Source organism: Sander vitreus, chromosome 3 (assembly GCF_031162955.1).
Source record: "Sander vitreus isolate 19-12246 chromosome 3, sanVit1, whole genome shotgun sequence".
NCBI classification, from domain to species: domain Eukaryota; kingdom Metazoa; phylum Chordata; class Actinopteri; order Perciformes; family Percidae; genus Sander; species Sander vitreus.
Window position 1 is genome coordinate 21,760,629 of NC_135857.1, and position 144,179 is coordinate 21,904,807.

At 40.8% G+C, this 144,179-nt stretch overlaps 4 protein-coding genes across 6 annotated transcripts in view; 1 reads left to right on the top strand and 3 right to left on the bottom strand.

The window, feature by feature from the left end:
* The first annotated feature begins 1,702 nt into the window (after positions 1-1,702).
* On the top strand, positions 1,703-5,125 carry ssr3 (signal sequence receptor, gamma). The gene is made up of 5 exons (XM_078246496.1): positions 1,703-1,922; positions 2,453-2,579; positions 3,029-3,127; positions 4,531-4,662; positions 4,838-5,125. Exons 1-5 carry the CDS (start codon positions 1,790-1,792, stop codon positions 4,902-4,904), a joined length of 558 nt encoding a protein of 185 aa, XP_078102622.1. The 5' UTR covers positions 1,703-1,789; the 3' UTR covers positions 4,905-5,125.
* A 2,002-nt stretch (positions 5,126-7,127) lies between these two features.
* Positions 7,128-88,355, bottom strand: kcnab1a (potassium voltage-gated channel subfamily A regulatory beta subunit 1a). Its single transcript, XM_078246497.1, has 14 exons — positions 87,515-88,355; positions 51,717-51,760; positions 31,713-31,750; positions 23,870-23,949; positions 22,025-22,069; positions 21,688-21,732; positions 20,273-20,316; positions 19,954-20,040; positions 17,662-17,747; positions 16,552-16,672; positions 16,161-16,255; positions 10,267-10,387; positions 9,382-9,470; positions 7,128-9,142 (listed from the first exon to the last, which is right to left on the bottom strand). Exons 1-14 carry the CDS (start codon positions 87,718-87,720, stop codon positions 9,053-9,055), a joined length of 1,191 nt encoding a protein of 396 aa, XP_078102623.1. The 5' UTR covers positions 87,721-88,355; the 3' UTR covers positions 7,128-9,052.
* A 47,353-nt stretch (positions 88,356-135,708) lies between these two features.
* vmn2r1 (vomeronasal 2, receptor 1) lies at positions 135,709-141,884 on the bottom strand. The gene is made up of 15 exons (XM_078247107.1): positions 141,661-141,884; positions 140,856-141,147; positions 140,516-140,758; positions 140,211-140,402; positions 139,930-140,055; positions 139,648-139,685; positions 139,501-139,593; positions 138,427-138,547; positions 138,122-138,349; positions 137,811-137,934; positions 137,339-137,499; positions 137,033-137,228; positions 136,650-136,882; positions 136,349-136,548; positions 135,709-136,030 (listed from the first exon to the last, which is right to left on the bottom strand). Exons 1-15 carry the CDS (start codon positions 141,882-141,884, stop codon positions 135,709-135,711), a joined length of 2,793 nt encoding a protein of 930 aa, XP_078103233.1.
* Positions 141,885-143,315: 1,431 nt separating this feature from the next.
* Positions 143,316-144,179, bottom strand: part of gmps (guanine monophosphate synthase) — a 16,776-nt gene continuing 15,912 nt past the window's right edge. For all 3 annotated transcript variants that reach the window (XM_078246499.1, XM_078246500.1, XM_078246498.1), the window contains exon 16: positions 143,316-144,179. This exon is cut by the window's right edge and continues 1,057 nt beyond it. The gene's annotated coding sequence lies outside the window, so the exon portion shown is untranslated.

Genomic DNA, 144,179 nt, shown 5'->3' on the forward strand with positions numbered 1-144,179 from the left:
TGCATGGTCACACTATCTTGGACACCATGGACTCTGGCATGTTTGTCAGATGAGGTTGTGACGTGTATGTGTGGAGGAGGAGCTTTAAATCGCATCTTGAATATGTGTGTGCACTTGAAAGCAAGAGTTCTACATTAGGCAGTGGTATATGGGCCTGTAGGGTGGACAGAAGTCTCCTTTACTTACCTGTTTATGAAGATTTTATTTTTTGTTGTGCTTTTGAGGGAGATATTCTTCGCATATCTCTTTAGTATCTAAAACGTCTCTCCATTGAGTCCAAACTTTTGCAAATTTTCACAAGAAGTAACTTAAATCTCTCCCTCCTGAATGACATCCACCTCTCTACACCTCTTTACATGTAACTGCTCTTTAAAAATCCTAAAACACTAAATAAGTATTTTTACTCTGGCACTATAAGGACTATAAGCACTAAGAGGGCATGACCTTACTCTCCTTCATTTTTTGTAATCACTTTAAAGATGCTAGTCTCGCTTTGCCAGACCATCCACTTCTGGGATGGGAGAAAAACGTGCTCTGGTTTATTGGCATTTCTTTAAACCAATCACAATCGTCATGGGCTCCGCACAAAGTCGCTGTGAAATAGACTTGCAAGAGAAAACTTTGACAGATAGTCTAGCTTAAATCTAGTCTTAAATAGCCTGAGGAAATTCACATTTTCTAGGTCCAAGTCCAGCTGATGTTGTTGTTGTTTGTGTGTTTCTTTGTTTAGTTAGGTTAGGAAGTAACACTTTGGAAGCATTTCATTTAGACCTACCTTTGATTTCTCCTCATCCCATCCCCTGTTTTCACCCTTTTTTCTTTTTCTTACTTTTTAAGTTTTTTTGTGTTCTTATTTTATCTATCTATCTTCTTCTCTACTTGTATTTACCAATGTGTGTTTCTGTTGTCCTTGAGATGTCTTAGCTTTTGAACATCAGGTTATATTACAACCTACAACCTATGTTACAACATTTATAAGAAAGGTTAGAAAGCAGGAGACAGTTAAAGCATTTTTTGTAAAAGGCCAGTTCACCCAAATTGTATAAAAACATTTTTCCCAGTTTTTAAGAGACTGTGAAAAGGTTTTCATTGGGATTATTTGTTTCAATTGCTTCTTTCAGCAATCAAGGTGGTTGAAAGCACTGAGAGTTTCCCAAATTGAAAGAACTGAATAAGGTAAAGCAATCCTAAACTGACTGACATATTTCAGCTTTTTGGGACTAAGAAGAGAGATTTAGGCCTACTTAGGCTATTGTTTGATAAATGTCTGCTCCACAGGCTATGTTTTGCGTAAGATCGCAGGTGGTGCTAGTATGTTTTCTCTTTACTCCTCCTTGAAAAGAGCAGAGGTGAAGTTGGCAAGACACTTTGAATTTTAAACACGTTTCAGTGAGGACCACATATAATTGTCCATTCAACTCTCAATATGTTTAGGGAACATCAGAATCATCATTATGGCTTCTTAAAATCTCAGAGATGAATAACTCAAAATTTCAAATTTCAATTTCAAATACAACAAAGAGGAAAGTGAGGAAATATGGGGTTCTGTTTTGGGATCTGCTCCTGTAGTGAGGCGAAAACTAGAGGTGCAGTGTCTTGGTCTTCCTGTGGAGGGCAGCAATAAGCTGAAGCGCCTGGAACACTTAATACATCCACGCTGGAACAAAGAAGAAGAGAGCCGGTGTATTTCCGGGTTTATGCTGACGCGTCCCTCTTCTGCTCATACTCCGACGTGTCAGTCCTCTTGTGTCCGGAGCTGAGCAGCAAACAGGCCGGTCAATCCGCAGACATGGCTCCCAAAGGCAGCAACAAGCAGCAGTCAGAGGAAGACCTTCTCCTCCAGGACTTCAGCAGAAACCTTTCAGCGAAGTCCACCGCTCTCTTTTACGGAAATGCACTCATCGTTTCTGCCATCCCCATCTGTGAGTAACCAGAGAGACTGGAGCAGCTAGCTGATGCTAACTATCGTAGCTAGCTAACACTGGAGGAGTACTTTAGGAAACAACTGACTGAATGATGTGCTTGTCAAGAATGCCCCGAATGAACGTTATTACTACATGACTACTATTACTACATTTTCAAAGACAGAAGAGCATATCACAATATTATTAATAAGAATGGCTGTGATAACCTAAAGGTAGATTGGTGTCTAGATTACTGGGTAACGTTAATAGATTACTGTACTGCCATCTCTGATGTAAAGTGGTTAAATTACTGTAGGTGTAAGTGCAGTTTAGGATTACAGTAATTAACAATATAGTTAGCTAACGTTAGTAGTCTTTGTAATTTATGATTTTTTTTTTCTCATGATCAAAATTAAAAAAAAGATGAACCCAGGACTCTGCATATAGTTATGTTACTAGAGAACACCTGGATTACACGATGTGTTTAACCAACATTATTCATATTTACTGACTTGATTTTCGCCAGTTGATTGACTATATCGTTCTAGGGCTGTTTTGGAGGATTTGGCACATGGACCTTGTCCAGTCTGCAGTTCTGTACGCTGTGATGACTCTGGTCAGCACCTACCTGGTGGCCTTTGCCTACAAGAACGTCAAGTTTGTTCTCAAACACAAGTAAGAAGGAGAAACGCACTACTGCACTGTCGCTGAAGTTTTTCTTTCCTGTACATTAGTTGGATCAGGGGTGCACTTATATTACTGTCCCACAGCTGGTACAGATAACATTTGAATTTGATCAAGTTGATTGACATAGATCTTACGTATAGCACTTATTGGGGAAAACTTTAAAACAAAGTTATAATCTAGTATGCAATATGTCAATACATTTGGTAAACTAAGTACCATATACAACAATGGAAGGGGGGGTTTCTTGTGTTCATAAATCACAAGTTTATTTTTCTTCTTATAAGTCGTTTTCTGTTAGTTTACAGAACTGCTGTGCGCCAAAGTACTTTTTTTTTAAATTTATTTATTTTTTATTTATTTATTTATTTTTTTACAAGCTTGACAATAATCTTTCACAGACTTTTAATGTTTGCAATGTTTCTCTCTTCATCCCCCAGAGTTGCCCAGAAACGCGAGGATGCTGTTTCCAAGGAGGTAACCAGGAAGTTGTCTGAGGCAGACAACCGTAAGATGTCCCGCAAGGAGAAAGACGAGAGGTGAAACACGCATCGTATTGTAAAGCCATACCTCAAATCCAGTGTGTTGTGCTTGACGTATGCACATGTGGTTTCACAATTGCCTTTTAAAGATTGTTTTCAGTGTACTATGTCAGAACATAAATGTGGTGCTGACGTCTGTCTTCAGAGAGCAGTCGCACAGCTGTGCATCGATTTAAAGCCCATAGCAACCATGAAGGCCACTACTAATCATCATCTTTCGAAAAAGAAACAATTTAAAAACATATGGCAGACTTGACAGTCTTCTTAAACATGGGTTACCATTTAAGAGCACCGCATGTTGACTGTTTCAGAATGAAAGCCTGTTGATTCCGTAAAAGTGAAGGGTTCTCTGCAGTGCCCCTTAAGCTAAGTTCCCAGTACATGACTTTCAAAGTCGCCAGTTCGCTTAACTATCCACACTACACAACTTGTTGTCTCCTTTGCACACTACCTGACTAACCACGACGACAGGGGCTCACACACTACTAGATCTTTCACCAGGAGGAATCCCCAAGTCTCCGAACTACGGTTTTGTCACAAAAACAAACGTGAGAAGTGACACGGGAGAGTACAAGAATAAAAGCTACAGTGCAGTGTAAGAAATTAACAATTACTTGATTTAAAAAAAATAAAAAAATAAAGTCTTCAGCCTTGGTTTAAAAGAACCGAGAGTTGCTGTGGACCTGCAGTTTTCTGGGAGTTTGTTCCAGATATGTGGTGCATGAAAACTAAGCGCTGCTTCTCCATGTTTAGTTCTGACTCTGGGGACAGAGAGCCGACCTGAGAGGTCTGGATGGTTCATAATGTAGCATGGTTTTGCCCCTAAACCATTCAGTGCTTTATAAACCAACAGCAGCATTTTGAAATCAAGAAAAATATATAGATCAGAGTGAGTGCTTTTAGGGGGTGCTGTCTTTGTCACACATGGTCACAAAGTAATAGTTTCCACACAGGACTACTTTTTATAGCCTGTTTTCTCTAGGTGCGACAACAACTTTGGTCTGTGTTGCAAATGCAACACATCCAGTAAAGTACAGGTGACCTCCTCCCCCTGGTTCCCTTCAGCCCTTGTCTTGCGCTCTCATTGGCTGTAGCTCCCCGGCAGAGTTCCCGACAGCTATAGCTATTTAGCCTGCTAGATATCTGGAAAGTGTCTGCGGGGCACCAGCGAGCCTCTCGTCTCACTTTTTTCCAACAGTTCACGCATCGTGCTTGATCACGTGTACCCGAGCGCCTACCCAATGCCGGTTTGCCTCCGATATGAGGCTTTTGTTGGGGAGCTCCAAAAGCTGTCAGCAAGCGGAATACCAAGGCTAAAGTCCTGTAGTGGGCACTTGCCATAAGACGCATACTGTGCTGTATTTTTACATGACCATGGAAGTTTTTTTCTGTTTGTCTAGGATCCTGTGGAAGAAGAATGAGGTCGCTGACTACGAGGCCACCACCTTCTCCATCTTCTATAACAACACACTCTTCCTGGTGCTCGTCATCATCGCCTCCTTCTTTCTGCTCAAGAACTTCAACCCCACCGTGTATCCTTTAATCACACTGTACGTCATCAGCACCAACAACATTTGGGATCGATCAAGTTTAACATACTGTTTATCAGTCATCAAATGCTCATCTTTATATATAAGCTGGACGCATTTAGTTGTCATAATCACTCTGCCGATGCTTGTTTTTTGCCTTAACTCCTTATTTTTCCAGCAACTACATTCTGTCCATCAGTGCCTCCTCAGGACTCATCGCTCTGCTGTCCACAGGCTCCAAGTAAAGGAGGAAGAAAAGGGGAATACAAGCTGGAGGGGTGGGATTGGGGAGGAAGTGGGTTAAAGATGGGTATACACTATTTTGTTTTTCACTTGTTAGGAATGGGGTTTAAGGGACCGAAATGTCACGTTTCAACTTCATGAAATTCATGATCAAATGTCTGGAGGGTGTTTCTCCAGGTCTGTCTTCTGTTTTTTCTAACAAATAAAGCAACCAGGTATACTAGTCCTGTTTTTGTTTTGTGTGTCTGTCTGTCTGTGAGCCCTTTTTAATAAAATGAATTTTAGAATAAGCTATAAGCAATTTTGTAATTTGAATAAGTGTATTTTAAGAATATAAAAATACCTGTTATATTGTTAGGAGACAAAAGTGAGACACTGATGTTTCTGTTGTCAATGCATTTATTTGGAATCGCACTTTCATACAGACTATTTACAGAGAAACTACTGTTCAGGAGAGAAATGAGACACTGATGCTTTGCATGTCACCTTTAAAAAGAGAACCAAACTGGATGTCGAAGTCTTTACCATCCACGAATACTGTGTAGTTCCCATACTAATGTAGAAAACATCACTATATTACCTAATATTTTATGAGAATTGATCTTGGTTGGCTTCATACCAGAACAGGAAATCTAGGGTTAAAGATTATGCGTAACATTGCAGGACTTTTCATGTTATCTAAATCAGAGTTGAGAATTTAGCCAGAGGTTAATTGTTTCTAGCTTCGTTCCGTTTTGGCCTTCATCCCCATTGCCAAGAGTGTAAACTTGTTGAAGAGCTCACTCTTCTCTCAGACACTGACAGATTTAGGCCAGTTCCCCTACAAATAAAACTATCAATGCATTACTTTACATTTCATTGGTACCCACATGAATATTGAATTACTTGCTAGCTGTTAAAGACTTGGTGCCCTTTTCTTAAGACAAACTGATGGTTGAAGGAGAAGATAAAAACACTTAACTCTCTGTGACTTAACTGTTCCAGTAAGATTATTTTGGGGAAACAGCCTAAATAAAGGCCAAGATGGAACAAAGCCATTGCCATACACTGTAACAATCTATAGTGTAGGACTAAGTAGACAAGGATGACAATTCCAGGAATAGTTTACTTCATTTCGAGTCAATTTTACAAAAGTTACCTCTATTCAAACTTGTATGTACACTACTGCTTTGTTTTTAAAGGCTTTTGTCCAAATGAGGTTATATTTAATACATAGTGTAGATTAGGCAATCTAATAATATAAGAATCCACATACATATTGTTCTATTCTCACTTTGTTTGTAGGACAGCATCCAAACACCATTTAACACCTCGTAATGAAAGACATCCCAGATATTTTTTCTTCTGTAGTTGCACTCAAGTCAAGGCACTCTGTCGGGTAGAGAAGTCTCCACACACACCGGCAGGCCGCGATCCAACATGGTCACTGACTGGAACTGAGAGGCAGCTTGTTGACTTGCAACCAAACTAAACGTATGTGTTAGTACACATATTGCCACCAAGAGTTAGAGTAAAGGGAATTACACTGATCTGACCTTAAAGGAGACTTAAATAGTTTTTCTGGATGTTTTTTGTTGTTTGCAAACTGCTTGTCATTTGCATTACAATGATGACTAAGAGGAGGTCAGATCTTCTTTATATGTAACACCAAGTCAATGCAAATAGCCATAGGGAAGTCTAGTTTTTATCCCAAAGGCCAGAGAATTAAATTGTCAGCCAAACACTGCTTATTGATGTGTCATTTTTATGTGTGTAACAGCATTTCTGGCTAAAGTCTACATGGGCAGAAATTTCCTTTGATTAAAATCTGGAGGGTGTTTGTGCTACAAGTCAACAAATGTACACCTAGGACAGTAACTTAACTGGAACCTGGCCCACATTTCTGCTGATAAAGTGATGGCTTGTTTTCCAGATGAAAAAGAATCAGAAAAACAACGCATGAAGGCGACATGAACAGTGAGAGCTCAGCTACCTGGTCAGAGATAATGATTCAGGGTCAATGCTTAAGTTTGAACAGAAGCTCATTACTTACAGAAGTTCCTTCTTTGAATAATGCCATTATCAATACAGACTTCATAATCTGACTTCATGATGCAAAAACAAAGAAAATTGACCATTACTCTTCATAAATACTTATATGAAATATCCTTCAGGAGCCAGCAATGTCTTCTGCGACAGTGTAAAGTCAGCCTGGAGGAGGATGGGATGAAAAGTGACTCAAACACTGCAACTAATGCAGTGATTCTATAGAGGAGCAACAAAATAACTCTATTTACATACAACACCTCTATTTACTTATTTATATATTAGCCATACAGTACTGTAAAGTCTTCATATGCATGAGAGGCTTCATGGTTTTGCTATGTTACAAGGTATGCCTTAACATTTTATGTACATGTAACTTTCCCATAGTTCTCAAAACAATATCTCAAAATGTCAAAATAAATGTCTTGTCTATTAACTACTCTAGAATAAATACTGTAATCTTTGCCATATCCCTTGGCTATATGCTTCCATGTGCCATTAACGAGCAATTTTTGATCAGCTAGGAGGCATCCTTTTATTACATAGATATATTATACGCTTAAGTCCTTTTCTGCAAGGTTCATTGAGGCAATCAGCAATGCAGGTTCAGTTCACAGACAGAAAGGGAGTAAAATGTCTCCATAATAAATGCAAACTGAGAGAAAAGTAGTCCACTTCTTTTGCAAAGCGTTATTTCTCTCTTCTATTATCTACTGAAGCAGAGCAGCAGTTCCTGAAAAAGACCACACAGGGGCGACATGCTTCACTCTCTCCCTGAAAGTCCCAATCCCAATGACACTGATGTTCAGGATCCTTCGCTTCACAGGCAGTCACGGACAGTAGACAAGCTTGCAGTATTTTTGATCCAACTCCTTTCTGTTGATTCATTATGTGCTTTGTAGAAAAGTAAAGAGAGGCACACTATAGCTGGAGAAACATGCACCTGCACTCAGGATTTGCAGCCTATAATACCTACTGAATACTATTCTGTCCTAAACTAAATACAGGGTTGAGTACAAATGGTAGGTAGTTTGAAACTAATTCAAGCTAATAGGGAACGGTTCATTGAGGCCTCATTCATAAAGCTTTTTTTAAGAAGTATGAGCATTGTCATTGCTAAACCTCACATTTCATGGGAAAGACATTTTATCCCACGACTTGAGCGTGTACCTCTGACACAAGAGGTGAGAGTATTGAGCTCTTATGGTAATTTTGTTTGCAGCGCTGCATAGCAATTGATGGAAAGCACTGACTAAATGACTGGGGATGTTCATGCAACTAAAGCTTCTTTATGTTTACTTTCGTAAGGAACATAACATGTATAAGTCTAAGGTGTTTGTGTTGATGTATTCAGCTTGTGGTACAGCATTTCTCATGAATAACATATGTGCTCAGTATGAATTTAGTTCTCAAATTAAATTCCTTGTGGGTGGAAGTCTGGACATTTGAGAGGAAGGCTTGAGACCTGAGGGTCTGAGTCATCAGGAGGATGTGGGTTGGAAAAGTGAATAAGTGACATAACCGTTTCACTCAACAACTACTATCAAGGTGCCATTGAGCAAGGCACTTTAATGTAATTAAATACTCCTGCTGTGCTTTTACTACAGCACTGCTCAACTCCCAACTGTAAATGTGCGTGAAGGTGTATCACAAACAATTAGGAGCTGTTCTTGCCATCATGAAATACAATTAATTAATTTAATTAATTGTATTTCTTAATGTTGAGCCGAGATGTAGTGCTCTAGAAGGGCATGGGCAAGACTAAGCTCTGCATAGTTATAGTTAAATGGAGTGGCACTGAAAGGGTTAACACCTTGGTTGGGGGGTGCAAAGTTTCGATTTACTCAGATTTACTAAGTTGCGTTTGAGGCTGCAAAAAGCTGAGTTTGTTAAGCGTCTCTTGGCTGAGCTGGACCGGACCTGAGATGAACCGGGTAGAGCTGATGTGAGCAGGACAATGCTGGGCTTAACAAGGCTGTCTGTTCCAGGCTGAAGTGGGCTGGAGTTGGAGCTGAGTGGGGCCCCCAAGGAGACATAAACGTTGAACGGTGGGTCCATGGTAGCAGTATGGTTAAATAGGTAGGTGAGTAGGTAGGCTGACCTCTCAGGAGTCCACCAGCCTGGTCTAAGAGCGGTAGTCCTTCTTACTGTACGGTCTGTTGCCCAGGATGTGGTCGATTTCAGACACCACATGAGACGTCATCTTAGGGAGGACCTGGGCAAAAGAGAGAGCTAAAATTAATATGCCTGGCAGGAAGGAAGTGAGAAATACAGTGAAGCAAAAGGGAAGAAAAAACTAAAGAAACTTAGATGTATAAAGAGATTCAGATATGGGAAGGCTTTTTAATCAATAAATCGATTGAGCTGGAGGATAGTGGTAGATACTGTACTATGCAGGCAGTAGACCTTAACACAGGTAAAAACAGCTGTGTGCGTGTTTCTGCATGTTCCCACCTGTATGGCCCCAAGGTTCTCAGTGAGCTGTTCAGGGTTGGATGTTCCTAGAAGAACTGAGCTCACTCCTTCATTTCTTAGACACCACGCTGGAGAGAAAGAGAGGTTGATATTCACATAACGGCCACTTGATGGCGCACTGCTGCTTAATATTCTCTTATAACAGACCACAAAAAAAAAAAAACTAAGCTTTTAGTCTTGTCCTCTATTTGCTCTTCCTGGATGCATATGCCATTTTATCACAAAGTCAAAATCCAAGGTTTTTGTTTTGTTTTAGTCCGTTTACTACCAATCGTAAATATTACATTACTGCCGGCCATTTTTCCAAAGTGCACCACAGATTTTTACATGTTTGAATGGATTTACTAGCTCAGACACTCTATTGGTGCAGAATAATTTAGCTGAACACACCAACAGATTTAAAATGTCTGCGTGTCGGTCAGTGACGAACTGGGATCAAAAAACGGCCCTGGCATTTGCAACACACTGGCCCTATTTTTGTCAATAACCTAGCTTGGAAATTAGTAACTCTGCCTTCCGAGTGAATCTTTTCACGCACCTGGCCACAGTACAATCTAGAAATATTTGTGGCTGCATGCATAAAATAACTTATCAAAATTAACCAAAGACATATTATCAGTAGTGGCCCATAGGGGGGAGGCCCTTCTGGCATTTGCCCAAATTCCAGATGGCCAGTCTGTCACTGGTGTCGGTGGAGGAAAAATCCAACCCACAAAACAAACAAGCAAACCCAGACATTGTGTAAAGGATGATGCGAGTTTGGTCTGGCCTCGCATTAAAAAGGTTACTGTCTGATAGCCCTGAGCCGTTCTGTTTCCAAAGCCATGCTTTCACAGTATTTGCTACAAGAAGGTGAAGTCTTACCCACAGCCAGTTGAGGCAGAGTGCAGACCAGCTTCTCTGCAATGTGGTTGAGCTCTTTCAGCTTGGCTTGTTGTTTCCTTCCATCCTCACTTACTATTTTCTCCTTCAACCACTGATACGACTGGTGGGAGAGAAGAGAGGATAGAGATTGAATGAGCGAGTGAGGAAGGGAAAGAGAGGTTATGAGAAAGATAGATTAGACAAAGAAACTAAAAGTAGAGAAATTTCAAATGGCGAGGTATGAATGGAGGTACAGTATATATAAGAGAGAGAAAAAGAACAAGTTAAATAATGAATGAAAGAAAAGTCAAAAGGTTGAGGCTGTGAGAACTATGAGCTATCAATATAAAATGATCAACTGCACGAATAGTTAATCAGCTAAGGGGCTTAAGACATGACATAATTTAATCATATTAATCAATAAAGACAGTTAGTTTTGATCTGCTTCTTATACACGTACACTACCAGAGCCACAGGGATACAAGTTGGGATGGATAACATGACCAAAATGTGAAACTATTTCTTTAAGCAGTACAGTATGGTTTAATGAAGGTGAAACAGTTCATACCTCAACTACAGGGTAAAGTTGATCTTTTTTATTTGTTACAACTGTAAAATGCAATAAAGAAGAATGCCACGAAATGACAAAATAATCAAAACATGATTCAAAGTCATATCCAGTGTAACTTTACTAAATGTTCTAATGTTGTCTAATGTTGTGTTGGACGTGTTGTGTTGTGGTGATTGTTTTCCACAGGGATTCTGGTCCATGTGTTTGTTACAGTTGGCTGCTGGATATCTTCTATTTTAATTCCACAGGTCATGCTTTGGCATGGACCATCAGACCAGGCTGTTGTTTTTACCGCCACTGTCCTCCTTTGCCCCACTGCACCTGCTGCTTACTGTCACAGCCAACTTGCGTCATGGTGCAACGTGTTCATTCTTTAATGGGTCTTCTTGCATCAGCGATGAACAAGACTGTTAATTGACTATTGTGTGTTGCGTGAAGTTTTCTCTCTCTAGACTATCTTTGAAGGAGTTCTATTTCGTTTCTACTGACCGCGAGAGGCGGTGCTTTCAGCACCTGGATATCCATCGCGCGCATGTGCAGGTCGAGTGTTTGTATCAACAAAGTCACCTGTGACCTAGGTGACGTATGCCCTGTGCTACGGCACAAAGGGCAGGCCCACCCAGGAAGTGACCTCTTGCGTCTTCTCGCGTTGGTAAGCAGGTTTTCGAGTTTGTCAGTGACAATGTTTATGACCTGTGTTGACTGCCAGGCCCCTCTTGAGCCAGATGACGGCCACGACAGATGTCCTTCCTGACTTGGCATTGACCACCTACGGCAGGGGCTAACAGAGCTGGCGTGCATGAATTGCGCGTGCCTAAGCCTGGTGGTGCGGTCAGCCAGACTGGCTCAGCTAGGGAGGACCACTGGGGCTCAGTGGCCTCCGCCACACAGGGGCAGTCCTCCACCCCCAAGTCCTCACAAGTGTAGACGGACTGAGAAATGTGAAAATCCTAGTACAGGCAAACGTAAAAAGGTTGCCCTGTCACAAAAGGTGGACAGTTTGACGTCTGAATTTGCACAGATTAAGGCTCTCCTTCAGACATTACAGCCTTCAGGTGCAGGGGCAGGTAGTGGTCTCGCTACAGCCCAACGACGGTCACCACCGCCTCAGTATTATCACCGGCATTCGAAAGCCAGGGGGACGATGTCCTCTCCACTAGGGCTTCGGAAAGCTTAACTCTTGGCCAAGTGGAGTATGTAGAGGAGGTGGGTGATGATGGGGCAGGCCAGGCCTTCAGCTGCTCTCGTCCTGGCTCTCGGCGAAACAGGCAGTGACAGGGAAGGCTCAGAGAGCAGCCAGACATCAGTCAGGCCTATTTTGAAGGTGGCACTAGCGTGCCTTGGTTTAGATGAGGCACTGGTCGTAGTACCTCCTCAGAGTGCATTTTTTAAGATGCCTCCTCAGTCAACAGCTCTCTGTGTCCCACCATCAGCTCCATACATTGAGGAGCTCCAAAGATGCTGGGCAGACCCCAGACGTCTCTCTCACCTTCCGAGTGACTGTAGGGCATTGGCGAACATGGTGGATGCGTCCAGCTACAGCCTAGGCAATATGCCCAATGTAGAACCGGCTGTTGCGGCCCTTGTGCTGTCACCTGACGAAGCACTCAGGCCCGACGCTCGCTGTCCCCGGCCGCAGTGCCGCTTGACTGATGATTCGTCAGGAGCTATGACACGGCGGCACGTATGGGACATATTGGAAATTCTATGTCCCACCTCAACCTAGCCCTGTCCCAGTCACTACGGGACTCAGATGCAGACCCGTCTATTCGGAGGTTAAGTGATGCCTCCCTGCAGGCATTTGCTTACATGAGCAGGGAGCTAGGAAGGCTTATGTCCTCACTGACACTCACTCGACGCCAGATATGGCTGGCCCAGTCTCCGCTTTCGGAGCCATGCAGAAGGGCACTCCATTCCCTTCGGTTGTTCCAGGGGAACTGTTTGGCCCTGCAGCACAACAGGCTCTGGAGCGTAGTGTACAGGTTACACAAGACGGCAGTTTGCAAGTCTGCGCCGTGAATACCCCAGTGGACAGAGGCCCTATTCATCCAGAATTACAGCAGTACCACAGCCAGCCGTCCAGCAGGTGACGCGACGCTCTGGACGAGTTCAGCAGCCCAATCCTGTCCAGCCCCCTCGCTTTCCACAACGGGGCCAGACCTCTGCCCGTCGCCCCTCCAGGCAGAGTAGACAATGATCACACAGTCGTGGCGGTCGGACGCTTCACCAGCCAGCAGCTCAGATGCTGGGAAGCGTTAACATCAGACCCCTGGGTTGTGACGACCCTGTCCCAGGGATACACCATACAATTCCGATGCCGACTGCCAGGATTCCGTGGGGTCAAGATGACCGTGGTCAAGGATCTGACCAAGATCCTGGCCCTACGCCGGGAGATCTGGGCTCTCCTGGAGAAGGGAGCCATAGAGCCGTTAGATACGCATACACAGAACGGTGGCTTCTATTCCATGTACTTCGTCATACCAAAAAAAGATGGGGGCCTCTGCTCCATACTGGACTTGAGGCCTCTCAACAACCGTCTCAAGGTACTAAGATTTCACATGTTGCGCACTATAGAGGTCTTACAGGGCATTCGACAGAACGACTGGTTCACTACCATCGAGCTGAAGGATACGTATTTTCATGTCCCCATTGCACTTCACCACAGGCACTTTCTTCGCTTCGCGTTCGAGGGAAGGGCGTATCAGTTCCGTGTGCTCCCATTTGGGATTTTGCTGGCACCCAGGGTTTTCACCTCTCTGTGAGCTCTGTGAGCCAGCAGTAGTGTGGACCCTCTACCAATGTGCTCTATGCTAATAGGTGGAAGCTTTTTGCCAAGTGGTGGCAAGCTCAAAATCAGGAGCCAACACAATGCTCCATACCGGGTATACTCAGTTTTCTCCAGTCACTCCTTGATCGGGGCCTCGCAGCCTCCACAATCAGGGTGTATATTGCCGCCATCTCATCTATGCACAATAGAGTGGAGGAGGTGACTATGTCTGTGACTATATCAAGTAATTGACAGGAAAAAACATTTTGAAAAAACTAACAATTTGTGCTTTTCTTTCATATGTAATTCATCATTGTCTGTCATTTCTTTCTATAACTGAATCACGAAAACTTTTTTCTTCAAACAAGTGGAAAAATCGGAGGTGTCTGTATCTTGAGCCAAGAAAAAAGAAGCAGGCTTCAACTTGATTTTAGAATAGAGACAAATTATTCTCACTGCACTTGCAGATATGTTCACTTGTTTTAAGAACAAAATAATTTAAAGACTCAAGTCACAAGCAAAAATGAATTAGTAAAAAGGAGATTTCTGCAGTGATCTTGTGCCCAATATATCAATATACAGTCAGGTCCATAAATATTGGGACATCGACACAATTCTAATCTTTTTGGCTCTATACACCACCACAATGGAGTTGAAATGAAACAAACAAGATGTGCTTTAACTGCAGACTTTCAGCTTTAATTTGAGGGTATTTACATCCAAATCAGGTGAACGGTGTAGGAATTACAACAGTTTGTATATGTGCCTCCCACTTTTTAAGGGACCAAAAGTAATGGGACAGATTAACAATCATAAATCAAACTTTCACTTTTTAATACTTGGTTGCAAATCCTTTGCATTCAATTACAGCCTGAAGTCTGGAACGCATAGACATCACCAGACGCTGGGTTTCATCCCTGGTGATGCTCTGCCAGGCATCTACTGCAACTGTCTTCAGTTCCTGCTTGTTCTTGGGGCATTTTCCCTTCAGTTTTGTCTTCAGCAAGTGAAATGCATGCTCAATCGGATTCAGGTCAGGTGATTGACTTGGCCATTGCATAACATTCCACTTCTTTCCCTTAAAAAACTCTTTGGTTGCTTTCGCAGTATGCTTCGGGTCATTGTCCATCTGCACTGTGAAGTGCCGTCCAATGAGTTCTGAAGCATTTGGCTGAATATGAGCAGATAATATTGCCCGAAACACTTCAGAATTCATCCTGCTGCTTTTGTCAGCAGTCACATCAATAAATACAAGAGAACCAGTTCCATTGGCAGCCATACATGCCCACGCCATGACACTACCACCACCATACTTCACTGATGAGGTGGTATGCTTTGGATCATGAGCAGTTCCTTTCCTTCTCCATACTCTTCTCTTCCCATCACTCACAAGTTGATCTTTGTCTCATCTGTCCATAGGATGTTGTTCCAGAAATGTGAAGGCTTTTTAGATGTTGTTTGGCAAACTCTAATCCGGCCTTCCTGTTTTTGAGGCTCACCAATGGTTTACATCTTGTAGTGAACCCTCTGTATTCACTCTGGTGAAGTCTTCTCTTGATTGTTGACTTTGACACACATACACCTACCTCCTGGAGAGTGTTCTTGATCTGGCCAACTGTTGTGAAGGGTGTTTTCTTCACCAGGGAAAGTATTCTTCGGTCATCCACCACAGTTGTTTTCCCGTGGTCTTCCGGGTCTTTTGGTGTTGCTGAGCTCACCGGTGCGTTCTTTCTTTTTAAGAATGTTCCAAACAGTTGATTTGGCCACACCTAATGTTTTTGCTATCTCTCTGATGGGTTTGTTTAGATTTTTCAGCCTAATGATGGCTTGCTTTACTGATAGTGACAGCTCTTTGGATCTCATATTGAGAGTTGACAGCAACAGATTCCAAATGTAAATAGCACACTTGAAATGAACTCTGGACCTTTTATCTGCTCCTTGTAAATGTGATAATGAGGGAATAACACACACCTGGCCATGGAACAGCTGAGCAACCAATTGTCCCATTACTTTTGGTCCCTTAAAAAGTGGGAGGCACATATACAAACTGTTGTAATTCCTACACCGTTCACCTGATTTGGATGTAAATACCCTCAAATTAAAGCTGAAAGTCTGCAGTTAAAGCACATCTTGTTCGTTTCATTTCAACTCCATTGTGGTGGTGTATAGAGCCAAAAAGATTAGAATTGTGTCGATGTCCCAATATTTATGGACCTGACTGTATCTTGGGGACCACTGTCATGAACCACTAGGACGGACAAAGCTGTCTAATGTGGTACTATCTTAGGTAGCACTGATTATCTGTGAAGTCTTGGTCAATTAAAACTTAAAAGGACAGTTACCAAGGATTCCTAATGAAACTGGTCACAGGTCTCATTATTTAGTAGCCCTCCCTGACATTGACACTAATTGAAGTAGTTAGAAGTACTTGTTAAAGATCAAAGCTTTCACTTTGATTCACATGGTCAATTTATTTTGTTAACAGAGCAGAAAACCTTTATGTGTTATACAGTCAGAATGTGAAAAATAATCATGATTACAATCATGATTGCATACCTTCATGGAAGCCCTGGAAGATTCAGGAATGCCATTTTCATATTTTCCTGTGATGATGCCGCATGCCAGCGGTGACCACGTCATTGCCCCGACTCCTGTCACCATGGAGACCATAGAGAGTTAAAGAGGAGGAAGGAAGAGGTGTGGGATAAATGTGAGAACTGTGCCAGGAAAGTGAAAATGTATGAGAAGATAAAAAAAAAAGAATAACTGCAACAGGGAATGAGCAAAACAGAATGATGGAGTTTATTTATCTGTTTAATACCTTCATTTTACTCATCTATGATAAACAGAGCAAGCATGTTCTGATCATAGGACGTTTTTGCTAACTTGTCTTGGCACCAGACATTTCATCAATTGGCATTGATTACCACACACAAGAAGTACTTGCCTATCTTGTGGTAAAGTTCAGGCAGTTGCACTTCTACTTTCTCCCTCTGGAAAAGATGATACTCTGCCTGCTCACACACTGGAGGGATCAGATTAAACTGTCTCGCCACCGAATATGCCTCCTAGAGATTAAAAAAAGGGCGAGAATGAATGGTTGTTATGATGTTGGATCTCACTGCAGCATCATCCTTTTATGTAGTGTTTAATGTAATGCTGCATGAACACACTTGTTTTCTTTTAGGTGAGAATAAAAAAGAATAAAAGGGATGATATTAGGCAAGAGCAGAAGTTAGGAGCCATAGATAGGCATAGGTTAAACTCAGGAAAGAGATGGGAGGGTGTCAATCAGCTTGTGGGAGCGTGCCACAAATTCAAATGCAGGGCTCACAGTAAGTCATCCAATCAATATTCCATATCATAACTCTATGAGGCATCATATTCAAATTTCCTTCTATACCGTTTTATCTGGATTTCAGAGGAAACACACATAAATATGTTGGGCTTGTTGCTTCTTCAAACACTCCCTACACTTTTATTTTGTAGGTCTCCTGCTGTGAAACATGTCAGAATCAGAGAGCAGTAAAAGAGGAGGGAATCTATTCAGCGTAACACAAGGACAATGTCGGTGCAATCACTCCACTTACAAATTACATGTTGCCCTTCTGTGCTGCCACCCACGAAATGCGCCTTGAGCCTGTGTGTATGTGTGTGTACTGTACTGCTGCCTTGTCACATACACTGAGAAGACACGTTTACCCCCCCCACACTTCATTATTGATGCTATCTAAATTACACAGCTTTCATCTGGGCTTGTGTTCTACAAAGATATCTGCTCCATTCCGCCATGATTACAGAGAGAGGATGTCAACACATTGCGCTGTGCTCAGAAGGGGAGGGAGAGGGGAGAATGGATGTTAGGTCCTTGAATGTCACTTTAGGCATGTGTTTATTTCATAACTCTCTGCTGTGGCTTCATAACCCCCGTATATATATTCATTCAGCGGGAGGTGAAACGGGAAGTAGATTGTTTCTGACAGGAAGTGGAAACAGACGGAGGAAACCACAGGGCCTAGAAAAACCTGTACGCTCCTAAAAGCTCTGTGCTGCTTACCATGATCTCCATGGCCGTCCACCGAGACGTCCCCCAGTACATTGCCATGCCTTGGTTGATGACATAGGTCATGGCCCGAACAATCTCTGCAGAGATATACACATGCCCACATCACATCAGTCAGTTGGATCAACAGGGAACAATTTATTGATTGATTCCACCCTGTACATTGCAGACAGTTACATGCTCCTCTTACCACATTCAGTTCTGCACTCTAAAACAAACACGTTCACAAACTAACAAGCTCACATACTAAAGCCCCACTGATCATACTCAAGACGTTGCATTTTTTGGGCATTTTTAGGCCTTTATTTATAGGACAGCTGAAGACATGAAAGAGGGGGGATGACAGCAGCAAAGGGCCACAGGTTGTAGTCGAACCCACAGCCGCGGCGTCGAGGAGTAAACCTCTGTATATGGGCGCACGCTCTACCAGGTGAGCTACCCAGGTGCCCAAGCCGCAGCATTTTTAATGACGCAATTAGCTCCAACACCGCTGACAAAGCGAGCCAACAGCAGTCAGTGCCAAACAAAACTAAGATTAGGACTGTCATTAAGGTTATTCATCATCGCCCTGCATTCACTCCAATTATACTGCAGTCCTTGACTGTGGCAGGGCTCTTGTATTTCACTGGTAAAACGACGATGTATAATCAAGAAGACCTGACTTTTCATATTCCCTTCAATTTGATAAATGATAATTTACATCCTACAAACACAGATGCCTTATTAAATATCATCCTGCCCAGGGAAACAGTATTAAGCAAAGTAAACAATTCTGTCTCTTTCCAATCGTGTTACTCCTGCCTTCTTCTCCATCCCTCTCCCTGCCTGTCTGCCATCCAGCTCCAGCAACATGCTGTGATTGTTCACACTGCGCTCTCATTTAAATGCTTCTTGCCTCAATATTTTGGCCAATATAAAAGAGAGAGAAGAAGATGGAGTGCAAAACAAGTTTGGGGAAGGAAGAGCAATAAGATGTGAGACAGTTGAAGGAATTAAATAGGAAATGAACAGTGAGTGCAGATGGTGGGGAAAAGTAGGCTGAGTTTGCAGGACAGTAGAAATCTATAAAGAAGCAAAAAAAAGGTGTAAAATCAAGGTGTGTGTCATATCTTACACTGCAACACTAAATTATGAAAACAGAGCTTCCACATTATCAGTTTTGTTAGACCTAAATAATACCTGGCAATATTGCTTAAGTTTAATGAACTCTGCTTTCACACTAGCAATCATATACAAACTGTCATATCAAAGTTAAAACATAAACCCTTATTCCCAATTTAGATAAATTAAGGTTTTCTAGAAAGACATGTTCAGCTTAATTGCATATATTTTAAAAGCCCCACTGAAGGACATAAGGAGTTCTTAGAAAAACAAGTGCAAACGCAAATAACTAATTAATATGCAACTTCCTAACTGATTAGTTGTGAGCACTATTGAGTGAAAACCCACAATTAATGGGCATTACCTGTAGAATCCAATAGTACACGATTAATTTATGATGTCTAATGAGGAACCAATACACTACTAATATGCAGGTCAATAAGCAACTTCTTGATAATGAATTATATAGGACTGCCTGCCCATCTTTACTGAAGATCACTTAGACATCTAGTTTATTACAACAGGGACGCAAAACAGCGTTAACACCACCAGGTAATCTATCTTTCATCCTCAACACACTGAGGATGAACACTCAAACATTGTGTTTTAGGCCAAGACATGGGGGGATTTATTATTTTGGTATTTTCTGACCCTCTAATTTCTCTTGCAAGTACACATCTGCCCTCTAGCCAGTGAATACCATAGCAACAACCGCTTTCACCAGTCCCCTAACAAAAACCACATCAATCCTGAAAGTTGAAATGCTGTTTTATAAATGTTCTCATTTTAGTACTGGTGATATTGGCAACACATGTGCACACACTAGAAATCTACAGTATTTAAACGGTCTATTTGGATATAAAAAAAAAAATAATCATACAAGTGTAACTCTCTTACACTGAGCAAACTTTGGAGACATCACGACTCAAGTCACTCAAAACTTAATCAAAAACTGTAAAAGTATTCTGCTGCAAAACAGCAAGGGCAATATTCCAAATCATAAGCGCCAAAACAAATAACATCAACTCAGACACTTTGACCTCAGGACAAATTATAGAGACGCAAACTCTAAACAACTCTAGTAAAACACTGACAAGCATCACTACCTGTTGCTCGACATCATTAATGACACTTGATGCGATTGGTTTCTTAGATATGAAGTTGAATGTTGATTGGCTGACTTACCCTCCATGGGAGTATTGCTGTCAGGGCGGTTGGCAAAAACTACATCTACATATTCCAACTGCATCCTTTGTAGAGAGCCTTTTAGACCTGAGAGACACAGAGGGATGCAAAGGTTGATATAGTGGAGGTTGATTGAATTGACACAATGAAGCACTGTGTAGTGGAAAAAAAGAACATGCATTTAGGGTTTGTTGAAAGTGAAAAACTAAAAGTCTAAAGTTGTTTGTTCATCTTGTGTGTTGTGTGTGTCGTGTGTGTGTGTGTGTGTGTGTGTGTGTGTGTGTGTGTGTGTGTGTGTGTGTGTGTTTGCATGCCTTGCCTTCAATAATGTGTTTCCTGGACAGTCCTCTTTCCGTCTCCGCTCTGATGGGACAAACAAACCACTGATAAGCTAACACTGTAAATCTTTTTCATTCATTAATTCACTTTTTGGTTTTGGGCCAATGTTCTACTGGATGTGTACTTTTTATCCAACAGACAAGGCCGTAAAAAGAGTTAGTTGTTATTGTGCTCTTGTCACCTACTTCTGCAAAGTGTCATGTAACAATGTAAATGACTGAATAGACAGTATGAGTGGGTATATGAACCATTCTATGTTGCTGTGTTTGTGGCTGCCAGTGCATTCAAATAACTTCCATATTATTGGAACTTTCTGGTGCTTTCAACTGTTCAGCATCATTATGCATTCAAACTGTGGAGGAGAGAGATGGAAGGGCTGAATCTTCCTCACAGGGATGAAGGAATGCTCAGGAATAACTTTACCCTTATCACCAGACCCAGTTGGACAGTCTCCACCAAGGAGTGTGTGTGTATGTGTGTGCGTGCGTGCTATAAAACTGATTTCTCTCTCTCTCTTTCTCCAGACTCAGCAAAGGAATTGGTTATCCAGTTAGTCATTGCTCAGGTTGTTACAGAGAAAGACTTTAGTGTTGGGAGGCTAAACTATTATTGTATTTGAAATAGAGCTACATGAACTACATGCTGAATGTAACAAGAAATATAAGGATATAAATTTGTGTAATTTATTAGGATATTATGTGGGATGATTATGATCATTATCAAGAGATTTTGAGAACTAGTTTATTGTAATTTTTGTGTGACTGAAATATTTCTAGCGACACTCTCCTCTGATATCTGATATGATGAATATACTGTATGTGAATGTTTTAATTATTGTGACTGTGGGGAATGACTGATTTGTCTTTATGTGATGTGTATGTATTGTATGTGATTTGTTCTTAGGTCTCTCTTGTAACACAGATCTTGATCTAAATAAATAAAACGTAAGGCAGAATGAGTCTGATTTATTGGTTGCGGTTTGTAAACACAACAAAGTTGGCCCCTCCTCCCTGGCTCAACAAGGGCTACGGTGCTGGTCAGCGGGTAAAAGCCAACCCCAGATTAACTTTCGTTTGTCTGCTTGGCGTTTCGCCTTGCTATATTTGCATTTTGTTGGCGCTATGTCCGCCATCGTCACAGCTGTCGTAGATGTCACCCCGCTGTATGGTTTTATAGAGGTTGCCACCCAAAAATGTTCTGAACGGTCTCTGCAGATACAGACATTGCCATGCACATGGCAATGTCTGACTCTAGTGGGTCAGAAGTGATGATTGAGAGGTATTCTTTTACTATACATTGTTTTTTAGGGAAATCCTACTCATTGTACCTTTAACTAACTAATGATTCACAACCTTCTTTAGGCATGGAAACGACAATAGAGAGTTTCTTACTTACTTTCCTCCCCAGTAGAGTTTAGTTGTAATGACCAAACTGGATCGCCTGAGAAAGTGCAGAGAGACATACAGAAAGATGCAGCAGAATGAGTGATACAAAATGAATTGTACTTTCTCAGTGCATTCTCTTATGCTTTCTTTGCTACCACATCTGGTCCCATCCTGGATGCGTTGATCCCTGACTCATTCCCATCCCCTTTGTCTTTCTTTCATACATGCCTCACACACACACACACACACATTTTGGCGCTTGCAATGTGCAATGTGTCGTCCTTCTCCATCTTTCTCTCTCACAACAAACGTGATGAAGCAATAACACACATTGATGTCATCATTACCTCCAGCATTTCTTCTTGATAATGTTTCCGAGAATGATTTCAGCCCTGCAAGGCAATATAAATGAGGTGGCGTTATTAGATTGCAGTTTGAATTCATAAACACTCCCTCTAACATATCAACTCCACAATTCATTGTCACCAAACTGAAGAACCCCCTCCCCTGTGCATTGAAAAGAAATTTGTTTGATATAATTTGTGTTTTATTATTGTTTTTTTTATGTATTCTAGTAAATTACGTTACAGCTAAAGAAAAATCACTCTTGAGTGGTCCTAAGTGGTTGTTTTTGTGATGGTTGGGGTCAGCTGGCTGTGAGTTTTCCCTTTTGTTTACTGTTTTCTATTTTGATTTCCTCTCTGTCAGTTTCTCTGTTGGTCCTGTCTTTCTCTGTGCCTCCTCTGTGTTCTCCCCCTCCCGCTACTGCAGCCAGCTGAATGAGTGCACTTGGTTATTATTCTATCATCACATTCCCTCGCCGCGCACAACTGCCTTCCATCTGCAATCAAGATCAGTATTTCAACCCTGGCTCAACAGACCATCTTCACTTGATCGTTGCTCCAGTCACCCCTGGTGAAACTCACAGCAAACGTCTCTGAAACCCTCGTTATTTCCCTGTCTCTTTGCCGAACGTTAACTTACCTTTTGTGTTTTTCTCCTGCAGTCATCTTCTCCATCTCCGCCTGTCATCTCCAGTCAGCTGGCTTCACCTCTCGGACCCCCTCCCACGGCACCCTGCTTCACGTGCCTCCGTCTCTGTCCCCAACCAGCCTCTCCTCGCTTTCCCTGCTCTCCAGCCCCAGTGCCTCGCCTCGGCTCCTCGGTTACGGCCCTCCCGCGTTCCCCTGGGTATCCAGCCTCTTCCCCCTTACCCTGCTCTCCAGACCAGTGTCTCTCCCTCGGCTCCTCGGTCCTGCTTCCCCGCGCTCCCCTGAGTATCCTCGTTCTCAAGTTTCTCCATCCTCCCCGTAGCTGCTCCCCTGTTCCTGGCGTCTGCCTCCCCACTTCCCTTTCCCCTTATTTACAATAAACCAGTTTTTTGTGAGCTCTGCATTTGAGTCTGTTCTATTCCTAGAGTAACAGTTTTAACAGTAAAAAGATCAAACCCCATTGACACTGGACATTTCTTTTTTTTTCTTTTTTTTTTTAAATGTATTGTCACTGTAACTTTTCCAAAATTTAAACTTGTTGAATGCCAAGACAATAATGAAAATCTTCTCACTTGCCCTGATAAAGCGTACACAGGCTGGAAAGGTGTTCTGCAGGATTTTCCTCATGTTTGCATCAGACTCAGACTGTTTAAATGAATAATAAATATCTGATTCTGCTAATGAGTTCACAGTGTAAGCCTTTCAAAGCTGCAATGCACTTTGTTCTAACACAAAAATCCAAAACATTCCTAAAATCCTACAGATTAACCTAAGATTCTGCATGAATATTAATATTTTACATGTTCTCTTCATATTCAAACATTATCCAAAGGTGCAGGCTCAGGTTACTTCGAGCAAAGAGCCACAATAACATAATCAATAATAATAATTCCAGCATCACAATAACAGCAGTGATTCTCATTTGGTCCAAGTGAATTTACCCATCCAGTCTCAAATATATGGCATGTGGAAACTTTTTCTAAGGTCATGAATAACCGCAAATTGCATGACACTTGTTTATCGGTTCAATAAAAGAGTGGAACATGCAAGACTTTGCATGTACGAAATCTTCCAGCTAAACATGAATGATTGAAAAACACTTCCTGGAGACAAGCCAGACATCTGCACCTGATTACACCAAATTATGAATAGGTCGTTATGAGATCAACCAAACTGCAAACAGGTTTGTTCGACACCCACCTGCCGCCTGCGTAGACCTCAGCCGTGTCGAACAGGTTGACTCCACTCTCGTAGGCAATAGTCATTAGCTGCTCTGCAACCTGGCAAGAGGTCACAACACACACACACATTTTTTTTAATTAAAATATCATTGCTGACACATTTCAGCCTGAGATCTTTCTCAGAGCATGAGTCTTGTTTAACTGTAAGTCACTTATATACACAAGACAATCAAGACAGTGACTTGGCAAACTCCCAAATACCCACAAGAGGCAATCAAAGGGACAGTAGACCAAACAACTCTAATAATGCACAACCTGGAATACAACCACTGTGTCATTCAACAAGAAATTCATCAAACATCTCAAAGTATGAGAACGGTTTAAAAACAGCTGCTATAATTTTGAGGTTAAGCGACCAGTTAGTTTCTGTCTCTGGAAAGCACAATTCGGGTCTTCTGTTGTTTTACCCAACCTTTCTGCAAAACACAAATAATTTACACACCAATGCAATGTACTGTACTATTCAGTATATAGCCAGCCGGCTGACATGGAATGGATTATTATGTGAAAGCAGAATATGTACAGAATTGACCTCATCACTCCCCACAAGGACAGACCAAAGTCAGGGATTGGATAGTCATTTTCCAGTATATTTTGTCAGAACAGCTTGTTGGACAGTCAAATAGCTTTGGGTTCTGATCGAACATAACCCAGAGAGCCCTCAGGTGGATGTCACGGGTGGAGGTGTCAACTCTTGAGTTAATAAGTGCACATGCTTTATATAAGTGTGTGTGAGTGGCCTTTGTGCAGATATTCCTCCATATCTGTGCAGACATGGTGACTATAAAGCATCAGACCGAGATCCAATTTTGTTGTGAGTTTTATTACATGGGGACTTTGAATTTGCCATCATCTCCCTTTGGAGTTATGTGTGCGTATGAGTTGAGTTTGTGAACATGTGCTGACAGAATAGTGTGTTTGCACACATGGTGCTCATGTGTTTGTGTTTACATATGTGCATTAAATCTGTTTGTCTGCCTTTGTGTATGTGTGTGTGTGTGTGTGTGTGTGTGTGTGTGTGTGTGTGTGTGTGTGTGTGTGTGTGTGTGTGTGTGTGCGTGTGTGTGTGAGTTTCAGTGGTGGCAGACAGCGGAGGTGTTGTTTCAAGAAGAACAAGATAATCTCTCCTCTGAGAATCTTTCTCCACCTTCTTTCTGCAACCAGCACAGACTGGGCAACAGTTCAAGCCTATGTGTAATAACGATACAATAATAATAACCTTTATTAAATTAGGGTCTTTAAAGACGGTGCTTTGGTGGACACAATGAAAGTACAGGAACAAAGCAAAACAATGTAACTTCTTATAATAAGAATTTAGATTGATGTAATGAAACAAAGGCAGAGAAAAATTATGTGATAAAAGCAATAAAATAGACAGAATAAATGATAATAAAAGATACCAAAGTAAAAGAACAAAGGGATGACAAATCAATAAAAATGGGTTTTAAAAAGTGAAAGCCAAAAGACTGCTCCCATGTGGGGTCTGTGAAAGAATGATACTTTAATGTTTTCCAGCTTAGCATAACTAGTACTATACCCAGTATATCTCAACGTTGATTCATATTTAAGAACTGCTTCATTATCAGATGCAAAGCCACTGATTTCAGAAAAGGTTGAATGGACAGTGAGGCAGAAAAGTAAAGAGATGGTTCATTCAGCCTCAGAGCCACAGACTGCCATTGGCAAACCAAACAGAATGAAAAGACAGAGCTAGATAATGGCGAGGTAAAGAAAGTAGGGGTCAGTTAAGGAGAGAAAGAGGGATGACAAAGAAAATGAACAGCATGTTCTTTCTCTAACTGGCCTCTGCTGAGTGCACATATAGGAAACAATCTCTGTTACAATTGTTGGGGACACTGGAGGGTGATTTTTCAATAAGGCAAAGGAAGGGTGGGCTAAGAGATTTTTTGCAGAGGTAAGAACATAGATGGAGGATAAAGAAAATGTTGAAAGTGCATGGAAAAAGTGAGCAAGTGCTCGATGGATGAGTTAATGAAAAGTAGAAAGGATTTAAGAAAAAACACAGTGGGGAATACATTTTGTTGGAGGGTTAGGTAAGGTGAGGAACAGGCTGAAGAGAAGAGACACAGACAAGCAGATAGTCACAGACAAGCGAGCCGAGACCAGATTGATCGAGTCTGTTTTAAAGGGTGACTGTTCGGCCTTTGCTGATTGCTCATTCACAGTGAGTCTTGTAAGATACTAAAAAAGGTCAATCACTGTCTTGGAGTGCTTATAGTGACATTCACAAGGTCAGGAAGTTTGTGTTGATGATGAAGCATCGCGGCTTCCAAACATTTCTGACTTCTGGCCATTTTGGATAACTGTTTGTGACTAATGGCCTTCGTCAGAGACAATCTGTAACACAAACACATGTACTTCTACCCTCACCTTCAGAAAAACACTGAGTCACCGTAAAGTTGCAGAAATACATGGGTGGCTATGCTTGAGGCTTCTAGCTTTGATTTGTTCTGCGGCACAAAAGGTGCAGGAGAATTTGATTTCCATACATAGAACAAATGGAATAAGAAAAAACGTTTTCTCTCTCACAACCCCAGAATGAAGGACGTGGTAACCTCCCACATACTACCCACACAGCCTTGAGATGATTTTATGGCTGCACTGCCTCCCCCCCTCCACAATCCCTACAGTACATCAAAGTTAAAATCGACAAGACACACTTTCTTCAAATTCACTTTAGGATTTATGGATCCACTTTGGGCTTTTTTGAATGAGTAAGCAATGTTAACTTGCAGCCCACCATCACTCTTGCAAGCTGTCTGTCTGGGAATGTGTTGCTGTTCAGACAAGACTGCAGTAAAACAAACTTAGTAACACTTTGATGATAGATACTTTATTATTGGGGTTTGAAAATGGCTTCTAATGGCTGTGTAAAAGGCATATATAAATATAAACAATATACACCTTTTAATAAGCTTATTATTAAGTGAGAAACTTGTGACCCGTCATTAGTGACTTATTCACTTCCTCACTGAGAATTAGAGGAATACATGTAGACTAGGGCTGCATATTGGTACTCAATACCTTTAAGATTTTGACCGAAATAAGCCAGTACTGAGTAGTATCGAAACATCTCCAGTCAAACCATACCTGCATTCAAAATGTTGTACCCAGATCTAGAAAAAACATTATATTTGTATGGTTTTGCTCGCAGCCAATCACCACAATTGCTCTTCAATTTTATGCGATGTGTGTTTGGCCCACTACCACAGCAGCTACAACCCATACAGTCTGTGGGCAGTTCAGCATGCGGAGATGCTTACATTCACATGATGATTATTGAAGTACTCTATTGGTAACGGTATCACTTAATGGGTACTGTATTGTAATTTTTTAAACGATACCCAGTCCTAATGGATACTGTACAATTTTCACTATGCACGCTTAACACAACGCTACTTTAGAACCTGCAGGTGATTAGCTTAGCCTAGCATAAATACTGAAAGTAGGGACAAACAGTTAGCCTGGCTCGGTCCATAGTTAAGTCCACAGACCAGCACTTCTAAAGCTCACTAATCGGGCACAGTTTTTTCCTGGACTCTACTGTGGTTGCCTGGCAACCTCACGGTGACGTCAAGAGTCCAAAAAGTCACTGCATCCAGCTGCTGGTTGCCAAGTTACAACACGTAACCCCCCTTACCATCAAACTTGTAATTTTCTGTGTATGTACAGATATGACGTGTTAATTAATGAGCTTTTGAGGTGATGGTAGGAGTACTTTTGAAGCTAGCTGTTTCCCCCAGTTCCCTAATTTTTTGGTCCAGATGCTCTGCAGCCCTTTTGTAGAATACCAGTAGTCTGTCTATTTGAGGGTTTTCCTGGCTAATGTTGTACATGTACATCCATGGGTTACAATTAATAAGCTTTCATTAAAAAATGCCCTTTATTATTATTAGAAATTATACAAATGAACTAAGAGAAAAGATTACACTTTTGTTCAGTGTTTGCATGTGTGTTTGTGTCAGTGTTGTGCACAACTGTGTGCGAATTTATGCAGCACTGACACAGATTTTATGTAAGTGTGTTTGTGTGCCAGAGTTGTTGTGCATTTTTTTAATTAGGACAGGGACACTGAACTCTGCTGAGGACATGTAGGTATATTTAGGGTGCTTTTGATAAAATTGACATTGAACCGGGGGCATTCAGGACAGCGGAGGACTTTTTAACCCAACAGCATTGTATGTGATGATGGTACTGTAGCTGCTGTGTGGTTGCTCCACCGAATCCACTGAGACCCTCGGTCTGCAGCATTGGCTTCTTTTTTTGGTTATTTTCCATGGTAATAATTCACTGTTGTGTTTCTCTACTGTGAGCTTAAACATTATCTTCAGAACTGAGTCAACAATAGGGCTGGGACGGTATGGATTTTTTCTTACCGCAGTTGAAAAGCAAGAAATTCCCGCAGTAGAGCGGTATACCGCAACCCCCTTACTAGAGTAGCGTAAGTTAGAGCGAGAATGGCAGGGTGCCTTAAGTGAGTGACATCAGTGCCCGTGTGGTCGCACCAGGAGAGCGAGCGGTAACAGAGAGTAGCGTATGAGTGCCGCTGTGAGGAAAAGCGAGAGGAAAAAGAGATAGTAAAGATGAGGTAAAGTGAGTTAAAAGTGAACAATAAAACAACAAGCTAGAACTTCTCAAGACACGGTGGCTTTATCTATTGTCAAAAAAAGTGAATGACGTTACCCCCGAAAACGGTCAGTGTAACACTTATCAGTTCAATTTTCTAAGTACAAACGGACATTTGGAAAAACAGAAAAATGGGTTCAAATATCCAATTTTTCATGTTTTTCCTCCTTGACAAATTAAAAAATTGGATCTTTAAACTGTTTTTCCAATTTTCTGTTTTTATTCAGAGGATCAGAAATTTAGAAAATTATAAAATTGTGTCTGGGCTCCAATTATTCAATACTGCAATGATATTCTCTCCCTCGTTCCACCTAGCTACATCCCACCCCCCCCACTCGAAACCATCAGTTGCAAGCACCTCTGACCCCAAAGTCTATCAGTTTGTTTCTTTTTGGTCCATATGCAGTTAATGACCTGCATATTTCACAAAGTAGAGGGAGAGAATACTATTGCAGTATTAAATAATTGGAGCTCAGACGCAATTTTGTAATTTTCTCAATTTCTGATCCTCTGAATAAAAAACCGAAAATTGGAAAAACAGGTTAAAGATCCAATTTTCTAATTTGTCAAGGTGGAAAAAAAATGAAAAATTGGATATTTGAACCCATTTTTCTGTTTTTCCAAATGTCCATTTTGCTTCGAAAATTGAACTGATAAGCGTTACACTGACCCATCGGCTTAAACCTTACAACATGTTGCAGCCCGAGTGCAGCCCGTCTAGCAGCTGAGCAGACAGAGAGCAGAGAGGGCGACTCGGCAGTCCGCTAACTTGATGCTCTCTCTACCTCTTTATCGAGATAAAGCTATAAACAGAAGGAAAGTTAGCTGCTAGGCTAATGTGCAATGGTAAACACTGCAGCTGTAACGGTAATGTGTCTACCTCAGCTGAGAACGGAGAAATACGGTAGGAAAGGCAAAGACATTTCTCCGATACAAGACATTACACAGGTACTCTCGCATATAGGCCTAATAGTCAACATGAATGGAATGTTATTATGTGTCATGGAACATTGCGCTCCCCAACTTGCGAAAGGTCAGATTTACTCCATCTTTTGATGATAAGTTTTGTTTTTGAATCCATGTAAGACACAATGTCATCAGACACAATCCATGTCATTAGAATCAATTAATCAATGTCATTAGAATCAATGAATCCATGTCATTAGACACAACGTGCACACATGTACAGGCCAATGTTTTTTTGTGGTGATGACAATGACGAGCTCAGACCCGCGGTAGGAGTCACGTGACCGTGGTATTGCAGTAACGCGGTAACCGTCCCAGCCCTAGTCAACAATGTAGCATTTAAAACAGCCTTTCCCGTATGAATCTCAGCTGTTCAAGTCTGAATGATACCAGTGACATTGAACTGGGGACATTCACAATAACAGAGAGAAGAGGGTAGCTAAGCTTCGAGCGACCATGTGAGTTGATGGCACTAAGCATTAAGGTGAGGAAAATAATACTGTTACATAAGCTTACTGTTTTTGTGTCTCCTGGGCGAGCTTTGTTCTCTTCCGCCCTAAGTGTCATTCTAAACTCTCTAGTGTCACTAAATGTGTGCGTGTATGTGTGTGTGTGTGTGTGTGTGTGTGTGTGTGTGTATGTGTGGCCGTTTTCCTGTCCTATTAACTTTGAGTCAGTCAGTCCAAATGATCTGAATCACCACAACTCAGTCTGTGTGAATTGAGCCTGTAGATATTGGAACTTGGTCAGCCAGCCAACGATCAGATTAAGGTTAACTGTGACAACAGCTGTGTTTTATTCATGAAAATAGTAGCGTGAGACAGATGACTGAAAAAAAATGTGTCTGAAACACTGAATGAATCATTTCCTTATTGACTTTGTACAGGTTAAGTCAAACTAAACTTTATAGCTTGCATACAGGGCTCGACATTAAGGCTTGTCCGGGACAAGTGGATTTTTTTGTAGGGCAAGTGGAAGAGAAATTTAAAACGTAAAAACTCAAATAAAATGCCATGTTACTTCACGTTATCATTACGTCTATGTTACCGATTTGAAACAAATAAAAATTTTTCCCCACAATCCAGCGCAGTGGGTCAGCGGACCGCTAACGTTGGACTGACCGCTAACGTCGGACGGACCGCTAGCTGTTCAGCTCATTCTCTGTAAGCGATGCAGCATAAAAGCACGGCGGAGCCAGCAAGCCAGCCAGCCGGTGTTAGTTAGCTAACATTAGCTTGCTAACTCCGCCTTAACGTTACCCCGTCGCCACATCGTTCACAGAAAACGAGCCGAATACAATGTCACTCGTGGCAATAGCAGTGTGCTTTGTGTTAATTTGACTCATTTAGCGGCTGGCTCTCTGCCTCGTAACGTTACTATTCCGCTGCTCGTTTTTCAGTCAGTTCTTGTAAAACCTCAGCTCTGCGACTTGCCGGATTAAATATCAGGTAATAATCAACTGTAAAGTAGCTACACCTTTTAAAGGATCCCTTGGTAAATCAGCCTCTGTCGGGTAGAAAGTGAAATTGTAGAAAGAAAAAAAAAAAATGTTAACACCAACATTTAGTGGCAAAATCCATTGTTATATCTGCAAAATTATTTTAGATATAATATAAGTTCAAGTCACCACTTGCACCGTGCAACGTATTACTTTGTATTATGAGTCTGGAGATCCTTCTTTCTTGTTGAAGGGGAAATCTATTGTTGGGACACGTTTGTTTCTACTGAATTTTATTAACGTTAATAGTGTTTGGATGCTTTCAACGGTTTGTTCGCAAAACACACAAAAAAATTATAAAATGATAAATCTTTACCCGGACAAGTGACTTTTGTGCATGGAGAAGTGAAACGTAAATGTACTTGTGCCTCAAAAAGTTAATGTCGAGCCCTGTGCATACAAATTACAAAAGAGGCACAAATATCTGACTGGCTATGGTTGGCTCCATTTTCAGGTTTTGTTATATGTTAAAAATATTCAATATCAATGGTTTATTACGATATCAAACACCTACCAAAGTGTTTACAGCACAGGACACTGGGTAACATGACATCAGGTACACGTTTATATAAAACACATTGAATACTACTCATCACTACTGCATATATAGTAAAACAAAACCAATCAAACGGAAAGCAGAGTCCATTAGGATGAAATGAACATGCAGGATAAAAGGAAAAATGTTTCATACCTCGTCAGTTATCTGTCCCCCAAATGTCACCCATGTACCTGCAGGGAAGAGAGAGAGAGACATTTCAACATTAGAACACATCTCTTTGTGTTTGTTTGACATCCTGGTGTAAACAATACTAATCCCCGGGCTGTGTCACCAGTCGAGGGAGGCTGTCAAGTTCCCCAAAGAAAAATCTGTCCTGTTCACAGCTGCTGCTCAATACTGAAGAATCACCTTGAGTGAGCGCCTGTTAGCACTCTGTCTTTACTAGTGACTTTGTTTGTGACCGTCATGCATATTTGGAAGACCTTGTGTACCCTGTCCTTATGTGTTGTTAACTGTGTGTAATGAGTGTTCAAGTGTATACATCTGACTACATGCTCCTGATTGCCCTGCAAACAATGCTGATAAGCCAGACAAAAGGCTAAGCCAACCCAAATTGAGGAGATACTAAATCCTCTGCACACTCTCTCACTGAATTATGTATGTAGCTTTGTTGTGGCGAAAAACGTTTTCCATTCTAGTTATGTCAAAACAGCTTGTAGCTATCTTAAACTGTTCCAGACAGATAGAGGGAGGAACACCTTTTTATATATAAAAAACAAAATCTCTGGTGCAAACCTTTTAAACACTGCGTGGCTTATGTGTCCTGGGAGTTGCAAGACAATCTGGGCTGCCTGCCAAGATATGATTCAGTCATCGTTGCAGTGCATTTGAAATTTGGCAGGGGCAGACCAAGGACATTGTTCACCACATGAAGATTGATTACATTACTATATTGATATATTCAATTTTATGAACTGTTCATGTTATTGTACCTAAAGTTTATCAGACTTTATTTATATGGTATACTATAGCCTAATATATCAGCCAATAAGCCTTCATAATAATAGATATAATACCCAATACTTCAACACCTAAACTGCTACTTTTTTGAAAATTTATATTTCAACTTCAACTTAAGCTATTTCACCATTTTCTGCAGCGAGCTAATTTTCTTAAGAACATTTGGCATTTTCTAGGATTATTATGGAGCTAATTATATGAACTTATTTTATTGTTCTACAAATCTCTGAAGTCAAACTTCATCTTTAAGCTGTAATTAAAAACTAACAAAATTAGTTATTTAAGTTTTAGTTTGACACATATGAGTTTGTTTTTTATCTGTGATTTTAAATATATTTGCCATAGTTTGATATAGACTGATATCTGGAAAAATCTTTTTTTCACGTCGCGATGATTTCAAACATAAGCCCAGCCAACCCGTTCTCACTCCGAACTCGTAAAATATGGACACTTGGGCAGTGGCTGTCAGCGTCAGCTACGACGCAAAAAGCACCCTTCAGCGTGTGTGTAGAACGCCTGGTGCATTCTACACACACACACAGCAGCTACACAGCAGCAGCTAGACAGCGCTTGAAGATGACGCAGCATTAAGAGCGACAACGGTATTGAATAGTATGAAAGCCCTAAAATCCGCATAGGGAGGTTGGTTAGGGTGGAGGATGGGTCAAACAACACAGGACTTTCACCCAGGAGACCGGGGTTTATGTCCCGCGTGTCACGTTTCCTAAACCCAACTGTCGCTTTCTTCTTTTTCTGAACCCAACTGTCCCGTTCTTCTTTTCCAAAACCCAACTGTCCCGTTCTTGTCCCGCGTGTCATGGAAACATACCTTTTTATAAGCCCACCCACAACCTTTTCCTTAGCCTAACTGCGTCAAAAGTGACGCCAATAGTCCCAACCAAGCGCTAAAGGAGACTTTTAGCACCAATAACAACACCAAAGGTACCTAACCAAGTGTCCGTATTTTACGCGATGGGAGTGAGAATGTGTTGGCCCAGCCATATTGACTGATTCGGTTATCACAGAATTGTGACAGATTATGTAGCCTACTGTATTTTTGTATACTTAATAAATACATTTGTCAGTGCTCTCTGGTGGACAAACTATGCAATGGCAAGACTGTTGCTAAATTACTTCAAACATACTGTATGTATTCTTTATTTCTGTACTGCACTTCCTTGTTACTCAGTGGTATTAAGATGAAATAAAAACCATTACTGAAATCAGCTGACAATATCAAATCTTGTAATTACTGCACAAGAAAAGACCAGGTATTTTAATGTGTTCTCTTGTACCTCCTTTCGACCTGCTGCTGCTGTTTCTGGTCATGGCACAGTTGCTGTTGTATGTTTAATAGTGTGTAGTGTTATTGTATGTTTAATGTTTGATAGCATGTAGTGTCATGGTTGTGTTTAAAAGGAGAATTCTGGCCAATTTTTACGTTAATCTTGATCGCTATAGCTATGCGAGTACTTTCGATAGAAAACCCCCCGACCCGAATCAGTGCAGATAACACAGAGAAGCTGCAGCTACGTACTACAAGCGTCCCCTGAGCTAAAACGGCAGTGGTCGTGGCAAGTTTTAGGGTGCCTTTGTGCCTCTTAACAGACACAAAATACAATTAAGGCTTCTGTGATAATCATCCCAATAACAATCCACGGAGCGGCGGTGGTGTGGATATGTCCTCCAGAGGACAGGTCATATCACATCTTGAAGTTTATTCCCCCTAAAAAAAACAGTAGTGCGGTAGTAGCTGTTAGCTGCTAGCTGCTGTCCGGTGAGTGTATTCAGCCAGGCTTCTGTGATAATCATCCCAATAACAATACACGAAGCGGCGGTGGTCTGGTGGATGTCCTGCATGGGACAGATCATGCCTTCGCAGCAAAAAGTTTAGATTATTTCCCCCTCAAAATAGGTAATTGAGCACTGTAGTGGTTTTGACCATATCAGTGACTATGTAACTACATGGAAACGGGATAAACGATGTCTGTGGCTTGCACAGTAATAGCGTTACTGAAGCTTAGCTGTAGCATCGTCTCTCACTGTCTCCTGGGAATTCAGTTGTAGCAGGAAAAGGTAAAGAGTAGTGTGTGAAGAGTGAAGAGCAGAGTTATTCACAAGGGAAGAAGCTTGGAGTAACGTAACTATGGAGAACATAGCAGATATACAACACACGGAAGAGCCTTTTGAGTTTGATGGTCGTCTTTATTTATTCGAACCCGACTATACAGACGAAGAACTAGCCTCACAAGAGTTGGAAAGAACGAGACAGAGAGGGGCAACAGGCAGATGAACTTGCTGCTCCAAGCGCAAGCTAAAGCTAGCCTTCAGTAACTGGAGGACATAGCAACACCATTGCTGCTCTGTGGATTGTTAGTGGGACGATTATCACAAAAGCCTGGCTGAATACACTCACCGGACGGCAGCTAACGGCTAACGGCTAACAGCTATCTGGCTGTACACACTCACCGGAGTGCAGCTAACAGCTACTACCGCACTACTGTTTTTTTTAGGGGGAATAAACTTCAAGATGTGATATGACCTGTCCTCTGGAGGACATAGCCACACCACCGCCGCTCCGTGGATTGTTATAGGGATGATTATCATAGAAGCCTGTCTGAATACACTCACCGGAGGGCAGCTAGCAGCTAACGGCTATCAGCTAGCAGGGCAAGCTAGCTACCGGCAGGATCGAGACAGGGACCAGGGTAGGTGAATTTAAACAATGTCTGAGTTGAAAACGCATCTTGTTGACACGTAAGGGCCCTGTTGATGTGGCACAGACATATTAGTTGCATTTTGTGTCTGTTAAGAGGCACAAAGGCACTCTAAAACTTGCCCCGACAACTGCCGTTTTAGCTCAGGGGACGCTTGTACATGTAGCTGCAGCTTCTCTGTGTTACCTGCACTTTTTTCTATCGAAAGTACTCACGTAGCTATAGCGATCAAGATTAACGTAAAAATTGGCCGGAATTCTCCTTTAATGTTTTGGAGAAGCCAAAGACATATTTCCATCAAGGTGGACAATAAAGTATAATCTAATCATTATCTGTTCAAATTTAAATATAGAACTCTGTCAAACTGGGTATAAACATTACTTTAGTACTCATCAAGTAGAAGAAGCCATGGCCTTTTAACCTTCCTTCCAAGAGTATTCATTTAGAATAGTGATGAGGAGACTTATTCAACACCTCCAGCTAATTAAGTATTCTCTTTTTTGGGAGATATTTATTAATTTCCTTTAGGCCATAATACTGCTCTCAATCCTCATGTCCCTCACCCTGTTACTCAGTGCCCACAGTTTCACACTAAATGAATAACAATTCTTCCTCTGAATCTGTTGACCTCCACTGCTCGACTGTCATAAAACAACTGATGTAGCCTACCTCAGAGACAGGCAACAATGAAAAGGCACTCATTACGCCATACATTGCAATACCATCAACTCCACTGAGGTTTAACTTACAGATGACACCCATGCGGATAAATTGGATCTGCTGGAGCATAATAATATTATCTCAACTTAATAAGGAGCAGAAAGCTGCAGTTCTTGACATGCATAATCAGCAGAATCGTAGTTGTTGCAGCAGAGGCGGGTAGGTGAAATAACAGTAATCGCTGGTGGGAAATGTTGCTTTTCGATATTGTTAAAAGAACACGCTGACTTATTGGGACTTTAGCATATTCACCGTATCCCCCAGAGTTAGATAAGTCCATACAGACTCTTCTCATCTCCGTGCGTGTTGTAACTCTGTCTGACGCACCCACTGCTAGCCTCGCTTAGCACAGATCCTCCATCTAGCCTAGAGGTCGACCGATATGGGTTTTCTCTGGCCGATGCCGAGCTTTAGAAATCAGGGTCAGCCGATGGCCGATAAATGCTGCCGATGTATTTTGGCCGATATTTGGCCGATATGTGCTTGTTTTAAAACCTCTATTTGAAAGATAAAATGTAACACAATATACACAGAATTTCTCAACAAGAACATTTATTGAACACTTCACCAATCTACACTTGTATACTTAAATTAAAAATGTATAATGTAAAAACATACTGTATATTGTATAAATAATGTATGAAAAATATATTAAATAAACGAAACAGGTAAGAAGAAAATAGCTAAACTTTGTCAAATAAACTTTTCAATGAAAAAATAAAGTTTAGTGCACTTAGCAGCATTTATTAAACTTCTGAGAATACAAATCTGCAAGCTTCACAGAAAGTGTCAACACTATTTCCTCCTAACTCCTGTTGAATCACATAAGACTAGGGCTATCTAAAGTCAATTCTTGTTCACCTTGTTTGTTAGATCATTTTTCATTTGGTGAAGTGTTTTATCTGTGTTTTGGGGACCCTACTGTTACATGTCTTGTTGCACTCATTAGGATCTTATCTGAGCAGATTTCTGTCATTCAAACAACTCTTAGTTTTAATTTAAAACTCCCATCCATCCATCCATCCATCTTCATCCGCTTATCCAGGGTCGGGTCGCGGGGGTAGCAGCTCCAGCAGGGGACCCCAAACTTCCCTTTCCCGGGCCACATTAACCAGCTCCGACTGGGGGATCCCGAGGCGTTCCCAGGCCAGGTTAGAGATATAATCCCTCCACCTAGTCCTGGGTCTCCCCCGAGGCCTCCTCCCAGCTGGACGTGCCTGGAACACCTCCCTAGGGAGGCGCCCAGGGGGCATCCTTACCAGATGCCCGAACCACCTCAACTGGCTCCTTTCGACGCAAAGGAGCAGCGGCTCTACTCCGAGCTCCTCACGGATAACTGAGCTTCTCACCCTATCTCTAAGGGAGACGCCAGCTACCCTCCTGAGGAAACCCATTTCGGCCGCTTGTACCCTGGATCTTGTTCTTTCGGTCATGACCCAGCCTTCATGACCATAGGTGAGGGTAGGAACAAAAACTGACCGGTAGATTGAGAGCTTTGCCTTCTGGCTCCAGCTCTCTTTTCGTCACAACGGTGCGATAAATTGAATGTAATACCGCACCTGCTGTGCCGATTCTCCGACCAATCTCCCGCTCCATTGTCCCCTCACTGCGAACAAGACCCCCAAGGTACTTGAACTCCTTCACTTGGGGGTAAGGACTCATTCCCTACATGGAGAAGGCACTCCATCGGTTTCCTGCTGAGAACCATGGCCTCCGATTTAGAGGTGCTGATCCTCATCCCAGCCGCTTCACACTCGGCTGCGAACCGATCCAGTGAGTGCTGAAGGTCACAGGCCGATGATGCCATCAGGACCACATCATCTGCAAAAAAGCAGCGATGAGATCCCCAGCCCACCGAACTGCAACCCCTCTCCACCCCGACTACGCCTCAATATCCTGTCCATAAATACTACAAACAGGATTGGTGACAAAGCGCAGCCCTGGCGGAGGCCAACTCTCACCTGAAACGAGTCCGACTTACTGCCGAGAACCCGGACACAGCTCTCGCTTTGGTCGTACAGAGATTGGATGGCCCTGAGAAGGGACCCCTCACCCCGTACTCCCGCAGCACCTCCCACAGTATCTCCCGGGGCACCCGGTCATACGCCTTCTCCAGATCCACAAAACACATGTAGACTGGTTGGGCATACTCCCAGGCTCCCTCCAGGATCCTTGCGAGAGTAAAGATCTGGTCCGTTGTTCCACGACCAGGACGGAATCCGCATTGTTCCTCTTCAACCTGAGATTCGACTATCAACCGAACCCTCCTTTCCAGCACCTTGGAGTAGACTTTACCGGGGAGGCTGAGAAGTGTGATACCCCTGTAATTGGCACACACCCTCTGGTCCCCCTTTTCTGCCACTCCTTAGGCACCGTCCCAGACTTCCACGCAATGTTGAAGAGGCGTGTCAACCAAGACAACCCCTCCACACCCAGAGCTTTAAGCATTTCTGGACGGATCTCATCAATTCCTGGGGCTTTGCCACTGTGGGAGTTGTTTAACTACCTCAGCAACCTCCACCAGGGAAATTGATGCCAATCCCCCCTCATCCTCCAGCTCTGCCTCTACCATAGAGGGCGTATTAGTCGGATTTAGGAGTTCCTCAAAGTGCTCCTTCCACCGCCCTATTACCTCCTCAGTTGAGGTCAACAGCGTCCCCATCCTTACTGTACACAGCTTGGATGGTTCCCTGCTTCCCCCCCTCCTGAGGTGGCGAACGGTTTTTCAGAAGTACCTTGGTGCCGACCGAAAGTCCTTCTCCATGTCTTCTCCGAACTTCTCCCACACACGCTGCTTTGCCTCTTTCACGGCAGAGGCTGCAGCCCTTCGAGCCCTCGGTACCTTGTAACTGCCTCCGGAGTCGTCTGGGATAACATATCCCGGAAAGACTCCTTCTTCAGTCGGACGGCTTCCCTGACCACCGGTGTCCACCACGGTGTTCGCGGGTTACCGCCCCTTGAGGCACCCAAGACCCTAAGACCACAGCTCCTCACCGCAGCTTCAGCAATGGAAACTTTGAACATTGTCCACTCGGGTTCAATGCCCCCAGCCTCCACAGGGATGCACGAAAAGCTCCGCCGGAGGTGTGAGTTGAAAGTCTGTCGGACAGGGGCCTCCTCCAGAGCGTTCCCAATTTACCCGCACTACCCGTTTGGGCTTACCAGGTCTGTCCAGAGTCTTCCCCCACCCCTGACCCAACTCACCACCAGATGGTGATCGGTTGACAGCTCCGCCCCTCTCTTCACCCGAGTGTCCAAAACATATGGCCTCAGATCAGATGAAACGATTATAAAATCGATCATTGACCTTTGGCCTAGGGTGCTCTGGTACCAAGTACACTTATGAGCATCCCTATGTTCGAACATGGTGTTCATTATAGACAATCCATGACTAGCACAGAAGTCCAACAACAAACAACCACTCTGGTTTAGATCAGGGAGGCCGTTCCTCCCAATCACGCCTCTCCATGTGTCTCCATCATTACTCACGTGCGCGTTGAAGTCCCCCCAGCAGCACTATGGAGTCCCCGACTGGAGCCCCATGCAGGACTCCACTCAAGGTCTCCAAGAAGGCCGAATACTCTGAACTCTTGTTTGGTGCATATGCACAAACAACAGTCAGAGTTTTTCCCCCCACAACCCGCAGGCGTAGGGAGGCGACCCTCTCGTCCACCGGGTTAAACTCCAACGTAGCGGCGCTCAGCCGGGGGCTTGTGAGTATCCCCACACCCGCCCGGCGCCTCACACCCTGGGCAACTCCGGAGAAGAAAAGAGTCAACCCCTATCCAGGAGTATGGTTCCAGAACCAAGACTGTGCGTAGAGGTAAGCCCCACCAGATCTAACCGGTAGCGCTCCACCTCCCGCATAAGTTCCGGCTCCTTCCCCCACAGAGAGGTGACATTCCACGTCCCCAGAGCCAGCCTCTGCTGCCCGGGTCTGGTCCGTCGAGGCCCCTGACCTTCACTGCCACCCATGTGGCAACGCACCCGACCCCAGCGGTTCCTCCCACAGGTGGTGGGTCCATGGGATGGAGGGATGTCCGCCACGTAGCTTTTTCGGGCTGTGCCCGACCGGGCTCCGTGGCAAACCCGGCCACCAGACGCTCGCTGACGAGCCCTCCATCTGGGACTGGCTCCAGACGGGGGCCCCGGGCTTCCTCCGGGCAGGGTCACTTCATCCCTTCCTCGATTTTTCATAGGATTTTTGAACCATTCTTTGTCTGGCCCCTCACCTGAGACCACTTTGCCTTGGGAGACCCTACCAGGAGCACAAAGCTCCAGACAACACAGCCCTCAGGTTCATAGGGACACACAAACCTCTCCACCACGATAAGGTGATGGTTCCCGGAGAAGAATTTAAAACTCGTCCAGCCAATTTAATAAAATTAAGGGTTTTATTCGTGCTTGAGTCCATAGATGGAGTTAATGGATACAGGCACGGATAACTCAAGGCTCTGTTAGCAACGATTAGCTCCGTTAGCGGTTAGCTCCAGTTAGCTTAGGATTATAGGAGTGGATGAGACTTCCACGGACAGGGGTAACAACCAGACTCTGATAAATGACATTCGGGGAGCTTCCACAGCGGTGTGGCCGCGGTGTTTTGTAGGGTTTTATTAGTACAGTTAATCCCAAGGCAAGAACACCAGCAATATGCTACTACAAACGGTAGCATCTGGGCCTGAAGTGACTGCGTGAGACACACGGCAAGACTTCACGAGGGGAGGGGCTGGAGGCAGCTGGTCTGGGTGCGCTGTAAAAAATGTCGCCTATTCATGTTTTTAACACTAGGCTGCCCGCAGATGCGCCTGCCTATTAATTGGCTTGATATACTGGGATATTGGCCAATGCCAATTATGTTAAAAAATGCCAAAAATCGGCCGATTAATCGGTCGACCTCTAATCTAGCCTACTGCCCAAGTGACAAAATAATGCCAACATTTTCCTATTTACATGTTGTGAATAGTATAGTCACAGCGTGTACAAATATTATATAATTATAAATATTATTTTGTCATTTATTGGGAGCAGTAGGCTAAATGGAGCAGTTATCTCCCTGGTCACCCCAAAAGCCCACACCTCCTCTGGCCGCCACTCCTTCCAATTCTCAGCTGCAAATGACTGGAATGAACTACAAAAAACCCTGAAACTCAAAACCCTTATCCCACTAACTGCCTTTAAAGCACGTGTGTCTGAGCTCCTGTCCAATCACTGTACATGCTTAACTGTTCTCCATCATTCAAGATCTGTTTTTGCACACCCTTATCCCATTATCTCGGTCTTGCCCCTTTGCACAGTCGCACAGTTGCACATCCTTACCCGCACCGTGTTTATATCTGTTTTTATATCCGTTTACGCTCCTTTGCACTAATCATCTGCCCAGGCATGCTCAACGTTTCTCCCCACCTTTGTCATACAACTCTTGTACATCTACTGACCTACATCACTATCTAGACCACATTCTGCACCAATTGTATACTGACTTTTTACTACATTTCAGCATTTATTTAGACTATTCACGTATATTGTGGTATTACTGATCTACATCATTACCTAGTCCACTATTTGCACTAACTGTATATTGATTCTTTACTACATTCAGCCTCTATACAGATTGTCTACTCATGTTTTACTGTGTTATTACTGTTTTACATCACAAACTAGACCACTACTTGTACTAGCTGTATACTGACACCTCACAATATTTCAGCATTTGTAAAGCCTGCCGTTTCATATACATTGTGTTATATCATCACTAACTAGACCACTATTTGCACTTGACTGTATATTCATGTTTATTTGCGTTATTACCTTATCACTTTCGCATATCCATCGACTGCCTTACACCTCACTTTGCACCGGCTTTGAAATGCCCACTTAATTCTGTACTTTATGTAGCCTATTGTATTCTGTATTCTTGTATTGTATTGAATGTGAAACTATTTTGTCTTGCACGCCTACGCTTTTCTTGGCCAGGTCGCCGTTGCAAATGAGAACTTGTTCTCAACGGCCTACCTGGTTCAATAAAGGTTAAATAAAATAAGTGTCTGCAGTATAAAATCATGCAAAACAACCATAAGACAACAAATACATTCATCCATCATTTGCACATGCCCATATACATCAGGAAAAGGGCCCACTTAGTACAATGTATAACAGTGATCAATGACAAGAAGGACAGCTATGGCATACACATATTTCAGCCTAGGTGGTGTTAAGCTTTAACGGATAGGGGGACAAAGGAATGTTTGTTGTGCCTGTACTATCTGTCTGAGGGGAGGAGCTGATACTCAGGGTGGAGATTATGAGTTGGTTCTGAGATGATTTTTTGTTTATGGCTTGTTGAAAAATAGCCTAAAGACCGGGATGTTGATAGACTCCCATGATCTTCATGGCTGTCTGTATCCCTGTATACCTGTATCCACACACGTCAAGCACTTCAATTGAGAGGCCAAAAGAAACAAGACAAAACTGACATGAGCCCAATTGTACAAGGCAGAAAAGTAGGAGAAAGAAGTAAAAAGGAAAGACAATGGCGAGTATAAGGATTGAAAAAATGATGATATGGTTGTAGATTTGGCAAGAGGTGTCATTATTTTTGTTCATCTTTGTGTGAATCCTTTTAACCTGATTCTTCACTCTTGAATCTAGTCCATGTGCCAGGCAGCGTGATAGATGGCACACATTTAGATGAAACATTTCTCTCTGGTGTCTGTTTAACTGACCTCCTAATTCTCTTTTTCAGCATTTTTCAGCTCGTCCACCTACAGATAGAAAGGCTGAGTTATATTTTTTGTTGGATTCATTTCCAGCTCCAATAAAAGGGCACAGTGCATCTCTGAGCTGCTTGTGCTTGCAAAGTATAGGTTTATCCAGACGAGAGACACAAAAGCAAAGGCAAAATTAGAGTTGGACTTGGCTTATATACGGAAAACTATATGCATCATCTTCTAACAGACATATTATTGCACTATTCAGGGAGCTAAACATCAACTATTAATGAATTATATGTAATGAATTGTAATGAATATTATATATACATATATATTTGATAGCTGACAGTATAAAAGCAGACAGGGAACATGGGGCGAAAGATCACTGGCTGAAATCGAGCAAGGAGAATTGGGTTTTGCAGTAGCCCATATGTCCTAAACACTAGACCACCAGGACGTCCCGTTATGATTACATTAAAATATCTAGAATGTGTTTTGTTGTGCAGAAACCCATTTAAATCGGTTTTGGAGGAAGAAAAGTCCCCCAAAACTGAAAAAGTTTTGTAACATACATTTCTTTTTTTTTCAAAAGGATCAGAGCAAACAGTTTTTTTGTGTTAAAGCTTGAAGGCTCCGCATGGCACTATATATATATATATATATATATATATATATATATATATAGAGCATAGACACACAAACACAAAGAAAAACTCACACACGCCTCTTCATCCTTTGCACCTATTTTCAGTTCTGTGGCATGCCCTTGTCTCCTGTACTGCCTCTTCAAGTTCTATTGATTTTTTTCAAAACAATTCTACCCAAATCGCCTTTATATCTGTTTTTGTCTTGTCTACTCTCTCAGCAGCGGCCTACCTGAGGAGGACAAAACAATACAAACACTTTACAATACAACACAAAAATAACATTTCTGTTATTTTCTTCTGCCAGGTTGACATAATAGTAGAAAGAGTGACTTTGCAAACAGCATCACAAAGTGCAGCCTCATAAATGATCAAAGTTAACAATCATTTCAATCAATTATCAACTTCTTTCTAACAAAGTGTCAACAGAAGCTGAAAATAATTTGCGTTTTAGTAAAGTATAGTTTAGCATTTGTTGCAAGGCAATTAGTTGCATCATATTTTACAGTTGTTCATATTGTTGTGTTCACAGGCAGTACAATTCTACTGATGATCAATCACAATCATAGCTGGACTGATAAAATCCAGTGTACTCTGTGATTACAGCAATACAGAGCATAACTCTGTATCAAAGTCTGATGCAACTTTGATGTTTGGAGAACACTTTCTACTTCAGCTGCAGAGGAGAGGGAAGTGTGTAAGAAAGAGCAATGAGAAAGTGACACATTAGGATGCTGTAGATTTTAACAGATAATGTTAGGGTACAAGAAAAAATAGAAAACAGATGAGAGGAAAGCAGGTGCTGTAGAAATAGAGGGAATATGCTATATACAGTATAATACATGTTGATTAATTCTGTATCTTTCCTGCAGAAGGACCACAGTGACAACACGATGAGGTCCATCCTCTTGCCGTTTCTTCCTACGCTGCAGGATTTTCTGGAAGAACCACTTGAAGAATTTATCAATCAATAGTGTTGTCAGCCAATTAAAATGGGTTTGCACATGCAAACGCACACAAACACTGTATATCCCAACCAATTAGCATTGTTGGAACCAGTGAGTGTGTTGACAGCACAGTGAAGCCACTGCAGATCTCCCTGCGGTCCGTCTTTTATCAGTGAATGAAGAGATAGGGAGTTATCTGCAGCAGCAGACTGCCTGTGCTGAGAGGTCACGGTGACTTCACTAATCACTTCACTTGTCAATTAATCCACCGGGCAGACCCTTCTCCTGGGATAATCTTTTTTATAAATCAATTAAGTTACAATTAACTGGGGAGAGATTTTTACATTGTAGAAAGAGCATGTTGTTACACAGTATGTGACATTTTCAGAGCTGCGTAAAAAATTAACTGATATTAAATTGTGTTCTGCTGGAATGTGAAATGAGCCTTTTTTTATTGTTAGTGGAATGGAAATAACTGATATTGAATTGACGGTAATAAACAAGAAACTGAATTTTAACAGGAATACGTTTAATTTCAGAGTGAGTATGTGGAAGGTTTCTCAATCTGGACTGCCAGGAAAAAGAGGGAGCAGTACTTATACCAACAAAGAGAGCTAACCTCTACCCAACCTCTTTTAAAAAAAAAGCAGCTGGGCACTGGGAGAACAATGCCCACAGGGACAGGGAAAGCAAAAACACAAAGGGGAGAGAGAGTCAGGAAAGACGGGAGGAAAGTTGAGAGCAAGAGTGAAAGAAGGAAAGGAAGGAAGGCATTTATTTACCTTGTTGAAGAAGTTTAGATAAAGATGAAGGGATGAGAACAAGATGGATCAAAGAGGGTGAGAGAGAAAGCTCAGTTCATAGAGAAAGAGACAGAGAGTAAGAGGTGTAGATTGTCAGGACAGAGGCAAAACTGTCAAGACTGGAGTCATATTTTTCCTGTTCACATCTGACCACCCCTCCCTCCGTCCTGCACTCTGTCCCTATGATGATGACGTTGTGTGGAATACTAATTCATCTGCCTGTTCAGATTCTCTCCTACAAATTAGTACAGAATCTGTAAGAAAACGTTACTTTGAATTCCCCCAGAATCTTGAATTAATACAGCTATTAATTACTCAGCTACACACATTTAATGTGTATAAAACTTATGAATATGCAAGTTAAATACGGTGGGGAGTGTGGTTTTATGTCTCTTTCAAAAGGGTGAAAAAACAAAGATCTTGTGCTCAAACTCAATTTAAATTTTAAATGAACAGAAAACAAGTTGATAGCAGATGAAAGCAATAATTATGCATATGATCATATTTTCAACTAGAGCCTTATAAATGGTAAGTCAGCTGATGCCTGCTTTGTACTGTGTAATTTGTAAGAAAAATCTGAAATTAATGACCAGAAAAGACATTATACAAGATTCAATATGCTTTCCTACCTACAGTTTACACACAATGTCTGGATTTAATTAAAGCTCAGAGTATCACCATCACTGCCTTGCATCAGAGTATTCCATCAGTGTCTACATCCTAAATGCTGAAGCAATCATTAATCACTTTCCTCGTAGCAACAAAGTGAGCAGATGTTAGCCAGCCACCCCATATCAAGATCAATCTGATATTTTATTATTACATAACATTTTGGGTATTTCATTTTAAAGGTGCAATATGTAATACTTACTGCCAGTGTTTAAAATAGTTGCTGCAATACAAATTGAAAATACTGGAGAGAGTCGTCTCCCCCGCCCCCTCCTCCCCAGACTCAAAGTTCACGTTGGTTGCCAGGCTGAGCGCAGCATCTACAACAGTGTTGCCAGACGCTTGTCTCACTTAGCCAGACATTACTTCACAGCACAGCGGAGTAGCTAACACACTTTTTCGGCTTAAAATTAAGGTAGGAACCGCTAAAAACCCAACAACGTCGCCATCCTCTCCGCTAAAAATAACACTACCTTGCCATCCTCTCCACCTGACTGAACACACTTTATTGGCTTAGAATTACAGCAATCGCTAAACACACTGTAAACTCACGGCGCTCCCAGCCCCCCCTCTTTGCTTAAAATAACTCACCGTTGTCGGCTACGGCCGCTGAACAGGCTACACGCTGTAAACAGCCATGGCCTGCTTGCCTGGTCCTCCGGTAACATTAGCAGTTAGCAGTTAGCAGGGTTAGCATGGCGGTGTTAGCCAGGACCAGTCGGGATCACTTTACTGTCTGTCTCAATTGTTTTAGCGAGTAACAAACTAGGGTACTCTATATAAGTCAATGTGAGTACACAAATGTTGAAATGACATAAAATGCCCGTCCCTTGTAGCCGTGATAAATTAGCCTTAGGCTGTCTCCATCTTTCAAATACATCTCCAATATTTACCCGGGGTTTGTTATCTACGTCTCTGGTCACGCAACTGTTAGAAACATGCCGTTTTTTTTTTTTTAGGTCGGGTAGAATCTATCTCTGTTGATCCTGTTCATTTGTGTGCTGCTTTCATGGCTGTACTAACGTTACAGCTGTAGCGCGCTGGGTTTATGTTTTTACAGGTATATCTGGCAACCCGGCCTGGCTGTCAAACTGGGCAGTTGATAATAACAAACAGGCCAAAACACAAACAGAAATTCTGTCACGGAACGGAAATTTCAAAAGAAGAAAATACTGGCAGTAGCATTGTCTGTCAGGAAAGATAGTATTTCAACTTAGCACGTTTCCTTAATATATGATGACGCATTGGGGTCATTTTTGGATTTATTACAGTAAATATATTACATATTGGACCTTTCAAACACATCCTGGTTCCCAGCCAAGTTTCAAAGTTTTAAAAGCATTTTTAAAAGCAGCCTTGGTCACAGTCACAGTGCAGCTGTAATCCAGCGAGCAAAGTTTAATATCACTCCAAATTACATTTTTAGGAATTTTCACAAACAAAGTGTTTTGATGTGAAGACCAAACTTGGTTACAGCTTTGAAACAGCATATTCCCTTGTATGAAATATGGATGTGGGAATTCTGAACAGCAAGAAATGTTGAATTTCTGTGAAAAAGGTCTTTGACCGATTCAACTATTATGTAAAGAAGCTAGAGACGGGTGTTTCTCTCGGGGCATCATCATGTAGTTGCAGATTGGCTCTTGTGTGACTGCTGCAACAGATACATCTCATCTTGGCTGTGGTCCACACAACCAGTGACACATGGAGAAACGTTACTGAATGTGCGTTTTCAGTCAGATGTGATGAGTGTGTGTGCATGTGTGTGTGTGTGTGTGTGTGTGTGCGTGTGTGCGCATTTTGCTGGTAAATGACTTGACGTTTGATTGTGAAAATGACTGCATACATGCCACACGCTCATACTCACACTACATCCTCATCTGACTTGCCACGGTTTCTTCCAGTTAAACAGTGAAAAACAATTTAGCATCCTGCTCTGTTTGCCCTCTCTCTTCCTCTCCCTCTCCCCTGCCAGCATCATGTCCGCCCTGGGCGCAGCATGTGGCAGACAGCTGGCATTATGCTGACCTTTTCTGCACCACGCAGCTCAGCCAGTTTGAGTCAGACCTCTCAGTCTACAGTGAACCACCTGGGGTAGCAGCGCTTAGAGCTGGCCTGAGAGCCAGACATTACACCCTGAAAAACAAAAGGTTCTCTATGGCACCAAAACGCTTCTTTATATATAATCTACCACTGACACCAGAGGCATACCTTTTGGTTCAAGCTTAGTCACTTTTATATTGAAAGGTTCTTGGTGACCTGGGACAGACAGACCACCATTATCACCATCAACTCATATAAAGCGCTGGGTAAAGCAATGTAACTGAATATATAATTAAAATCATACAAAAATTAAAAGAAATGTTGGGTTGCTGCTGCTGTCCATCATGAAGCAGTGTCATTATCAATATTAATTTGTGCTGACCAAGTAGTTAAACATATTAAAATGACATATACTCCTTTAAAGAATGTGAAAACAGCTTTCAAGTGTAAAACTCAAATGCATCGTTCTGCACAGAAAAATATCAAACATAAGCAAAACACATCTTTGAGTGAAGGGGGACTTTAAAATGCCCATCAGGTCAGAATAAAAACAGAAATGTACCACTGTGCTATTCAGTGGTATTTAATGTTAAGCATCACAAATGATGCATATGTGGTAATCGAGATTAGCCGGAGGGGAGCTGCTGAAAACTATAACTGAGAAAACTACATCAGGCTTGGCCAAGTTGAAATCCTTGCCTCCAAATAAGGCAGTAAATAAGAGAAAGCTTAGTCAGCAGAAGTATAACTTGGAGTGACTTGGAAATTTGTAGCAGTTATGGGGAGATACACAGGTGTTACTGAAAAGACCAGCAGGCAGATTAAAGTTAGGAGTGTTGTCAAATAATCAAACACAGGCTAAAGCAGTAGAGAGCAAACTAAAGCCAAAGCTGGTACAGAAAACATGATCATCTTTTTGTAAACCAAAAACCCTGTGCCTTAAAACTGTGACTAAATCATCGTCTGTTTGTGGACACTGTACGAAACATCCTGGTGAAGGTTGTCCTCTCTAAGCTGGCTAAAGCTTGTGTCCTGTGATGTTTTGATCTGACAGGATGGGGGCTGAGCAAGGAGAATGGTGAGAATGGTGTTTTACCTAATCCAGGGGATTCTGCAGGTCTGGTACTGAAGTACTACTAACATTACCTCTTCACATGTCAGACCTTAGGTTGGGATTTAAGTCACGATTTTAAAAACTTGGGTTTATGCAAATAATCTTATTTTATCAAAGGGTAAATAATTCTGTAGAAATGTGTGAAAAAGTGTAGAATTGGCAAATTAAGTACTCAGTACGTACTCTGTTGGTCAAAACAATTTAAGTGACCCTGTTGGGGCCAAACTCCAAGTTCTCTTTCTAAAAACTAAATAAGATTTCAAGGATGTAGACTCTCAAGAGGATATTCATACAATGTATTTATGACTGCTAATGTGATATATATAATATTTAAAGTGGATATATGTAACTTTCAGTTTGTGTTGATTTCAGCGGCCCCTTTGGACAAAAGCGGTAGTGTTTTTACATAGTTGCGATAAATGTTTTACTCAGACAGACTTACGTTACAGATGCATCGTTGCATTTCAAGTCTTGCATACGGAAACTTAGCCTGCTTTGTATGTATCGTAAGCTAAACCGGTTATCCCTGTCACTGTGTCTCGAGACAAAGCAATAAGAGATTGTTGTAGCAACCAGTGTAATAACTTAGATTTATATAGCGCATTTCATGAAACCTAAGGACGCTTTACACAGGTACAGGGGGACAAAGGAAAAGAAAATAGTAGGACAACACAAACACGGACTAAAAGGAATAAAACGTTCGTGCTAAATGGAAGGGGGGCGTAATTTAATGTTGGCTACTGACGTACAACCACATCACGCAATCTAAAGTTATTAGATTATGAAATAGACATATTACATACCTGAGGGCCAATTTGGGGACGTTTTTGAATCATTTACAATCACATTATTGTCTCCATCTGTTGAAAGCCCGACCGAGTGTGACTCGGATTTCGCCAGTCGTCTTTCACTTTTCCCTTTTAGCTTGTAGTTATTCTTCGTTTAATTTCCTTCTTGTTTCCTGTGATGGCCTTGCCCCAGTATCAGCCATAACTACAGCAGATAACTTCTCAAATAAAATTAAAATACAATTAGGCCTATATAAAGACATCTCCTCCAACTTTTACCTGCATACTCACTAACGGAGGCTTTTTTTGGTGATACACCTAAATCTGCGACCCGTCAGAATGTGTGCTCTGTAACACTGTCTACCTGCCGTAAATCATTTTGTGACTTTGCGGGAAAAATCGAACCCGGGCAGAGGCATTAATAAAAACGATATAAAAATAGCATTCTTTTCACAGTTAGTCTCGTTTGCTGTAACAAGTAATTTATGATCATATGTAAGTAAGATATGTTCAGATGGAACATTACACAGTTTCAGAAAACATTTAAAAGTTACATATAGTCACTTTAATAGTGCAGCCACTATAGTTTCAGTGGTATGGAAAACTAATACATATTTAAATTTCTGAGAAACCAAGTTAGCGATGATTTATAATTTTCTCTCGAACTTCAAAAACAGGACTCTGATGTATAAATGAATCACATATCTGTTTTCTTATTCTGTGTTAAATCATTCTGGTTAATAGTCAAGCCTGGAACCTAAAGTCCTGGTGCGTCGATACAACTCAAAGTAAAAAGCCTACATAATTAAATCTTTGAAGATATTTAGCAAATCAGACTTTATCTTAACCTTATAACAAAATGAGTTCATACATTATTAAAATACTATTATATTATATTTCTATGATTTCACCAGAATTAGTCTTCTTTTCCTGCGATTAAGATGATTCTGAAGAGTTGATCAGCCAATTAAAAGCCTTGTATGGTCTGACTGTCATGAATGAACACATCAGAAATAATCCAAAACACACACAAACAAAAACACTTTCTGAACTGTTAAATTTCAAAACCCTGTATCCTGCAATTGTTCTACTTTTAAAGTATGTAGAGTCCGTAAAGTGACTTTATAGTAAAGCTTATGTTTTTATCATAATAATAGTTTTCCTATACAGTATTGAATTTGCAGAAACGTTATTACCTTTGTAATCTTGCAGGCCGAGAGAGTGAATCTATACTGGTAGCTGTGTATATTAGCGTTTACCCTGCAGGCTTCTATTGCCTCCATTTCATTTTCAAACTTTGTCTGAGGGAGAAGGAACAAGTACACACACACACACACACACACACACACACACACACACACACACACACACACGCCTCTGTTGTTGTTTGAGAGCTTTTTGTGGTGACAGATATGTGTGTGTTAAGTCTCCTACCCACTCATTGTGCTATATATTGAAGCTGAAATGGGGGTGGGTTCAACTCTCTTGAGAAGTAAAGAGTTTTTACCAGCAACCCACACTGATATGGCAACACACACACATATAGGTCTATACTACAAACGCCTCCTCTGGAAAAATACAACCTGATTAGACAACAGCCATTTTATCAGAAAGTAAGATGGTGTGTGTGTGTGTGTGTGTGTGTGTGTGTGTGTGTGTGTGTGTGTGTGTGTGTGTGTGTGCGTGCGTGTGTCACACCATTTAAACCAGGATGTAGGGGAATTATACCACCACAGTAGATTTGTTGGTTAATAAGAGAAAATAGACTGACCACTTATTAGTTCAATTACGAGCCCAATTCTGAATTTTATTTTTGCCAAGTGACTTAATTAAGTGTGTAAAAGACTTCATGCAAAACTCATCTACGCATTACTACACATATTCTACCTAATAGAAACGGATTTATTTCTCTGTTTTGTTGTTATATTATTTGTTTAGTCCGTGTAATTGGTGCTATTGTTTTCTAAGTAAGGCCTAAGGGAGAAATGCATTACGGGTAGTGAAGCCTAGAGTGTACTCACCCAGTCCTAAGCAAGATACTCTGAGTCCTGACTTTCCAAGGTTCCTGCAAAAACAGAACAAAAGAGAATCACATCTCTTGTACATGCAAAATCAAACATGTATTTAACTAAATAAGTTAAAGGATCTTACTTTATAATCCAAACAGAAGATCAGTAATGATGGTTTTGGATCATGTTTGGTGAGATGTGGACGATATTAAAAGAAAAAGAATCAGCCATTAATCTAACCTAGGGGTCTTCAACAGTTTTTAAGCCAAGGACCCCTTAGCTAAAAGAGAGACGGAGCAGGGACCCCCTACTACATATATTGCATAAAATGTAGTTGCATTGAACTGGGCTGGATGGAAAAAAATTAAGGGATAATTTAATAATTTGTTTTAATGTTAAACACACATGTGGAAGTCACAGTAGCTGGATGGCTACTAGTGGGTTCCTTACCTATATTAAGCCTATCTTCAATATCGTGTAAAATAAATAAAAAACTAAAAAAAAACATAAAATAAAAATGGATCATTGGAATAATTTGGCGGCCCCCCTGTAGTAACTCTGAGGACCCCCTAGGGGTCAAGGACACCCTGTTGAGAATCTCTGATCTAACCCATTACAATTTCTACCTTAGTCATATTAGATATTTCAATCTGTGATAGATTAAAAAGTTTGTTACATGACATGTAGACTGATGTCAAGTGAATAACAAGAGGCTAGATGTGGCTTTGCTTCAGATAATCACACGACATTTTGACAGTTCTTCTGATTTCTCCACGACAGGAAATTGAATTTCACTTTCAACCTCCTATCATGTGTAAATAGGTGTGTGAACGTATGCAAGAGAAAGCCTCGAGTGGAATGAAATGTTTATCAGAACTTTAATGTTACTTTCCAGGTGTAAATAATGGAGTGAGAAACAGGACGAGAGGAAAAGACACTAATGAAAAAACATCAACATTGAAAGATGGAAAACACTAATCGAAACAGTGCATGCAGTAGTGAAAGATATTACTGAAAAAGAAAGTTATAACTTGTATACTCCAGGATGGAGATTGTGTGTGTGTGTGTGTGTGTGTGTGTGTGTGTGTGTGTGTGTGTGTGTGTGTGTGTGTGTGTGTGTACTACAGATATTAGCTCGCTAATAGTCTCATTAGCTGTGTCATTAACACCACATACAATCTCTGCTAACCATTAGAGTTCTTTGGCATGTATAGTATATACACATGCATCCCTGGATATACACAGTATTTAGTCTGTCCTTTTGTAAATCCACACCTGCCTTTGCAACCTCATTAACCCACGAAATCAATGATATGCATACTATAGTGACTCAGGTAATCGCTTTTTACACTGTTCAGCTGAAGAGCTTCTCTGGAATGTAAAACTAAATAATTAAAATTATTAGCAGTATTGTTGTTGTAACTGTTGTTAATATTTTTAATGATCCATGTCCATTACATTTATCCATTTAAGTTGATATGGCTAACATGTTAGCACAGTTACCTATTTACACATCTAACAGACAGGGAGCAACATTAACATTCATTCGGAGTCGAGTTTCTGTCGACCTCGCGATTTAAGTCCAATATTCACTCTTCTTCTAGCTCTGTTTTGGTCTCCACCAACTCCTCAAGGACATATCTGGCTCTGTAGCTGCTAAATGCTCCACTATGTTCACTAGCTAGTTGCTAACTTTGTCTTTCTGTCATTTGGTGCTGGAAAGGTAGCATATAGTTGGGTTTACAGAGCTTTTTTTCGCTAAAAACAGCCACCTGTTGCACCTGTAAGTGATGCTGATGACAGAGTGAACCAAAATAGTTAGCGAAAAGATGCTTGACTTGACATTGGGAAAGCCATAGTTTTACTCTCAGATTACAGTTATAGAGCAGAGGTTGTCCTTCTTGTCTGTTCCACTACTAAGGTGTCCAATCAAGCATGAGGAACATTTATTTTCTTGTCATGTCAGCTTGCTGGACATGAACTGATGACTAAAGAAATGCTACAGGACACACACACACACACACACACACACACACACACACACACACACACACACACACACACACATACACACACACAGTGCATGGCACTATCTTTGTGGGGACCCGTCATTGACATCATGCATTCCCTAGCCCCTTACCCTAACCTTAACCATCACAACTAAATGCCTAACCTTAACCCTTACCCTAACCTAATTCTATCCCTAATCCTAAAACCAAGTCTTAACCCTCAAACAGCCCTTTAAAGTTGTGGGGTCCAGCATTTTGGCCCCACAAGTATACTGGACTCCTGGTTTTTGGACCCCACAAATATAGTTAAACAAGAACACACACACACACACACACACACACACACACACACACACACACACACACACACACACAAAACAGACTGCCAAGGTTTTTTAGCAGGTGCAAGGCTTAAACCACTGCTCCAATTCATCAGCTTGTAGGCAGTACATGGGCCCGTTTCAGGAAGGAGGTTTAACAAACTCTGAGTCTAACTCTGATCTCTGAGTTGATTTACCCTGAGATGGGAAACTCTGAGTTTTCGGTTCCAGAACAGCTGATTCGAGTTGGTTCAATCAACTCAGAGTAGGTTCACTCAGAGTTAAGCGCGTGCAACACCACTATAAAAAGGCAGCATGAATGGAGCCATGATACTACGATTCAACATGGTAACAACCACAAAAAAATCGGTTGGCATACCTTACCCCTCTGGAACTACTCATGCGCACATACAGCGAGTTTGTTAAAAATAGCAACACCGCTGCTGCGGCAAAATAGCTGATCTGCTGCGGCAAGAACTGGTGTGGGTGAAAATTGCTGCTGGAGTCAATGCATAAGCATTGACAGTGTATTAATTTCATATTTAATAACAGGTAACCTATAATATCACTGGTGACAACTGGAATGGTATTAGACCTATAATTTCATTTAGGGTTAGGGTCAAAAAGTAAGCTATTACAAATCCCATTCTGAGGCTGCAGCACTCTTTATAGGCTCTTTATAATCATTTAATTCTTTTTAATAGCTCTCACTGGTTTGTGTCCAGGGAACACTACAAAAATGTTTAAAAAAAAACGTTTCAGAGCGAGGCACACTTTTCTGACGGCTCTGCATACAGTGGCTTTACTAATATGCTCCGCATCACCAACGTAGTAAAGAAAACATAATGCGACACAAATAATCTGCTGGGATGTAAAAGCATGTCCACGATAGTGGATGTTAATGATATGAGGACGGATAAGGTATCTACAAATCTGATCGACTGAAGAAAAACGATACCTCTCAAATAGGTAGTTATCTGGAAATGAAAATACATCTAGTCGTGCCTCAATATCATCTCCCAACGTATGTTTAATTCCCTGCGAAGTAATACAGCTTCTTCATCAACGGGATCGTCGACAAAAGGACATGCCATGTTCGAGAAAAAAACGTTTTAAAATCTGCCTAACACAGTTAATAAACCAACACGTTTTTTTATTCATGCCGATGACAACACTGCTCTAAAATGTGCCTGATGCTGACTGAATGAATGAATGAGGAAATGAAAGAGCGCCGTGTCAGAGGGAGGAGACTCGAGGTTTATTGAAGAAAACCTGCTGCTGACCAGGTTAGGTTCACAGACTCAGTTACCATAGTAACTGACTCTGAGGTTAAGTTACCTCTCTTTCTGAAACGTTTCCCATTGATAAAATGAAATACCATGTTAAACATATAGACTGATTTGATCACAGCAAAGACAACGTCGGCAATATTGACGGCAAAATAGGCTACAGAATATTTCGGGTTTTTTTATTTTTTTTTATTACATTTATATCTGCATTTATATCAAAACCTAGAGACTTTCAAACATCAACATGTCATTTATTAATATGTATTAGTGTCAAAATAACATATAAACATCTTTTCCTATTCTATTTTGCCTGGAAACGCTTCCAACACGCTTGCGTGTCGCGTGAAAAATAGGCGTCGGTTCTATTTCTAGCATGCACGCGTTTTTGGTGCGGATCGAGCCGCGCCTGAGACGTGCAGGCAGTGTGTAAGCTCTAAATTGTTAACATGGGAGCCGAAATATAAACGGACACGCCACGCAGCGGACACGCTCACGTCACGCAGCCAGTGTGTAGCCGGCCTTAGAATGTCATGTCGACACTTTCCGACTTGCATAGGAACCTTATTTAGAGCGGAAACTTAAGAATTAAATTCCACGTCATAATTTTTTTCTCAAAATTTGCTATTTTTATCACACTTTAAGAAGTGGAGAATACAAGAAGGAAACTTCTGTGTTCCACACTGTGTACACCTTAAATAAAAGTGGGTGATATACTTATGTCACAGTTAAGGTTTGTACAACTCATAAAACAAGTAAAGCAGGACACACACAATGCAGAAAATTACATTTTTATCTGGACGAAATGCAGAAAACTAAACATCATATTTGTGTCTCTAGTCTCGTGGGGCAACGGTGCATGTTGTTCCGTTCCCAAGAAGCCCCAGGTTTATTTAGTTTAGTTTATTTAAAGTTCATCATATCTATGTGTCTTGCAAACATCCAATAGGTCACTCATTGCAAGTCCCTGCAGATAAGCTTCTGCGCTCAACATAAAACAATGGAAATGCACAAATTCATTTATCTTTAAAACCTGCAAACTCTATTATATAATAATTACATTTCTCACACTTTAAGTTTCTCTAAATTTGTATTAAAACACATCATGGCCTCATTAAAAAGGATCACATTTACAGGCTCAGCCTTGTGTATTGATTGAAGAGTACATTAATCACAGCTGTCAGCAATCTTTCATTTTTGCTCACCTGTCAAAACCACTTTAGTTATGCATTGCTGACATGTTACCTCTGTATCTGTCAATATCAGAATAGTTGATTGGGCAAACCACCCTCAGATAATTGATTATGGATGATGCATTAGATCCTCAGTAACCCACAAACATTTACAAAGGACACTGAACATTTTGGTCAAGGTGCTGTTGAACAACAAGTAACAGGAAATACTTTTGCTCCTCAGAAACTAAATCAAAAGATGACACACATACACATGAATACTGTTTAAGCACCACGGTTCTGGCTTTGATTTCTACATTTGTTATTTCTGAGTGGAAGGTGCATGTCAAGGAATGTGACTGTGATTGATACTAGCTGTGTTCAGCTGAAATCGTGCTGTCGTTCAAGTACCAGGACAAGGCTCCAGCCCTTCCAGTGACCCTAAACAGGAATTAGCAGGTTAAAAAAGCATGAATAAAAGTTATGGAAGGTTGCTTTTATTGCCCAAAAAAGATAGTATAAAGAGTTTAAAGTACAGGCCTGCCTATAGTCAGTCAATCTTTTGAATTTAGAGCATGGGTACTGGAGGCACTGAGTCAGCATTGGTCTGATGATAATGTCTCTGTTCCCCAACCACGACCATAAATGATTACGATACAGGAGACCTCTATTGTAGGGCCTTAAGAGAAAAGCATGGTTGGAGCCAGAGCAGAGCACAGACCGATAACCTATCAATGCAAAGAAACTGCACACTGTGATGAGTGATATGACAACCAGCAATCCATTCAGAAGTACTTCTATTGCAAATGGAGTGATGTTGAGTTATGTTTCTGGCTACTGAGCATGTCTATATATACACTTTCTTTTGCTCACCGTTTGACTTATGTTGACTGAAATAATAAAGGAACAAATAACAGTTTTTAGATCAGCTTGGTGGAACCTAAACAATGCATCCCCTCATTCAGCTTTCACAGGGATAGATTGTGTTATGGATGGAAGAACGGCAGTGAAGAGGATAATGGGGATGGAGAGAATGTGTTATGGGTTGGTGTATTTTATCTTATTTTGGTAGTCTGTTTCTGTTCTGTATTTTGCTCAGTTTCCTGTTTTATTTTGATAGTTTGGTTTTCTGTCTTGTCTAGCCTGGTTTTACTTTATGTCTTGTGTTTTCCCGCCTTTTTTGATTGTTCTGCCCAGCCCCAATGTGTTTCACCTGTTTCCCAGCCCTTGTGTCACCTGTCTTGTGTTACCTCGTTACCCTGTGTATTTAGTCTTTGTGTTCCCCTTGTCCTGTGTCAGATCATTGTGTGTGTCTTGTACCCAGTTTTGTATTCCTGTGTGTGTTTTTCGTCTCCAGTTTGTATTTTGAGTGTTAGTTTTCCCTGTGAGTCTTAGTGTTCCTGTTATTCTATTTTTGAATTGGACTTTATTTTGGATTCCTTTTACCTGCCTTTTCCAGGACTCCTTTGGTTTTGTATGTTTTTTTGTTTAATTAAATCATCAAACGATCCTCTGCTTCCGTCTCTGCATTTTCGGTCCGCCATTCACCAACCCTCCCTAACAGAATGATGCAGAGAAGTAGAAAATAAGATTTCCCCACTTGGGAGATGGAGTGAGAAAGTGATCTCCCTCATTTAAAACCCCTTTCAAATGGCTCTTCATAGATATGCAAATGCTTATAGCCACACATATAAATAACCAAACTCCCACTACTTACACACCCACCCACGCTAATACAGCCGTCCTCGCCCATCAAATATTTATTGAAATATGAACCCCCCCCCACCCGTAGCCGCTTTACCAAACAGATCTACCATAACAAGCCTTCCCCATCAATGAGGCTATTCAACTCTGCTTAAACATGTCTTAATTTGCCTGATGATGGACAGTAATTACTTTCTGAGTGGCAATATTATCTTCTCACTTCATCTGACAAAACTCCCTCTCCCTCTCTCTCTCTCTCTCTGTCACAGTCATCACCACAGATCTGTTACTGATTTACCCATTACCTCCTCCGCTACAGAAGTGGGGAAAGCTGCACAGTATTCACTAAGAGAAGAAATTAGGTTATGCTTTGAGTCTGCATTTTTTAACAAGATACGTTTTTACTAGAGAGTTGTGTGTAATTAACTGTTTGGTCAGAGGCCCTCGTCGTCAGAGGCCCTCGTCGTCTGATACCGACGCACCAAGGCTCCTTTAGCATCTGTATGCGACGCACGCAGAAGTAGAGATGGTCCGATACCATTTTTTGCTTCCCGATACCGATTCTGATACCTGAACTTGCGTATCGGCCGATACCGAGTACTGATCTGATACCAGTGTGTCATATATTTTATTATGTTTTAACAACTGTATACTACTATCCCTGTATGGATGTGATATGATTTCTACCTTTGTTGTCGTCTGGCTCAGGTTAAACTCTTTGTGAAACATGAACAAACACAAACAATGAATGCCACAGAACTTTCTTTTATTATCCAGTTTGACAGTCAGTTATAACAGAAAAAGAACATAAACTAAATTTACTTTATTGTAGATTTTCTTCAGAGCTTTATTATGTGGTATCGGATTGGTGCATACTGTGCAAACTCCAGTACTTCCCAATACCAATACCAGCGTTTTAAGTAGTATCAGAGGTTATACCGATACTTGTATCGGTATCGGAACATCTCTAACCAGAAGTCAACGACTTTTTAAAATATACGTAGCCTACATAAGTTAACTTTCTTACGTTTAACCCAAAACACGATCTTTTGTTGCCTAAACCTAACCGATTAACCTATTAACAAAATAAACCTACGTTGGAAGTTTATTTTTGAAAAGAAACGCCATCCCTGAAAGGGTACCTAGAGCCTCATGGTTTGAAGAGTAGGGCCACTGACCAAGCGTCTGGTTTGACGAGTTGGGAGTGAAAATGTAAGAAGTCACATCAGAAGTTAGAGCATTGCCTTAACTCATTTATTAATCTCATCATAAGATCAATAACTAAAATGTTTATTAAGGCACTTTACAAGACTGTTTATTACTTGCACTAAACTGATTCACTTTAATATTCTGTACATATTTCACAAGTGAGACATTTATTTCTTTACAATAGACTGCTTTCTTTTTTGTTTGATATGTGCTCATATTCTTGTATTTGTAACGATGAAGCACTTTGTAATGTTTTGAAAAATGCTATACATTTGTATTGTAAACTTTACAGTAAAGGGTCATCTCTAACAGAAAAAAGCCCTGGACAATATTTTTGATGAAAGCTAACCGTACAGAAATAATTTACTACTTGGCTGCCCTTGAAAGTATGGTCAACGTCAGTGTGTGTGTGTGTGTGTGTGTGTGTGTGTGTGTGTGTGTGTGTGTGTGTGTGTCTCAGAGAAAGTGAATGACACAGGGGGAGGCACAGCAGTTACCTCGCTGTGCCTCACGTTTCTTTCTCCACCGTCGTCATAACTCTATTTACCACTGTTTGAATCTCCCTCTATATCTCATCTCATCTCATCTTTCTGTCTGTCTCTGCCTCCACAAGTGTTTCTCTTTCCCAATTACTTTTTTTCTGTATTTCCACATTGGCTCTCTCTTTATCCATATTATTGCCCTCTTAGTTTTTGTAATTTTCTCTCCTACTCGCGGTCCGTCATCTTCACACGTAATTTTCCCTGCTCCTCATACTGTAGCAATCAACCTTGTGACTCAGTGTGATATAATGTTGTAAATGGATATGCCTTTGCTTTGTCTTCATATTTGTCTCAATCTCTCCGTTACCATTTTTGTCTATTTGTACTTCTGGTTACAGTAGGCAAATTTATTCATACAGTACATTTCATTACAGGTAAACTCAATATGCTTTACATTAAAGTAGATGTAGGTGCAGTAGGTGGCTGTGTCTGTCCTTTTCTCTCACTTCAGCTCAGTTTAATTCTATTTCATGATCAAATATGTATATTGTAGACAATCACCTGCCAACATTCAAACTGTATTGACCATACTTGGTTTTAGATTTGCAAACTGAAGCTGTGCAATTTTGCTAATCATTCAAAAGTGACATTGCAGTAAGCATGTGTGCATCCCTCTCCTCCTCAATCAGACAAACAATCTCCCCATCCTCTCACCCTCTTTTTACCTCACACTTGCAATCCATCATATCTTTTGCAACCAGTCCACTGTGCACATCCATCACTCTTAATCACATATTTAACTCTGAAGGTCTGTCAAGGTGCTTAATTTGCGCAGCAGTTTGGCAAAAAGCTCCTTTCACCTTTTCACATGTTTAGAGAACACTTTTCTTGTGTTCTCTAAACATCTTCAACCACAGATTCCTCCAACTCCGACAAATTTTGAGGACGAGAGGGAAGAGAATCTGACATACACATTCATAATCACTAATATCAAGTTGTAATAATAGATTTGCATCAAATCTTCTATTGGTGAAAAGGCTGCAATGATAATGACTTCAATTGAGAGGACAAGAGAGCCATCTGTAGATAATCATCATGCTGCGTGGACTAATTATTTCTCAATTTCTAATTGACTGAGTAATTAAGAAAGGGAGTTTGTTTCAGTGATTGATTAAAAAAAAAAACTAAAAAGCTGAAACAAATCTAAGATATCAACTATGAGACATTTTATTCACCCACATCAATGAAATCCATATGAGAAAAGAAGAAGAAGAAAAAGAAATAAAGAAAATGATTTGAAAATGTTAAGTGCAAGCAATGCGCTGATAAACTGCACCACGGCGCCACAGATCAGAAAAAGCACTTGTCCAAAGGGAAACTGGTGAGTTTGTGTATATGGTGATTAATAATTATAATTAAGTAATTAATAATTACGAATTAAAATAAAAGAAAATTACAATTTGGGGTGATTAAGTTGCCTTCAGGTCACAGAGTGAGAGGAAAACTTTACAATTATTCACACTATCAACACAAAGATAGAGAGATAATGTATGGGGATGAGCTGACACTCCCTTCTCTCACATCACCGGCTGTCTCTCATCTGTCCTCCTGCTATTTCTGACCTTACACTGGCCTCATGTCCCTCCACTCTTACTGCCATTCAGAAAAAAAGGATGATCCTCTTAAATGGTCTTGAAACTAATATACTTGCATTGTGGCTGTAAAATAATGTTTGATAAACGTTTTCAGCAAAATCATCATTGATTTATTGTAGGAGATTCAAAAAGCTGCATGTGTTACTATGGCGTCACATGGATAAACATTTTAGAATGAGCTAAAGACCAATCAGCTGCTTCCTCCCATTCAGGGTCTGATGTACCTGTGGCTACCAGGGGTTGATGCATAGAATGTATAAGTGCACCCAAAACATCTTCATCGCCTCCTGGTGGCTGGCTTCAGTATAGGTTATAAACTAGGCCAAACTAAAAAAGTACAAGTCAAATTGATTTTTGGAGAGGAAGTGGAGACGTGCCGTCCATCTTTATACAGGCTACAGTCTATGGTCGCTACCCAGAACAACAATCATTAAGATGACATTAAGATGATGAGACAAAAGCTACATCAGGTCAATCTAACATGAGGAAAATATCTTGGTTAATACAAGCATATGGTGATATTCTGCGTTTCTCTTATTGTCAACAAATCCCATGAAAACCAACAATGAATTTATCCTACTAGCAATCGCTGGGTGACATGTTCCTTCATTTTCGATTAACCTGGGCATGGTAATATATTTTGATTTAATCCCACATTCCCTTTCTAAGACTCAGTATAGCACAAATGTTTATTAATGCGCAACTTAAAATGATCACCAACAAATCCACCATTTACTTCTGTTTGAGTCACGTACCCTAACACCTACAGTGCCTAGCTGTTTTAGAAAATTACCTAGAAAGTCAGAGACTAATTTATTGTAGGTTTTGGTGTTTCATGCGATTAATATAATTAAAATATAATAGAACAACTCCACCCGTATCTTTTAAATTATTTAAGTAGCCTCTCAGCAATGTGACAACAAGCCAACACAACACAGGGTCAATTTTCCCTCCTCACATCTACCATGTTATCTCATGTGTTATAATGTCCTGCAGGCCGTAGCTCCAGAGCACAACCATTCACCCTTTGCCCATTGCTTCAAAGACACTGCCTATAAAGTTCCATAGAAAAATGCTAAAATTGCAACCATCATTCTTGAAAAGTCTCTTTTGAAAGCAATCTGTATATGCGTGTGGTTGTGTGAATGTGCCCATGCACTCATGCAGACATGCATACATAAATAAATGCATGAATACATTTGTGTATATGGTGAGTTCTAAGCTGTACATGCATCTGCACCTGCTTGCATGTTGTGCCTGTACCTGAGCTAAACTGCTTCTATGAACTAAGGAGCAATCTCAGCAGTGGGGCTATTTCATGCCTTTCGAGCACTGAGCTCAGAGAGGGTGGGGGTGTGTGAAGAAGTGAGGGGGCAGCTCTTAAAGCCTACATCCAGAGTAATGCAGCAGCTTGTGTATAGGAGTAATATAAAAGCTGTCACCTAGCAAGCAAGGCAAGATAACACTGCCAACGGGAGCAGTAGGAAGCACAATTTCAGCCAATCCTTGTTTTGACACCTTTACAGTTGCAGCTGCAATATATACTGTGACGAGAGCAGTAATTGTGAGTGCGGAGAGAATTGTGGTGGCGCCTCTGCATGTGTGTTTCTTCATTCAGCATTGGATCGTGCAAACATCCATTGCTGCATGCAGAATTTGGCAGTGAATGGCTAAATGCAGCGTGTTGAATATTAATATATTAACACAGCCCCTCCTGCTATCACCATTAAAACATAAACCTCCCGACAGAAATAGAAAGACACAGAGAATATGACACTCATGTTCAAACTCCGTCATGTAATTCTGTTCTTCTGTAACCTACTGATGCAATGCTTCACAGCCCACACATCTATAGAATATTTTTACTTCATTTTTTTTATTTAAACAATGAAAACGTCTCTCCAATCAAACAATCAAAAAATCTTTCTTTAGAAAAGTGTTTTTCGTGTGGTACCGTGGCTTTCAAGGGTCAGCCTGCTCGCGTCACTCTTCCTCCTTCCAGAATCAATCTCAATCTGACTCTAATCTTCCCCCCACCTGCCTGTTAGGCCGGGTTAAATGAGCATCACACAACCACGCCCCTCATGTGTCACATGTCAGTACTGACCCTATTGGTGCTAACTACATTCACTGAAAGACCTGTTGTAACAGTTAGCATTCATAAACTACAGGTCTGATGAGGTTTCGATGGTGTCCACATGGCTGAGAAATCGTTTGCTAATACAAACATTGTTCATTTCTATGATAACCTCCTTAAATTTTACTGCACATTGCAGAAGTAGATACTCCTTTTTTTGCCATGTTATGTCTCAGCATTCTAGAAAGACTGAAGAAAGAAATCCTCAGATTGAGAACGGCAAGTTTATTCAACAGAGGCTAACCCGGACATGAGGAATGAATTCAGCTCTCTATATAGGAAAATAATAAACAACCTAGAGTGTAGCCTACTGTAATTTGACCCCACAGTTAAAACAAACCACCCAGGGCTATAATAGATTATTATGTACTGTAGCTACTTCCATCCTTTCAGCTTTGTTAAAACAGGATTGCTGTCCTGGTGGTCCTATAGATATGTAAAAATAAACATACCTCTTGATTTTCTCCTGAGGCAAATCCGCATTCACTTAGGTACTCAAAATGCAAATTACCCACAATTAGCTTCTTGCTCACAAAGACAAGCTAGAGATGTAATTGTACATGTGTAATGGTGTCCATGTAGTGTATTCGATCATGAGGGGAAAGGCACTGATGAGAGGCTGAGTGGAGGTTTAAATGTGTTTAAGACAATTCAGATACAATCATGTATGTATGTATGTATGTGTGTATGTGTATATATATATATATATATATATATATATATATATATATATATATATATATACATACATACACACACACACACACACACACACACACCGGTAATTGTGTTGAACAGTTGAGTAGTTGCAGAAGGACATAACCAAGCACAACCCCATATGCCTGCAGCGACTCAGAGTGGCTGCGTGGGCAAAATATCCTCACATTTCAGGACTGAATCATTCTGCCAAAGTCTCTGATCTATTTGTTGTCAAGTGGCCTTGCTGTTCAGCAACAGACACTAACTGGTTTCCAAAGCTATGTAGCAATGTAAAGCCAGTACATCTGAAAAAGGACAAGCAATTTCCACAAACCAAAATAGCAGACAAGATGGCAGACAGTCAGGTAATTCTGTCATCTTTAGTCTTATTATTTCTTTCCTTTCACTATTTATTGTGGCTATAGAACCAAGCTGACCTAAAACAGCACCCCACCTGCCTTTCACACAAATCAAGTTTCCTTCAATTTTCAGTGTGCTGATGGGAATCTGATGCATTTCAAACAATTGCCAAACACTGTATACTTGAGGGGCAGAAGATTATGAAATTGTTGTGGGGAGCTGCAGCAACTTCCAAGTGCAAACTAAAGGCCCAGACACACTAAACCGACATAAAAAAAACTAGCAGTGTCAAAGGCCAACTGCTGCATGGCCTCAGGTCGCCTGTGTTGCACTTGAACACACTGCAAAGACTACAGCCAACAGCCAGCATGTAAGTTCTGCACCTGTGTGAGAGGAAATAGCTCTCCATAGGTGGTGGTAGTCTGTATTCGTCAACCAAAAAGAGAAACCTGAAGACTGACAGGACGGATTCAAGACGCTATTTAGCCACAACAAATAACAAATTATATTTACCGTGCACTAGAGAAAAATAACACAAACAATTACAAACTGTTTCTGCTGAAGAGCTCAATGGATAATGATGAACTCTTACCTGACTTTAGTCATTTGCTTGATTTGCCTAAGCAAGCAACTGACTTAAGCTGAACAGAATGATTTCTCTCAGTGACAGGCTTCATCGGCCAAAAAGCCGCCAACAAGAGCCGACTACTACCAAGAGTGCGGCACACACTGCAAAAACTAGGGCAACAGATGCTCACCGATGGCTGACCGACGGCCTGGTGTGCCAGGCCTTTAAGGACAGACTGCGGAGGAAAGGCTGACAAAGGAGAAGTGATGGAAGAAAGTTTTTTCCTCCCAGTTTTGTTTTAAAAGAACTGGCACTTATTTCTGCTGCACAGACTGCTTTTGTTTCTGACAACAGTTGTTGTGTAGAATTCAGTTGAGATCAGAAATATGGAAATTATGGCGCTCACAGTGGAGTCTGCCTTGAGTTACTCAGTGGTAGAAGCCTAAGGAGACCAAGATTCATGATTTCTCTTCTGAACTTGTGAATACTGCAAGACATCAGCAACAAGTTGATCAATCTACATAGGCTCACGCGTGCTCTGAACACTTTCAGAACATTACGGCATTGTTTAGTTTCTTTATTTGAAAAGGAAGAAAAATCTTGGCATTCTCCAGTGTGTACAGCTAGATCTGATTTAATTTTCCCAAACCTCGACTGTGGACCTAGAATGAGTCAGAGCCCAGAGGCAAAACAAAACAAAAATACTAAATTAGATTCTTAGAAGATCCTAGATTCTCCTTCAGCAAAGACTGCTTGAGGACTACATTAAATATGTTTTCATATGTTATGTCAAATCATAACAAAAGTTATCTAAGGACACTTTATGGATAGAGTAGGTCTAGACCACACTCTAATTTAGACCCAACAATTCCCCCCAAGAGCAAGCATTTGGTGCGATAGTGGCGGGGAAAAATTTCCTTTAAAATAGGTAGAACACTGAGGTAGAACCAGGCTCTTGGTAGGCAGCCATCTGCTGCTGCAGGTTGGGACTCGTCAAACACTCCCAGCATTATTACAAGGAAAACCAACCTTCAAAACTTATATTTTCAGAGAAGCCTTTTTTGCAAACAAAGCTTCCCTTCAGGGCTCAGGTGAGTGAGTTAATTGGTCTGCCCATTTGACTTGACACATAACTCACTTTGTGTGTCTCTGTGTGTGTATAATAGAGTGATGTGCCTATAAAATGTACTACAAATGGATGTGTGCCCACTATGCAAGTACTCCTGTGTTTTTGATTTCACAACCTTGCATTTTGTAGCGAGGATTTATATCCCTATTCAGTCTGGATTCATCGTTCTGCGGTAGGACCTGTAATTTTCCCACGTATATGTTTAAAACTCTAGAGAATCTTCTACACTCAGCCTTAATGGAAGACATGCTGTTCTGCACTTCCACTTATGAGCTTATTATGAGCAGCTGGCCCGACAATCTGCTGGATGATAAAAACATGATGTAGCCTAGTATTACTTTACATGTCAGGGCAAATTAGGTTGCGTTTAACTGTTATTTGTTGGCTGAACACAAGTAGGTTGTTCTGGATTTTGTACGTTACAGGCTTTTAAAAAAATACAGCCACATCAGATCACATTGGATTAAAATTAAAGTTGCTACTTGCAACATCCACAATTACTAAACTCTAATCCAGTTGATTAGTGTATTTCTGCCTGCAGTTTTTTGCAACCCAATAAACAATGAACTGCTGACAAAAAGACAAACACAATGCTGAAACAAAAAATGGAATGTAAAAGACGGAATACAGTACAGTATAGACATGTATTCTCAAAGGTCCAGCTTTCCTCATAGACCTGTAGGTTCCCACACTCTCAGTCAAACACATTAAAACTCACCATAAGATAGAAGACATTTTCAAAGATTCCTCACAGGGAGTGAAGCCATCACATTAATACAGACTGAAGGTCCAGCTGCTTACAGTGATGACTTTGCATTGTGCATGATTCAAATTTACAAATTAGGAGGAGTGGTAGGGGAATATGCCAGGCCGATGGCCATGAAATAAAACTCAGCAGAATTTTCTGTCTGATGTCCAAAGCACTGTCTGCCTACTGTTCCCACCTGAGCAGCATCGCTGCTGTTGGGGAACACAAGGTTGATTTGTTTCCCTGTGTTAAAACTCACTGCTGCGCTGCAGAGAGCCGGCAGAAACAGAAGGAGGTGGACAAACTGAGACAGCAGGCAACTCAGAGATACTGTATCTAAGTGGTCTTGTCACTAGAAGATTGTAGGTTGAAAACCCAAACTGTGTGAATTAGGGCTGCAACTAACAATTATTTTTTATGTGATTAATCTGTCAGTTATTTTCTCAATTACTCGATTAGTTGTTTGGTCTACAAAATGTCAGAAAATGGTGTTGTGTATACAGACAGAAATAACTATTTACTATGGGGAAGAAAACAATTGTTGCATCTTGGTAGCATTAGCTTCAGGCTAATTTATCGCAGCTACTAGGGACGGGTATTTTATGTCATTTCAACATTCGTGTAGCTACTCACATTGAATTATATAGCTAGAGTACCAGAGTTGGTTACTCGCGAAAACAATTGAGACACAGCCAGTAAAGTGATCCCGACTGGTCCTGGCTAACGCCGCCATGCTAACCCTGCTAACTGCTAATGTTACCGGAGCTAGGCAAGCGGGCCACGGCTGTGCAACGTGTAGCCTGTTCAGCAGCCGTAGCCGACAACAGTGAGTTATTTGAAGCCAAGAGAGGGGGGCTGTAAATCGGGAAGATGGGACCGTGAGTTTGCAGTGTGTTCAGCGATTGTTGCCATAATTCTAAGCTAATAAAGTGTGTTAAGTTGGGTGGAAAAGGACGGCAAGGTTGTGTGTTTTTTAGCGGTTCCTACTGTAATTCTAAGCCGAGGAAGTGTGTCTGTTAGTTGGGTAGCAACATTGTTGGATGCTGCGGTCTCAGCCTGGCAACCAACGTGAACTTCGAGTCTGGGAAGGAGGGGGAGGGGGAGACGACTCTCTCCAGTATTTTGAATTTGTACTGTAGTAACTATTTTAAACACTAGCTGTCAGTATTACATATTGCACCTTTACGACTTTCTTTTCCCTTAAAACACACTGACACTGTTGTTGCTGATGCTTGCACACACACACAGTTTACTTTTAATGTTTCATTCAGATTAAGGAGCATAAAGGGAGTCTCATAGGCTGTTCATTTAGGGACCTTTCATCATGTTTAAAGCTGTAACTAAACTGAAACAATAATATACTTAATATACTCTTAATACTTACTTAATATATATAATATATTAATATACTCTGAACTTCACACACTACACACACACACACACACACACACACACACACACACACACACAAACCCTCATACTTGTAGACGCACACACACAAATCCTAGCACAAACACAGACATACAATCACAAAAGAAATACAGATGCATGCACATTAGCAGACAAAATGTAGTGAGACATACACTTGCTTCTAACATAACATACAGTAGTAGTACTGACACACACATATTCACACACCCCGGTGCAGATATTGAATTAACTCATGGGATGCAGAGAAAAGTAGGAGCCAGCAGATTTTCTGGCCATCAGAGTGTATGTTGGGGAGCTGGAGTGTGTGGAACATGATCAATAAATCCTACAAAACCATAAACGCTCCAATGGATTCTCACTAAATTACTTCTTTACAGACTTTGCTGCACATGCACGCATACACCATGAACATGGATGCATGTACAAATCCACACATGCATGCTGCACTCCCACAAAAAGGTACACACACACAAAAAGGTACACACACACTTTACAATTTAATAAATGCCATAAAACTGCTGTGGACCATAAAAAGTATAATGTCACCTCTTCTAGGGGAGAGACAAGCCCTGCTGAATCCCCATCATATTATGATTGATGTTTTGTGGTTGTTATCACTTTCTTGTTTCATAGTGCTAATAAATGACACTGAACAAAGCAAAATAATACAAGCTACCTTTCGTTTTAAGGATTGTTTTTCAATAATCATATAAAAATGATGTGATGTGTGAAAGGTCTTGTCAGGGGCAAATTAAGGCTCTATACATCAGTGTCAGCTAAGATACAGTGAGAGAAAGAGTTTCTGTTTTCATGAAGGAAAAAGCAGCTGCAGCCTTTCAAAGAGCAGAGGGTGACAGAGTTCACAATCTTGCAGTCTTTTACACATAAAAGGAAAGAAAATGCTCTATGCTGGACAATGTTTTTCTATGCTTCTTCTACAACAGGCATATTGAACATACAGTAAGCCGCATAATGTGTTTGCTTATTGTGTTTATCTAATGTAAAGTGGGACAAGGTTTTTCATGTTTTAAATGCATTATGTATGTTGGTATGACCTAATTTTAATTCATAATAGTTTAAAACTATGGTACAATAGAACAAGGTGACTATTTGACATTTAGACTGCACCACCAATCAAAGCGGCTAAATCCAGACCTAGAGTCATGCCTGCTGTGTGACAACTAAATCCCTTCAGGGATCAACAAATGTCTACAGCTCTTTGATTCAATTGTAAGATTTATAAAAAGGTTAATGAAACAAATCAAATCTTGAATTAAGTGTATCAAGATGACCTTTGCTGAACTACAATGGGATTTAGAATACATTTGTAGGTTTAGCAATCCGTACAAAAACACAATGCATGCATGTGGAACCACCAACTCTAAACTGACAGATAATTAAAAAAAATAGTATGCAGCCAGTACAGTATCTGCATGATGCATGTAAATGGAATAGTGATAAAGTGAGCCATAACAAAATCAGGCAGCATTCAGACTAGAGATCTAATTTTCTGGATAAGCACTGACTAACCCTCCCACAGCTCTATACTGATGGCTCTGAACAGCACTTGGAGAAATAGATGAAGCTTCTTAATGCACTTTACTGATCTGTCAGTCGAGCACGTGAACTGTGAATTAATTCACGTAGACTATAACCACACTCAGTAAACCTTGCTTGATCACTACATCGTGCATTATTCACAACACAGCAGCACCACTGCTCACCCGGCCATGCACCACACTGCAGCATCCCTGACTCTCTTTCCACCTACAGTATATGGTATAGGGGTGTGGGGGGGGAATTGATACAGCACAGTATTGCGATATTTACCGTGGCAATACTGTATCAATACACAGATGGCAAGTATCAATCTTTTATTGTATATGTGTTGGTCAGTTTGTCTGCTTGACAATCTCATTTTGCAGCAATAAAATTGAAGAGATGAACAAACAACAAAAATATAAAACAGATGTTGACAAAGTTTCCTTTTGGGGACATCATTTGAAATTGGGAAAAATGTGAAGTTAGAAAAAAGGTAATAAATTGCAATAGATCGCAGAATATTGCAATATGTTTAAAATCGCAATAATATGGTATCGTGACATTAGTATCGTGATAATATTGGATCGTGAAGCCTCTGGTGATTCCCACCCCTAACATGTTAAAACAGTTACGATCAGTCGAACGACGAACGCCGTGCAACCAGTAACCAGTGACATAGCTCAAGCGCGGCGTTCGTCGTTCGACTGGTCGTGACTTTTTTCCCAAGATGGCGCCCGCCTGTATACGTGAACGGTACGGTCTTTCTAAACTCTTTTTAATAAACTGTCTGTACACTTACAAAGTTCTCAGTGCTTCGGTTTACATGTAGGGACCCTCATTATGCTACCGTGGAAGTGTGGTGCTATTTTGAGCCTTGTTAGTGGTAGAGAAATAGCGATTTCTTTTTACTTTACCCGTGCCCCGACGACTAGCGTTATAAGGTAATTAGCGGTTTGCGCTAAAACTGGTCACATTCGATTAGCATGAAAACAAATCCCAGAGAACACTAGACTCGGTACACATGTTATTAACCCCTAGGTTCATTTTGCGCCGGATTTGTCCTTTAAAAGAGTCTCTCATTCCAGGTTTTGTCAATCACAGACATGAAAGAGGTTGACACAGGCCAGAAATAAAGAACAGAAACGTCCATCAATGAAATGCACGCTATCTGCCTGGACAAGCTTCATCATCATCATCATAGAACTTGATCTAGAGAGACTTGCTCAGGTTTTGTGATCACAAGTCATTATCCCCGGGTAGTGGTGTGATGATGTGAACATATGAGGTCAAGGCTCTCAGTAAGATTTTATTGTGTCAGATTTGATGTTGACACAGATTAAAAACCAGATTTGAAAAAAGAGAGAAATAATTTTTTTGTCGTATTAAAGAATTAGCTGAGGGACTTTTTCTCACCATCTCCTCTCTTACAGTACCTCGCACCATTCTTCACTCACTTCTTCTCATTTCACTTCATCACACCTTGTCTTTGTTCACTCAATGTCTCACACACACACACACACACACACACACACACACACACACACACACACCCTCTTCATCACCACTACACATGCAGATAAAACAGAGTGAGACAATATGTGTTTATTGCACATATCTCATCAGCATGCATGCATTTAATGCTTAGTTTTGTCACCTTTTAAAAGGTGTGGACTTAGTAACATGTACCTCGTCCAATACAAATTGCAGGTTCGAGCTCCTTCCTTTCTGGATAGACAACCCAACCAGCCAGTAGGAGTTGCTAATGCAGTCTCGCTTCGCCAGACCATCCACACGCTGCAGAGCGGAGGACGGTCTGGCTACTCCACATAGCATTCCAGGATGGGAGAAAAACGTGCTCTGGTTTATTGGCATTTCTTTAAACCAATCATAATCATCATGGGCGGCCCTAAGCTCCGCAAGGAGCCGCTGTAAAATAGTCATGCGAGAAAACGAAGAAAAGATTTGACAGATAGTCTAGCTAGCTGTCTCAATTCACCCTGCAGAGATCTGAGGAGCAGTTAACCATAGTCCTCATAAATCCACCGCAGTTTAACATTCCAACACAAGGAAAGCGGAAGGAAATGGAGATCGCCGAAAATACATGCATCCGGGCGAAATTTCCTGCGGCACCGGAGCAATCCCGGAAGTGGAACGTCAAGGATATAGACTACTAATGCAGTGACCAATACATGCTTCCTGTGTCAGCTTCCTCCTTCAAACACTGATGATTGTGCCGATCGGTTTGCTGAGTAGTAGCCACTTAACCCAAGTTTCTCAGATGTTTGTGAGACATTTGTGACAACATGATATAATATATCTGTCACACCTACTTATATTTAGTCATTTTTGCTAATTTTCCTGTTTTTCCAGTCATTAACCTCTTCCTGCCATTCGCCACTTGCCCCATACAGAAGTTGCCCTCAGTGTGTTTCCGCCATTCCCAGTCACCTGATCCCCTCACTCGCCATTCCTTTATCCCTGCATATATACCAGCCATATTTTCCCAGTCTTTTGCCATATCGTCTAATGAACTACCGTCTTAGCATTCCAGTCGTCAAATGTTTTGTCCAACTAACATTCCAAAACCTAAAGATATATATTATAATAATCACATAGATTAAGACAAACAAAATAAGCGAAACTGTAACAATCGAGAAACAGAAAAGTTTCGTATTTTTGGCTGAAAAATGACGAATTAGTCAATTACCAAAATAGTTGAAGAATATTTTTTGACTAATCATTTAATTGACAAATCGTTTCAGCTCTCCTTCACAGTGAGACCTTCTGTGGCAAAGTATGTTGGGTGTGTTTCAGTGAGCCAAATATAAAAGCCTTACCTGCTCACTCAATTCATCAGCTGAATGCATAAAATGTAAATAACATGTGTAGGTGTTTTCATATCTGCATGTTATGTGTTTGCACATACAATATGGGTATGTACAAGTTAGCCCACCATGCAGGAAACATGACATATGCCTCAGGGCACAGTTAGGTGATTTTGATTACAACATGGATCAAAGGCACTGAGCTCAGCAGACTGGCACAGTGTGCTGTCTGTGGAGGCAGGAAAGGGGGAGAAACAATTGAGAGCAAGAGGGAGGGAAAATAATTTAAAAAAGGAAAGACAGAAATACAGAAAAAGAAGAAGGGCTAAAATCCTAGGGAGGAAGAAAAAAGTAAATTTGAAAATGGACATCTGTTCGAAAAGGAAGTGTGTATGAGTGTCATACTTCATACAGACACTGAGGAATGGGCAATTCACAGGCACACATTAACTACAGTACATAGAGTACTCATTCATGTAGTAAGTATAGCTGCACGCTAAACACACACATTCCCATGCACAAATAGTAAAACCAGATCGCTAAAGCTGAGGATGGGAAATACATAAAACCAATGATTATACTTCCAACAAGTTAACTTCTCTCATCCTCTTTATCTTTTTACCTCTCTCTAAAATACTTTTTGTACAACATTCTGACAGTAATTCAATGTAATTCCACTATCATCTCAGCAAACCATCTACCATGTTAAATAATGATGTATAGGAGAGAAATAGATCCGTAGCTGGCGGTAACTTTTTTATGAAGCTGGAGGTTAATATTTTGGCTGCAATATGCCAGAGATCAGTCACGTTTTGTTAAATTGCGACGCATTGAAGTCCCCCAAGGTTGCTATGATCTTTGATTTCTCACAGACCACACCTACAGTAATGCGACAGGGTGATCGGAACAAAGAGCTTTAGACGTTTCGAAGGATTTGTAAATTGCAAGAAAGACAGAAAGAGAGGAGGGCTTGAACAAAGAATGTTCAAATGACAAATGGAGATAAAGATTCACAATGGATCCTTATAAATCCGGTAAAAGAGCTGTCAGGAGAGCTAGTGAGAAAGACAGGGGCCCTGAGGATATCAGTGTTATGGACAGCAGCAGTCTGTCTGATGGGCCTGTAGTTTTAACACTGGCGTGGCTGTGGAGAGTTTTAGCTGAAAACAATGAGGGTGTTGTGCTGCTTCAGTAGTTGTTCTGCTTTTTAGACACATTTTTCATCAATGGAAGACGAAGGGGAGCAGAGTTTACTTTTTGCAGTGAGTAATTGCCAGAGTGTGACAGGCTGGTAATGTCACAGATTATAGAAACTCCAGCTCAGTTTGCGTAAAAATATCTGCTCCAAGAGTCATGAAATTATATGCCTCCTTGGCACGTACTATATACTGCACAGTACATACTCTTCAACTAGCATCCAGTCAAGAGCAGGGCAGATCAACCCAACTGATTATCCATACATGTTAATCAAGAGGGAAACACATTTTATCCATCGTATTTCATCTTGATATATGGGCTGAAAGTTTTCTTCAAATTCATATTCATCCCACTAGAGCCCAGTTAGTCACAGCTGCATTGCTGCTACAGTTTAGGGAACATCCTGCTGCTGTTGGGCTGCTAGCAAGCAACAAAACCACTAGCAAATGTTGTGTTGTAATGTCAAAGCAAAGAACACACTCAAAATAGATTTCTGGAATGATTACTGGAAAGAAAAAAAAAACTTGTTTGTGATAACTGCGAGGAAGCCTGTGTGTTTACAGTGACACTGTGTGTTTACTGTTCCTATGATGAAGTATTAATTACCAACTTAACAGCTTTTGGGAGGACAGATTTTTTGAGGAATAAGGATTGCACTTTCAAACGACCAACATAGCACTTAATAACACAGTTAGGGTGATTAAAGTAAAATAACTGATGAACTTTCTTAGTTCACATGCTCAATCTCTGTTCCTTTTGCTCTCTCTTGTACCCTGTTGGGCAGCTAAAGAGGGAGACAACATTAGCAATAAAATCTGATAGCAGTTTGCGCTGATGCTTGTTTTTGGCTCCCGGCCCCATTTAAATTATTCTCCTGCCACAGCATGGAACAAACCTGACAAGCTATCGTGGCACTTCTTTTAATGAAAAAGCGACAGTGAGTGAAGAAAGCACTTTCAGCATTTGAATGAGGATGGCCCCACTATCCTCAACTCTAGTCTCGGAGAAGGCTGAACAGTGCTATTGGGATCAAATCAAACCAGGCAGTAACACCAACGAGAACAACTATACAATAACAGACAGTGCTATTACTATATATATATATATATATATATATATATATTACATTCATAACTAGCGAACAAGCAGACTAACTTCAGAGTCAGCTGCCACAGACCCAAGTGAAATATTGTATTCAGCTATGCACAGAGAGGTATTAGTCTTAACAATTGCTGCCACATATGAGATAACTGCGAGCTAGTTTCAGCTTTGGACCTGTCACTATAATTAATATTACTCTCAGTGTCTTTCAGGATGTCTAAGGTCACAGACAAACAGACAACTAATCACTGTTTGTTATTCTGCCCACAGGACCCTGTAGTGATTTACTAGTATAATCATTCATAGATTAGTCACACTCTCTTTACTGTCTTTCCTTCCCCTGTTCTTCCTCTTGTTCCTCTTGTTCTTATACCATCCCTGCATCACTCTGAGGGAGCTGAACACCTCTGTGTTTCTCTTACAGCATGAATAGAGTTTAAACCCATGTCAACCCTCTCTGAGCCTCCACAGCGCTGGCGCTTTTACAATTTAACTCTTTTTGCCAGTTGCCAGCATTAAACACAGAGTATTTATAAGAGCTCTCAGCTCTTTAAATTGTGTTAAAATGAATCACTATTACAATCAATAAATGTAGTGTTCATGCATTTATGACAGACAGCACTCAAGAGTTTATATCAGTCTGCTTTCATCACATCATTACCCCTTTTTCCAATGCCATTAATCCGGACACTTTACTTCAGTTGCCTTTTTAGTTTACACCCAATTGCTTAAAGTCTTACTTAAATATATGTGTGTGTGTGTGTGTGTGTGTGTGTGTGTGTGTACGCGCGCTTTAAAGTGTTCTAAATTGAAAGATGGTCCTACAGAGCCAAGGACATGATTACCATAGCAACAAGCAGAGATAATGCGTTGGTTAGGGCCGCTGAGTATTTGTTGTGTGGTGGTTTGGAGTGCGACCAGCAGGCACCAAGAATTCCTTCCTTTATTCATTGTCATCTCTCCAATTTATTTCCCTTTTTGTTCCTCTATTATTTGCTCTCGTGTTGAAATAAACAGCTGCTATCTTTGCATAACACAAATGGACCTACGTCAGTATTTTCACGTTACTGAAAAATACTTGATAATAAAATTACAACATTTAGGCATTTCACATACACACACAGAGATCACCTTCACATCTTCTCCATAGGACGGCACATCACACAGACTCTTACAGCAGTTGCTAATCAGGCTTTTCACACCAATGCTGTGCAGCTGACACCAACCCTCTTCTGCCAAATTAGCAGTTTGTGAGTTGGCTCATGCAAAAGCTTGGCCAGTATTTACAAAGCCTTAATGTGTTTTTTTTATTGCAACACATGTTGAAATGTCATCAGGAATGAGCTTTTTTTCTGGCCAGATCTTTCATTATTTTGTTAAATTGTAAGGCTCTGTTTTTTGTTTCTTACCATCAACTTTCACTGAAAAATACCAAATTTAAACCACTTTTAAATACAGATACAGGTTTTTAAATAACTGAAAATAAGAAGCTCTTTGTGAGCATGTGATTATCCTGTGAGTGTGTCTATATTTGACTTTTTCTGCGTTTTCACTGTTTGTGTGTCACTGGTCTCTGGCCTTGACTGCTGTAATCCATTAAACGCCTCACATCTCCCACATCTGCTGCCTCTCTTTTCTTTCTTTACTGAAAAACTGAACTACAGCAGCAAGGTTAGCTGTCATAAAAGGAAAACAGTGCGTGTGATATACAAACCTATATATCCACACTAGTGAGGGCAGAGATTAAAACTAAAAAGTTAAGTTACAATGATATAATTTTAGTGGGAGCTGTAGCTTTTTGCATGCTCCCAAAGGAATTGTTGTTTTAAGGTAACCTGTGGACTTTGTGACCTCTAATAGTGCTATGGAGTAGTTTATTTATAAGCGGGTCCCGTTTTGTTTGTCTCATGCATGTGTACAAGGACGCACATGCACTCATGGGTGATGCAATAAACATTCCTGCTAATGGTATAAAACGAAGTATAGCAAAATACAGTGTACTACTGATACCAGGATGCTGCATTCATGACGCTCAAAAAGTGTGGAACTACTCACCCTCAACGGTCGCAATCAGAAGCTACGGGACCACCAACGTATTTTCAAACTTAAGTAAATGGTGGGGTAGGAAGCTGCAGCGGGTGCGATTGAAACGGCAAACACCGAACTATACCAACGTGATTAATATATGTGTTTAAGTACCACTATACTGTAGTCGGATGGTGAGAAAACAAGATGCACCACAGGTAAAACGGCAGTCTCACAGGTGTTTTATTGAGCATGCTGCCACCTGATAACTAAATAAACTAAACAACTAAATAAAGCATTTTAATGCTTCACACATTTCTGTGGGGGGGTTGTACTGACACACATACACCCCACTGATTCATTAATAGATTAAGTCAAGCCTCATGCCTTCCACCTTCTGTACTCTCTCAATTCAATTCACTTTATTGACATGAGTGTAACAAAGACAATATTGCCAAAGCGTGTGCGTGTGTGTGTGTGTGTGTGTGTGTGTGTGTGTGTGTGTGTGTGTGTGTGTGTGTGTGTGCGTGCGCGCGTGTGCGTGTGAAGGAAAGAGACAACACAAAAATCCCTGCTGCTTTAGCTCATTTTAAATGCTGCCAAGCTAGGACTGATTTAGAGCTTGTTATCACAACACAGTGTCGCAGTGAAGGGGACACAGGGAGCAGTTGCACCCTGGTGGTTCAATCTATACAAGTGTATACTGCATACAGTTGTCAGAACACAGCGAGGGGTTTGAATCAGAGTAAATAGCCCAATGAACCTTTTGTTTCTGCTGTACTGGCAGAAATGCAAATAGCGGGTGAATAAATCCCTGTAATCCAGTATCGTATCACTGTATTCAGATGTACAGCAATGCATCCACCATCCCCATCCTTCCACACACGCACGAACCAAGACTGCTCCCACACCACTGCTTTGCTGTGGTCAGAATTAAAATTTAAATGATTTCTGCTCAGTCATATTACATTAGTCAATGAGTACTAAAAATGTGTCAGTGCAGTTAAAACATTCTCTATATGCCTTAACAGAAAATCAGAGTTGGAAGTTGAGAGCACCTAAAGGACCATCACTACAGACTCTCTGCCACTATTCACCTGCCTGCAGGTTGTTCCTTTTGATACATGTGAAACACATTTGTGTTTATAGGAATAAATAGAGAAACGGCACACACAGGTCCCATGAGGGTGTGTGTATTATGTGACTGTCATGTGCTGTAAGAAGCACATGAAATGACACACACACACTGAGCCAAAAACTGAGTGGTGGACAAAACACTACAACAATAAAAGACGTAGGCATGCTTTACTGTATGATTGCATTAGTAGCCTATATAAACGTTGCACATCATGCAAACTTTCTTGTAGCTTTTCTATCTACTTAGGCAGACAAAAACTCATGATAGACCTCATGAGAGAGAGAGAGAGAGAGAGAGAGAGAGAGAGAGAGAGAGAGAGAGCTTGTGGAGGGTTTTGCCCTGGGTGTAATTCAATGTAGAACCGCCACTGCACACACACACACCCACATAGAGAGAGAGAGAGAAGCAAGCACGTCCTAGCTTGTACTACTACTTTCACCTACTGTACAACGCCAGTGCCAAAGCAGATGGTGTGTACAACCCTGAGTTCACTTCTTGAAATAAAAAGAAAGAGATGGAGGAGGGGGTAGAGACTCTTTACCTCATCCCATACTGTCCATCCGAGAAAGAATTACTGTCAGCAGGAGACAATGCAGCACTGAGTGATCAGCACACACACACACACACACACACACACACAGGTATTTTCTCTTGTTGTATCTCTTCGTCTCTTTTCATTTCTCTCTCCATCTTTTCTCCCATTGTTCCTATAGAGCTGTGGGAAGAAACTCTAGCCCATCCTCATCTATTGTCACCATCCTCTGCCTACTGAACTTTTAATGACAAACTGACAGGTAGAATGCACTGGCATATAGCATGGCATCCTATAGAGGAAGCTGTGTAAAGAGGAGTGTGTGTGCGTGTGTGTGTGTGTGTGTGTGTGTGTGTGTGTGTGTGTGTGTGTGTGTGTGTGTGTGTGTGTGTGTGTGTGTGTGTGTGTGTGTGTGTGTGTGTGTGTGTGTGTGTGTGTGTGCGTGTGTGCGTGCATGCATACATATGAGGTTTCATTTTATAATACAGCTATAACACTCCTCTCACTCTTTAATGTATTTTCCAGTATAGCTACAGCATATTACATGAAACATCACCATCAAGAATCCATTCTCAAAACTGACACCACTCACCACAACTAAAGTTTGCATCTTCCGGTAGGATTAACACATGCACTGAATATGTTGTCCTCTAACATTTAACTATTAACTCTACATACAGTATCATCTGTAAAATGATGACCAAGATATTTGACTAATTGCTCAACTTTAGAGCATCTCCTTTTTAGGTTATGTGAGAAAATACAGATGTTTTTATTATTAGGGTTGAGTAAAAGAAATTGATTAATCAATGCATTGCAATATAAATTCCCCCAATTCAATATTGATTTAGAAAATTCTGATATCGATAGTTGTAACCACGTTGTTTTACAAGTGCAGATTTTATTTTTGCTTTTTATCAAGTTCTGCTCCTTACACTCAGCTGTGACATGACGTGAGCCAAGTCTTTTTCAGGCTTCTGGCATGTTACTTCTCGACCCAAGAGCTTCTACAGATACAAATACAATTGGTTGACACCTAGTCTGGCTTGCCAGCCCTATCTCCACAGCGCTGCGGAGTAAGGTCTGGCCCCTCCACACATACACTCCTGGATAGGAGAAAAACACGGCCTGGGTTTTTGCATTTCTTTAAACCAATCACAACCGTCTTGTGCGGCGCTAAGCTCAGGACGCAGTGGCGGTGGATCTGCAAATTGGTCTTGGGAAGGAACTTGTTTTGGTGGAACATTTGCACCACGCAAAAGAAAACGCCAAATCCCTGCCAATTGGTCCCAAAACGTGTCAGTTAGAAAGTAAATGCCGTGAACATTTTCTTTGTCTCTTTATCTTTACAATCATTCCACGATAGAACCAAGCAGGCCTGCCTTGTTGCACCGTTGCAAATTTTCTTCAAAACCTTTTCAGCAAATAGCTTGCTAGCTCAAAGTTTGTTGATGTTTCCCGAAACCAACGGAGTTTTGCAAGGCGAGGGAAGATCCACATTATTACATACAGAATTATCACAGTCAGACTATAACAATATGTGTAGATGTGTTGCATAAAAGGTTTCTAGCCAATTGGCTAATTTGCAACCCCAGTCCCTGGTCAAGCCTTTCTAAAAAGATAATCCTAGTATAATTTTTAAAAGAACTACATAGTGTGAGTTACACAATCATGCAGCAGATACATTGTATACTAATATATTACATCAACATTTCACAGAGTCGTAACCACATTACACAAAACAGCACATCACGTAACAACACAAACCCCAAGCACCCGGCCGCTCACACTTGCTCACCTATACCCTAACCATAACCTTGGCAGCCATACACATCAGCCATGCATCTACAAACAATACATAACTACAACACAACTGACTCAGTTTGGTTTTCTTTCAGCCAGTATTTCACCATTTTATTAAATGTTTTCAGTTCGGTTTGTGTTTTTATTTCAGTTGGTAAATCATTCCAAAAATGGGTCCCTATCACTGAAAAACATGACTGGCCGAAAGTGGTTTTTCGCCCCTCTGCTATGCAGTTGCCACCCACTGCTCCCCTAGTGGCCACTCTCCTTGTGTTTGTTTTTGTCACGAAAGAACAGAGTACGGCTGGAGCTAGATTATTTGCACATTTGAAAGTCCGTTTAAGAAAAGAAAACTTAATAAAGCTATCAAAATTTAAAAGCTGCACTATCAAACAGTGGTGCCACATTGTTGGTTTCTTATCCATTATTTTCAGTGCCTGTTTGTATAATGATAAGATGGGTTTGACTGTTGTCTGGGAGGCTTGGCCCCATGCAGTAACACAGTAGGATAAGTGAGAGAGTATCATGGCTTGAAAAAACAATAAAGCTGCCTTAACAGGTATGTTATGCCTTATCATTCTGAAACAGTTCAGGTTTGTCCGAACAGTCTTAGAGAGGCCTTTTTTAGGTCTATAAACACAGCTCCCACAACATTACCCTTGTCCAACTTACTCTTGATGTTCTCGGTAAGGTAGCAGTTATCCGTTTCTGTAGAGTACCCTTTTCTAAATCCAAACTGTTTAGCGTTGATAAGTTTATTACTTTCAAGATGCTCTACTAGCTGTTCTGTGATAATCTTTTCTAAAATTTTGGAAAAAGCAGGCAATATTAAAATTGGCCTATAATTGCCTGCTTGGTCCTTTGCACCAGGCTTAAAAAGTGGAGTAATGATGGCTTGTTTCCAACTTTGTGGGAATTTGCCCACTCTTATGGAAAGGTTTACCAGGTGGGTTACCGGTTTAACCATGGCAGAATAGTGAGTTCTGATGAAGGCAGTGTCCAACCCAAACACATCCTTTGCCTTAGACTTATTTAGTTTATTAATTATTTTATGTACTTTATCCTGACTGACCTCCTTAATTTGGAAAAGCTTTGATGGCTCATACTTTGTGGTCTGTGATAGGGTTGCTGGTTCAAAATTCTCAGCAAGCTCCTCCACTGACTGAACAAAGAAGTTATTGAATTAATTTGCAATAATTAAATTGTTAGTGCTGGTAACTTCATTTACTTCCAATTCTGTTATTATTTTTTGTTGACTAGGCTTGAGTTTAGTAAGGCTGTTGAGGTGCTTCCAAAGGGATGCGCTGTTTCCTTCAGATTCCTCAATCAGTTGCATAAAATAGGCTGTCTTTACCTTACGCAGTTCTCTGACTACTGCATTTCTCAATCCTTGAAAGATGAGGAGATCGGTATTTGTTTTAAAGAGCAGCGATTTTTTCAATGCATAGTCTCTTTTTTTCATTAGTTGACGAGTGTCATTGTTCAGCCATGGTAGGGAGACTTTTCATTGCGTACTTTTAAATGTCTTAGTGCATTTCCCAATCAGGTTTGTGAGGTTTTTTGTCAGGGAGTTACAACAATTTTCTAAATCATTCGATTGCAGAACATTATTCCAGTCTAAATTATTTAAATCATTTTCAACTTGTGTCAGCTTATTTTTGGGGATACCCGGGTTCCCTGGTTTACTTTTGTTCGCGAATTTTGGTAAACGCTTTTTAGTAAGTTTTCGGACAGCCAGGGTCATATTATGATCAGAGAGCCCCGTTAGTAGATTGTACGTTTTAATGATTCGCTGGGGTCTGTTAGTGACTATCAGATCTATCATAGTTTTACTCGTTCGCGTAATCCTTGTTGGGCCCTTCATCATCTGCTGAAAACTGTGTTTTGACAGCAGCCTCTTTAAGTTTTTTCTACGGTTTTTCTCTAGCCAGTTAATATTAAAATCACCAAAAAAGATGGATTCGGTGCGACTATTTATATGTTTAAAAAGTTTATCTAGGTTATCATAAAATGAAACATCATGGGATGGTGGATTATACAGCACTACAATGTTAAAATTCATCTTAGGGGATAATACAACATTCAAAGCCAAACATTCTAATGGTGTATCCAGTTTGATTTCATTACAATTCAGAGTGTCTCTAATATAAAATAGTACTCCCCCGCCACCTGTGTCAGATGTTCTGTCCTTTCTGTGACAAGTGTAACCGGGGACATCAATCATGCTGGTTGGGTTGTTACTGTGCAGCCATGTTTCGCTCAACGCCAAAAAGTCTAAATTAGAGTCAGTTAGCAGATGTTAAATCTGATCACATTTTGGCAATATACTTCGAATGTTCAAGTGTCCACCCAGAATGCCTTTAGATTTAGACATAGGCTCCCATATTACCCTTGCGTGATTTACAGTCTGGAAAAATCTGAATTCTCGTTGTTTTCTTACTGACTGGATACCGTTGTCACCGTGTGGAATTCCTGTTACGTCGGCGAGGACGTCCGTCCCTCCGGAGCTCCGCCGCCACCCAATAGTAGTAGGATCAGAGTCAAGAGAACGTTGAAACTATGCCAACTGCTTCTTCTCTGGTTGTCCTGCTTTCTCGGCGTGCCGCGACAGGGGAACTCAAATTGTTTGGTGTTCAAGCAGATGGCAATGTTGTTTTGTTTGCTCGGCGTGCTCGGCATGCCGCGACGGGGCTGATGAGATTGTTTGTTGATCGAGTAGATGGCAAGATATCCATGTCCGAAAAAGTTCAATCTCGTCAGACTCGTCGTTATAGACTTGGGACATCTGTTTGTTTGCGCTTAGGTGTTGACCAAGTGGTAACAGCAGAAGCCAACAGCAAAGTAGTAATGCGCAGACATTTCCTTCATCTCTTTGATTGTTATTTGACTGGTTTCTTTGTTTTGTTCTTGAGCCAGTAACTAGTTGATTAAAAGCAAGGGCTATTCTGCAAATTAGTAGCAGAAAAAATAAGTGTTGGAGTGGAGCCTGACAAACCACCCAGCCCTTCAGCAGCCATGATTCCACACAATTCAATCACATTGCGAGGTGTTATGAGATTGTCATCTCAGTCACTAGGCATTCATCTTTAAAAACCTTAGTTTGAGCTTTGAAGGATCATTTCATGAAGCCTGATCAATTATTCCCAGCAGTGCTGACACATCGGTGTGGTTGGACACTGGCAGTTGGTCATAAAGGCATAGAGACACAAATCCAGTGTCTGCTACCCATTCATCTAAACATATCAGGGATTTGTTTATGTTATTACAGAAGCATCTTACTATGATCCATTATAAGAAAAACACTGTGAAGTTTAAGGTCAGGCCTCAAAGACTGCCTTTTTGTATTCCTCTACCTCTCCAGAACTAAATCCATTTGTTGCAAGCAGGACAATTTGCCTTTAGCTTAATGTCACCTGCCAGGTGTAGCTCTGTAAATTTAACTTTTGGTCCAGGTATGTTTACTCGCTGCCCGCACCATTCTGGGGTTCGTTTCAGGAAGGAGGTTTAACAAACTCTGAGTCTAACCCTGATGTCTGAGTTGATTTACCCTGAGATGAGAAACTCTGAGTTTTCGGTTCCAGAACAGCTGATATGAGTTGGTTCAATCAACTCCGAGTATGTTCACGCGTGTGCACCACCACAATAAAAAGCCAGTATGAATGGAGCCATGATACTACGATTCACCATGGTAACAACCACAAACAAACGGGTCGGCGGAAATACTCAGGCGCACAAACAACGAGTTTGAACATGTATTTCGTTAAGAAAGCAAGACAGCGGTTGCTGCTGCAACAGAGAGAGAAGTGGTGTGGGAGAAAATTGCTGCTCGAGTCAATGCGTAAGCATTAACAGTGTATTCATTTCATATTTAATCACAGTTAACTTATAATATTACTGGTGAAAACTGGAATTGTATTAGGCCTACACCTATAATTTAATTTGGGTGCAATCCTGTGGGCGAAAAAGTAAGCATCATGATCATTAACAGAACTATAATGTTTAATCATTTATTTCTTTTTAATGGCTCTCACTGGTTTGTCTCCAGGGAACACTACAAAAACGTTTAAAAAACATTTCAGAGCGAGTCACACTTTTCTGACGGCTCTGCATACAGTGGCTTTACTATTACAGTATGATCCGCATCACCAATGTTATAAAGAAAACTGCCGTTTGCAAAAAACGTAATGCGACACAAATAATCTGCTTGGATGTTAATAAAGCATGTCCACGATGGTGGATGATAGTGATATGAGGACGGATATCTACATATCTGATGGACTGTGAAAAAAATACCTCTCAAATCGGTTATGTGGAAATGAAAATCTAGTCTGGACTAAATATCATCTCCCGACGTAAACTCTCTTTGAGGTAATACAGCTTTTTCATCAACGGGATCGTCGACAAAAGGACATGACATGTTTGAGAAATAAACGTTTTATAATCTGCCTAACATAAACCAATACGTTTTTTTATTCATGCAGATAAACTGCATTAAAATGCACCTGATACACACTGAATGAATGAATGAATGAATGAGGAAATGAGTGAGAAGAAACCTAGAGTTTCTCTCAGTCTCCTCCCTCTGACACAGCGTCAGAGGGAGGAGACTGAGAGAAACTCAAGGTTTATTGAAGAAAACCTGCTCCTGACCAGGTTAGGTTCTCAGGCTCAGTTACCATAGTAACTGACTCTGAGGTTAAGTTACCTCTCTTTCTGAAACAGAAAACCCAGAGTTTCCCTCATCTCAGAGTTAACAAACTCAGAGTTTTCACTAAACCTGCTTTCTGAAACGGACCCCTGGGCTGTTGTTTCCAACACAGAGTGATGTGGCACTGAGCCATGACCTGTACGCTGCTCACCTGTCTCCCAGCTCTTATTACCGGCCAAGCGCATCACAGCCCACTCACCTTACATATTGTCTAGACTACTTTAGAGTCTGAGCAATATGTAATGCAAGTCCAGTCTCAAAACTGAGTTCAAGACAGTTTTCTATTAGCTTTGAACAGTGTTATAATAGTCCTAGCCAGGTTTCAAGATACAATTTGTAATACTTGGATAAAACAAAATAAAAAAATGTAATTATTATACAGTGTACCACTGAGGTGCATGTTTGGATCATTGTAGAATACATATTGCATGCTTCATTCTGTTAATATTCAGTTTCTTTTACTGTGTTTTCTGCTGCCCTGTTATCAAGAATGTGCTACAGAACTTTCATTTGGCATCAGCTACACATGTAAAACACCCTACAATTTACCCAGAGAAGCACAACTATTGTCAGGTTGAGGTTTATACAGTATAGTGTATTTAATCAATAGAATATTAATGGCATCAAATACAGTAGTGCTGAATACTTAGCGCTAGCTTCAGCCTGTCACTGTCTTCTCTATGCGCACGCATGCACGAACGCACGAACGGACGCACGCATATCTGATTTTACAGTGATCTGCAGAGGTTGAAAAGAAAGTAATGGCACCATATTTTATGTAAGTTTCACAGCCTGAGGGTGTGTCAAACACACAAGTCAGTTGAGCAACAGCACTGCTGAGGTCAAATCAGACTCAGACACTCTGCCCACACTGCAGAGCTGTCTCACCAAACCATAGAGAGAGGCGGAGGGAAGAGAGAGAGTTAGAAAAAAAGTGTTTAGGTGTGTGGGAGCGCAGCAGAGGCGTCCTCTTCCATTCATGGCTTTTGAAAGCATTAGAGTACATTTGAGTATTTGTGACCAAGACAGAACAAAAAGGTAGAGAGGTTTAAGATTTATGAGACAGACAGACAGCATATGTGAAAAAGTATAAATGAACTGTGTGGGGAAAGAAGAAAGGAGAGATGAGACAATGCTATTAGACAGAGCACACAAAGAACTCTCACCAGGTAGCAGACAGCATTTATTCGTAAATCCTGTCAGGTTTGCTTGTAACATCCAAAGTGAATGAGGCGCTTTTGTATGACTTACTGGTAAATCTGGAGACTGAGGATCAAATTTGAAATGTGTAGCGCAAGCTCACTGAAAATATACGGCAGAAGGTGCTTCAGATGGTGCTGGCAGAGTGGCTTTATGAAATGCCACAATATGACCAAGAGTGGGGCTTTACAGCAGAAAAGGGGAATTCTGTGACTTTCAGTAAGGCAGTGGGTAAACAACAAGATTTAAAGCTGTTTTCTCATTTACATAAAATGATTCTTTAAAGCGCTACATAACAAATGTCTCTGGGTTCTACATAAGTAGGTGTCGGAAACATAGTTGAAATTAGTGTTAAGATACTAATGTGGATATTTCTGATATCCATAAGTTAAATTTGAATTTGTTTACGTTATCATGATACAATTCCACTAAAAGTTGTTTAACAATAATAAATGATTACCAATCCATCAATAAAAAGGGTTCTAGGTAGAGTGTACTACATTGGGTGATTTTAAATACTTTATTAAATACTTATAAACTTTTAAAAAATTGCACAACAAATTAAGTTGCATTCTAAATTACAAGTGTGTGGACAACTGTATTATAATGAAATATTAAGCAGCACAATAAAATAATAATGAAGATGCAGCTGCTGAGATGGAGTGGGCAAGAAAAGAAATATAGACAGAAACATGAGTATAGCATGGCAGCACACACAAACGTGAAGGAAAAAAACAATGGTAATCCAAACTACACCTAAAAACAGAAACATACCCTACAGTCACTAAATCCCTGCACATTACACACACTCTTTACTCTGACACACACACCTGTACTTCATGCCCGTGTGTTTCCCCGTTGACTCCTTGAGTGAAATGTGCCGTGGAGTGAAGGAGCCGAAGCTGCGAGCGATGATGGCCACGGTGCGGAACTTTGCCCTGGCTTGGTTCACCACGTTGGGGCTGGTGGCACTCTTGCTGTGGTCCCCATTCCCCCTCTTCAGGTTATGGTCCGTGCAGGCGATGGACACCTGCATGGCTGAGCTTCAGTCGAGGGAGCAGAGACCGAGAAACGGAGGAAAAGTATAGATGGGACAGAAGGAGGGGAGACGGAGACTGACAGGGAAGACTGGAAGTCTCAGAGCGTTTTGTTTTAAATCAACTGATTGAGCGCCTCGTCCTCTTTTATTCAGAGTCTGTGTTCAGGTTCTCCTGTTTCTTTTGCAGTTTTTTCTTGAAGATGGATTAAGTCTTCAGTTCCTCACTTCCAAACACTGTCTTCATTTGCATCACTTTGTCCTGTGAGGCAACATAAAGCTGCAAAAGCTTTTGCTCCGTTCTTTTTTTGTCACATCAAGTCTTCCATTCAAAGTCTTTACTTGTAGAAGAGAAGCAGCGGAACAGGTCAATCATCAAAAGCATGAAAAGAGCAAAAAGACTCCTCAGTTCGTTGAGGGATTGCCAATTTATTCCCCCGGTCTATCCTGCTCCTGTGTATTGCCTATGATGCCGAGCTCAGGGAATTTTCTAACAGGGTTTCAGCTGCAGAATCGCAAACAGGGATGGGGAGAGTGCAGAGGGATGGCAAAAAACGAAAGAGAGAGAGACAGAGATGCGACCCAGGCGCTTCTCTCTCCCTGGTCTGCCTGTGGGAAAAGAGGGAGAGAGCAAGAGCGTGTGTGTGTGTGTGTGAGAGAGAGAGAGAGAGAGAGAGAGAGAGAGAGAGAGAGAGAGAAGGAGGCGGGGACAGGGTCAGAGAAGGGATAGGGAGACAGGGCAGAGAGGAAGGAAGAAGGGGGGAGTCACTCTCAGCTCCTGGCAGTGTGCACCATCACACTTCTGCCATCAGCACTTTTCCCATCTTGTCACTTCTTCTCCTCCTCTCCTCGTTCTTCATCTCCCCCCTTTTCATTACTCTCTTCAGCACTCCCATTCTCCCCCTGCCTGCCAATGTGAATACGTGCCACTTATGTGCGTGTGCCCCAGTTTCCCCCTTTCACTCCTCTCCCCTTCTATGTCTCCCTTGCTCTCCCATATTTGTTTTCCAGCCGATGTTTGGATGCTCTTTTTTCCTTCCTCCTGTTTATTTTTCTCAGCAGGGCAGCTACTTTGCCGACAGCCCACCTTCAGGGAACTGAGAGACATGGAGCGCAACACACTCACTCTCTCCCTCCCACTCTCTTTCTGTCTTGCTCTCTTTCTTTAGCTCTCACTCTGTCTCACTCACAGCTCACTATCTTTTCTCACCTGTCATCAGTCTTGAAGGTTTCTTTCTCTCTTCCTTTCAATAATTTCCATGTAGTAAAGCTGTAACCCTTTATTCCGCCTGCACTCTACATACTATTCTCTTTATGGTATTCCTTTGTTTATTATTTTCCTCTTTTTCTCTCTTTTTTATGGACCAGTACACAAGTAACAAATAAATATTATAAAATCCTGCTACTATAACTGAGCCACGTTTTGGATCTTTGCTTTAATATTCCCTATATATTTAAAGACAGCATACATACTGTAATTGAAATGAATTAGTCTTGTTCAGGTGCTGTCATATTTTGTGCATTTTTCTGTATGTGCACACATACATAAACATTATGCAAGAGCTACACTATGTGCACGTCAGAAACATACATTAGCTGACACAAAGTAATAATTTTCCCCCAAATCCCCTCACACACTACAACCCCCACAGGCAGCTACAAATCAAAGCTAACGAGAGGATGGATGGACGAGATGGGGGAGGTGTGCAGAGATTGGAATCAGCACAAGGAAAATGACTAAAAACAGCAGGCTGAGGCGTAACAGAGCTGACAGAGAATTAGTGCATCTGTGTGTGTGTGTGTGTGTGTGTGTGTGTGTGTGTGTGTGTGTGTGTGTGTGTGTGTGTGTGTGTGTGTGTGTGTGTGTGTGTGTGTGAGTGTGTAAGGTGTTTATGTTGTGTGCTTTCCAGAAATTCCATAAGAGGTGTCAAGTGGAGGTAAATGCAGCATTTTGCTGCAGGGTCTCTCAACAGTCTCTGTGTGTGTGTGTGTGTGTGTGTGTGTGTGTGTGTGTGTGTGTGTGTGTGTGTGTGTGTGTGTGTGTGTGTGTGTGTGTGTGTGAATGTCAGCACTGCAGAAGAAACAGTATCATTATCTGGACAAATACACAGAAAGAAATTATACAATGTTTATAATGTGTGTATATTGGTTTGGTTTGCTGTGTGGTTTTCTCCATTGTCAGCAGCTTTACTATAACAACTAATGAATGTCTAATGTGAACACGCGTAAAAAAGGCTGTACAAACCACAATCTACAAGCAAGAGAATGTGGTTGTAAATGTAATACTAACACCTGTGTTATCAGTCTGGTTCTGCTTTAAAAATCAGCATCTAAACTGGAAGTAGGAGGCGCAGAGTCAAGGGCAAGGAATTAACTGTAGAGCGTATTGCTTCATTGAAAAAATATATGATCCCTTCAGAGACTGTTTGTTAGGTTAGTTTTCTGGACACAAAGGAGAACGTCAGTACCAAACAGTTATGGATATTGCTTTAAAGAACCGATATGATAATATGTTCAGTCCAATAACAAAACCTTTTATGATACTTTACTTCGAGGACTATAAATGTGTTTTCATACAAAATATATACTTCTCCATTTTGGTCTAGACTGAAATGGTGCCCAGAGGATGAATTCTAATGACTGATCCTTTGATTTAGGGCTGAAACGATTCCTCGAATAACTCAAATAATTCCATTACAAAAAATCCTCGAAGCAAAATGATTTGCCTCGAAGCTTCGTTAAATCAATGTTACCAACGTTGTATTGCTGACGGACGCTGTTTCCACACGGCTCATTATTATTGTTGCACACCAGACGCTGCTCAGTCTGCTGGCGACACATGCCAGAGTGTAAATAGTGAGGGGCTAAGAGAAGAGACAGGCTGGAGAAAACGACAGAAAGTGTCCAAAGTTTGGAATCAGTTCAAACGTAATTAAAACAAAAACTCTGTACAGTGGGTCTACCGAAAAACCAAACTAGCTTACCACAATAATAGCACGACGTCAATGCTTCAGCATCTCAACAGAAAACATTTCTCATCCATTCCACGAAGCGGACCCGACAAAAGTAAATCCACAGTTGTATGGACGATGAAACTACACCAAACACAACAACTAGCAAAACTTAAGGTCATGTTTATGTATGTTTAATGTATGTTTATGTATGTTTAATGTATGTTCATGTATGTTTAATGTATGCCTTAGTGTGAGGTTGATGTCATTTCAGAAAATGTTTTCTTTAAAAATTTTACAATGTAATATGGCACTTAAATGCACTTCATATGTTTAGTTTTTTGAGAGATCAACAAAAATGTAGCTTTTTCCGAAAATTTAACCAAACTATTGTTTATTATTGCTCTTCAATAAAACAAAAGTATTTCTTATCCGATTACTCGATTAATCGATGGAATAATCGGTAGAATACTCGATTACTAAAATAATCAATAGCTGCAGCCCTACATTGATTCTTCATCTAGGACCACCATCTTTTTTTGAGTTGGACATTTGGGGTTTGAAGTGAAATGTCTCCTGAACTAATTGATAGATTTAATGCAATTTGATACACACATTTAGGGCTGGGCAATATATTGATATTATATTGATATAAGAGACTAGATACAGTCTTAAATTTTGGTATAATCGCATTATCAGAAAAGTGTTGTCTTTTCCTGGTTTTAGGCTGCATTACAGTAAAGTGATGTAATTTTCTGAACTTACCAGACTGTTCTAGCTGTTCTATTATTTGCCTTTACCCACTTAGTCATTATATCACCATTACTGATGATTGTTTATTACAATTGTCATTGTGTAAATATTTTGTGAAAGCATGCAGATGCAGTAGTCAACCCTACAATGTCGTCTCAATATCGATATCGATGCATTTGGTCAAAAATATCGTGATATTTGATTTTCTCCATATCGCCCAGCTCTCCACACATTCAGGCCCACCTCACAATGAAGTGTAATAACTTTGTTAATCCCTTAGATTTTCATTGAGCCCCACTATCAGGTCAAATTGCATTATCAAAGACATACATTAACATGTTATCATTGTCACTGTGAGCATAGCATTTAGCTCAAAGCACCGCTGTGCCAAAGTACACTCGCAGTGCAGCTTGCGTCGCTGCACACTCTTAGTTTAGTTGTTATACATAATAAGCCTCATTTTAGTAGACTCAAATGTCAAATGTTGTCGAAACACAAACCACCAGACAAGAACTTTGCCAAAATTAAATAAAATCTAAAATATACAAAAATTGGATTTAAATCAGGTTATGCCTGATCAATTAATAAGCAAAGAGTACACATTTAACCAGGCATTCAATACCTTCTGTACTTTCAGACTAGGGCTGCACGATATCGTCTACATCGCGATGTGCAATAGTCACATTGCATCGTAAATTTGTGTGTTACTGTTAGGAATGGGCCGGTATGAGATTTGGACGGTATATAACCAAAAATATCACAGTTTCACAGTATTGCGGAATTGCAATTACAACTTTAAAATGACTGGGTAAAAAAACTAAAACATTTGTTTCCATTGAACACAATATATTTTATTTGTAAACACACTACACACTACACACTGGTAGGGAGAGGGATTTCTAAACTGCACTTTCTTTTCTTGACGACTCATAAAAAACAGCTCATACCACAGGAACTTTTTCAAACCGCGGTATACCTTGAAACTGGTAACCAGCGTAATATTACACTAAACTAACATAAATAACATTAATAATAATTAGTAAACATAACACAGGAAAAATGCACTCACAAGTGACGTGAACACACTGAATATGGACAGACAATGTAGCAGGTTTTATTAAATTATCTGAAACATCACACATTTATTACTCTGTTGCCCAATAAAGGAGGCTACAAATCAGCAGCAATCAATACAAGCATTGCTGTTTTATTAGAAGTTGTACAGCTACTCTGGAGCTCACAGAAGAAGAAGAAGAAGAAGAAGAAGAAGAAGAAGAAGAAGAAGAAGAAGAAGAAGAAGAAGAAGAAGAAAGAACAGGAAAGCTCCAGAGAGCTACTGATAAAACTATATTTGTTGAGAAGAATCTGTGACAGCAGCTCAGGTCTTTTAATCATTGGTGAGTGTTGCACATTTTAAGTTTTCTAGCTTGCTTGTATTCTACAGTAGCTTGCATCTTCCCAAATGGAATGAGGTGTCACACAGCATGTAGCGTATGTTCCATTTTGCTTCTGCTCTCCTGCAACTGAAAAAACTGCAGTAGTCTTATCGCCTGGAGTAAAATGTCAAGCATGTTGTGAATGGTGGTTGTGTCTAAAAAATAAAATCTTGTGGGTTTAAAATGTGCCCCTATTTCTAGGATCTATTAGTCAGGTTGCACATATTTTAAGCACCTTTCACAATTTTTCTGATTATAAACACTTTTTGTTTTGCCCCGCAAGGAGCAAGTGATGACAGGCTGAGCGCAAGGCAACGACTGTGTTCTACTTTTGCACCTGTGTGTGTAAGTGTGTGTGTGTGTGTGTGTGTGTGTGTGTGTGTGTGTGTGTGTGTGTGTGTGTGTGTGTGTGTGTTATACTTCATGTTGGGGCATGAGCTTGGTCAGCAAAAGCCCACACACTACAAATTGAAATCCCCATGAGATTCCCCACGCTATGTATGCTCGCATGTACGTGCGTGCATGTGTGTGTCTCTGCAAAATTTTGTACAGTGATCAACAGTGCTTGTGCAGTGATTAACCTCAGGTCTACGCTAGCTGACCTAACACTGATGTGAATCTCATTTATATGATATACATGATATGCACAATGCAGACAGCCATGTTTTTTCATGCCGAGCAAGGGACACAGAGTGCACAAAACACACACACACACACACACACACACACACATAAATGTATGAGTTTGTGTGTTGTAGGCGTCCAAACATGCTCATGAAACCACACTCACTCAAACATAAAAACAAACAAATTTTACACTGCTACACTGTTATTGTTTGAAAGACTCTCACAACCATTTCTAAGGAAAGAACAAAAACAGGTTTTTATGAACTGTTCATACAACATAGACTGGTACATCAATTGCAATCGCAATGACCAGTTTGAGGCAGTAGGTCAAGTGTGCAAGGTCATCAAGACAATAACGAAGGACACTTGCCATTTCTGTTCAAATACATGTGTGCTGTGCACAAAATTTTGGGGTGAAATGGAAAAGAAATCAGAGTTGTGGTGATTTTTCATCATGCTGCCGCACATTTTCATTTTGCTGCACAATGCTGCACATCACTGTTATATCCAACATAATGTTGATGATGAATGCTGAACCTAAATGCATTTGCTGGTTGAAGTGTTTAATTAAGTGTTTTATGTGTTATTCACATTACACTCCCGTTGTTGAACATGTATTTTAGTTTGTGATTATAAACTGAGTGACATTGCGCTAAAATCAGACTTGGTCCTTGGATATCTTTTTTTAGCATAACATATACAGCCAGTTTTTAACAGCAACAGAGTTGGCCAATGTGTGTGAGAGGGGGAGTGTCCGTGAGTGATTTGTTAAGCACCATTCAATTAAAATGTGACTGTGAAGTAAAAAAAAAAACAGCACATTTTGTAGTTTCTGTATTTATTATCAAAGCATTTATCAGTAATTCAGTTAAAATGTGGAAAATGTAAAAAGAATTGCGTTGCAGGTCGATATAAGGTAAGCACCCCTATATTTTCTGCCTGTGCCCCTAACATTTTCAGTTAGGGGCTACAGTGCGCCTAGTAAAAAAAGTCTTTAGTCGTTATGCTGTTTGTTTTTTTGCCAGCGTGAAAATATTTCACAAATACCACAGAAATCAGTGAACTGCCAGATTGGTAAAGGGTCTCTCCACCATATTCCAAAACACATTTACAGTAATATGACTTTACCATCTCATCATCGCACAGTTTCAAGTGTACTCTGTGTACTGTAGCTCACAACATACACACAGTACATACTGTATGTACGCCCTTGTCTGTGGCTCTGCTTGGAGTGCCATGACGTAAGTTGACAGGTCAACATCAGGGACGTCAGCCCTCCTTGTGACTGTAAGCTCCTCATCGCATGCCCATAGGACTGAGCTGTTCCCACTGCCATGGACTGAACCATTTCTGGCAGCTGTAGGGAGGTTGTTATTAGTGAGGTTTGATGCTGTAGAGCAAATCTGACTGTGTGTGTCCTCATATTCCTAACAAAACTGCATGGTAAGTGAAACAAGAGAAGAACAGACTTGGTGTGCAAGTCAGGAAGAAACAACATGGCCCTTATTGGGGTTGCAGCCTGTTCAAGAACTTATTTTAATCTTCAAACTTGTGGCGCCCCTTGGAGAGTTGGTACCTTAATAGGATTCTCCAGGTGTTAGAACTAGGTTAGAAGCACAGTTTTTCCGTAACATTTGCAGAAAATATTAAGTTAGATTCAGATGAGGATGTGTAGTGTGCACAAACAACGTTTCAATGTCGGCCCATAGTACCTACCCAAGGCTAAAAAAGGGGATGGTTCAAGACCCGTGGAGCTAATGGGAATTAAAAGTCTGCTTTCCGAAAGACAGCTTGAACCACAAAAATTATGACTTCTCTAAACACTACTGTAGTTACAACAGAGAGTACAACTTCAACCGTCTGTTGCTCCAAAACTATTTATTATTCCTGACCAGTACATATAGCACTGTGAATGCTGTTTATCTGGTTTACAGGCAACAGATTGTATTTAACTTCTGCTTAACAGATGAATGTTTTTTGTGACTGTTGAATATATAATGAATAATATTGAATAATATTTAAAGGAATGAAACAGTTTTAAAAACCCTTACAGTGTGTGATTTAAAAAAGGTGCAGGAGGCAGAATTTGTAAAAAATAAAAAAAATAAAATAAAATGTATTGGCAATACGTACTACCGGCAATATGTCATCCTAGGGAAGGTCTCATCACCACGCCCCTTTCTGGGGGAAAACAATCCCACGTTCCCCATAAACGACAACAGCATAAACAACAGAGGAAATGTAATTCGCTCCAAACTTTTACTTTAAAAACGAACCCTTTTAAATTAAAAAACTATGCTGAAAAGTTGCTGAGTAGTTTGTTGCACCAACAATACATCCAAAAACCCTGGTCTTCGATTTGTCCTCTTGCCATGTCCTAAAATAGATCCTGATAGATGGGCTTTGGCTCCAGGCTATAGACCAGACCGGCATCACCGAGGCTCCCTATGAGAGGGAAGAATTGCGCTGTCACATCAGGAGAGAAACAGGAAAATGCTGAAAAAGCTGTTGTGTAGCGGGTTAATGGAGACTTTCACACTGATATATGAGGCTCATAAGAAACGTGAATATTCTCAGTCCAGAGGCGGAGTGGCAATCAGGAGAGTTGGGACTTTTCCCAGTGGGCTGGTAGTGTTTCGAGGCCGCGAGGGCCGGTCTGATAATAGTTATACATTGCAAGTTCTTAGCAACACCATCCGGCAGCCTGGTGTGCGGCCGCTGCCCACTGGTCAAACTGTGCAGCCTCTGCTCAACCCGTACAGCGGTCCGCAGCAGCCTTTTATTTCAATACAAACACAGGCTTATCAGAAAGCACTAAACGAAGTGCAGGTCATGTCTAGGATTTTCGAGTCGGATATGGCTGCAGCCTGGAGACCTCCCGTCTCCTGCCCTCCCGGCTGGTGCCGTCCCCGAGCTTCGACTTTTCAAAATAAAAGCTTGCGTCTTTATTCAGTTTGGGAAATCCCACGGTCTCTACAAAGCTATTGCTCAAATTGGCTGGCTGACTAAACAGGGAGGGACTAGCAATCCTGCCTGTTGTTTTTTTTTATTTCAAGAGCGAATTGCTCCACAATATGAATACAGATTGATTATCACTTATTTTGTTGGTAACCGTTGTTGTATAATCACAATATTACATTTGAGGAGGCCTACACTTCAGTGATGCGCCTTTCGGACCTCGAAATTAAACCCTCTCATGTAATATGGCTTAAACAAACGTTAAACGCTGATGCAGTTTTAAATGTTTTATGATTTCAGAAAGGATGAAGTTAACCACTATTTTATATTAATCCTATTTTTTCTTGTCAAATTGCATATCCATAAATGCAGCTTTCGAAATTATAGAAGATTAAAAAGATTTAGACTATAATAAAATATTGGTTAACCTCCTCGTTTAAATTTTAGATATCAGATCCTCTTCTAATGGTAGGCATGAAAACCTTTTTATTGTAGCCTACTCTTCTGTGGTCTCATATGTTATATGTAAAAGTGTATTAATTTTAGTATTATGTGGGTGGCTTCATTGTTGAGCTAAAATTTTTTTCACTTGGCATACGTTTTTATGTTAGCTACACTTGTCCAGCTGTGGCATAAATTAGCTCCCCCCCTCCAATCTTAGTTGAGTTTATAATCAAGATTGTTTTGTAGTTCTCTGGTAAAGATGAGCCAAAAACACACCCCAATCAGGCCTTAACAATACAGAAATGTCTAATAATTTGTATACATAATTATCCCTGTCTCCAGTAATACATCGACATGTACCGTTGATATACAGTACCTTACAATAGAATACAGATAGAAACGCAGACACACAGCCATCATTCTGTCAGAAACTCTGTAAAGTATCTGATGATAAGGATGTGAACATGTGATATCAACATCCTCCATCCAACATCAATATTATTAATTACATAAGTGTCTCTTGTTATTCACACACACACACACACACACACATACACACACACACACACACACACACACACACACACACACACATGGTCATAATCCCGAGTCTATCCATTTGAGAGGCTGTCATTGTTCTCAGAGGAGCATTAGCTTACAGCTACTTATTAAGACTTGAGACAGCTGGTGAAGATAAGAAGGGTCAAAGCGTCATGACATTCTATCACTACCACAACCAGTCATCTCCGCTCGCTGTATTGAGGACAGTCTTACAGTAGATTTGTAGTCAAAGGATAATATAAACACATTGCAATACAGTAAATCCCGCTTTAGTTAACACATCTCTACATTGTTACTTGGATGTCTTTAAAAATCATTACATATTCTATAATCATAAACTGTATCATGATTAAACACTTGAGCAGGTTCACGAGTAAAATTAGCCTAATTACTGGGTGGCCATAATGCAGATGGTATGCTCTGCCATGCAACTGTACAGTATAATGCCCATGCAATGGACACTTGGTGACAATCAAAAGTAGCATATTGCTGTTACAGTGTCAACTCCACAGCATGTTACTAAATGACAACCAATGTCATGAAACTAAAGCATATGCAATTGGCACAACCAACTTCATGCATTCTTACTAATTGATTAGACACAACTTGTTTCACCATTATGAACAAAAAGCTCAAACTTACTGAAACAGTAATGATACAAGTCTAGCACATGTACTTTATTCCACAGCAATCTGTGGCATATAAGCTCTTACAGTTGCATATTACGCTTTTTTAAAATCCCACAGGTTGGTCACCTTTGTAATATCTGTGCATGGATCAATATGAGCCATTGGCACCATATGTCTGGACTGAAATGTTTTGCAAGCACAAACAACAAAAGGACCTTATTATAAAGTGCCTGCGAGCAAGGCACTGCGCTCTCACACTTCTCCAGGAGAGCTTTAGCAGTGCTGTGTTTGTGCTGAGAGTTGAATCTCACCTCCTGTGTGTGTGTGTGTGTGTGTGTGTGTGTGTGTGTGTGTCTGGGTTAACACTTCCTCCCACTGCAGCTCAAGTCATTGCTGTATCCATCCAGGGTCACTGCTGTAAATATCAATGTGTTGTGAGGAAGCAATTTAAAAGAGGAAATACAATCTCTGTTCTTCTGTCTATCTTTGTGTTTGCTTTATGAATCTCAAATTGTTTACAATGCAGATAAGAGAAAAGCCACCACTCCTAGTTCCATTATATCTTACGCCTTTAATATCAAAATCTTAAATCCTATAATGAACGTTCCTGAAATTCAGTTTATGTATGAGAGCAAAGTTGCAAAGCATAACTTTTCTGAAACTTTTGTCGATTCTACCTAAATGCATGGCATAAGGTCGTTCTCAAACTTGCACCACGTAATATGCACAAACTTCTACACTACCTACACCACAATTAGCTATTTGTTGCAGAGAGCAGCAATACTGGCTCTTAGAGTCTTCAGATATGGACACTTGATAGTGAAGAGTGTTAACAACGAGAGAAAACCGTCATCTCAGTAATAGCATTGCTATGGAAACAGTATGAAGGCGTTATGTGTGTGGGGAAAAAAAAGCAGCAATAAAATAACACCAGGCAGGAATAAAGATGCTAGATAGCAACCAGGCAGCATCTGGAGGAACGAAGGACACATGTTTACCGGTTACCTTGGAGAACAGTATACAGTAAGTAGTGTAATGAAAAAGGACGCCAAAGACACTTGATCTGCCATAGCATAACCCCAATACAGCTCCAAAGGGGAGGTTTTATAGCAACACATTCTTACCCCCAGCGTGTCAAAAAGCGACGCTTGGTCAGGTGCCTTTGGCGTTTGTTACGGATGCAAAAAGTCTCCTATAGCGTCTAGCAATATAGCATCATATTTAGACGCACTGGGTCGGGACTCTTGGCGTCACTATTTGACGCTCTGGGTCGGGATGTACGTTTAACTGACATGCAGCACAAGAACGGGACAGTTGGGTTTAGGAAAAGATCGTGGGTGGGCTTACAATATGTATGTTTCAGTGACACACGGGACAAGAACAGGACACAAACCCCGGTCTCTTGGGTGAAATTCCTGTGTTGTTTGACCCATCCAACACCCCAACCAACCTCCTACGCAGATTTTTCTTTCATACTACTCGCTATCATTGTCGCTCTTAATACTACATCATTCTACAGCGCCGTGGTCGAGCTGCTGTTATGCCCCGCGCATTCCATACAAACACTAAAGGGTGATTTTTGGGTCGATATCTGACACTGAGAGCCACTGACCAAGCGTCAGTATTTTATGAGTTGGGAGTGAGAACGGGTTGTTTATAGAGAAGTACATGCTAAAGTGTTTATCAAAAGCCAGTCAATTCGTGTTACATCTAGTCTTACATTTTTTTTTACAACAAATGAACAATTAAGGTAACAATGTCAGAAATAAAAAGGAAGAGATTTTTTACAGTACCTTAATTTTCCCTTTGTTTTAACTGGAATCACATTCTAAGATTGATTCCAAGAATTTCTTTCCTTTCCTTTGACAATACTGACAAAAATACCGCAGCATGTGGCCGGGTTGGTTCAGCGGTAGAGCAGGCGCACATATACTGAGAGGTTTATTCCTCGACGCAGAGGTCCAGGGTTCGAATCCGACCTGTGACAATTTCCTGCGTGTCTTCTCCCCTTTCTCACCTAGCTGTCCTCTCAAAAATTAAGGACAGAAAAGCCCCAAAAAATAAATAAACAAATACACAAGACAGCAGCACTCATGCATAGCCGACATCGAGAAAAACCCAAAACCAACCTGCCCTTGATTTTAATTGTTTTTATGACCTTCATGCCACACTCTAACAGACCACACACTCTCTGACACATACACATTTCCACTGCAGTTTTGTTTCTGTTGCAGGGAAAAACGGTTTGTGAATGTGCTGTATTGAATTTGTGGAAAGTGCCTCTGTGTGTGTGTGTGTATAGCAAGAAATGAGTCTGACATTTGAATAATTTGTGCAACATACGCGCTTAAAGCTTTAGTGCTTAACTTTTTGATATTAATTAACATCCATTACATTCAAGCCATTGCCAAATGAGTTGCTACAAAGCTAATTAAGACTATCAGCTCCACACAACTCTCTGTATTTCTCAGTATGGCTACGTTCAGAAGATTGTTTCGTTCGGTGACTTTCCCACAGAAGCTTGAGTGAAGATAATTACCTCTTCTGAAGAGTCCATGTTTTTTTAATCCTCAGTGTCCTCCTTGCATACTAACAACTGTGTAGAGGAGGGGTGGAATGGGTTATTATGATTGTAGCATTTTAGCACAGACACACACCCAATATACACAAAGTAAAAGGTCAGAGCAATGGTTATGTACTGTACAGAGGCCCTGGCTCAAAGAGTACAGACAGAACCTTCAAATGGGCACTAAAGGCTTGAATATCATCAGCACATTGAAGTAACACATAAGTGGTGTTTATTCTACAATATCCTTACGTGATAACTAAAGTATGGTTAAGACATGGCAATAAAGCCAACATTAATGGATGGTCTCCACACCTCACCATATAATAGCTTCTACACCATGGATGTATTATTAGACCTGGATGCAATGTTAATGGTGGAGCCCCGTACATTTCTATGAGAGTGGCTCAGTGGCACATACGCCAAAAAAGTTTCTAGGCTTCCGTGTTTATTTCTGTGATATGAGACAACTGACTATGCGCAGTAGTGTTTGTCTCGCTGGCCCCGCCAAAAGAAGTTTATCAAACATAAAAAGTCCATGGATTATGAACTTCACAATAGAAAGAGTCATAACCAACCTTGTCTGCAGTTCATAGTGTCTTGGCAGCAGTTTTACACGTCTCTTTTACATGGTGTTTTTTTTGGTTAAAATCGCAGAGGGATTTTTCAGTGCAATACTGCCAGTGGCCACAGGACAAAATCAGCAGAGGGGCTGAGAGCTAGGCCTGTCACGATAACAAATTTTGCTGGACGATAAATTGCCCCAGAAATTATTGCGATAAACGATAATATTGTCATTCCGAGACCATTTTCATCTAATATAATGATAATGGCATAATAATGCAGGTAAACCCTTTCAAAGATCAATACACTTTTATTTCTAAAGAATATTTAACACTGGAACTGGAAGACATTTTAAATATCCCCAATATGTCTTTGATCTCCTTTAGTATGTCGTCTTTCACGCTGTTGGCAATTCGTACTGGCTGTCAAATGTTTGCAGCATTCCTTGAGTGTTTGTGCGATAGACTACAGACTCTGTACTACATTTAACAATTATTTAACACTAAATATTAAATTTAAATAATATATAATTAATAAATTAAATCTATCTATCTATATGGCTATCTGCCACATGGCAAGTAAATGTTTTTACCAAAATAGTTCTGTTTTACACACACACACACAAGTTGTCAACTGTGGTTTGGAATGAAAGGGAGAAAACGAGACGCCGAGTAACACGGCGGATATCGCTCATATACTTTTTTTTTTTTTGACGCCGCCTTAACTGCAAAGTGCTGCGGGAAACCCTGCTCCAACTCTCAACTAGCGTTTTCTGTCTCTCTCTCTCCGCCAGGAGTCCCACCCACACAAAGACCATGCGACTGAAGAGAGGGTTCACTCCTCGTTATGCTAAGGAACCGAGAGTGGTCCTCCAGTCTCTTTGGTAGAGAGAGAGAGAGAGACAAGGAAAACAAACAAGCATGCAAATGGAAATTATCGCGGCCGTAAAAATTATCGAGCTTTTTTTATCGTGCGATTAATTGATTTATTGACTATCGTGACAGGCCTACTGAGCGCCGTATGTGGGGGCCTGCTCTACACCCTTAGCTTTTCCACTACATGAGCAGCACACTCCTTCCTGCATTGGCACTAGAGTTTGTCACTTGTCCAAAAATGTTGGACCTGATCCAAAACTGAACCATAGAATAACTACCATAACCTATTGTGCACAAATAAATTTGAAGGGGAAAGAAAGTCAGAAAAGGCCCATTTAGACCCAATCACAAACGTGTCTGTCACAGACATTGACAAAGTAGTACCGGCAGTTCATCATGCCCCACTTTAACTGTGGTTAAAAAAAAAAAAAAGAGTAGCAAGCTCTGTAATATGTCCCAGTACTTCACAGTTCACACCTTTAAAATCACATTTTTCTCCTATAATCCAATAATAATCCAGAAGTCATCATTGACTATGATACAAATGGACACATGGGGGCTGAGACCTGCAGCAAGAGAATGAGGCCCTACCCGGACCACATTAGACTGAATATAATTTCATCAAGTCTCAGATACAAGGAACCAAAGGACGCATGTAACTGGCATTCATTGCTGGACATAAATCATGTCCTGCAGTATTGTCCAATATGATATAATCCCTAGGGATAGAGGGCTGCTCAGTCATGTTGCTCTTTCATCTGCTAAATTAAAGTTGCTGCACAGTGGAGGTTACAGTACATGAACAACTGGAAAAAAGACTCCTGGTTGGTTGAGCAGACATGTCCGGTAAATTGCAGCACAGAGGAGTGCTCAAATCTATAGAGCCTGTTAAAGGGCTTGTTTGAAAAAGAAAAAAGGTTATGTTCATTTGTATGAAAATGTTTCCTTAATGCTCAGTATTGCTCCGGATAAAAAACTTTTTGAGATAATTAAACAGATTGTGCTTGCAAGTATACATTTGCATTTACAGCAGCATTTTAGTGTCTGCAAGAGGAAGAGAGACAAAGAGCTCAAGAGACAAACATAAAAGTGAGAAAGGAGATGGCATGTGTTTCACCTACCAGCTCCAGTTCATCCTGTTGTTGATTGGATTACATCAAATACCTGTGTCTAGTAATGTGCATCTCCCTCTGCTTTAATGTGATGCTCTAATTAGCCTACATGATGATTACTGGCTCGGTCAGTAAAAAGTAACTTTGTTCAATAGTTTTACTTTGCTTTCACATCACTTCCTCCTACATGACCACATTTAACTTTACACAATGTTGTGTGCTCTGCTGTGGGTGTGGGTGGTCTTGGCTTTTGTTCATTTATGGATTTATTTTATCTTCTTGAAATGTAATTTGATTGTGATAATGGGAAAACAATTTTAAAGCCTCTATTGTAAACCTGTGCAGGTGATTTAAATTATGTTGGCTAATTATACCACTTCTGTGGGTGTGTATGGAATGAGGTTGATTGACATCTCCCTCACTCTCCCATTACATTTGTTTAAAGGAGAATTCCGGCCAGGCACTCTAAAACTTGCCCCGACTACTGCCGTTTTAGCTCAGGGGACGCTTGTAGTACATAGCTGCAGCTTCTCCGTGTTACCTGCACTGATTCGGGTCGGGGTTTTTTCTATCGAAAGTACTAGTATAGCTATCAAGATTAACGTAAAAATTGGCCGGAATTCTCCATTAACAAATTACATTTTTATTACAATTATGTTAGCACCTAACTACCTTTACATTCTCACATTTTATATCATTCTAACAAGGCAACTTTTTTAGATAATAAATAATTATCTGTAGATAATGCAAGCAGAAGCTTTTCAAAATTATAACCCTCATACAGAAATCCATCTTGTCCCACTTTGTAGAGGATGATCATTTGCAAAATTACTTAAACCGTAAAAGTGTTGAAATGAAACCACTAGATAATGGGAAGGTGAAGCAGTCGGATGAATAAGTGCTCTTACATCCTGCCAAACCACTTGGTTATATAATATGATAAGTGCTTGACTGTGGCTGCGTTCATCATTAAAGTGAGGCAATGTTATAGGTCTGTGCCTAAAAAACACACATTGGGAAGTCACACTAAGATTGAAGTCCAACCATGAAAAGGAAGATCTAAGAATTCTGATGTTCAACACAAAACATAAGGAAATTGGGGAACTCCTCTCCATGTTTTGACATCATATTATTCCAAAATTTTAACAGGTTAATCTAGCAAGAAATGGAAAGAGAGAAACAGCTGTGTGTGTATTGATTTATGTGCATGTGTGAGCACTAGTGTGCAATGATGTACACACAAGGGATTTCCCATCACTCATGTGTGCCGACAGGAAATTTCTCACATCATTACTACATCATCTGTGCAACACAACTCATTCAGCTAAATTTATTGACTGTGTCTGTGTGAAACAGGTGAGATCGTTTTCATCAGTATTTGATCCTGCAGGGGAGATTAAATCATTTTATATAGCCTCATGTTACAATGAAACAGAGACGATGCAGCAAGTAAACTAGCAATAAAAACATTACACATTTTCAACTATATAACTGTACTGTAAGGTTACGGGTTACGTTTAGACATTGCTGTGTGTTATGGATAGAGGTTGGGCAAGGCCAACCTTATAGCACATTTTATACACAAGAGTTAAAAAAAACAAAAAGGTAAGAAAGAGCCATTCACAACTGTCACAACAAGCACACAGGAGAGTGTAAACACCAACTGTCAGGGTGCAAAATTAACTGCTTTGTCCATCAGCCAAATGGTTAATGAATGTTTACATTTTACCAGTCACATTACCATCATGTTTTTGGCTGGTGAGTGAAGCAAATCTACCAGCCACTTGCATATTTTACCAGCATTTGGCTGGTGGATGGTGCCAATGGTGTACCCTGCCAACTATCCAGTAGTCTATATCCACAACCTTCCACTTCCGAGATTGCTCCGGTGCTGCAGGAAATTCCGCCGAATGTCCGTTTCCTTCCACTTTCTTTGTGTTGGAATTTTAAACTCTAGTGGATTTATGAGGACTACAGTTAACTGCTCCTCAAATTGCTCCATGGTAAATTTAGACAGCTAGCTAGACTATCTGTCCAATCTGAGTTTTCTATTGCATGACTAAAAGAACTTTGGAACATACACGTTCAACCAAAACAAGTTCCTTTTTGAGGCTATTTTGCAGCGGCAACGTGGCTCCGTGTGGAGCTTAGCACCGCCCATGACGATTGTGATTGGTTTAAAGAAATGCCAATGAAACAGAGCACGTTTTTCTCCCATCCCGGATTGCTGTGGGGACTAGCCAGACCTGGCAACATTCAATTAGAGTTATCTCGAGACACTTTACAGATAGAGTAGGTCTAGACCACACTCTATAATTTACAAAGCCCCAACAATTCTAGTAATTCCCCCAAGAGCAAGCATTTAGTGCGACAGTGGCGAGGAAAAACTCCCTTTAACCTTTAGAAACCTCGGCAGACCCAGGATCTTGGTAGGCGGTGTCTGACGGTGCCAGTTGGGGATATGATGAACAGTGGCAATAGTAGTCACAATAAAGATAATGGAACAGTGGCTACAAATGGTAGTCGTAGTAGTTCATGTCATAGCAGGGCACTGCAGGGCATTACAGGATGTAGCCTGGCACAGCAGAGCATAGCTGGACGTAGCAGGATGCAGCAGGGTTCAGCAGGACACTGCAGGGCAACGCAGAGCGTAGCAGGGTGTAGCAGGGAGTGCAGCAGGACCACGGCGACAGCTGCAACCAAGATCTTGGTGCCATCCTAAGCCAAGGAAATATGCTGGCCGGAAAAAAAACATGAGGACTCCAGGGAGTAAACTCCCCAGAGCTAAAAAGAAATGTTTTGATGCTGCTTATAAAAAGAAGTGAAACACATCTCAATTCCTCAGAAAGGCTATTCCAGCAACTAGGAGTATAACAACTAAAGGCAACTTTCCTGGATTTTGAATTGACCCAAAGAACAGCAAAAATGTCAGTGCTAGATGACCTGAGAGGTCAGGGTTATGGCTTTTAAGCATGTCAAACACATATCGCGGAGCAAGGCAATTCGCAAGCAAAAGAACCCATCGATTTTAGCGCATATGGAAGCCAGTATGTGTAGGTGTAGTGTGCTTTCTTTTGTTAGCCCATGTTCAGACTCTAAGGAACTGCAATCACCCCAGTGAAGTATTCTGAACTTTTTTATGTGAAAGTGGCAATTGTGTAGAATACTCTGTTACAAACAAAAGTCCTGAATTAAAACATTTACTTAAGTAAAAGTGTACTTGTATTAGCATTAAATAACCTGGTGCATTATGAAAAATATTTGTTTGCTTCTTGCTTGTACAATTTACAGCATAGGTTATGCATAAGTCTGAGAATCTCTATATCTAAGCAAAATTGGTATTGTAACTGAAATTTGCCTAACCTAATTGACATTGAATCTGGACCTTGTGAATCGGAATCAAATCAGAAAATTATTGGCGATACCCAGCCCTAATGCAGAATGACCAATTTCAGAATATGAATATCATATTATTGGATATAATTACACTTTAAAATGCGTCTTAGGCGATCGGATCACAAGTGGACATTGCTAAATACAAGTGTAAACAACCCAAAAGACGCATTGTTGCTCTAATCACTCAAACCAGTCTGGGACGCATTTGACCACATATCTTTTTAGTGTAAACGCTAATGCATCCCCAACAAGGACGTAACAGGAAAATACATCATCAATGCAGGACGTGGTGGTTGTTTTGGTAACAGCGCACCAACACTCTGTAACTTTCCCATTTTACGATGCGTTGGACAAAGTGTTGCATGACCGTCCATCACTCTGCCCTATGGAAGGACATGTTGGATTCCGCTGACAGCGATATATCCAGCTGTACCGACACAACCACTAACGTGACTAGCAAGAGTGTGGACGAAGAAGTGACTTAGGCAGTAAGGAAATCTGAACACAAGTGGTCAGCTGGAGACGCATTATATACAGGTGTAAACAGTGATGAGTCTCGGCTGTCCACTTGTGTACAGATTACCAAAACGCATTTTAAAACCAAGTGTAAACAGGGCCATTAATATGTAAAGGTGGAGCTAATTTTAACTACTAGGTAGCTTGATCTATAATAATGCATCTTGAAATATTAGTTTATAGTTAATATTTTGTATCTGAATTCATCAGAGGCTCTAATTTTTGCAGTATTTTAAGTCATCACATAGCTAATCTTGTAATACTGTTGTATTAAATTAAACATTGAAACAGGAGACCGCAGTCACTGGCCACAGGTCGCCACGTCTTTGCTGCATTGCTGCACTGAAGCCACTAAAAACACTTAACTGTTAATTTATGAATATGGATTTATGCAGCTAGGCCTACTTGTCCAGTATTTGCACAAAATGCTTAAAGATTATTGTTGTGCATCTTTTGAAACTTTGCTTCCCTGCACTAATTGCAGTGTTTAAACAGTGATAGATACTGCAGTAAAGTCCACAGGGTGCGTGTGTGTGTGTGTGTGTGTGTGTGTGTGTGTGTGTGTGTGTGTGTGTGTCTGCTGGGTCCACACTACCCCTTTTAGTTGTTATTATGATGGAAATCTCTCATATCCCACTCTTTGTCCCCTGATCTCTCATCGTTTCTCTCTAAATAGGCCTTGGAGACCACAATATATTACCTTTTCTTACACTGCACTCGAGAACACGCATCCAGAGACAGACAGACACACACACACACACACACACACACACACACACACACACACACACACACAGACACACAGACAGACAGACACAGACAGACAGACACACACACAGACACAGACACACACACACACACACACACGCGAGAGAAAAGTGCTGATCCGAGGTAGCATAAACTTCGCCTGTGTCAGTATATCAGTTTAATGCTGTAAAGCAGAGATATATGGTGACACTAAAAACTGAGTGTCTATTCTAAGCATGACTGTGCAAAAACGTAGATGGAGGGATACCACTAATGACATGACCAAGATAGTGAGAAGACACAAAGAAAGATTGAATGTTAGAGAGGAAGTTAGGGATGGGAGAAGGAAAAATTAAATAAATATGCATGATGAAAAGAGTTAAAATAGCAGTAAAATAAAAAAGCTAAGAGAAAATTGGTTTTAGTGGAAGAGAGGGAAAATGAAAGGAGCTGGGTTGGAAATGATATTGCCCCCTCTTGAGCCGTGGGTGTCAAAGGTATTTTGCAATCCACAGTAGGTGACAATCCTACTGATTCCACCACTGCAGCACATCTTAAAGCAATACAGTATTTCACTTTGGTCACGCATTTTCTCTTCTCTTGGCAATACATATAGGATCTCTGGGAACTCATGAGCAATTGACTTTAAGCTGCCCTGATTCACTGCCATCAGCGGTGCACAGGCACAACTGTAATCAATAAATGCAATGAGGAAATAGTGCCCTGCAAATATCAAACTGTGTACACATAAATATTTGTTTGGTGCTATGGTATTTGTGTGGAAGTGTAACTTTAGCTTTGTCAAAATAACACAAAGGGTGTGGTGTTAAATCTACTGTTGACAAGTGTTATTTCTCTCTCGCACACTCATACACACAACGAAGCACACCAGTATTCCCATGCTTTCATGTCCACTGTCACAGTGACAGTAGGTCCACGGCTCCCCCTAGTGATGAATCCAACAACCAGCACTATAAAACAAATTACAGGACATCTCTCTGGCTTTCTCTTCTGATGTCTCTCTGTGTCTCCCAAGACTCTCATTTTGTATCTCCCCTCTGTAACTAACCCACTGCACCTCACTCACCCACCCACATGCATCACACAACTGTTAAACATGTTTTAAAAGTGTCTCCATTTTGCCTCTAGGGGTTCTTCACACACCCACGCTATTACCCCTCATGTGCAACTGCATCATCATTACAAATTAGGCATTTAACTGATGCTCTTATCTTGAAAGATCTATTAGTGGGTGAGTGGAAAATAGTTCAGTCTCATATCCCATCCTTGTTACAAATGTACCCATTATTGAGTCCCCTGCGGTGATTTCAAATCGAGTTACATGAATGTGTGCTCAGACCACTATCATTATGAACTGTGGTACTTTGGCTGTGGTCTGATTTGGCAAAGGCTACAGAGTCACCTTGAACAAACAGTTAATACATTTAAAGTAATGGATGAACGTGTTAAAGTTAAAGCTGGCTCGACTACTTTCATTTTATATAAAGCAGTGTGGGAGAGTAAGATAAAGCTCCACTGGGATGTTATTCTCAGGCGACCTCAGTGAGACCCAAGGAGAACGTTGCCTCTTAAATAACAACACATCAGCTCTCATCAATAATGGACAAATACCAAGAGAGGGGATGAGCGAGGTAGCGATACTTAAAGACCAGAGCGGAGAGAAACATAGTCTGATAGATGGATCACTTATGTCTTAGTAGAAGCAATACAGCAAAACAAATGGGAAAATATTAATCAATAGGCTAAAGTGCGTACTTCAGCACCTCCTGACAATGTCATTTGATTTTTCTTTACTTGCCAATGCCCAAATCTCTGTCTCATTTTTCTCAGATATAATAAAGCAAAAATGTTTTATTTTCTAAATAGTCAGCTGAGCATGGTGATCCACAGTGACTGTCTGGCACTCTCCTAAATGAGCATGTCAATAGAACAAAATGATGCCCTATTGATTCACTCAGTCGGCTAGTGCTGACACAAGTGAAACACCAGAGGTCTATGCGTGCGTACGTATGTCTGTGGTTGCAGAGACTTATAGGCCTAGTTATAACTTATAGTAGAGTTATAGGATTGCGTGCGAGAGTCCTGCTGATTTCCTCAGCTGTAGAGTTGCTTTATTAATGAGAGTCATGTTAAGAACATGCATTAGCTTACTCAATAGCCAACATAATAAACATTACGTGTGAAAGAGCAGGCGGTGCACAAGACGATCGATCAGTAAGAATGATTAAACATGAATTACCTTAAAGCATTTCTGTCTGAGCAGACAATTCCTTCTCCTCCTGCTCTCAAATGACCATATTGATCTCGAATACTACTTTAATCAATATTTAACTCAGTTTCAGGAATTTGCAGGACTAAATTATATTATAGTGTCTGGATTTATTTTAGACTCTAAATTAGAGCTCAAAAGGTCAAATATAATTTGTAATTTGTAATGATTTATTACATTTAAGTATTAAGTAGCCTAATTAATATTGGATCAATCTTAAATTTCAAAACATTGGTCATGTGATATAAAAGTTTATGGAAGTGTATTACCTATACCTAGCTAAAACTAAAGCAGTCTGATACAGTCCTGCAATAAATCGTCCCTTCATGAAGGTTATTGATATCGGGCTGATATCATGGAAATAATGGTGGAGACCTCACAGATGACGATGAATTTAGATTAAATGCAGCTTTATTCAGTATTGAACAAGTTTCTCTCCGAGAGAGGGAGATGACCATGTGTACACACTCCTAAGAGCATGTACCCAAAGTGTCTCTACGAATATCAGAGTAACTCCTGCTTTATGCTTTTTGGGGCTTCACACATTCCAATCTATCTATTTCTGTGAGACAGTGTTTTACCTCCAAACTAATCCTTATCTGGAAGATACTTCTAATAGATTCACACATTCCAGGCTCCAGTTTCCTGTGTGTGAAGGTTGTCCCCAGACTAACCCCTCAAGACCTTAGATAAGATATGAAATACATTTGAAACATGTATGCTGAAATATCCACTTATCAGTTATAATGTTCAGTTTTTGTTGAAACTGTTAGAGGTGTTGATTCAACTTTATGGTCATTTTGGAGGCTGCAGTTTGTGGTGTTGTTGAACTGCGTGCCCCATATGAATGAGGGCAGGCTAATTGCTTTTACTGATTAGTAAATACAGTGTCATTTGGGCTGCAGATTAAGATTAGAAAAAAAACAAAGCGCAATAATCATACAGGATTGCACAGTTTAGGCTATACACCGACAGTAAAGTAGCAATCACAAATTTCACTTATTTGAATAAGTGACTTGACTAATTTAAATGCAAACTGTGGACAATCTAAACTTATTAAAAGCCCCATCAGGGTCTGTCTCTGTGAACACCTCACAATAACCAGGTACCGCTTACATTTAACCAAAACATCCTGAATTACATCAGCAACTTGTACTACACAGCAACATTTAACCAGCAGTAAAGCCACAGAGCAAGCAAAGAGAGAGACACAGACAGAATATGGCGAGTCAATAAGACAGAGAGATGATAATAGTGGATTTGACTCACGCTATTTGAAGAAGACGCCATTCTCCTCGTCTTTGTGGAGCCAAAGTAGTCTGTCCATGTCGTATAATTCTCCACTGCAGTTGCTACTGGGATGATTTTTGTTTGTCTCAGGACTCTCCATGCTTTCAATGCTGCTAGCTAGCGAGCCTTGCAAAACTAAAGTAGCATAACTGATGATAGCAATATTAGAAAGCTAACTCTTTCCCTGGTTGTTTAACTTGAATAACATTACTAACTTTCTACCATTTGAGTCGTGTCCCGCACAGCCTGGCAGTGGTATAACAGTGACGAGTTAATATACTTGTGTTCTTTAATGCTAATTAAAGGATGTGAAGTAGGCTACACCTTGCTTCACCTGACACACGTTGACGTCTCGTGCCGTCCGGCACAAATGTGTACAGGATCTTGGTCTAATATTTTGTATGTAAAGCCTGTCACAGTTTAACACACAGGGCTTTTATTAATTTTAAAACATCTATAATAAAAATCAGTCTCTAAACCAGTCACTGCTATAATTTAAATACATATTTGAATACTTTTTTTTAATGTTTTATTTGTATTTAAATATATTCTACAACAACACAGTCTAGTTTGAATTTGCCTGAATCTGGTTGAAGCTAATGGGTATGTAATAACACACACACACACACACACACACACACACACACACACACACACACACACACACACTTGATTTGCCAATTGAAACTGCAGTTTAAGGAATTTCCAACCAATAAAATAGATGTCATATAATGACGAAAAAAATAGCTACTGTAATTTGTAATATGTATACTATTGGATGCATGTGACCGCCTGACCAATTAAGTATTTAGTGAGGATACCAGCTCCTATGTTAAATATTCACTTGTTTTCCAAGATGAATAAAGGATGAGCAATTGACGCATTTATCTGCATGCCTGTCTGTGTCTGATTGCGTGTGTGTGTGTGTGTGTGTGTGTGTGTGTGTGTGTGTGTGTGTGTGTGTGTGTGTGTATGTGTGTGTGTGAATCACTGGTTGAGTGCACAATTTCACTCACTGTTTCTCAAATGTCAATTGGTTACAGCTTCATTAGGCTCCTGCTTAAATACACAGACTGACTACACACACACACACACACACACACACACACACACACACACACATAGAGATATCAATCATTTTTAAATCAGAACCATGGTGTTGTGGCGGAGATTTCAGGGCATAGAACAGCTGTCAATCACCTTTACATGTGGACAAATGATACTATAACCTCCTCAGTCCCCATCTTCCTTTACTTGAGCATGAACACCACTTGCTTCCTTTAGGTAGTATTACAAATATAATATTATCTGATTTCTTCTTTTCATTTTTAATAGTCCTCTTCTATTTGTATTTTAGCTTTTTTTCATTTCTCTTCACCTCTCCATCTCCAATACTTCACTCTTGTTTCTGTCTGTTAATAAATAAAGTTGCATGCCTGGACAGCTTCTCCTTACATAGGCAGACACCAGAGTCTAAACACCTTGGACACATAGGCTCCAGTCCAGAGAGGACCGACTTGTGACTGGCTGTAGTCAGTAAACATTCACTGTTGCTTTCTCTTAATTGGGGTTCAAACATAGCACTGTTATATTTGTTCTGATTTTCTCTTCCTGCTTTATAGTAATGTGGAGCTCGGAAACAGTCCCATAGAGCCAAGTTTTACTTACTTTTTACTACTCACTACTTAAATGGTGAGTATAGCAAACAACTGTAACTCCTGAACAATGTGGTGTAGCACCATTACAATTTATCATTTCATTTGAATTACAGCGTGAATGCAAAATAAAATGTACCACTAGAGCAAATAACAATTGTATATTATGTCTGCAAAAGGACTCCAAAGGGTGTCGGAGCATGTTTGGTGGTACTCCCTCATAGGGTTCCTCGATAATAATTAAAAACTGTGAAACTATAGAGGAATAATTTTACAATGCACTTTCATCCATTATTGAGACATTTATATATAAACTTAGCACAAAAAGTAAGGAAATTTGTGTTTGGTAGATTATTTCTTTGTGGTAACAATGCTTTTTGGCAATAAATCTTATACCGTTGGAAAGCCTGTTTAGTTCCCTTTCAAATGGTGCCCCATTTGTAAGGAACATGCATTTGCGGGATGAGCAGCAGCGCTGAGTATGTGGGTTGCGCCCATTAAAAATATGCCAAATCTTCTCTGCCAATGCCAAACAGCTTATTTTGCTGTTGCTATTGACACTTGTTTTGAGGCTTGTCATCATTGGAGGCAATCTCAATGCAGAGAGATATAGAGATGAGATTCTGCAACCAGGGGCAATCCCATTTCTCCACATTCTGGGACCAAACTCTATCCTTCAAGATGACAACGCTCGCCCCCACAGGGCAGGGTTTATCAGAGACTACCTCCAGAATGTGGGAGTGGAGAGGATGGAATGGCCTGCTGGCAGTCCTGACCTCAACCCCATTGAACACTTGTGGGATCAGCTTGGGCGTCCTGTTCGTGCCAGAGTGACCAACACAACCACGTTGACTGACTTGCGACAAATGCTGGTTGAAGAATGGGATGCCATCCCACAGCAGTGTGTGACCAGGCTGGTGACCAGCATGAGGAGGAGGTGCCAAGCTGTTGTGGCTGTGTATGGTTCTTCCACATGCTACTGAGGCTCCTGTTTGTGAAATTAGTACATTGTTAAATTGCCAATATGTCTTGTTTCTTCAAATTTCAATCATCCAATCCACCAAACACCAAATGAGTCAATGGCAGAATAAGCTGTTTGGCATTGGTAGAGAAGATTTGTCAAATTTTTCATGGGCGCAAAACACATACTCAGCACTGCTGCTCATCCCACAAATGAATGTTCCTTACAAATGGGGCACCATTTGAAAGGGAACTAAACAGGCTTTCCAACGGTATAACATTTATTGCCACAAGCATTGTTACCACAGAGAAATAATCTACCAAACACAAATTTCCTCACTTTTTGTGTTAAATTTAGGATTGAATGATGTAAAAACTGAAAAATAAGAACAGAGGCAAGAAGAAAAAGTGAGTGACAAGAGGAGTAGAGAAACAACTGTGGGGACACTGTAACTTTGTCACCTTCACACCATGGTCTATCAGCGGGCAGAGCTTATTTAATCAGATGGTCTGTGAAACATCCAGACTGTCTGCACACACACACACACACACACACACACACACACACACACACACACACACACACACACACACACACACACACACTCACACTAGTATGCTCAGCACATGGCATATGCTTCATAATGTGATCTTCTGCCCCCTGGAGGTCTAAATGCCCCTTCACTGTCACTCCTTTACCCAGCATTCCCTGCTCTGTATCCAATAATATCATGGGCTTTTGATTAATCTATTTTCCCACTAGGCTGATTGAATTGATGATGATAATTCGGTCTGTGTGATCAAAAATCAGCAGAGTGCATTTGCCATTTAGGTTAAAAGGGGATGTACTAGATTTATGCTTTTCGTTTTTTACAGGAAAGGCTGTTTGAACACAATAGTTATTTTTCAGCTTAATATTCATTTAGTTACCCAAATGAAAACATGGAAACTGCTTGTGTGACCTGAAGCAGCTACCTGCTTAAATGAAATGCTAAAAACATCATTATTTCACTAAAGCATGTCTTTGAGTACTATCACAAAATGTGCAGAAACTGAACCAGACCAAGTATTGCTACATCACAATGGCATGCAACATTTTACAAATGTAAAAAGAGCAATGAAAACTTGATAACAAAAAAGAAACTGTGTAGAAAAAGATGTAACTTATACTCATTCATTTCCTACAAACTGTGAGAGTTAATTTCTGGCAACATTAAAGTGTTTCAACCAAGGCAAGCAGAAGACTTCCTCACGTTGAAGTGATTCAAAAATGGCAGATGGTGGAAGCATTGACCGACAGGTGCACTGGCTGGCTGTCAAAGTCAGTTTCTAAAGACTCTTTTTAAATCCACTCTTTCTGGAACAAAGTTGCTGATCTCTGCTTTCTTATCGCGGTTCACTAACCTAGTGTCACATAGTGACAGTATCTGGCCCTGATCGGATAATTAGCGTTAACATTTGCCACATTTCTCCTGAGGAAATGTTGAATGCATATGTTCTGAATTGAACACAGTAAGATGTCATCATAGCCTACAGTACATGGTCAAGATGCACATTAATGATGAAGTAGTCAAGCACACAGAAGAAACAGACACACAAAGACACACACAGATGCTCCTTCACAACTAAAAACACACACCTACACCCCAAACACAGACACACACAGACAGACAGACAGACACAGACACAGACACACACACACACACACACACACACACACACACACACACACACACACTCATGAATAATAAACTGGAGGGCATGTGAGGGCACTCTGTGAAGCTGAGGCTCATATATGCTTGTATGTTTGTATGTCTCTTCTTCCTCTTTCCATCTGTGCTATTTGTATAATTTTGAATGAATCAAATGCAAACGTTTGAAAAAAATGTGTGTGTGATGTGTATGCGCTACTGCACGTCTGTCTTTGCAAAGCACTAAATTGAATCAAAACAGTAAGAACAAGTTAGGACATTGTTCTTGGTCTTCAAAAAATGTGTTTACATTTTAACTTAGTTTGAGGTTTGTACAAATAACATATCTCTGCTACATGATCTACACAATCAAGTAAAACCACTTTCAGACCACTATAAAGTATTCAGAAGGAAGAATAAAAATCACTCTTTGGTGGAGCTGTCACAGAAACCTATGAAAGTGCACCATAAGTAAACATGTCTTTATTTTAAGGGGTCATTAGCCAAATAGGTTGAGTCAGGAAATGCTTCCTCAGACTTTGGCAAGTCACGACTCACCTCTCTCTACAGAGCCAGAAGGAAAATTTGTTGGAAGGGCACTGAGGGCACTTCACCGATTTGCATCTCTTCCTCTGGGGTGTTCATATGTTAATACATTTTTTTGTAGTTGAAGGTTTTTGTTTGGATAAATTCATGGCTGGATTTAGTTGTTTTATAGTTAAAGGATTTACATTTCTGTGTGGAAGAAGTGCCCAGCACAGGTCTTGACCACCAATACACTGTGACCTGGAAAAGGAATTGGGCAGCCAGCTGTTTTATTAGGTAACCATGGCGATGAACACAAACACACACACACACACACACACACACACACACACACACACACACACACACACACACACACACACACACACACACACACACACACACACACACACACTAAAACACACAGGCCCATGTACACATATATGCCAAGGTCCCAAGGTGAAATGCTAACAGCACATGGACATATAAGCTGTGGCTCATATGGCCTGTATCCCTGCCATCCCCCTTTCTCTCTCTCCATTGGTGGACACAGAGGGGTGATGGAAAAGTCACACTTCATTCTGTAATTTCCTCTGTACCAACACAAGTTTAGGTCATGTTATAATTACATTGATTGTAATATAGTCAAATATGTTTGCAGAATATAGCCACAGAATCAGTGATGAGCGCCTGGGGAATGAACAGGCTGTTCAAATGACCAAAATACAGTTCATGGAAATGTTAAGCCAGCAGTCTCTCCAAATATAAAACACTCATGGACACCTCATTTCCAATCAACACTGTGGAGCCTTATTTGGATATTGTGTGATTGGCATTACATTATGCTGAAATGAAAAATGAAATCACTTTTACAGGTGTATTCCGCTCATTTTATCAATTTGGAGTTTGTATTTATGATATTATTCATGTGGTGCTGTTAGATGTTTAATAATGCTTACAGAGGACAGCAGTGAATGTGTGGGTTTGAAGCAGGGGGTGTCCATAAAATACATTAATGTTCAGGCAACATTCATGGATAAATAAAGTTGAAAGGTTAATCACAAGCTACAACCAACAACATAAACTTTATCGGAGAATGACATGGTTTATTCAAGATGAACAAGAACAACAACACAACGAAGACAGAGCAGCTACATGTTGCTTTCTAGCCTGAGGGCTGAGCAGTGATCTACACAACGTCCCGATCACACTCACTCAAACCACTGACCAATGATGCTTTGTCACGGATAACAATAGAGGGAATAACAACAAACACATGAGCGTAGTGGGTCTCTACCAGTGCCCGTGAAACACATGTTATTTTATTCGGTGCTGTACATGTATACATTCTGATTATACATGACCCTGGTGCAATTACTTCTATTAATGGCACATTACTTGCTTTGAAACACAGCTAAAAGGACTGTGTAGCAAACATGAACATTGCCATGAGTTACTCCACACATAAGCATTAGTATATCCACAATACAAGTGTAAGTACATTTCAATGATAAACTGTCCAAGATAATGATGAATATTGCAATGATTGTGTTTTTCACTTTTAAACACTATAATCAAACTAAAAAAAATGCATTAAGTTAATGTTTTGGGCTTCATGTGGTTTCTTTGTTTATTTGTCATGCCACAGGACGTATTTGTGTGTGAATGTGTGCACTGCATTAAATATGGTTCAATACAGCTTGTGAAAGAACATGGAAAATGTGACACATTACAAAATGAGTGCACTCATAGGAAAATCCCATTTTCCTCTCTTTTTGTTTATTTCAAGAATGAATTTGTCAAGAGTAATAGAGTAATGAATCAAATCAAAGTTACTGTATTCTATAAAGTACTCATACAATACACTAACATGTGGCCTTAAGATCAGTCAACTGGGTTTCACATTGAGATCAATAGTCCCCATGATGCAGTGGACATTGCATTGTATAACATGGATGACCTTATTACTGTTGGAAACAAAGATGCAGTATGTGGGCTCAGTGGGTAAACGTGCTGGTTTTCTAGATACACTTTTTTAAAGCTTTTTCCACACCTCAGATCTCCATTATGTGTTTTATTCCAGTTACTGGTGTACAAACTTTTCTTTTTCTTTTTTATCTCCAATGGAACACGAATAATGTGAACACAACATCCAGGAAACAGACATGACATCATACAAACAAAGCATTTTTAAACAAATAGTGGCCAAATAACCACGATCCCGACAACCAGGCACCAACTATCTAGAATCCATCACACATAACATATCGATTCGATATATCAAAAGTCGATTCTGGAACCAAAGATGATAAAAGAGACTTTCCTACACTGTTCAAGCAGCACTTACAACTCATATTTACATTTCTAGTGGCGGCGCCCTCTAGTGGACGTAGTAATTATGATGGGAGCAAAGCAAGAAGTAAGGTGACGAAGTATAAAGCGCCAAGGAGTTGTATTTTAACTTTTTGGAACAAATGAAACTACATCACATACTGTGTCATGTGCACAACCGGAAGTAAATAACATAACAAATGTCCAATGTACTTTAACCCAAACTCAACTAAGTAGTTTTGGAGCCCAAACCAAACAAAACTGCGACTGTTTCACAACTTTAACAACGTGTTTAAAACCAGGACCATTACGTTCTTTGGTTTAGACATGAGGAACAGGCCCCCAGTAAGTGTGCCGGGCTTTGAAGCAAATTGAACATAGTGGCCAAACGGTGGAATTGCAACTACTGGCCCATCACGTGATTCCTTCTTGCCCAAAAATAATGTTTCCATAAACTTACATAGCGAAAGAGATGTCTGTAAATCAGTGGATAAATAATTTTTACCATCACAACCCCCTGCAAAATGACTCCTTTCACTATCACTACCGGTCCAATAACTTTAGGAAAGTCTAGAATAGACGCATGATTTAATAATATAAACCCCATTCAAGTTAGCAAGTTTTTAACATACATCCATGATGAGGACGGAAAACGCTCATGTGGGTTTCCTGCAACCGCAAGGAGTGTTAATTTATGAAACGGTTGTTGTTGTTGTTATGGGTTGTTTTAGAAGTTAGGAAGAAACAACTTATATCATTGTATGGTTTGGAGGACTTGTGATAAAATAATAGGTATATCAACGAGGCAGAGGAATCTAAAGTTAATACACACTAAAAATTGAAAACAACTCAGTGTCTCGCAAGTCAGCAGTGGGCAGAGTCAACATCCATCCCTTTTAGCAGTAATGCTGCTGGGGTTGCCATGGCAGCAAATTACCCTGTGGATTTGAGTCTTGGAGTACTAAGGACTATTGCTAAAAGTCTCCAGGAAAGTCCTACAACCACACACACACACACACAGGCAAGTGAGGTTACCTGTAGAGCATGCCTGTCTGGCTCTTGACCGTGTCGTGCAGCGACAACGAGTGGAAGTTGAGAAACTCCTCCAGCTGTTTGAGCTGCACCATACTGTTGGATTTGTTTGGTGTCCACAACATCAGAGGAGCGTAGGGTCGCGGGCCCATCCCTGTGGACGTCTGCCTGGCGAGCCTCCCCTGACCCGGGCCTTGGGCCTGGACCACGCCCTGACCTCTGGACCCCTTCTGCTTCGGGTTGGGGATGTCTGGGCATGTTGTTTTGTACAAGTACATCTTCCAGCTTTCTTCTTCACTTTATCCTCTCTTTGAATCTCTCCCGTCTTCTGTGAGTCTGTCCCAAAAACATGTACGCTCAGAGTAATCCAGGTAGGCCACCTCGCCCACGCAGCGCTACATGGAGCAGAGGACTCTACTGTATGTGTGTGTGTGTGTGTGTGTGTGTGTGTGTGTGTGTGTGTGTGTGTGTGTGTGTGTGTGTGTGTGTGTGTGTGTGTGTGTGTGTGTGTGTGTGTGATTAATGCTCAAAGGAAAGGAAAGTATTCCTCAGGATGAAGCTCCATATTAAGTATTTTCCTCTTATTTAAAAAAGAAAAAGGAGAAGAAATGCAGAAAAATCCAACTCGGAAAAACATCATTTGGAAAGAGAAAAACAGTATTCAAGGGTCCATAATTAAACTTGAGTCCAAACTGTCTGCAGGCTGCACATCCACACAGGGAAACAGGCTTTTTCTTTACATGTGCTCCTCCATGGGCTGTGCCACATATGTTCTCTGTACACATACACACATCCCGCTCTCTCTCCTCTGCTCTCTCTCTATCACACAACACACACACTCATGCTGTCACTTTGCCCCCTGCTCAGCCAGTCTGCATTATAAGCTCAGTTTGGTTTTGCTCAGTATTAAATGGCATGGGAATCTGGGACATTATTTCCCGCCCTCTCTCTCTCTCTCTCTCTCTCTCTCTCTCTCTCTCTCTCTCTCTCCCTTCTTTTACCCTTTTTCTCTCCAACTCCCTCTTATCCTCTCTCTTACTTTGCCATTCATTCCTCCTTTGTCTCTCAGTATTCCCTGTCACAAGCCCTTCACTTACTCCTGATTTCCTCTCGTCTCTCTTACAGCACTCCCGCTATTTCCTTTTCTTCCACCCATCTCTTGTTATCACACGTGTGCATGTTTTACTCACTTTTCCATCCTCAACCTTTAATAACCCTTTAATATTTACTTTTTACAGTAATCAATTTTATCCCTTTTTGCCTGTCATTTCTTTACCCTGCACCCCCTTTCTCTGTCTCTCTTTAAACAAACTGGAGTTTCACCCATAACAAATATCTAACATAAACAAACACACTAACAGTCTGGGCAGTGCTTTTGTAATGAAATTAACCACAAAATGAAATGGGGAAGCCTCTTTCTTCTGGCCTAATTTATTACTCTTTCACCACACACACACACACACACACACACACACACACACACACACACACACACACACACACACACACACACATTATCTCACCTCTGGCCTCCTCTTGGGAGTGACATCACGTCTGGTCCTTCAGTGGATTGTGGGAATCATGAGGAATGCCATTCTCCCATATCAGGAAATTTGAGTTTAGACACACACTGTCACTCTTTCTACAAACACACACACACAAACACACACACACACACACACACACACACACACACACTCATCCTTGGTATTCAACATTTCATTTTGGAAACTACTTGGCCAAACAACCCAAACATGGATGGGTCCAACATACACATGCACACACAAACAAAGCGCTGATGTAATGACACATGTTGTGAATGTGCTGTTGAAGCTCTTTATCGTAATATAAATCCATCCTTTAAGTTTAACTTTTGTTTGTCAGGATCGAGTTACATTCTTCTCTCCTGCAGGTATCACGTAACTGCTTGGCTGTCCTTTGTTTCTTAAACTTTGGGGTCCAAACTTTACTGTGTATAAACCTGGTTCTGGTTTTTGTTTCCATTTTTGTTAATCCTGGAATAATGTTTCATTCTTTAAGATGCATTTCTTTAACTTGTGTAATAACCATATGACAAAAGAAATTGGACAAATAAACGGCTTGCAACCGCAGAATATTTAAAACAACCACAATTTTTATTTTTTTCTAAACTTGAATAAAAGAATACTTTTATTGATCCCGCAAGGGGAAATATTTACAGTAAGGGGTAAAATATTCCAGAGCTGACCAATACCAGACCCCCATACTAAACCTGAAAAAATATGAACCTGTGGCAGAAACGATAGTTACGTATTGTAACTCCAGATTCTATGAGTATAGGCACAGCCCTTTAAGAGCTATTGCTATTGGGTTTATCCCTTCGCGCATGCGCAGTCGTGAATATTTTCTTTCGCGCCCTGTGCCCCGCACAGGCCTCTCTTACGTCTGCAGATACTGTCTATTACAGTGGCGCGACCAGAGATCTACTCCCAACATCAGCATTTTTCTTCAGCCAATGTTGGTGAAGCAGGTGGCCCGAATCTTAGAGGGCTGTGCCTATACTCATAGAATCTGGAGTTACAATACGTAACTATTGTTTCTCGCCCCCCCACAGAAAAACTGAGTAGGCCATAAACACGCACTCTGAGTGAGTGTGTGTAAGCCTGTCAATGCTGACACAGTGTGGCTGGCTTCAACCGCGGCGGCGAGCCTGTCTGCAAGTGTGTGAGGTGAAACGTGGGGTCCGTCCAGCGGCAGCAAGATGCCCAGGGGGGACAAGGCGGACTGACTGAGAGGGAAAAACCTGCTTTTTTTAAGGGAACTGTGTGCCCCTTAACAAAACGCAGTTATGTTTCCAACTCTAGCTGGAGTGAGACGCGTTCCCGGTGCCCCGTTACCGTCACTGCCGTTACCGTCACGTTTGTGGAACGGCGAGGTGGGTGCTGCCCGTCGCTCCACTGTAATATACAGTATCTGCGGACGTAAGAGAGGCCCATGCAGGGCACACAAATCTTCACAACTGCGCATGTGCGAAGGGATAAACCCAATAGCAATAGCTCTTAGAGGGCAAAGCCTATACGAAATAGAACTGATTGTATCAATGCAAAGACGACTGGGTACATGTACAAACACACAATACAGAATTAGGGAGAGAGGCTGAGGCAGAGGGTCAGCTGTGTCCACTGTCCGGCAGGATGGGTGGAAAAACTGATCCTGCCTGGCAGCAGGAATGTCAGCTGAGCTTATGCAACGCCAGTGTGTTTACAGCGTATTTATAGTCACTAGAAGCATACACATTCATACACATGGAGCCTACATACTGGTATGCACACACATTTAATGCATATTAAGTAAAGAACAACTATAGAGAACAAAGAATTGCTGTTTTTGCAATAGCAATTCACTATTTATTTTACAGTTGTGTCACGTTTCTTTCTATATATGTTTTTTATTTTGGCCTCTGGTGTTGCGAACAGTCACAATCTCTTTAGAACTGCTCCACGTGTCGCCAGGTGAGTCACTGAGGGATAGAGCAGGGAGCAGTAAGTTTATGGGGTCCAGTTGGGGGGTTATGGCAGTGAGTATGGGAATCCTGCATTATGAGAAACAAAAGTGCATCTGCTTTTTATTCATGTCTGCATTTTACACTTTTCTCACATCCTCTCCCCTTACCTATTTTTCATTCTAAACTGTTTCCATCAACTCCATGCTCCTAGAGACTAATTAGCAATCTTTTTCTGTCTCTTTCATTTTTCCCCCACCACCCCCACATGCACTCCTTCCAGTGAGTGACTCCCTTTACAATAATTGCATATGTCTGATAATTATCCAGTGGTGCACAGCATGATAGAAACAGAACAAGTAGAGCAGCATACGATAGCACAACACTGCAAATCGTTTTTTGTGGATTAATTAAAAAAACAAACAGATTAAATGACTGAAGTTTGTGTCCACAGTGTGCACTCTTACTAGTAATCTGCAGTGTATAAAACAATATTTCTGTGTTGTTTACTTGAATGAGAAAGCTCTTTCTATGCCATCTGACTCTATGGCAGCAATAATTATGCCAGTGATCAGTCTCCAGCCCTCAGGGACACCAGTGTGTTGGCCTACATTCTCCACTAAATCCCTATCCACTATCATTGAAAATCTAAACCAGCTTAAAGTTGAAGGGTGAGAGCAAAGTGAGGATGATAACATTATATTACATTGACTGCACAAAATACAGTGTATGGAAAAAATACACCAAGTGCAGCATTGCATAATCAACATTTCAGCTGTCCTAAGGCTCTTCTTTTTTTTATCTTATTGATCTTTTATTCATCTAAAAGGTTTTGAAAGATGAGCCAATGAGATAAAACACTATTCCACTGCATTTCGTGGTTTGGCTACATCAGAAAGAGTGAGGATACTATTATCATGCTCTGTGCAAGGGTCGCTGTTGTGTGAATCAAACCACCAATCTTGGCAGCAGCCCCAAACTTCATCCATCAAGCTCTATTGGAACATGTGTTTTTGTTCTCCATGCAGGATCATGTTGCAACACCTTTGTCTCTGGTGCTAGGGTGTAAGGAAATATATATCCAATAACTATGGAGAATGGCAGCGATACTATTGGCTGTGGTTAACATTTCATCTAATCAAGTTTCCTTACTTGCTTTCTGTTGTTGGAAAAAACAAGAATTATAGCTTGTTGGCAACTTTCAGAATTGATTTGCAGCATGAAGGTGTTTAAGTGTGTCTGTCTATCACAGTTTGCAACTGTGCGGCCGCCTAATGATGATTATCCATTGTGTTACTTACTGACAGTTTACTTGTCAGTTTCACATTTTGCTCTATTAAAGCATTATTTTACTTAAAGCTGGGGTATGCAGTGTTCTGGAAAAGGCACAAAAAAATAATAATTTTAAAATATAGGCCTCCTGCAGCTATCCCCTCCTAAGCTCCTCCTACCAGACAATAGTGATTGTGATCCCGATTCAAGTTCATGTTTATGAATAAAACGTGTCAAAATCAGCGAAGCGTTTCAGAGTTGGAGAGAAAATGTTGCTAACAGTTGCTGCTAATCATAGCCGTAAGCTTTAGCCGCAGCTGCGAGCCTTTGGCTACGGTTAGCAGAAGGCTAAACTAATAGAGAGATGGAAATAAAATGTTGCTAATGGTTAAGCCTTCTGCTAACCATAGTCGCAGACCACCATCTAAAGGAAAATTTACAAGGTCATTGGTGTTTTGCTAGTTACAGGAAATCTAATATAGTTTCCTTAACCTAGTAAAGCCAAATTAATTTATAAATTGTAAACAGGTGCATAAAGACAATAATGAGGAGAAATAGTTTAAATAATTTGTTTATATCAAAAACACATTAGCATTAGATTAATTTGTAGGAGGAAACAAAATGCATATTTCAGGGGGAGAAAAGGCTATTTTTTTTTAGCTCAGTTCTAAAAGCCTGGGATTTCTATGATAGTATTCTGCCCCAGTTTTTATGCAAAATCACTGGAGAGCTAAAAATCGTAGCAATTGTTCTGATTCAAATGAGAGAGTGGATATCCAGCCATCGCATGCTGTTTAGCATCCACAACAGGGGCTCAGAGAGGAGAGCTGGCAGACAGTGTGTGTGTGTGTGTGTGTGTGTGTGTGTGTGTGTGTGTGTGTGTGTGTGTGTGTGTGTGTGTGTGTGTGTGGCAGAAGTTGGCTGATGAAGGAGACTTTTGGAGGCTTTCATTTCATGCTCATGTCTTTTCTAGGTCAGAGTCAATCGTTGTCGTTCTATCAAGCAGAAGACTGACTCCCAGTCATAATAACGTAGTCCCAATGATCAGACACTAACGATCAGTATTGATTCTCCAGAGGGAATGAATTATGAAATGTGTTTTCTGTATGTGTATGAGTATGTAAGTGCAAGTGTGTGAAGGTCGTGCTAATCTTATAGTGATTCACACAGTGAAGTCCTTTTTATTGGACCTTCCACTGAGCTCATCACTGCGGAAACATACCTACAGTATTAAACACACTCACACATGGACACTCCACATGCACCTGTCAATCTGTCAGTTGAGCCACGAGAGGCTGTCATCATAATCTTTATGAGCCTGTAAATAAGGAGCATGTGAAGTGTGCAGCCACTAACATGTCGCCAAGCCAACTCTTAAATGAATCTGAAATATCATTTGACTTGTTTTGATTTGAAGTGCATTAACTCTTTGTAGGTGATTGAGAGGTGGGGAATATATATATATAAACAAATAAACTTAACATACTGTAAGTCATCAACACATGTCTTTGAGTCCAAACTAAAGTAAAAACAGGAATTAGCCCACTGGGTAAGCTATTATTTAGTAACTAAATGTGTAAGGATTTTCTTATGGGGCAACCAGCCAGTTGATTAGCTGGCTAGTTGGTTGGCCAGCTAGCAAACTAATTGGTTGTTCCTATAAATCCATGTATGGATGGTTTAACAAAGTTAAGCTAAATATTGTTAAAGGTCCTATGATATGCTGCTTTTTGGGCCTCAGTGGTCCCCTAATACTGTATCTGAAGTCTCTTTCCTGCAATTCAGCTTTGGTGCAGAATTACAGCCACTACAAGCCAGTCCCACAATGAGCTTTCCTTAGGAATGTGCCATTTCTGTGTCTGTAGCTTTAAATGCTATTGAGGAGGATCGAGGGGGGGCAAGGTGGAGGGTGGGGGTGTGGCCTTGACCAACTGCCATGCTTTGCTTGTTTTCAAGCCATGATGTCTCTCTCTTTCTCATGGGCGGGCCAAATTCTCTGGGCGGGCAAAGCAGAGAAAGGGAAAGTAACCTTTCACCTTATGATGTCATAAAGGGAAGATTCCAGATTGGCCCATCTGAGCTTTCATTTTCTCAAAGGCAGAGCAGGATACCCAGGGCTCGGTTTACACCTATCGCCATTTCTAGCCACTGGGGGACCATAGGCAGGCTAGGGGAACTCACATTAATGTTAACAAACCTCATAAAGTAAAATTGTCATGCCACAGGACCTTTAAGGTATGCTATGGCAACCAAAACTATGTGTGAAAGGTTAGGAAAAGGCTGCAATCATGGTTCAATATTTAAAATTTCAACATTGTTTGTATAAGAGAGGATATATATTGCACTTTCTACATCAGCACTGAATATTGACACTCTACTATACTTCAATGCAGGTAAATCACACAGGTTTGGTTGTACTATCGAGATTACAGAAACAGAAAACAATGATGACGATACACATATCAGCAGCAGCTAAGCTAGTTTGTAAGTGGCTAATATGTTACTATTAAAAAAAAAATGTTTTATTTATGGAACATAATAAAGTCAGCGGCCAATCTTTTTTAAAGATAACCCTTAAATGTCCAATATAATGTATGTTCTGTTACCTCTGATATAAACACGGCCAAAAAAGAGAACACACAGTACATAGAAGCTGCCAGAAATTGAACACGAAGCAAAGCTGAGTGAAACACATTGAAAGATTGAAGTTCCTGACAAAAATATCTTGCTGCCTCTGTCAGTTCCCAGCTGAGCTGTGCATACAGTGTGATTCTGTAACCATCAGCCAATTCATGTTCTCTGAGTAGTGTACAAACAAGCTTGGATTATAGAAAGCTGATTGAATTACAACATTTTCTGCTTTGTTGCTCTATGTACAAAATAAATGGATCCATAAATATTTGGGAGACCTCAACACTGCGCCTTTGGCTCTTAATCATCCTCAGTCTCTTGTCTAAGCTGTGCTTTGTTTTTACTAAATTAGAGCATGAACAGAGCCCAAACCAGCAGGGAGGCTGGAGAATAAAGACAGAGGGAAAAAGAGAGGAGAGGAGATAAGAGGAAAGGAGAAAGGCTGGACTACACACCCATAAATGTGAAGCTTTAGGTTTGAATAATTGGAATGGGGCACAGACGGATTAGTAACAAGAAAGGAGAGTAGAGCGACGAGAGGGAAGACATGATGAGGAAAAGGGAGGGGGTAACCCAATACTGAAAATATCCATGTGTGAGAAAAAGGAGAGGAGACAGAGAAAGGGAGGATATGAGAAAACAACCACCACTTGCTGCACTTATAGTCTAACTTCCAAAAGTGGAAACTTGTGCACATCACAGCCAGGAAACCAACACCATTGGGGCTTTCTGTCTGTCAGTCACACAAACAAGAATCAAAACACTCCCTCTAGCCTCCATGTGTTTTGTCACCATGGTGTTAGAAGATGTCAACACAGTCTAATTCGGCAAGACAGATGCTGGCTATTAGCACTACGGCCAGATCAGGTGACACAACTCTAAGCCGGAGGTCTTTATGATCAGCGTGACTCCTGTGACACACAATGCTCACAAATGAAATGATAGGACAGGAGGGGGACCACGTGTCAACAGATATTGTAGCACTGATGGTCCAGCCCAAAAATACAGCGTACATGCACCATGTATTTACTGTATGTGGCACATGCATGCACACCACTTTACTGATCGCAGTGTTAATGATGTGTAGAGAAGCAAAAGCCCTTGAGTACTGTGTGTGTGTGTGTGTGTGTGTGTGTGTGTGTGTGTGTGTGTGTGTGTGTGTGTGTGTGTGTGTGTGTGTGTGTGTGTGTGTGTGTGAATCTGTCAATGGAGCCAAGTGATTGCGAACGCCTGAATGTTTGAACTTTGTATTTTGTTTGCTTTGTGCACTCGTTTGTTTACATATTGTACGGTAAACAAGGAAAACAGCTAAGTATGGCTCTTTTTTTTACCTCTGAAGATACACAATCGGATTGGATTGGATTGGACAATCGATACTTCACAATTACTTTTTTTGTTTGCTCCTTCCCTTTAATTGTGTTATCTCTACCTCACTGTTATGTATTTTTCATTGTGCCATATTTTTCAATAAAAATATCTAACAAAAAAACAACAACAATGGAGCCAAGTGATTTTATGCATTAACAAGCAGCTCTGTAAAAAAACATTAGGCCTTCTATCAGTTTGCACTGTGTCAAGTGTGGCTGCATAAGCACTACTTAATCTTTCTCTCACACACAAACAAACACACACATATTCACACACTCACAGGGCTTAACTGACCTGTAGGGCATGCCAGTCTTATGTGAGACTGTGTCTTCTCTGCCCAGTCCAAACATTTTCAGGTACCAGTTGGTCTCCATCTCTCTAATCAGCGCCACCTTGTGTCTGTGCTGGGCCCCCTGCTTCCCGGATGAGGAACCACGCTTCCCGGCATCCTGGGAGTTGCTGCGGTGGGCTTTTGTCCCGCTGAGAGAGGCCACCGAGTGTTTGCGGTGCACGTGGTGCGGCTGGTGTCCACTACCAACGCCCCCTCCGCTGCTCCGGGCGGCTAGCATGGTCCCAGAGGGTGCCCCCTCCCCTCAAGGGCAGAGTTCAGAAAGCACGGTGAAGAGGAGGAGCTGCAGGTTTCCAAGTGTTTGCAAATACTTCTTTTGACTGATCACTCCAGCTTCAGAGAGTGGTGCAGGTCTAAGGAAAGTTTTTTTTTGGTCTGTTATACCCTTGTATCTCTATCTTTTGCACTTCTCAAACTCTCTGTTCTCTTTATTCTGTGTCTATTTGTCTGTCTGTACCTCTCTGTCATTCCGTCTGTCTGTGCAGTGTGCTCTCTGGTCTCTTATAGCCTTATCCAGCCTGAAACAGGATCCTGGTTTCCTTGTCTCGTCACCGCCTGGCCTGGTCTAAAAGGAGGGAGCCAAACATGCCAGGGTGTCGACAATGCCTACACACCATCTCACACACACACACACACACACACAATAGGTGTACACAGAAATGTCCAAGTGTTAAAACAACATATAAGAAATGATTTGAATACACACACAAACTGCATACATGTGAGCTCAGACAAACAATGTAAAGTGTAGGTAGTTAACAGAAAATAAAATTAAAAATACTCTGCATTTGAATGTTGATTTAGTCAATAAACACAGTGGAAATACTTTGAAGCAGAGCTATTAACAATTATCAACACACTCCACATGTACACTAACACACTGTTTCTTTTTATCTTCTGGGTTGGTTTTAGTGACAACTCTATATTTACACTCCTCCTGGACCATTTCAGAGTCTTGGAGTCTTAACACCATTCCTCATGTCATAAGACTCCAGGCAGAGAAACAGAAATGTACACCTTTGCCAGACATAACAATGCGGAAATGTGGAAACACATTTGGCCTCAAAATATGTGGGCATAACATTTTTAATTTAGGAGCAAAGCGTAAAATTCATCGTCATTGCACAGCACTGCCACCTAGCTTGAATGTACATGTAAATTTACACATACGTAGAGGCTTTGTGTGAGGTGTTCACTCTGTTTCCATTTTGTGTGTTTGTTCTGCTGGAAGTTCAGATTTTAAATAAACACAAACACCAAAGAGCCTTTATGGATTCCCTCCTCACAACTTTTCAAGCAGACTTTGAATTCTTCCTCTGGTTTTTCTGACCACAGATGCATACAGCCACGTATAAACAGCAAAGCAGCACTGCGCAAAGGGGGGGAATGTATATACACTGAAGTTGAATGGAAGGACACGCACACATTCAATCATCGTTTGTGTGGTGGACAGGGATTGCATGCTGATGAGTTGCTAATTCATGTCAGGTACTACAGGAGAGCAGGGGGGCACCTGACTCAACACAAGTTTAGTCAAATACAGAGCGAAGTGCAAAGTCAGTCTGTTATGAGGGAAGGAGGGGGGGTGGGTAACGAAGGAAGGAGAGAGGCAGTGAGTGAAGTGAAGTGCTGACTTACTTGTCCAAACCAAAGAATAGGGGAAAGCTTTGTTGGAGGTGCAACAGGGAGCACTGCATCTTAAGTTTAAATTAAAAAGTTTCAACAACTGTTTGAATTTAATGTGAGCAGATCAAGTCAATTTAAGTAATAAAGGTTTGTTTACACATTTGTAATGTTTAACTGCAAAGATGAGAGAAATATCAGAGGTATAATTTGTTGAAGCTCATTAAATTCACTCACTAAATTTGTTGGATAAGAACATCCATGTAAATCATCTCCTACTGTCCAGCTGACTTGCTTCAAGGGCGAGAATCTTGTAAAGTGTATCTTAAATATACACTTAAAGACTGAGGCTAAAGCTGCATGTACCAGGCAAAAAGTTAGCGTCATCACCAGCAGATGATACATAAAGAAGACAGAAATAAAGAAGCATTGTTCTTGTTGAGCTAGTCAGTCTCAGTATTATAAGTATGATAAGGAAACATAATCCTGTTTAGCTGCTTATAGCTTAAATACTTGTTTGTATTTTAGAAGCATAACACTATGTTTCTAACATGTTTTTATCATTACATGGCTTTTAGAAAGAGGACTAACCAATGGGTCTGGAGTATAAACTTACCCAAATCCAATAAACAGGACAGAGCTGCTAGCGTTTGCTAAAACTCTGATAGCAGTCATGATCTGCTTCCACACAGTGGGGAAATACCATAAAGTGCATGTGGTCAACCTGTGTGCTCTGATGTCTAAGCAGATACCCAGAAGTTAGTGTCCTCAAAGGTCAAGTGAATAGATCAGCGATGGAGTGTCAGCCCTGAATTATTCAGCTGGGTAATGAGACCTTGATAGCTTACTGAACATGTCTGAGGGGCCTGGGGGGAAGGTCGGGGTCAGTACTGACTGTACAGTGGGATGAAGGACAGACATCTGTCTGTGTCTGTAGTCAACAGCTAATTTGTATTGGACATTTGCTGGAGTTCTGCTGTTTGCTGCAGGGTTGTGCAGTGTCTTTTAAGACCATGTCATAGAAAGCTACCACTTGGGTGATCCTATAAAATAAATACCTTGAAATATTAGAAATATATTAGCCTACCTGACAGAGATTTTTTGCCATACCATTGCAGGATATGTGCACTTTTGCCATTAAGCAGGACTTTAGGATTTTAGCATCAATGTGATGAAGTACCTTGAAAGATAAGGATGGATAACAAAATAAGATCATCTACACTATAAATGTTTTCTAATTTGAGTTTTCAAAAAATGCACTACATAAAAATACACAAATATCTAATATGAAATTACACATGTGGTGATAGATACATGAATTTACCTGTATACAATTTGAGTAAAATAAGTGACATTATTATTATTAGTAGTAGTAGTAGTAGTAGTAGTAGTTGTTGTAGTAGTATGTCAGTCTGCCAAGATAATGCATCAGAGCTTGAATACTTTCTAGTATGACGGGATAAATTCCTACTAGGTTATATGCAGTAAATTGACTGTATTGACAACATATGGCACGTTTAACATGGCGCACATAGGCCTGCACATAGCACTCCTTCTGGATGACCTGTTGTCCATCAAGGTTACTGCCTGGGGAATATTCATCACACAAAGTGAACCCAATCTGACTTCTCTGTAATGTCCTCGTCACTAAGAGAGAAATCCTAGCATGGACAAAATCCGTCATTCAAGTCCTTTATCCTGAACCCTAGTGAGACGCAAACTGATACACAGATACACAGGCGCGCACACACAAAGCATGTGTGGTACACCCAACTCTATCCAACTATCACTGGTAGCACAGTTGCACTGTGCAGTACTACATTTATACAGTAATAATATACACAGTAGAGGTGGGTTTAACTTCCGTGGTATTAGATTGCATTATGCATAATTTTTTTTTTTTTTTAAAGATAATTTTTTGGGCTTTTCCTTTTTTAGTTGAGAGGACATCTAGGTGAGAGCGAGGGGGAAGACATACAGGAAATCGTCTCAGGTCGGACTCAAACCCTGGATCTCTGAGTCGAGGCATAAGCCTCTCAGTATATGTGCGCTTGCTCTACCCGCTGACCAACCCGGCCACGCGTTATGCATCATTTTAAGTAGATGCTGCATGAGTTTATATGGACATCTGCCTTTAGGTTTGTTTTAAGATAATCAGCGTTAAAGTATACAGCATCCATTTAGTTATTCAGTGATGAGACCTTTATTTAGTAGTTTAGCAAGTAAGACTGCACACAGGTTAATAGGTGTGAATGTGTGAGTTTTGACACAAAAGGTAGACACAACCTCTTAACTTTAAGGTCACCACGAGGCAGAAGCCTGAATGCCTCAGAACATATCTCTATATGTTCTACATATCAGCAATATACAGACACAAACTCAAATGAAGCTTAAATTCAGTCAGGAAGACCGTCTTATGTTACTCATTCACCTCCCTCTCCTCCTGCTTTCCATTATTGGCTGATCAGGGGCGCGTACGCTGTTAGTTAAACCAACCAGATTTAGCCATAATCTCTACCAGACTATCACATTCTTGGTGTCAATATTTAAATGTTAAACTCCTCTTCATTGCTGTCAGCTCTCATTTCAGTGTGAATCGCCGCGACCCTCCTCCCATTTCAGCCTGGATCTCAGTTAAACTTCCCTGAATAAATAAAGGTGAACAAAAAAAACTATGCCAAGGAGCATGAAGTTATTCTGTAGGCTTAAGACACCATTTCCGTCTGGAGATGAAGCTTTAACACTTTTGCAAACACATGCATACAACAAACACAACCATGCACAAGCAAACACATACACTAAGCAGGGACACCTCAAAGTAGTGTCACTGGCTCTATAAATCATATTGAGTGACTACCAATGCACCCACCCACTCACATGCGTGGTTCACTTCTGCATTTGGAAAAGAAGCAAATGACTTTAGCTCGTTGGCTCATTTGGACTGTGTCACACTCACTTAGTTCTTTATCAATCACATGGAGACTTAAAAAGAGAAATGAAAGATGTAAAGTCCTTCAGGCATATAATGTGGATGAGAACTTCTCGAAATTAATCACAAAAGTGGTCTAAGCAACACAAGCTAATTTAGAGTACAGTGCTCCTTAAGCAGGGTAGGAGGGAAATCCCAATAGGTGCTGATGAGTAAGATGTGTGTGATGCTTTCCAAGAATTGAAAATAGATTCAGTTACATTTTCATCGTGCATCACTATGTTGCACTTGGATCTGCAATATGAAACAAGCTTACAAGTTACAAGGTAAACTGTATAAATAAAATAAATTGTTAACTGAAAACAACTGTAAGTTAACATTAGTGTGTGCATGAACACACACACACACACACACACACACACACACACACACACACACACACACACACAGACACACGCAGACACACACAGACAGACAGACACACACACACACATGCAGTGATGCACATGTGCATATTTGATCTTGATTTAGCACTACTGTTCCTTTCCACACTCGTCAGCGAACAATAAATTATAAACACATTCCTTCACCGCTCTGTCATCAGCTTTAGCTGGATTTCACAGCTTCACACTGGAAAGCCACGTGCACAAACAAAGTAAGCACAACACAGACACACACACACACAGACTAATAGAAAAAAAGCCATCTGCTGGTCACTGATGCACACTTTATGTGCAAAACACAAAATATAGCGTCATTGTCTTTTGCAATGTGAGGTTAACAAAGCTCTTGATTTGTGAGACAGTCAATACACCCACACACATTAATATCATGATTCTCTCTGCCTTGGTAGTGTTCAGTAATGTACTTCTTTTTTTTTACTGTTTTATGTGCTTCCTCTCATCTTGTCGTCTTTTCAACACTGAGTCATCTATCACATGTATTCAGGCATAATTAATTTCTCTCCAACTGAAAAGTATTTCAGAAATTCAAAGGTTTATAGAACATCATATTTTCTTTCAACTTCTCATCACTTTCTACGATCTGAGAGAAAAAGCAGAAGCATGAGAAGAAAGTCTTAATATAAAAAGCCTCTCCCACATGAAAAATGCTGTTAAAAAAAACAATAAATAACAAAATCTTGTGAATATATGCCATCAATGTGATATAAATATATATATATATATATATATATATATATATATATATATATATATATATATATATATATATATATCTATATATATATATATATATATATATATATATATATATATATATGCTGCAACTAAATATTGTATTTTTTCTGTACGGTTTATCACCATCCAACTCACTTTGACTCAGGGTCAGTGGTTGTGGTGCCAACAGTCAGCAGAGCAACCAAGAGGTTTATTATTTCCACAGCCCCCTCTGCTGGATCACTCTGGCCATGCACCTTACATACAGTACCTGTATGTTTCTTCTTCTGGGTCGTCCTCCCAGTCCACTGTACCTTAACATGTCCTTTTCAACCAGAAGAACCTCAACAAATTTCTACCATAACAAGGAGCTAAAGGTAAGTCTAAACAAGATCATGTTCTGCAATCTTGCTTAATAACTGTGAGAAGACAATAACTCAATTTTGGAGTTGACAGTTATGCAGTACAAAGCAATATATTGTATTTTTACTAGACTTTCACCAATACTAATAAATAGTACTGTCCCAAAATGAGCATGAAAAAAATATATTGCTTTAACAGGAAAAACACATATTATAGTGACTGAAAATAACATTTATTATATCATTAGGAAATGTATTATGCTAACAGTTATTATTATAGTAATTTGTATCACATTGACAATGTATTATGGTAATTGAAAGTTAAGTTTACAGTGTAAAAAAAAAAATTATTTTGATTTTTGATAACTAAATACCTGTATGTCTACAAATTGTCAAATGTGTTTGAAATGGATTTGCAACTAGTAGTACAGCAGTACGATGTCTGAGGTAAAACCTTGACTTCATTTTAATTCTGCTACCACAATTAAAACAACAGCTGATTTGACTGTAGTCTGAACCTGTTCAAAACTATATATTTTTTAAAGAATGTGTGTTAAAAATGTCTTGTGTTGTATATATGTATTAGGACCCTAATTTCTGAAATAGCAATGTTTTTGAAAATGCTTTTTTGAGTAATCAGTGAGGTAGCAGTTTTCTTCCCTCATGGATATTGTTTATTGAAATCAACCCCCTCTAACACATCTGAAGATACACTTGAGTAGGGCGTGTTAATAAAATATTTTGTCTATTAATTATAGACCAAACATGATGATTGTAAAATATATGACTAGGAACCCTAATCAGCTGGACTAGTTGACCAATGAAGCGGTGGCACATCTGCCATCTACATTATTTCAGTATTGTGGCTCAGTTTAGTACTGCTCCACTAATCATCAATAGCAGTGGATGCTATTGTAGCATTGACCTCAGTAGATGCTGTAGCGAGTGAGGCCGAGGTCCCAGTCGAGGTCCCATCACGTGGTTTAGCGCGGGGCCTCATCATCTCTTCTGTGTTGCGTTCAGGTTTGACCAAAAGAACGTAACACTTGGGCAGGAAGATACAGGTCAGCAGGCCAAAACTGGAAGCCAGGATGGCAAAGATCTGGACAGCAACCATGAACTTGCCACGTGTGCTTAGGTACGCCGGGACAAAGGAGATCCACACGATGAAGAAGACGAGCATGCCGAAGGTGACACTCTTTGCTTCACTGGAAGACAGATTGAGTGTCAGAAGAAATGTTCTTTACAGTAAAATTATTTAGTAAGAGAAATATGGATACCCCAAATCGCAATGGTTGGTTTAAAAAAAGGTGGAAATGTCACTTTTCACATATTATACAAGTGTGTTTGTGCCAGATGTCTAATTCTACATAATTATTGCACAATATTGCCCTACAATATAATACCTACTACATACGTTTTTTGTGTTTATTTCCATTGTGTCCATTTACCTTAGTGCCATGATATTAACTGCTATGCTCAATGTTCCTCTGTTTATTTATCGTAAAACCTTGTGTGTTTCCTACCTGAAGTGGTCTTCCAGTTTGCGGGCTATGAAGGCAAAGATGAAGGCCAGCAGAGCCAGCAGGATATCATAGGCGAAGATACAACAGATGAAGACCACAGAGCCTTCATCACACTCGAGAATGATCTTTATATTCTGGGCAGAGGTGTTCTGGATGGGGAATGGAGGGAGGATGACGAGCCACACTGTACACGCTACAGCCTGGGTAGAAGAATGTCAGATATATTACAGGATCAGATCAGAGAAAGATGTAAAGTAAGATGCTTGACATCCTTTCTTCCATTATTTTTCAATATATTTACCTGTATTATTGTAGCCACAGCAGCTATCGCCCTCTGGTGGGCACAGGTGAGACTGTCAACTTCAGGGTTAGCATAGGCATTGGCGTTATTGTTGTTTAGTGTGTTGGTTACATCAGGACTGCCGCTGTTGGCTGCTGCTTCAGCTGCAGCCTTTGCAGCTTTGGCTGCTGCTTTGGCGGTGGCACGGGCTTTCTTCAGAGCCCGAGCTCTCATCATCAACACTGCTGCCTTACCTGAATTACAGAGTAGTTAGTAGACAGTAACAGGCTTACTGTACATTACAGTGGCCCACTACCAGGTATGTAGTGTACATATACTCACATACATACAAAGACATACACACACAACAGTACAGTAAAAAAAAGAAAAGACAATGTACCAACCCATTATAGAGGAAAGGCAGAGAGCAAAGCCCAGAGCCAGGGCCACTTGGCTGGTCATGCAGCTCCAGTGCTGAGGCTCTCCGAGGAAGACGATGGAGCAGAGGAAGGTCACCACCAGCGAGAAGAGCAGCGAGAAACTCAACAGAGGATCATTGGCTTTCACCAAAGGGGTGCCAATGTGTGCAACAAACACCACCTGGAAAAAGAAAAACAGTGAAAGCCACCATTTAAGGTGTTAGCTCCCTACTCTCTGTAACAAGGGATCTGTTGGCTTCACTAGGTGTGTTTTCCCTGTGTGAGTTTCACCCCGACAGCGATGGTCACTAGTGCTCCGAAGGCTGAGATGATGATGAGAGTGATCCCCAGAGGCTCTCCAAATGCCAGGAACTCGATGATTTTTGGTACACAGGTATCATGAGCATCATTGGACCAGTCTTGGTAACTGCACAGGATACACGCACGAGCATCTGTCAGAGAGGGAGGGAGGGCAGCAGGGTCATGTTTATCTCTGATTTGAAACTCATGGCCCAGTACATTCAATTGTCCTCTAAAACATGACATAAGATATTCCTGATCTAGTATTTCTTTATGACTTGACAATGAATAAAATAAAATAATAGCCGATTTTGCTTTTGTAGCGTTTTATTTGTTGAAGGGGATTCTGATGCTTAGTCTTATTTTTGCCTGTTTTATAATTATTCCAAATAGGACCATACATCTGCATTTTGGACAGGAAGATACCTTCATGTCTATGACAGTTTGAAAGCTGTATACTGACTAGTTGAGTTGCTGATCTCTCCATCAGCACATGGGATACAGTCAAAGCAACAGACTGGCTCTCCCTGCCGGATTCCCTTCCTGGTGCCTGGCTGGCAGTTCTCACTGCACACTGATCGAGGGGGCTGCAACACACACACACACACACACACACACACACACACACACACACACACACACACACACACACACACACACACACACACACACACACACACACACACACACACACACACACACACACACATATGCATGTGTCACTAATCATAATCTAGAAGAGTTCATGGCTATCTTGATCAATATGCTGCTGACCTCCAACACTTCATTGTTCCACAGAATGGAGTCATTCATTATGGTCATCATGTCCTCTGGGGCTGCTGAGCCATTGTAGCGTCCCACAGTAACGTAGGATATCTCCCCGTTACTATTGAACTGCCAGTTGATGATGTCATAGACGCCTTCTACATCCCCCTCATCAAAGTAGATCTCTTCGCCCGTGTGCGGTACTTTGAAGCGCACGTTCTTCAGGTAGTACATCAGCTAAGGGAGAGAAAGATGGTCAAACACATGCATATAAAAACAGTTGTAGTCTCTCACACACACAAACACAGGCTTACCTGCCATGGCTCAAAGTTGGTGATGTTGGCACAGTCGTTCCCGTTGAATGGCCCCTGTCCCTTTTCACAGTACTCCAGGTTGTGCAAGGCGTGGGCCACAGCGTACACAGCTTTGTACACACTGTGGGGAGACATCTTCATCATCATCATCATCATCAATTACACCATCATCCACATTTCCATCAGCATGACTTTAATATCAAAGGGTTAGTTCACCCAAATCACGAAACGAAAAACTAATTTTCACTTTAGTGACTTTAGTTTTCTGCTGCCACTCCAACAAAGTGGAGGTGATTTTAGTTTGTGGTGCTCAAAGTAACACCAGCATGTCTTTTTCAGAAATAATGTCTTAACCCTCATATTGTCTTTCCGTCGGCCATATTTTGACAGTTATATGACACTTTATTGATGCTTTTTTGTCGCTTTTGACTTTTTTTTTGACGGTTTTAACGCTTTGGAGGCTTTCTTTGACACTTTCGACGCACTTTCCTACGTACTCACATGCTTTCCTCATCTGGTTTGCCTGTTTGTAAAGCATAAAGTATAAATTATTACCCAAATCTGTGTTACATCTAGGCTTCTAGCCAACTTCATTCAATTATTTTTGGGAAATCTGGTTGAAAGAAACCCAGATTTCTGATATAGAAACTTTGAAAATGGGTCACATTTGAACCGAGGACAACAGGAGGGTTAATTACTCTGGAACTACTACTGGAACACTGCATTGTGTGTGTATTGTGAGTATCGAGGATAGTGTTTCTGGACGGATACAATGCTGTTGAGATTTTTAAATGTAATTTTTCATTCCTTTACGCAGCACAAATGTGTTTCCTTTCACCTCCATTATATTAGAATGGCAGCAGGAATTTCAGAGACTGGAATCTCAAAATCCTAGCACTTTCCTGGCTACTTTCTGTAATTCGGGTAAACTGACTCTTTAATGGTGGTATGTTCTTAGCGGTGGAGGTAATAGGTGTTGTAGTAGTAAATTCCAGTAGTATGATGGGGGGAAAAAAAATAGTTCAGTAAATACTATACTACTACATAGTAACAATATGACCCGAGAGAACTGACCTGTAGGTGATTCGTAACTGGGAAACATCAGAGTAGGTGTTATTGAGCTGTGCCAGAGACTCAGTGCCTGTACACAGCCCATCAGGGACCCCCCTCACTGCCCTGGACAGCGTGCCGTTATCCTCCTTGGCACTTTGTTTGGCCTGCCTCACTGCTTTGCCATAGCTCAATGTGCAGTTAAACAACTATAAGACAAAAAATAAGGTCACAAACTTGTGTATGACTTTTAAAGTTGCCACTGAATAATCATCATCTTGTGTTTACAGTCAATTGCCACAGCAACTGTCAGTCAAAGCCAAGATGTGTGATTACTAGCTGCATTTTTGTCACAATCAGATTTTACATGTGGCTAATAGATGGGTGGAGATCGATATGGATAATTCATCACCCCAAAGCTACTCTGGCCAATTAGTCAGCTAATAAACACACCATCTCCCAGAATTCCTCCGTGAGCGGGTCAGCATAGGGGTCTATTTCCAGTAGATGACGCTGAAGACCCGGGATGTCAGCCCTTTTTACCCCAAAGCCCAGGGTACCACTCAGCAACGAGCTCACCTGGGTAAAAACATGCACACTGTCAACTTCAGCTCAAATTGTTTACAAATGTACACATTTTGTTCAGACTGGTTAGAGCTACTGGAGCGTCTGCTTCATTTCCGTTCAGTCAACCAATCAATGAGATTTCCCCCCTTACTGGACTGAGCACTCACCCCAGGCTGGTTGATGAGAGCGGAGGTGACCCAGGCCTCGCTGGCGATCCAGGTGCGGTTGGTCACATTGTGCTGGAGCAGCTCAAGGATAAGAGGACTGAGGTCCACGTCTGATGAGAAGACCACGATGATCTTGGCTGTGGCCTCAACTACAGTTTTAACAATACGCTGGATAACCCCTGGGGAACTGACCTGAAGTTTGAAAAAATAATATTCATTTTTCAAAAGGAATGAATTGTGATACATCTTTAGAAAAGACAGACATGCCAGAGTGGGATAGTGAAACATTGACATTGAGATGTTACCTTGGGCAGGGTCTCAGAGAAGGCGATACAAACACCAGCTTCCTCCACCTGCTCCTTAAAGGCTTTGATGCCATACTTGCCGTAATCATCATCGGCCGCTATGGTGCCCACCCAAGTCCAGCCGAAGTGTAGCACCAGCTGGGCAATAGCTGTAGACTGGTGCTTGTCATTGGGAATGGTCCTGAGGAAGGTGGGGAACTGGAACTTACTTTCCAGGGCGGAGCAAGTGGAACAATAGCTGACCTAAAGATGACAGAGGAGACCCACATTACTTTTGTTGTAATGAACTCGTTCATTTGTTCGTTTCTCCCTATTTTCATCTAACTCAGCACTGGCCTACCTGTGGGAAGTGATAAAGTCCAAGTATCCTAGCCGTGGCAATGGACAGGTCGGAGCCCCCAGCACCCACCAGAGCAGCCAGAGGGGCCCCAGTCCCGCAGCGGTAGTTGGGTACAGCCTCATCTTGGCCCGTCAGGTAGGTGAGGGTGCCCTCCACGGCCTTGGAGATGGTGAAACAGGAGTCATAGATGACGTAGCCCAGGTCGGTGTCAGGCAGCAGGTTGTCATTCTTGTTAATTTCGTTTATGGCAAACAGCATGGTCTGGGTCCAGCGGAAGGTACGGAAGTTAAACCTGGAGGATGATGGGAGAGTGATGAGATAAAGGTACACATAGTACAAAAGCTTTTGTAGAAAGAAAGAAAAACTCTGTACATACAGTATGTGCAAAATTAAAATACTCAATGACTGGAAGATATCTTAATTTTATATTGTTGTTACCTAAATTAGCCACAAGAGGACAGTTTGCAGACTTGCTGATTATTGTTGCATAATACACTGTACAGGCCTGCCACTATAATAATAATATGGGCTACTGTGGCTAATTGGGCCCAGAGGTGCTGTCCTGCTCTGTCTTGATTTGTATAGTAAAACCACGCGGTGAAGAATTCTCAGAAGTACTCTGTGTGGCTGAAACATATACTCAAGTCAAATTATTTCTCATTTAAGGGCTAAAATATTAAATAATTTCACTTAAATAGGTCTATGAGATTTTCTAAGATTAGTGTAATACATTCTAACAACAATTTAAGGTAAAAGCCAACACAGTCACAATGAGGAAAAAAGACATACGAGCAGCTCAACTCACCCCTCACACCCCGAGGACACAGGCACCCTCGAAGTGTTGCCATCACTGGAAGCAATACGCTTGTGAACAGGAAACATCCCCCCAATAACAACCGTCTTCTTCTCTACATCCTTGTAGCCGTTCAGGTTGAACTTGGCCTTCAGCTTGCATGTGGACTCTGCTGAAACAGATCTGTAAAAGTGGATGAAGACGCATAATCCAAGCAAAAAGCGAGAGATTTCCATGCTATGCAGAAAGGAGTCGGGAGAGCTCTAGCTGTGGCAGACAGCAAAGGAAACAGCAAAGTGTAACAGGTGCCTTATCTTTTCTCAAGGGAGATGTGAAGAGGAGGACACTGGATGAGGGCATATTAATCATCATTGAACAATAAACAGGAAGGCCTTTGCTAATTTTAGTAATTTTCAGTAAATACCAAAGCATTATGATTTCATTAATGGTGTGTAAAATGTAGTTTGGTTCAAAAAGTGTTACACTGCTTTTGTCTCCATTGAGCACAAACTTGATCACCAAACATGCGCGCGCACGCACGCACGCACACACACACACAATCATTTTTGTTTTCTTTTTCTGTCCAGTAAATACAAATCAGTTTATCAGTCTGCACTCAGGTCAGCTGCAGAGGATAAACTGCCACAGGCCACAAGTTAATTGGCAGCTGCATGTGCTAACTTGTCTTTACGCATCTTAACAGCGCGGCTACTGTTCCAACATCGGGCCTTGTCCCCTATGGGTCTGCGTGTGTGTTGATGGGTGACTGAACTTGTCTGCTCATGTCTCTCAGTCAGCAGGGAGAAACACACACCTGAACCTCCCGGCACACAGAGGGACCACTGCTGGGTAATAAGGGCCGACAGCACACAAAGAGGCTACAGTCGAACCGTCTTTTACGGTCACTGCTATTATATGAAATTATACTAAAGGAAAGTTGTCACACAGAAAGCTGGAATCTAAAAAAAGGAGGATATTTTTGATGTAGTCCTTGTATAGTTGCTGATAAATTATTACCTTGTGTGTGTGCGTGTGTGTGTGTGTGTGTGTGTGTGTGTGTGTGTGTGTGCTTGTGTGAGTGATTGAGCTCTTGTGATCTGTCTCAGGCTAATGAAAGACATCTGACTGATACTGATGAGTTCTGCGAGAAATCAATTATGCAGCCATCAAAAACACTAATGTTCTCATTACAAATGCGTGCTCCGTGCAGACATTTGTAAAGAGGCACATGATTGAATGGAAAAGGGTCTTTGTCTCTCTTTGTGTATTTTACTCATCAATTATAGGCTACTCTACTTTGTGTAGCTTTTGAATAACAACTTTCCGGCTTCCAGTGCTAACAACAACTATTTATATTAAAATAATCTGTCTTTTATTTACAGGCTGCAAGTACATTTTTGTTTTGTTTAATGAAAAAATAAAGTGTGGATATCTTAAACGCAGAGCGGGGTTAACGCAAGCTGCATTTACTTTCACTTTGGTGGGGTTAATATTTACCTTTGTCCTTATTTTAAGCCAATAGATACTCCTAAAACTGATACTGTTCAACTGTGGAAAACAAGAAGAAAAACACAAATACCAAAATGAAAATTATTAAAAAGAAAGTTATCCAAAAGGGAAACAACAATGCAAACCAGATGATAATAATTGCTTATAATAGAAGTGAGAAGTTTCGACATGGAGATCTTTATTAAAGCTCAGTTTTCCATTGTACAAATGTCATCATAGTTGAAACTGCATGCAGTGGCTTAATTTGAGGCACGTTACTAAGGAGAATGAGCATTGAACAAACATTTAAAATAAAAACAAATAAAACAAAGACATTAAATTGCATAACTTAATCTTATCGATATTGCAATTACAGTCAACTACAAAAGTATGTGTCCAATTTTATTAAGTTGTAATTTAAGTTGTTCTGTAACAGAAAATACACATTAAATGCAGAACAGAGGGAGAAACACTAATAGCAGTTAAGACAAGTTAGGAAAACAATTAATTTTGCATTAGGAGTATTTTTGCCACTAAAGCTTAAGGAGATAACAGAGGATGAGAGGCACAAAGACAAATACTGGAGGCATAAGAACCACCGTGTCCAAGTGAAATGTCTCTATCGGGGTACAATACACTTTAAATCTCAGTTAAACCTGAGCACTGTATTCACTGAGGTCTAAACCACAAGAGACACTAAAGAGTATGATGTGCTGCATGTTTTGAGATCAGAAAAATGAAGCAGTCAATGCCTTTTTGAGACAAAGGGAAGTTACCTTAGAGATGCCAACTAACCTGACGTTTAACACTACAGAGCTATGGGTGAAAAACAAAAAAAAGACAACGTGCAAAAATGTACCACTGCACAACAAAAGAACAGCCAAATAATGATGAAATGACAACAGCAATTTACAGAATGTGGTTATAACTCTACCGTGCTTATAATTTTGTCATTAGTTAGTCCTCTTGTCACGTTTATTCTTCATAAAAAGCATACATATTGCAGCATGAGGAGAAACTATGTTATATCCTCCTTTCTGGAA

Excerpts from the sequence above, each read along its gene's own strand:
- ssr3 (XM_078246496.1), top strand. The coding sequence starts at position 1,790 with ATGGCTCCCAAAGGCAGCAACAAGCAGCAGTCAGAGGAAGACCTTCTC. Across the intron at positions 2,580-3,028 it reads AAGTTTGTTCTCAAACACAA|AGTTGCCCAGAAACGCGAGG; the intron begins GTAAGAAGGAGA and ends TTCATCCCCCAG. Across the intron at positions 4,663-4,837 it reads AAGAACTTCAACCCCACCGT|CAACTACATTCTGTCCATCA; the intron begins GTATCCTTTAAT and ends TTATTTTTCCAG.
- vmn2r1 (XM_078247107.1), bottom strand. The coding sequence starts at position 141,884 with ATGGAAATCTCTCGCTTTTTGCTTGGATTATGCGTCTTCATCCACTTT. Across the intron at positions 140,403-140,515 it reads TCTCTGAGACCCTGCCCAAG|GTCAGTTCCCCAGGGGTTAT; the intron begins GTAACATCTCAA and ends TTCAAACTTCAG. Across the intron at positions 137,229-137,338 it reads TAGTGACCATCGCTGTCGGG|GTGGTGTTTGTTGCACACAT; the intron begins GTGAAACTCACA and ends TTCTTTTTCCAG.
- kcnab1a (XM_078246497.1), bottom strand. The coding sequence starts at position 87,720 with ATGCAGGTGTCCATCGCCTGCACGGACCATAACCTGAAGAGGGGGAAT. Across the intron at positions 51,761-87,514 it reads CACACGGGCATGAAGTACAG|GAACCTTGGAAAGTCAGGAC; the intron begins GTGTGTGTGTCA and ends CTGTTTTTGCAG. Across the intron at positions 20,317-21,687 it reads AAACTCTACTGGGGAGGAAA|AGCGGAGACGGAAAGAGGAC; the intron begins GTAAGTAAGAAA and ends TTGTCCCATCAG.